The sequence below is a fragment of the Balaenoptera physalus genome (assembly GCF_965194825.1).
Source record: "Balaenoptera physalus genome assembly, chromosome: 7".
In the NCBI taxonomy this organism is placed as follows: Eukaryota; Metazoa; Chordata; class Mammalia; order Artiodactyla; family Balaenopteridae; genus Balaenoptera; species Balaenoptera physalus.
The window spans coordinates 7,214,549-7,333,283 of record NC_138886.1 but is presented as its reverse complement, the minus strand read 5'-3'; the positions used below and the strand labels follow the sequence as shown (position 1 = coordinate 7,333,283).

The following is a 118,735-nucleotide window of genomic DNA, read 5'->3' as shown; positions in this document are numbered from 1 at the left end:
GCTATGTTAGTGTTTAAGTCTTTTAACGTCAGAGGTGGGAGTGAACGAAATCACTTGTGCTGAAGTCTATAGTTTTTACAGGCCAAGGTTGAGGCCTAGCGGAGAAGAAGGCTTGGAGCCTGGCTACAGTTTGGTCTAGGAGAGAACCTTTGTCATTGGGCACTGGGGACACACCACCTGGCACGTTTGGGAATGGTTGCACGTGATCTGGGACCAGCACCTAGACTGTTCTTTGGGGAAGAGCTCCCCCTCATTGGGTGCAGCCTCAGTAGTACTTCAGGGGCACGGAAGTCACTGCTGATAGTTACACTAGGACAACAGGTGTAAACCAGGACCATCCTGGGCCAAAGCAGAGTCATCTCAGGATTTGGCCTCGGCTCCTTCATCCCCTCCTGCTGGCTCCCTCGCCCTCCACTCTGCTGCAGCCACGTGGGCTGCTTCGTGGTTCTCCCTGCGAGGTCTTCTCCTGGCAGGGCCCTCTGCCTAGGACACCCTTTCCCTGGACCCCTACAGCCAGGGCTGGCAGCCTGGTCTTTTTGCTGGATTCAGCTCGCATGTCTCCCCTTGTGAGGAGCCTCTCTTGCCCGCAGCAGGGTACCACGCTGTCCCTTATCTGCACATATGCTCTTCCCTCTCCCTAAAGGGCTGTGGCCCAGCTAACTCCAGTCTGTCCTGCGCACTCCCACCGGCCCACAGGAGGGGCCTGCTCTGTGCTCCCTTCTCCCTGCTCCTCGCACACTGGGTCATAAACTCGTATTTAACATTTGTCTCTACCATCAGATGGCCATTCTGGGCAGGGCTCCTGTTGGTCTGTTGCCAGCTGTACCCTCAGTGTCTGGGCACAGGGGTGTGGAGAGACTGCAGAGGAAAAACAGGTGCTCCAGCCCGATCTGCCACCTGTCCCCAGTCTGCAGTTGACCCTTTGGGCTGGGCACACAAACCGACCCGACGCACCCTCACTCAAGGCCCACTGCCTGAGCCAGCCCAGGGCCCTCCCCAGACCCCGTCCCTTCCACAAAAAAAGACACTCTGCTCCACTTTGCACAAAAATGTATTTCTGTGACATCCCGAAGTACAGACATTTACCCAGGCCCCAGGTGGTAAAGCAATGCAATGTGAGCTCTGCCCGGGGCCTGGCTCAGGCCACGTGAGCATGGAAGGGAGGGGCAGATGTGGCCCATCTGCTAAGCTGAGGGACACAGGGCAGCTGGCCCTTCCCACGGCTGGGAGGGAAAGACCCCAGGGGAGAAAGGCCAGGTGCCTCTCCCCTGGGCTGCTCATCCAGACTGCTCTGTCTGCAGGCAGAAACGCCAGGAGAATCCAAAAACAGGCCCAGGGAAGGAGGAGGGAAGAAAAGCCACCCCCGAAGGGCAGAGTCAGCTCTGCTCCCCAGCCCCTTGTTCCAGAGGGGCCTCCTCACCGCCGTCTGTGCCATGAGAAGCAATTCGGAGTGACATCAAGGGAGGAGCACAAGATATTTCAAGATACGTTTGTGTCTCACACTTCTCTGAAACACAGCATGGAGGTTTCCAAGGGAAAGCCTGGGGTCAGAATGGGAGGGGCGCGGGAAGGGCCCGGGAGGGCCAGGCAGGGCCGCTGCAGGACGTGCCAAATGCTGGTCTGGAGATGTCTGCCTGTTGCCACCGGGAAAGGCTGGCTTGGGGACCTCCTGCCTGTGAGAGAGGTGTGGGGTCCTCTGGGCAGCGGGGCAGGCAGGGGCGAGTGAGGCAGGCTCAGTTCTGCTGGTGGGGTGCCTGGGCACCGTGGGTGCTGCGGGCAGATGAGGGGTAGGGGGTGAGGGGGAAAAAGCCCCTGGCCCCAGGAGGTGCTGGCTTCCAGGGTGGGGGGCAGGTTCTGGATATGTTTGGCAGAAGGGGCAGTGGAATCTGCCCGAATTCTGACCAGCCCTGGGCTGGGGCCTTCGACAGCCTGGGACCTGGTGGGAGACTAGGAGGCAGCCTCCATAGCAGCGTGGCCTCAGGCAGGCCTGGCCAGAGGGCAGCAGAGCCACTGTGAGCTCCACTCCTCGAGGGCCCTCTGGGGCTGGGACTGCCTGGACCTAGGCAGGTACGGCTTACTTGCTCGCCCCAGAGGCCCAAGCCGGGAGCACCAAGGCATTTGGGAGACCCAGTGGGGTTAGTTTTAATCTCCAAACCCCATCAGCTGCACCCAGGAACCTAGAGGGCGTTCTCAGGCTTTGGTGGGTGGGTTAGGGTGCTGGAGTGGGCTATCAAAAGCCCATTGCCTCTCCTAACAGGAAGGGAGGCCAAGGTCAGAGATTACAGGGCGAGGGCCGGACACTCACAATGTTAGAGGCATTTAGTCTGGCAGGGGTAGGAGTGAGTGTGGCAGCGATGAAGGCTTTGAGTTGGGGCTTGAGAATGGCCAAGGAAGCTGCGAGGACTCAGGGAGTGTTTCTTTTGTTTTTGTACAGAAATCATACACACAAAACTTCACACTTCCTAACCAAAAAAAAATAATATATATATATATATATATATATATATATATAATATATATATATCTCACTAATGTTAAGGAAAAGCGTCGGTTGTGCAAAAGTCCCCCTGTGTCCCTTCATCCAGTGGGAGGCTCCCCAGGTGGGGATCTGCCAGCTGGGCTGCTTGAGAGCGCTTCCTCCCGGCCTCGTGGTCCAGAGCAGTGGCGGCCATGGGGGCAGAGGCCTCTATCTGGACGTGTCCATGTTCTCCTCTTTAAAGTTACTGCAGTGCTCAATCACCTTGCTGGAGACAATGGGAGAAAGAGGATTGGAGGGTGGGCTTGGGTTGGGGTGGGCCCAGCCCCTCCCAGCTGATCAGGCTGCTGGATTTGTTAGCCAGTGTTAACCATGATGCTGACGCTGAATGAGATGAAGTGTACAAAGTGGCGGGCACAGTGCAGCATGTGCGGGGTACCCAGGAAACGGTACTTGTGGCCACGAATACCATCAGCCCTGTGTGCTCCCCTCCTACTTCCCCAGGCCCCCTTTCCCACCTCTCAGTGCCTGGGCATCTGCGGTTAGGGGCGTCCCTGAATCAGCTCAGGCCTAACCTCCAAAACCTTCTGGTCTTTTTTTCAGCAACATCTTCCTTCTTCACCTTTTCCCTGTACACCCAGGCCTTTTTCTTCCCCAAAGTCTACTGGTGGTCCCCAAACTGGCCACGCGTCAGATTCACCCAGAGATCCTGATCCAGCGGCAGGTCCGTCTAGGGCTAGGGCAGCTGTGCTTGCACAACAAGTACAAGGGCCCGACACCCTGCAGCGGCCCAGTCCCCGTGCAGCGTTTGGGAATCACCCCTCATGCTCAGATCTCCCACTCTAGTCTGGCCCTTGGGAACCACCGTCAGGTGTCACCCTGAACCCTGCATGGCCTTCCCGTTCACACTAAGCCTCTGGGTTGGTGGCGGGTGTGTGTGTGTGTGTACGTGTTCACTGCAGCCTCCATGTGCTAAAGAGGTGCCTCAATGCCTCTTAGGAAGTAAGGGATGCCTGGGGTGGGACAGGACTGGTGAACAGGCAGAGAGATTTCTCCTAAGCACCCTACCATCAGGCTGGCCAGCTTGGGTACACATCTCAGGTCTTACAGAGATGTTCAAAGTGACTGGGGTAGGTTATGGGTCAGTCTTACCCAGTGCTTCTCAAATCTCCTGGGAACCCTGTTGACAATGCACATTCCCAGGCCCACCGGCAAAGAAAATCTAGGGTGGGGCCAAACTTTTTTTTTTTAAGAAATGATTTTTTTTTTTACTACTACTTTTAAATTTATTTATTTATTTATTTATGGCTGTGTTGGGTCTTCGTTTCTGTGTGAGGGCTTTCTCTAGTTGTGGCAAGCGGGGGCCACTCTTCGTCGCGGTGCGCGGGCCTCTCACTATCGCGGCCTCTCTTGTTGCAGAGCACAGGCTCCAGACGCGCAGGCTCAGTAGTTGTGGCTCACGGGCCTAGTTGCTCCGCGGCATGTGGGATCTTCCCAGACCACGGCTCGAACCTGGGTCCCCTGCATTGGCAGGCAGATTCTCAACCATTGCGCTACCAGGGAAGCCCCGGGCCGAACGTTTTTAACAGTCTTTTTAGGTGATTCTTTAGGGAGATTAAGTTGGAGAACCACTCATTTTACCATTCTCAAACTCAGACCAATCTGTCAATTAAATGTTTAAGCAGTGGGTTTCCCTGTTGGTGTAGTGGTTAAGAATCCGCCTGCCAATGCAGGGGACACAGGTTCGAGCCCTGATCCGGGAAGATCCCACATGCCGCAGAGCAACTAAGCCCGTGTGCCACAACTACTGAGCCTGCGCTCTAGAGCCCACGAGCCACAACGACTGAGCCTGCAAGCCACAGCTACTGAAGCCTGCGCGCCTAGAGCCCGTGCTCCGCAACAAGAGAAACCACCGCAATGAGAAGCCCGCCCACGGCAACAAAGAGTAGTCCCCGCTCGCCACAACTAGAGAAAGCCCGCGCGCAGCAACAAAGACCCAACATAGCCAAAAATAAATAAATTAAAAACGAAAAAAACGTTTAAGCAGTGCCTTTTGCCGACAATAACTGCAGAAACAGCCAGTGAGTAGTTGTCTGGGGAGCCTCTGAGCTCCAGGCCCCTCCCCCACGATACTCTTTATTCTGCGCTGTGTTTAGAACTGGGGTAAACTTAACTCCGTTCTCTCCTAGAATGGATCCTGGAGAAAGCAAGGTCGTTACTGCTGATTGCGACACGTAGCATCTCTGAGGGTCTCTCCTGTGCACTGATGGGTGTGAGATCCCGGTAGATGATATTTTAGACCCGGTAGTGAAAACCACACAGCAGCGGAGGGCCTTGATGGCTCTGCCGTGTCCAGGACCTTCACATTATTCAGAAACTCATATGCATTCTGCCTGATCCCTAGAATGTATTTTACCATACGTGTCCTCTCTTTAGTTGGAATGTCTTTGGCCAAAAATAATGACAAGTTCTGACCTGACTTGCTAATGCCCAGGGATGAGAGGATGGGATTTTCTGGGAATAAAAGAAAATCAAGCTTACAAATGAGGGCAATGATGCTCCGTTCAGAGCTTGATCATCCAGTTTCCGGCCACACTGTGGCCACAATGACACTCAGGGAGGCCCCAGCCGGCCGTCAGTATGCTGTCCACCTCCACACTCGGCCCCGAGTTGCCCCTGGGAATTGCAGCCATTCCTAACCACGAGAGGGCCTGGCTGTGTCCCTCGCTCCCCCAAGTCTAGGCTTCAAGCAGAAACACTGCCAGTCTCTCACCGGGCCATTTCCTTGGTCTCCTGCCGCGCGGTTGCCATCTTGATCATGTCCCTCAGGAGGGGCATCCCACCTTCTTTGATCAGCAGGGGGCAGTACTTGTCCGCTGTGGATAGGGACAGACAGCAGGTGATCAGGGTGGGATTTCTATCAGCCTGTTGCCCAGAAACCCACCCCTGCTGCAAGAACTGCCCTCCCCGAAGGCGGGATGAAGACTTGGCCCTGAGTGAGGGCACTGCTGCAACTGGCCATGAGCCATGTTTGCCCAGCCCTGGGGCCCAAGTTCCTGAGGCCACCTGGGGGAAGCAAGGGGTGAACCCCTTGGAAAAGGCTCTTCCCTTCTTTGCCGCACAGTGGCATTTCCGCCCCCCCCCCCCCCAAAATGTCACCCAAACCAGCACCTTCTACTCTCTGAGAAGTTTTTGTAAAAATAGAGCTTCCTAAGCACTGCCCTTGGGTATCCTGATTCAACAGATCCAGGAACCTGTTTATTTGTACTTTTAACAAAATATGTCCAGCCAGGATGGAACCACCAGGCCTACCTATTGGGTGGCTTCATGGTTCACTCCAACAAAGAACATTCTAGGGCTCGGTATCCAGGGCTATACACTCCACGGAGAACACAGGCATTTCAATGGCCCTCCAGCAGCTCTATGTCGTAGGAGCTATTTTTATCATCTCCATTTAATGACGAAAGAGCTGAGCGTCAGAGAGATGAAGTTATCCACTCAAAGTCACTCTAGAGGCTTGTCTGAGGGAGTCCGGGCTCAGGGCTCTTCCTCTGTGCTACACCGCCTCTTTGAGGTAAGGTGCTACTTTTTAGTAAGACTAACCTCAAGGAGTAATAAAAGATTGGCCAATGCTTACTGAACAGCTGGGATGTGCCAAAGCACTCTTCCAAACACTTTACATGTCTTATTTCACAGCAATCCTATGCAGAAAGTACTATTACTATCCCATTTTAAAGATGAGGCAAATGAGGCACGGAGAGGTTGAGAAACCTGCTCAAAGTAACACAGGCAGTCTTCCCCCAGGGCCTGCACTCTTATTCACTCTGCCAGTAGCAGGACTGAGCAGTATCCAGGCACCAGGGCTCAGCACTTTCCGCTGGTTCTCTTTTCACATCAATCTTATGAGGTAAGTGTTATTATCCCCATTTTACAGAGGAGAAAACTGAGGCCCAGAGAGGTTAAATAACCTGCATGAGATCACATAACCAGTAAAAGAGAGAACTAGGGGTCAAACCTGGTCTGCAATCAAAGTCTCTTGGTGCTGCACCCTCTTTTCCCTCTCCCCCAAAGCCACTGAGCAGAGGACAGTTCAGGCTCTTCTAAGAGAGGGTGGGAGTCTCTCTGAGGAAATGAGGGAGACTTGTTTTCAAGTTCTCTCCTGTTCTCTCGGACGTCTGTTTCCTCGGGGGTTAGTTCTTGGTTTGGGTTGGTCTTACCCTGCCTTACAGAAGGCATGGAGATTTTTGACTATTCACTTGTATGGAAGCAGGAAACATTAAGAAAGCTGTCTGGGATCTCTGGATGGGCTGGCTCATCTGCCAGACCTGCTTCTGCCGATGAGGCAGGGGCCAGCCATTATGCTGGGCGTCCCACCAATGCCAGAAAGCAGAGGGCTGGGTGCTGAGGCGCAGACACTGACACCAGCTCTCATAGAACTTCCACCTGGATTATCACCTCCCTGAGGGCAAGTCTGCTTTTCAGCCGATGAGTGAACAAAGGGTGAGTGGGTACTCACGGTAGACAGACACCAGGTTGTACAGGGCCCAGGTGGCCCAATGCTGGCTGACAGGTGAGATGCCCTGGGGAAGGAGGCGAAGAATTGGCTCAAATGACCTATAGGAAGAAAAATCAAGGTCACTTTTTTTTTTTTTTTTTGCCACTCTGTGTGGCTTGAGGGATCTCGGTTTCCTGACCAGGGACTGAAGCCAGGACATGGCAGTGAAAGCCTGGAATCCTAACCACTAGGCCACCAGGGAACTCCCTCAAGGTCACTTTTGATGCCGGGCATTGTGGGGGGAGGTGCATTGTCTCTTGTTGGGGGTTTGCCCTCACTGAAGGGTCCCGTGGACAAATGATGAGCAGGCCAGTAGGATGGAGGGGACAGGGGGGTACCTGGCCCTTCAGGCTCCACAAAGAGAGCGCCCTGGTGAGAGAGGTCATGAGCATGAGGGAGGCAGGAGGAACACAGATCAGGTGGTGCAGAAACTGGGGACCATGGCAGGGAGGGGAGCCCCAGCCTGGGAGGTGGGGGACGAAGGACCCTGGGAAGCAGAAGAGATTGACTGCACTTCCCATAATGGCCTTCTACTACGCGTCATCTGGAGTCAAGGTCCAAAAGCCTGAAAAATGCATGTGCAACCTCCACCCCCTCCCCAGGCCAGTGATTCCACTTCAGCTCTCCTCTGAAATGACAGTAATTGGAGTGTCGGCAAAGCCACGAGCATGAGCCTGCTCCTCCCAGCATGGGTTTTCAACTCCAATGTCCATCAATACAAGATGGCCCAGGTGCACATAGAAAGTGACTCAGTCATAAAACGATGAGGGAGACCCATAGCTGCGGCTGGAAATTCACTCACGAGATAGTAAGACTTGATGCCAGCTGGACTGGAGGTAATTAAATCTGTGCATAGAAAACTGCTGGGAAGGGAGATGCCAGAATGTTAGGGGGGGATGCTCTCTTAGGGAACGAATGGTTTCCGTTTTGTTTCCTGTTGCGTGTCTGTATTTTCTTTTCTTTTTTTTTTTTTCACAACTGGACATGTATCAAATGTTTGTAAACGGCAGGCTTTGGGTACACACAGGTGTCGATGTGAGGAAACAGGCACCAAACCGTAGAGGTGAGATGTGCGCGTTTACATGCTGTGCTCTACGTGGACTACACCTCGGTTAGTAACATCTGACACAGGACTAGGAGAAGGGCAAGTAGCTCTCACCAGACCTTGTTGGGAAGGAGCATCCTGTCCTAGCACTGACCCCACATCCATGTCCCACCCCTCCCCACTCCGCACCTGTAATTGATATTTCTCCGTGAGTTGATGTCCCAGCTCTGGATGGCTGCCCACATGCGCTCCTCCACCTCCTCCCGCTGGGGTTCACAGATGCCCCAGGCCTCAGGGCCATCAAACATGATGTGGGAGAGGACGCCACAGGCATTGTAGGAAACCTCAATCCCATCGGCCTTGCTCTCCAGCAGGTTGCTGCCAAGAAGAGAGAAAAATGGAGTCCTGATCCCTAAGTCCCTCTTCAGATAGCAGCTGCTGGACCCCAACTAACAGGCCAGCTGCCAAAGGTACTATTGATTTCTTTATCACTTATCATCCATACCCAGATGACTTCTAAAGGGGATATAAGATCACTTAAGATAAGATATAGCTACAACAGGACCATTTATGGAGGGTTGAAAGAATAAGAAACTGCATCATAGAGTGAAGGCGGCATTCCTAACAGAAACCTAGGCTAACAGCGATTGCTGCAACTGAGCACTGACTAGAGCTCTGAGCATCCTGGCAGCCAAGGCAAAAAGGGAAAGAAGAGAAGTACCAACCTGAAGACACTGATGAATTGGGAAGTCATTAGCTGGGGCCGTAGCTCCTTCACCTCCGCCACATTCCCCAAGAGTCCTAGCATATTCCGATGCAGCTCCTGCTTCTCTGGGAACTCCTGGAAAAATGAGAGCCATTGGGGGTCATATCAATGAGTACTTAATTAGTGTCTGATATTGGTAACCTAGAAGCTTTATGAGCATCTGTCTGGCCATTTCAACTAGACAAAGGGTGGGGGGTGCAATCTGCTGCCCTCCTACGTTCCGGTACACCTAGGACAGTGCTGGGTACACACTACAAGGGATTAAAGTGGTAGAGTTCCCTGCCACAAAATCAAAGGCTGAGTGGAGATCTGACCTATAAAATTATGAATGGGACAAACATGATTCTATTTACCAAAGCTCAAAATATTAGTCTAAGGGAATCCTTTTGGAAACTAGAGCAAGACAATCAAGAATGAGTTTTAGGATGAACAGACCATCCTACTGGACAGAATTCTGTCTGGCTGATATCTCAGTGGACCCCAGCCAGACCTGGAGAGTCTGAGAAATCATGCTGAGAAGGACGGGGCTGGGTTCTCCCTTGGAGGGAGGGCTCTAAGAGAGGGCCCAGCCAGGCCGTCTGGGTCAGGGAAGACCTCTGGAGCTCCTGTTAGCAGCAAATCCTGGGCTGGCGGGCCTGTGAGTTGGTCCTCACTGCCCTTCCATGGGAACCATGGGGAGAGGGGTTGCTGGGGGACCTGGGGACAGAAGAGCGGCCAAGTGGGGGTCAAGGAGGCTTCTGGAGAGGGCGCTACCTTCAGGCAGTCCAGGAAGAGCTTCATGCCGTTGAAGTTAAGGAACATCTCGCAGTTGTCAGGAGTCTCGTCCGTGATGTTCCACAGGGCGCTCCAGGAGAACTCCATCACCTGATCACACTGAAGCGGGGAAAGGGCTCAGCACAGGTTCGCCTGGATGGGCCCGCAGGCTCCTGGCACCCGGTGACAGGGTCCCCTGACACAATGTGGACACCCCCCCACGGGCAAGCCAGTCCCTTCTCAGGCTAGGGGAGGGGCAGGGTGGCTCCATGAAGACTCAACTTACGATCTTGTCCAGCAGCTTCTTCTGAATCAGCTTCAGCATGGTCTGTGGGCAGAGAAGAGAACTTGCTGGGGGGGCCAGGGCTTCAAGAGATACCATGTCCCCCAAGAACCAAAATGGAGGCAAGAGTCAGCAATTCTATTCCTGTTAATACATCCTGATGAGACCAAATCTGCCTCTCTATTTGGGAGGCTGTTGGGAGAAGTGCCACCCACGGACCTGATACTTGACATCAGGATGCCTGGGTGCTAGTCGTGGCTCGACCTTGACCCCACGTGGCTGTGGGCATGGCCCTCTTGCTCTGGGTTTCAGCCTCCCCAGCGCTGAATGAAAGGAGACTGGATGTGCCTTCCTTTCTTCAGCAAATACTTATTAACTTCCCACTGTGCACCAGGCCCTGTGCTAGGAAGTGCTGGGGACGGGATGATGGAAGGAACAAGCATGGCGTCTCTCCCTACAGAGCTCACACCCAGTGGGGAGGCTGATGTTAAACAGATAGGCCCTCAGATATTTATTTAATCCCAGTTGGCAAGACATAAGAGGGGCACCTGGTCTGAGGAGGCAGGAGTGACTTCTACAGTGGGACCCAACAGGAGAGTGGAGGGGCTGGGAGACGATGACAGAGTGTTCTCGGTGGTGGAGGAAATCTACGGGTCATCAGCAACTTTAACCGTTAGGAAATTCTTCCTTTGGAAGTAGTTGTTTTTTTTTTGTTTTTTGTTTTGGCTGTTCCACGCGGCACGTGGGATCTCAGTTCCCCGGACCAGGGATCGAACCCGCAGCCCCTGCATTGGAAGCTCGGAGTCTTAAGCACTGGACTGCCAGGGAAGTCACAGGAAATTCTTCCTTTGGTGTGGCCTAAATCCTCCCTTTTGGCAGTGGGGCTGCGGGAGCGAGAGGGAGGGAGGGAGGGAGGGGCAGCCCCGCCCCCGCACGCACGCACGCACGCACCACAACAAAGCCCATCTTGCCCACGGCCTCCTTGTGGTCGTTGTCCACCTGGCAGACCAGGGCGTTGCACAGGTGCACGGCGATGCGCTGGATCGACTCGTCCTGTCGTGTGGGGTTGAGGATGCTGAGCAGGAGCTCGTTGACTCGGCGGTACTGGAACTCCAGCTCCTCAGGGATGCTGAAGTTGCAGAGGGTCAGGCAGCAGTTCCGCTGGACCTGGGCGGGGCCGGGAGACAAGCGGAGCACAGTCAGGGTCAGACTTGGGAGCTGGACTTGAGGGGCTCTCTAGAGGTGTGAGATCATCCAGCGCTGTGGGGGTCCACGAAGGCTGTCTGGAAGAGGAGACTACAAGGCTTTTTTTTTTTTTCAATATTTTTTAAAAACGTGAACTGTAATATACAGAAGAGTGCATAAAACACAAATGTATAGTTTTGCAAATAATTATAAAGCAAGCAAGCTTTTCAACAACCATGTAAGCACCATCTGGGTCAAGAAACAGCACTGCCAGCACCCAGAAGTCCCCATATGTCCCTTCCTGATCGTAAGTCCCTCTCCCTACGAGAGAGCCCCATCCCTGCCTTTCACTTGAAAGATTCTCTAGGATATTGTGGCTTTTTGTTCAACCACAGGTTTGCAAGATCAACCATCTTGTTATAAGTAGCTGAAATGCTTTTTTTTTTTTCATTTGCAGTATAGAATTCTAATTTATTTATGCAGTCCACTGCTAGCGGACGTTCGGGCAGACTTCAGTGTTTGGCTACTTCAAACAATGTCCTGTATGTGCGTCCTGGTGTCCATGTGTGTGGGCTCCTCTAGGGCACCCACGCGTGGGGTGGACCTTCTAGGTCACAAGGTGTGCACGTCTTCAGCTTTACCAGGTAACACCAGACTGTTTCCAAGGTGGCTGTACCAGTTTATACTCCCACCAGAAGCACAGAAAAGTTCCAGTTGCTCCACATCCTCAATTACTCTTTGTCTTGTCTGTGGGGTTATTTATTTATTTATTTTACAGTATTCTCAGTGCATTTTCCTCATAATTTCCTTCCATCCTTTCTCATTAGATACTGGAAGTTCACCAGACTTCATTACTTATATAAATTAGAGGATATCCTAATCCTCTAATTAACTTGTTAGCCCTTGTTAACTCTCTTTTTTTCCCCCCACAATATACATATATTTTGTAATTTGAGAAAAAAATTTATTTTAAATCATAAAAGCAATACTTACTATAAAATGTTCAAAAAATACTATCTGAGCAGAAACTTAAAGTCCCCCACTTAATTCTTCAGAAGTAATTGCCGTTAAAAGTTTGATGCGGGACTTCCCTGGTGGCGCAGTGGTTAAGGATCCGCCTGCCAATGCAGGGGACATGGGTTCGAGCCCTGGTCCGGGAAGATCCCACATGCCGCAGAGCAACTAAGCCCCTGCGCCACAACTGCTGAGCCTGTGCTCTAGAGCCTGTGAGCCACAACTACTGAGCCTGTGCTCTAGAGCCCGCAAGCCACAACTGCTGACCCCACGTGCCACAACTACTGAAGCCCGCACACCTAGAGCCAGTGTTCCGCAACAAGAGAAGCCACCGCAATGAGAAGCCCACGCACCAGAATGAAGAGTCGCCCCCGCTCGCTGCAACTAGAGAAAGCCCGTGCACAGCAACAAAGACCCAACGCAGCCAAAAATATTAAAAAAAAAAAAAAGTTTGATGCACAACCTTCTAGATTTTTCTACCATGGAAATACAAATGTATACTTGGGGGAGGGGAGAGGCAAAAGAAGGTTTTATCCATATTGGTCCAAAACTTCTCTTCACTTATCAACATGCAGGGCCATCCATCTTTCCATGTTAGGATGTACAGATTTACCATCATATCCCATGATGTGGGCAGATCTTACGTTACTCTTTCAGGACCAGGCCCCTATTACTAAAACATTTTGGTTGCCTCTGACTTCTTATTTAATCAAAAAGGGAGGATGTACATGTATCTTTTTCCTCTAAGAACATTTCTAACTGTGGAATTTACGCCAAAAGATAAATGCATTCACGGTTTTGGCAGGTTCTGCAAGTTGCCCTGTGAAGAGGTGGTTCAGGTCACACCTCACCAGTGGAAAGTGCAAGTGTGTTCTTCCCCTGACCTTTGTCAACGGACATCATCAATCTCTCGAGTCAAAAAGTGATTATCTTGTTACCTGAATTTCTATTTCTTTGAAAGAGTTTATGAATTTGTGAGTCTTCAACTAGCATTCTTTTCTCATTAAAAAAAAAAAAGAAAAATGACACGCCTTTTACCTGATTATAAAATCAATCTCAATGCAGGAAGAACTGTTGCTCTAAAGTCTGGAGTTGGCAGGCAGTGGGAAAGGGGGCCTTCTCATCCCTGCAGAGGCTATATCCCCACCAGAGCCTTTCTGGAGGACAATGCAAGAACACGTACCAAATGCTTTTTTTTTTTTTTTTTTTTAAGGAGATTGGGTTGCTGAGGGCAGTATTCACATTTCTTTTGTAAATTTATTTATTATTTATTTATTTTTTGGGCTGTGTTGGGTCTTCGTTTCTGTGCGAGAGCTTTCTCCAGTTGTGGCGAGTGGGGGCCACTCCTCATCGCGGTGCGCGGGCCTCTCACTATCGCGGCCTCTCTTGTTGCGGAGCACAGGCTCCAGATGCGCAGGCTCAGTAGTTGTGGCTCATGGGCCCAGTTGCTCCGCGGCACGTGGGATCTTCCCAGACCAGGGCTTGAACCCGCGTCCCCTGCATTGGCAGGCAGATTCTCAACCACTGCGCCACCAGGGAAGCCCCCCAAATGCTTTAAAAATACACAAACCCACTGCTCCAGCCATTCTCCTTTTAGACGTGTCTCATAAGGAGCATCAATTACTTGTATTCAGCAAAGCCTTATTTGAAATAGCAAAACATGAAAAGCAACCTAAGTGTTCAACCGTGGGGCTGACTCAGTAAGTGCAGCCCGTGTATTCGGGGGAGCCCTGTCCTGCTACCCCCTGGGGATGGGGCTTGACCACTGCCTCTGAGCCCCAGCACAGAGTCAGCACCAGGGCAGCCTCTCCTTGGATGGGAACGCTTCACACTATGCTGACACCAACAATTATGAAGCCGACTGTTCCAACCAGCTGCCCCGGGGGGAGGAGAGCTGGGATTGGAACTTTCACTTTCTAGTTAGTGCATTTTCTATTACTTGAATTTATTTTCTAAGCATTAGGTATCTCACTTTTGTAATCAGAAAAGAAACAATGCTTTTAAAATTTTGTTGTAAAATGTTTTGTTGATATGGGAGATGTTCACATTTACAAGACACTGTTGAAATGAAAATCCAGGTTACACAGCAGTATACACAGAATGGTCCCATTTACTAAATAAATATGCACAGACTAAAAGCCAGAACAATAGATATCCAGTGTTAATCTGGGCTCTCTGTGTGCTGGGATTATGGGTGTTGTTATTTTTTTTCTTTTATACCTGTAATTTTTCTCCAGTAAAAATTTTGATTACTTTTATAATAAAAGCAGTTATTGAAAAAAATACCCACCTCAGCAGAGTCTCACTGGGCAGAAGGGCTAAGGAGTTAGCACGAGCAAAGGCCCAGAGTCAGGAGGACAGGGCCCCTGGGGGAGGGTGGCAGTGGGCGATGGACTGGCCGGGTGGGGCCAGGTCCCAGAGTCTGGCAGTGATGCCGCGGGAAAGGGGGGTTGGGGGCGGGGGGCAGTACAGAGCCAGGAGAGAAAGGGTGAGAGCAAGCATGGCACCGGGAGGGCTCTGCGAGCCTGCTGGCGAGGCTGGGACACACAGGGTGAGCAGAAAGTGGGGTGGCTGGGTCAGAGCAGGCAGCGGGTAGGGGCTCACCGTCACCTCCTGGTAGGATTCCATGCCATTCAGCACCACCTGGATGACCTGCCGGCGCAGCTTGATGCTCTGCTCTGAGCGATACTCGGAATTGGTCAGGTAGAAGAGGGCAGCGCTGCCTGTCACTTGAATGTTCTTGTCATACTTGTGGCACTTGAGGGCCGTGATGACCAGCTGTATGAAGACAGAGTACGGGCCGGGGTTGGCCAGGCCTGTCGAAGTTGCACGGGGACAGGCTTGGGGCTGTGAGAGGGGGCTCGGACGGTCCTCTGGGGCAGGGCTCAGCCTGATCCTGCTTCCTGAGGGCAGAAGTAGGGGTTGGGGAGCAGAAACTGGGGCAGGCCACGGTGCTGGGACAAGGCCAGTGCCGGGGCAAGTTAGGCACCGCGAGGCGGTGCTGGGGTTTGGGAGGCGGGACGGCCGGTGTCCTGGGGAACAGGAGGGGTGTAGAGGAGGGAGTGGTGGGAATGGACCGGAGCCCGAGGGCCCCCAGGGTCGGGACTGACCTTCAGGGCCCGCAGAAGCTGGTTGCAGCGTTCAATGCGTGCGATGTCGAAAAGCAGGTTGATGGCCCGTGAGGTGATCTCCGGCCTGTGCTCTGTGTAGGCCTCGATGGCGTTCAGCACCTGTTCTTCATTTTTATCACCACTCACCTGGAGACGGAGCATGATCAGAACATCCCAGAAGAGGCCAAGCGGTGGGATGCCCGATCCCAGCACCATCTCTAGGCCCGGGGCAGACCCCTCCTTCCCTTCTCCCGGGGCGCCCTGGTCCTCCCCTCCCCCTCCCCCTCTCACTTTGTAGGCCGGAATATGCGTGAGGCGGCACAGGGAGGTCTCGAAGAGCCCAAGGAACTGCAGTGGCCTCTTCAGAGCCCGGAAAGGCATGATGCTACTCTTGGAAGGCTCGATGCTGAGGGAAGAGAGTGTTGGGGTGAGTGGCCTGGGGCCCAGGGCTGCCCTGGGTCAGCACAAACGGGGGCCTCTCCCTGGGGGGTGGCGAGGCATTTCCTTGGGGCCCTCTGATAGGCCCTCCAGCCTTGTCTTATTATTATTTTTTTTTTGGCTGTGTTGGGTCTTTGTTGCTGAGCACGGGCTTTCTCCAGTTGTGGCGAGCAGGGGTTACTCTTTGTTGCGGTGCACGGGCTTCTCACTGGGGTGGCTTCTCCTGTTGCGGAGCATGAGCTCCAGGCATGTGGGCTTCAGTAGTTGCGGCACACAGGCTCAGTAGTTGTGACACGCGGGCTCTAGAGCGCAGGCCCAGCAGTTGTGGCGCACAGGCTTAGTTGCTCCACGGCACGTGGGATCTTCCCGGACCAGGGCTCGAACCCATGTCCCCTGCATTGGCAGGTGGATTCTTATCCACTGCGCCACCAGGGAAGCAGAGAAGTCCCATTTTTTTTTTTTTTTCTTTTTAAAGGCAGGTGATAGGGCTTCCCTGGTGGCGCAGTGGTTGAGAATCTGCCTGCTAACGCAGGGGACACGGGTTCGAGCCCTGGTCTGGGAAGATCCCACATGCCGTGGAGCAACTAGGCCCGTGAGCCACAACTACTGAGCCTGCGCGTCTGGAGCCTGTGCTCCGCAACAAGAGAGGCCACGATAGTGAGAGGCCCGCGCACCGTGATGAAGAGTGGCCCCCGCTTGCCGCAACTGGAGAAAGCCCTAGCACAGAAACGAAGACCCAACATAGCAATCAATCAATCAATCAATCAATAAATCTTTAAAAAAAGGCAGGGGATGGACATAGACCCCACCTCTTTTATTTATTTATTTATTTATTTATTTATGGCTGTGTTGGGACTTGGTTTTTGTGCGAGAGCTTTCTCTAGTTGCGGCAAGCGGGGGCCACTCTTCATCGCGGTGCGCAGGCCTCTCACTATCGCGGCTTCTCTTGTTGCGGAGCACAGGCTCCAGACGCGCGGGCTCAGTAATTGTGGCTCACGGGCCCAGTTGCTCCGTGGCATGTGGGATCTTCCCAGACCACGGCTTGAACTCGTGTCCCCTGCATTGGCAGGCAGATTCTCAACCACTGCGCCACCAGGGAAGCCCCAGACCCCACCTCTTGATGGGAGGGTGACAAGGTCACACTGTAGAGAACACGTGGGACAGGAGATATTGTTGCAGCCATCTTTGGAGAATCCTATCTGCCATTCTAGTGAGGATGTGTCACCTTTAGGTTCCCCCAACAGTCATGAAGGCACATGCCCGTCAACCAAACCCCACTCCATTCCGGTCGGGGAGAGGGCTTACGGCCAGTGACAGCTGGATGGGTTTGAATCAGCTCTCTCCTCCAAACAACGAACCTGGGGACCAGCCTGTCTGCCGCAACACCTAATGAGTGGCGGGTATGCTGGCCTTACCTTAATACCACCACACCAGCTCCGGCCAGTCTGAGTGCCATAATCTCCCAGTCACTTCCCATGCGGTACCTCCAGCCTTTGCACATGCTGTTTCCTCTGGTAGAACACCCTTCCTCTGGCAAACTCAGAATGAGCTTTCTGCACAGCCTGGGTGCCATTCCTCCTCCTCCCTCCTTCCTGACCCTCAGGGCAACCCCAGAGCCCTGTGCAGCCCTAATAATGACCCGTCTGTCCCCACGAGCTCACACAGACTCGGGGGGGCCTAATTTGTTTCTTTCTGTCCAGCATCCAGGACAGCACTTGACAGAGGGGCACTTGGTCAATGCCTGTTGAATGACACCCTGCTAGCAAACATGGCAGGTGGGTCCCCACCTGGTCTGTCCTGCATCCTCGTCCATCTTGGAGATGCTGCAGTTCTCCAGGATCATGTGGCCAGAGATGTCCAGGGACATCAGGTTCCCCAGCTTCTGCACAAAGAGGCTCAGCACCTTGCGAGTCAGCTTGAACTTGTAGTAGCTGGAGAGGCGGTCTCGGGAGATGTCCAGGTGTCTGGAGATTGGAGTTGGGGGCACAGGTCAGGAGCTGGACACAGACTGGGGCTGCCTCGTAGACCCCTGCTGTTTCAGTCCATGGCAGGGGAGGGCCCATCCCTGTTACAACCACTCCAGGGCGTTCTGGGAAAAAACGTGCTGGGACCCAGGTGCCCTTAACAGCCCCGATCAGACCAAAACAGTGGGTTTAAGGAATGGGACTGTCTCTTCTATCCCCACCTTCTGCCTGGCCGGGGGCTCAGGAATCTTCTGGGACTGACTATCCCCACCTCCCCACCCCCACCCGGCGAGCTCTGGGCTCGCAGCTCACCGCAGCTTGTGCAACTGGACAATGACACGGATGTGGTCGTCCGACAGGTCCATGTTGTAGAGCACGAGGGACACCAGGCTGTCTTTCCACTGGGTTAGGAAGGCCGCGTCGCTCGTCTGGATGCCCGAGAGGTCCAAGGCGGCCAGTGAGTTGAGCGGCCGCAGCAGAGACTCCACGGGGACCCCATCGATCATGCGGCCCAGGTTGAGGAAGCGCAGGCGGCTAAAGCCCTCGAAGGTGAAGTCCTTGACCAGCACCTGACAGGTGGGGTTGACGAGGCACTCGTCTTCACAGCCCCCCGGGTTCTCCTCCTCGTAGAAGATGTTCGCGCAGCCGAACAGGCTCAGGGACACCAGGGTGTGGCTGAAGCTCCTCAGCGTCTGCAGGCTCTTGGCGGACAGCTTCTCGCAGTTGGTCAGGTACAGCTCCACCAGGTCCTGGCGGCGGGCACAGCCCCGTTATCACCTCTGCACCCACACCCCAACCAGCCTAGGCCTGGCCCTGGGCCACACGTGGGGCTTGGGGAGGGGTCTGCACAAGGGGGAGAGCCCTGGCGGCGCCTCAGGATTCCTGGGCTGGAGGTGACCGGTCCTGCCCCAACTCCGCCTGACCGTCTCAGGGTGGCCTCCCCTGGCCATCCCCGGTGCCTGGTGACCAGGTCTCACCTGCTTGCGAATGGCTTCCAGGTCCTGGTCCTGCACCAGGTCCTCGCGGAGGTGGATTCGGGTGAGGCGGGTGCTGCGGGGGTCCGAGAAGAGGCTGAAGAAGCTCTCGTGCGGCTCAAAGTTGCAGGCGGCATTGACTAGCTCCACATACCTGGGAGGGAAGGAAGCCTGGCTCAGGGCAGGGACCCTCATCCTCCCTTCAAGGCCCAGCACAAGCCCTCCCCTTCCTCTGAAGCCTTCCCTTGTCACCCCGGCAGCAACCTCCTCTCCTCCGCCTCCTCCTCCTCTTCCTCACAGCACCTGGTTGGATCCTGGCTACCCTACAGATGAGATTAAGGGTGGCCCCAGAACCAGGAGTCCAAAGGCAGACCAACCGGTGATAAAGGGGCCCCTATCGATGGCGAATCCCAAGCTCTTACCCGCCAAACTGTAGACGCTTCTATAACAAACATACACGTCCACACTCCCCATCTTCTTTAAGCCAGCTTCTGACTCCTTGATCAGCCCTTCCCAGAACCCTGTCCAACAGAAAGACTGAGCCGAGGGGTTTGGAGTTCCCAGCTGGGTACAGAGCAAGTGCTCGGTAAAACTCTGTTGAGATACCAGCAGATGCAAGGATCCTGGTCTGGTGGAAAAGGCTGTGGAGTCAAACACCATCCTGGCTTGGCTGTTCACTACCTGGGTAACTTCACACGAGTAACTGAAATTCCCCAGACCTCAGTTCCTTCACCTGTAAAATGGACACAACTCTGCTCTGCAGTGTCCAGTCTAGTGCCTGACCCACATTAGATGCTCAGAACATTTTTACAAGTTGGGCTCTCAGGTCACACCCAGGTTCCCACTTTTATATGCGACTGTCTGGTCTAACAATTTCCCTCTGGGCATCTGGACCGAACCCCCAGCAGTCAGGCCTGTATATCATCCTTCTAGGAGCCTCTATTAGTGGGGAGTCCCTCAGAGAAGCCACATAGAGATTTTCTGAATGATATGATCCCTGCTCAGGGGTCCATTATTCTGGCACTGGTGCATAAATATGTATGTATTCAGGTTCACACACAGACACATGTTCACAGGCACAGGTGCATCGTGTGTGTATGCACACGTGTGTGCACACACACACAAACACACACACAGGACAGCATATAACTCCTTCATTTATATTATATGACAGGTTTCTACACCCTCTCATAGGTGTAATGCATACCTGCAGTTTCACACTCAAACCTACACTGTGCTGCAGAAGCCCATGTGTGTGCAAACACATTCCTTCACGTGCGACCCCCTCCACACACATACCAACATGCACAATTACAACTTTAATTGGGGCCAGTGTTCTCTTGCACCCACGGATACCCACGTGTGTGCACATCCCCACGGGGGGGCACACACAATGCTCCCAATCTCTCCACACACACTCATGCTGAGGCTCAGGCCCCTGCCCCAGCCCCACGCCTGCTCACTCGTTGACGAGCCGGTCACAGATCTCACTGGGCAGGAAGATGTCTGGATGGAGCCGCAGAGTCTCCTTGTCCAGCAGGTAGCCCAAGGTGCCATCCAGGTTGCGCAGGCAGAAGTCGGTGCAGAGGGCCATCAGGGACTCAGGGGTGTCTGACGCCATGCTGGGAGCAGACAGGTGGGCCACTCCGGGACAGGGGCCCCCAGGGGCAATGGTGACTCCCTGACACTCACAGGATCATTGGCTGAGCCACGGCCTGGGGAACGGGAAAGAAGCTAAGTGAGCCACGCATAAGGGCCAGAACTACCAGCTGCCCTACGTCCACTCTCTAGTAGAAAAGCTGAGGCCCCTGGATGGCACATACAAATTAGCAGCTTAGCAGGGTCAGGGCCCAGGACTCCTGATTCCTCCCTTCCCTGCCCTGCTGTGCTACCACCTACGTGTGATTTGACCTGCAAAGAGCAGGGGGCGTTGTCTGAGCATTTCGATGACCTCCCAATGTCTGTGGGCAGATGTGTGTGTTGGGGACCCCAGTGCTTGGGTGGGGATTACAGGGGCTTTCTTTTTTTTTTTTGGCCGCACCTCATGGCTTGTGGGATCTTAGTTCCCTGAACAGGGATTGAACCCGGGCTACGGCAGTGAAAGCGCTGAGTCCTAACCACTGGACCGCCAGGGAACTCCCTACAGGGTCTTTCGTTAACAGCTAAATTGTGGTGTCCGTTGGTGTGTGTGTGTGTGTGTGTGTGTGTGTGTGTGTGTGTGTGTGTGTGTGTGTGTGTGTATATATATATATATAAAACCTGTATATACCTGTCACTGTTTGAATGCTTAGTACGCTTAGTATGTGCCAGTGCTTTAAAGACACATCATCACTGAATCTCATTGTATATGATTAAGAATAAAGGCTCCTCACGAGAGCAATGAAAATATACTTCCACATAAAAGTTGTACATAGTGGTATTATCCATAATAGTCAAAATGGAAACAATTCAAATGCCCATCAACGGATAAACGGATAGACACAAAAACATGGTATAGCCATGTAATGGAATCTTATTTAGCAATAACAGGAATGAAGTACTGACACACGCTACAACACCGCACCTTAAAAACATTATGCTAAGTGAAAGAAACCAGTCACAAAAGGCCACATATTTTATGATTCCATTTGTATGAAATGTTTAGCCAGAAAAGGCAAACCTACAGAGACAGAAGTAGATTAGCGGTTGCCTGGGGCTAAGAGGTTGTGGGGGGCAGGGATGGGTAGTGACTGCTAATGGCTGTGGGTTTCTTTTTGGGGGGAAGAAAATGTTCTAAAATTGACTGTGGTGATGGTTGCACAACTCTGTGAATATCCCCGAAACCCACTGAATTGTCTACTTTAAATAGATGAACTGTATGGCATAGGAATTACAGCTCAATAAAACTGTTATTAAAAAAGTAAGGTCATGGGACTTCCCTGGTGGTCCAGTGGTTAAGACTCCGAGCTCCCGATGCTGGGGGCCCGGGTTCGATCCCTGGTCAGGGAACTAGATCCCGCATGCTGCAACTAAAGATCCCACATGAGGCAATGAAGATCCCGTGTGCTGCAAATCAGACGCAGCACAGCCAAATAAATAAATAAATACTAAAAAAAAAAAGTAAGGTCTCATCAGACAGAGAAACACAAATACTGTATGATATCACTTACATGTGGAATCTAAAAAATAGAACAAACTAGTGAATATAACAAAAAGGAAACAGACTCACAGAAATAGAGAACAAACTAGTGGTTACCAGTGGGGAGAGGGAAGGGGGAGGGGCAAGACAGGGGGAGGGGAGTAAGAGGTACAAACTATCATGTATAAAATAAATAGTCTATAAGGATATATTGTACAACATAGGGATATAGCCAATATTTTATAGTAACTATAAATGAAGTGTAACCTTTACAATTGTGAATCAGTATGTTGTACACCTGTAACATATAATATTGTACATGAACTATACCTCAATAAAAAAAAAGTGAAGTCTCCTACTACCTTCATGACCTTGAGATAGGTAAATATTTCTTAAGTAGGACTCATAAGGGAAAAATGATAAACTGATATGTACTGAAGTGCAGAACCTTCATTCATACACACACAAAAATTAATTTGACATGGACCACAGACCTGTACGTGAAAGGTAAAACGATAGGTTTCTAGAAGAAAACATAGGAGTATATCTTTATGATTTTAGAGTAGGCAATAATTTCTTAAATAGGTCACAAAAAAACCATAGAGAGAAACTGATAAATTGGATTGCCTCAAAATTTAATATTCTTTTCATCAAAAGGTACCATTAAGAAAGAGAAAAGGCAAGGGACCTCCCTGGTGGCGCAGTGGTTAAGAATCCACCTGCCAGTGCAGGGAACACGGGTTCGAGCCCTGGTCTGGGAAGATCCCACATGCCGTGGAGCAACTAAGCCTGTGCGCCACAACTACTGAGCCTGTGCTCTAGAGCCCGCGAGCCACAACTACTGAGCCCACGCACCTAGAGCCCAGGATCCGCAACAAGAGAAGCCACCGCAATGAGAAGCCCGCACACCGCAACGAAGAGTAGCCCCCACTCGCCGCAACTGGGCAACGAAGACCCAACGCAGCCAAAAATAAATAAATAAATAAATATATAAAAATAGGAAAAAAAAAGAAAGAGAAAAGGCAAGCCGTTTATTACTGGAAGACGTTTCTAATAATATATCCAACAAAAGGCTTGTATTCAGAATATATAAACAACTTCTACAGATCAGGACATAGCATCCAGTTAAAAAATAGGCAAAGGACTTGAACAGGCATTTCATAAAGGATAAACAAATGGACAATAAGCGTAAAGGAAAGGAAAACCATAATGAGATACCATTTTGCAGCCACCAGAAAGGCTCCATTGGAAACAACAGTAATACAGGCAACACCCAGCTTGTGTTATAGCGAAGCTATGGCACGAGGGGAAGTTACCCACACTGCTGGTGGGAGTGTGGATTGGTGTAAACTGGGAGTGTAACTGGAATACTGTGTGACACTATCTACTAAAGCTGTACAAACACATATGCTCAGTGTTCAGCAGCTCCACTACCAGATGTACACCCACCAGCAATGCATATAAACGTTCACGAAAAGACACAGACAAAATGTCCACAGCAGCACTATTCCTAATAGAACAGAACCTAAATGTCCACTGACGTGAGAATGAATATTACGGTCCACTCACCAATGGAGCACTACACAGCAATGAGAATGTACCACCTCACAACAGCTCGGATGAACCTCACAATGTTTAGTGAAAGAAGCCAGACGCAAAAGAGTGTATACTCATATACTGAATGAATCCATTTATGTTTTACTCCCTTAAGTTAAAAAACAGGAAAATCTGGGACTTCCCAGTGGTCCAGTGGTTAGGACTGCACGCTTCCACTGCAGGGGGCATGGGTTCGATCCCTGGTTAAGGAACTAAGATCCTGTATGCCGGGTGGCACGGCAAAAAAACTAACAAACAAACAAAAACCAGGAAAATCTAATCTGTGGTGGCAGAAGTCAGGACTGTGGTTACTTTGGGGGTTTGGTTCGGAGCTAAGAAGCTTCTAGTCCCTTATCTGAGTGCTGGGCGTACAGGCATGTGCACTCTGTGAATATTCAGGGAGCTGTATATTATGACGTGTGCACTTTTTAAAATGTATATTGCGATCCAACAAAAAGTTAAGAAAATGGCCTGGACACCAAAGAGGTCCACGTTTAAAAGGAATTCGGGGTTCAGCTAAGTAACGATCTAACTGACTATGCCTCCTCAGCTACAATAAGTGGCTAGGAGAGAATGAAAACTGAACCTTCACATTCAAGTTGAGTGAACAAGATAGAAAACAATCCACCATTTATAGACCTGAGGACAGTCAGGAATTAGTCCCAAACCATTTTCCTATGAGAGTTTACATTAGAAAGGGGAAAAAAATAGGCAAAATGAATCTATGGTGTTAGAAGTAAGGGTGGTGATTACCTTTGCAGGGAGGCAGTAATTAGAAAGTGGCAGGGGGGCCTCTGGGAGGGCTGGGACAGGTGTGTACACCTGTGGAAATTCATCAAACGGTCTGCTCATGCTTTGTGGTCCTTTCCTTATCTATATTATCCTTCAATAGCTATCGCTTTTTTTTCTTTTAAGTGAAGGCTCTAGGTTAGACAGATCTATGTTTCAATCCAGTTCCACAATTCACAGGTGTATTACTTAACCTCTCTGGACCTCAGTTTCCTCACCTGGAAAATGGGGACAACAATCCCCACTTCACAGGGCTGTTGGGAAAATGCCTCATCTCAAGCTTGAGATGACTCAGTGCACAACAAATGGTGGTTATGAGCCCAGCTTACAGATGAGGAAACTCAAGCTCAGAAAGAGGGGCTACTCTGTCCAAACTGGCATGTGAACCTCATCTCTTGGAGGGTTATGCAGGAGTTCAGTTTGCCCCTGGCTTCTTGGAGCCTCCTAGTCCACATGTGAGCCTTCCAGGCTGCTCAGGAAACCGAGTGGGCGGCCACAGAACGCTGTGCCCTTTGCAATGGCCAGTTCTAAATTCTGGCAGCACCACTCACGGGTGACCGTGCTCTAAGAGCTCTGGGGCCAGGCCAACCCAGCTCCAAGTCTCAGCCCTGCTGCTTAAGAGCTGGTGAACTTGGGCAAGCGTCTTCACCTCTGTGCCTCAGTTTCTTCTCTAAAACAGAGAACACTGTGTGCAGATAACACGGAACAATACAGAAAGGGCTTAGCGTGGTGCCTGGCACATAGTAACTGCTCACTAAAAGGCAGCTTTCATCATCATCATCCCTTTCTCCTACCTCACCTGCCCTGGGCCCTAGAGCAAGGTCTGTTCCTCCCCAGCTCCAGGCCCTTGCTTCTCAGGCCTGGGTCTCCTGCCACGAGGCCCACTGTGCCAGCTGTCCCAGTGGTGCCGTGACACCCTCGAGGAAAAGCACAAGAAACAGGCTGCCTGGACCCTGGGCATGGCCTTCCTTTGCCTGCACTCACTTTCAGATCTTGACCCAGAAGGAGCACCGCTGGCAGGGAGACGCACCCTGCTGGAAACTGCCAAGTCCAATCTCTTCAAGCAGTCATTCAGGGCTTCCAGAAGTGGAACCAGCTCTGCGGCCTACTCACCACCCCCTGACTCCCTACTCCAGCTGAACTGGCCTCCTTCGTTGTACTGGCAATACGCCAGAGGCACAAGGTCACCTTCGGACCTTTGGTCATCCACTTTCTTTTCTAAATACTGCCCCCAACCCCCCAAACACATTCATGTCCCTCTTCCAGGAAGCATCTCCCAACCACTCCAGCCCACACTACCTTTGAACTCTCCTCTTGACTCAGCTGATGTCTATGCACCCTCAGGCCTTAGTGTCACTTCCTCCAGGAAGCCTTCCCTGACCCGCCAGGGTGCTCTTGCTGTGTGCCCCCATAGGCCCTACCATAATTACTAACATTTGGGACTGATGCTGTTTTAATTATCCAGCTTCCCTGCCAGACGGCCAGCTGCACGAGGGCAGGAACCGGGCTGTCTCCTCTGACATCATCCCTGTACTTAGCCCAGGGTTACTGTCTATTGAGCACTGTAGGTCCAAGGGTGAGCGAAACCAGACAAGGTCTTTGTCCTCGTGGAGCACACTGGCTCTGGAGCGAGACAGATCTCCACCTAAGAAGCACACAAACCCACGCCACGTAACTGGGCCCAGTGCTCTGAAGGAGAGGGTGGGACCTGGGACTCTGGGTGCCCATGCCAGAGGACCTGCCCTGGACTGGGGAGTCAGGGCAGGAGTCCTTGGAAGTGACATTTCAGCAGCGACCCAAAAGATGAGTCATAGTTCACTCCAGTGGCGGGGAGAGAAGGGAAAGGCGTTCCAGGAAGAAGGATAAGATGCTCACAGGCTGAAAGGGCAGAGGGTGTGGGACACTGGCACCATGGGCACAATACCACGACTATTGGCTGAACAAGGGGCTGCACACCCCATGTGGGCCTGACACGTTGTAGGGTTGCAGCACATGCAGGGAACCTGGGAGGCAAGGCACGCTCTCAGATTCCCCCTGCCCACCATGCCCAGGACAGTGCTGGGCACCCAGTGGCCACAGTGGAACCCTCACCACTCTGGATGCGAGAGCCGCCAGGGGCTTTGCCCTTTCTGCAGGATGAGCCCAGTCACCCAGGTAGCCACTCTGCCCTAACCCTGCTCCGCAGGTGGAAGAAACACCACCTTGTCAGCTGCCAAGATCACCAAAAGCCTCCAAAAGATACCGGGCAGGTGGCACAGATCTGCTAACCACGTTTTCGCGGTGCTGACCCCGCTGCAGGGGGCTGGCGTGAGCTGGAGGAGGAAGGAGCCATCTGTCTTGGCACCAAGGCTGGAGGCCTGGGGGCCGGAGCACCCTGCCACTTGGGCCCCTTCCAGCTGCAGCCTGGCACCGGCCAGAGGTGGCCATCTCTACCCACCCCATGCCCAGCCCCTAGGGTTTCTCATTCTCGTGGCAGGCACCAGCCATCTGGGATTCTGGCAACGGGAGATGGAGGGAACTCTGATTATGACAGAAGAGCACACGGTAAGAAGAACCCTGTGTCTTTCTCCATCCCGTCTCTTGCCTGGATCCACCAGGAGCTAGGACATCCTGGGGGTGGGCAGCAGTGGAGAGTGAATAGCAGCAGACACCTCCAAGTTGGCTGCTTCCAGTCTGAGCTCCTTAAGGGGTTTACTTCATGTAGTCTCTAACTTAACCAACAGACGACATTCCCTAGGATCCTGTGCTTGCGGCTAATTCATCATTTATATAACAATCTGTCTAACGACCCCTCCCCCAGCCCACAAGCTCCAGGAGGACAAGAGCACTTTCCGCTTCCACACTCCTGGATCCTCAGGGCCCGGCCTGTGCCTGGCATGTAACAGAATAAAGGTTTGTTCTTGCCTGAGTTATCACACTAAAAAACCGTGAGGTAGAGATTGTTACCCCGTTTTCTGACGAAGACACTGAGGATTGTCTAAAATCACACAACTAGGGACGTCCCTGGTGGCTCAGTGGTTAAGAATCCACCTGCCAACGCAGGGGACACGGGTTCGAGACCTGGTCCGGGAAGATCCCACATGCCGCGGAGCAACTAAGCCCGTGCGCCACAACTGCTGAGCCTGTGCTCTAGAGCCCACGAGCCACAACTACTGAGCCTGCGTGCCACAACTACTGAAGCCCGCGTGCCTAGAGCCCGTGCTCCGCAACAAGAGAAGCCACCGCAATGAGAAGCCTACACACCGCAACGAAAAGTAGCCCTTACTCGCCGCAACTAGAGAAAGCCCACGCTCAGCAGTGAAGACCCAACACAGCCAAAAATAAATAAATAAATAAAATCACACAACTAACAAGAGTGGGACACAATCCAAACCTAAACCAAACCCATGCTTCTCACCAAACCATCCAGTCTTCTGTCTATCCAATGTAGGGGGAAGAGAATGTGAGGTCCAGAGGAGGGAGCATGGGACCCCACGAGCGTCCTGACCCCCAGCCTCTCTGTTGGCTGGGGGAGCCAGAAGCTCTGAGCCTTGGAGCGGCACCCACCCTGTGAAATATTAACCCAGGAGCTGGGGGGAAAACCCAAACAAATATCCTATTTACAGAGGCTGGAAGCTTTCCAGGAGGGAGCGGATCACAGGCCAGATATTGGGGGTGGAAGGCTGATGTGAAGGGAGCCAGGGCAAGTGCCAGGGGCCCCCTGGGGGCAGGGGTGCAGTTGAGGATCTGAGGGCATCCCAGGGGGTCACTGACCTGCACAGACTAATCTGCAGGGTGGGTTACATTAGGAAGATATGAGGGGGGAATGCGCATTGCCCCTCACTGGTGTCACTTGGAGGCAGAGGGCCTTGGGGATACCTGGGTTCCAGGCCGGCAGTCAAACAGTGATCACAGCCATACTGAGCACCGTATTCCAAGGACTCTGCTAAGTACTCCACATGCATTAACTCACTTAATTCTCCCAACAACCACACGAGGCAGGAATTATAATCGACAACTTACAGATGAGGCAGCTGAGACTCAGTGGTGACGTAACTGGCCACAGACTATGTATATGTACAAGGGTCTATATGTACATATCAGTATGTATACATGTATTCATTAGTTTGAGACCCAGGATTTTGAGCTTTCCATGCATGTTTTCATTGAAGCCACAAATAACCTATAAGGACATACTCTCTGGTTTTCCAGATGAAGAAACTATGGTTCAAAGATGTGCAATGATGTGCCCAAGTCCCCCAGTAAGTGCCTGGCTCTCTCCACCATTATGCTATGGGCAGGAACTGTTTCTCCAAGCCTCAGGTCTCCCTTCTGCGGCATGAGCCTTTGCCTGCTTACAACCTGGAGGGTCCTGGGCACTGAGCATAGATGATCGGGCATCACCGGTAACTATTCTACAGGCATATATCATTTTTTGACCACAGGGCTAGAAGCTTCCTGAGGACAAGACCTAGTGTGACCCATGGGGTCTCCATGACACAGTGAGTGCATGACTGGTTGGTTGCAGGTGAAGGAGCCTCAGCTCCATGAGGTCCACAGGAAATATTTACCAGCCTCAATATTCATCAGGGTCCTTATCTGTCAATGGGTTGCAAACCTACCACATGGGGTTGCTGAGCAGATGCCATGAAATAATGGCAAGAAGGTGGTAACCAATAATTATGGAGTGATTTCCTAAGAATAATGCTTGGAGAGATCCTTCTGTTCATTTCTGAAGCTGGAAAATCAGCTTCAGTGATTGAACCAGATATAGGATGTTGGTCTCAAAGTAAATGATCCAACAGGGGTCTCTGAACTCGCATTTCGGGGGTCAAGAACAGCTGAGGTACTGAAGCCCTCTGCCCAAAAATAAGTTGCAGAATCCTGGTGGTGCTAATGATAACAAGAACTGTTTTTAACCTTTGTAGAGAGCTTTAGAATGCACCGAACTCTTTCATCCTCCCAGTAGCCTTCAGTTAGTGTAGAGATAGGAAAACTGAGGCGCAGGCAGGGGATAGGACTTGCCCAAGTTCACACAGTGAACCAGAGCAGAGCTGGGCTTGAACCCAGCTCCCCAGATGACTAGTCCGCGCTTCTACCCCCAACAACCGGCTCCAGCACCCTGGCTCTCAGCGTTGGTGTGCTCTGACTTTTCATTTTCAAATCCTCTGGCCCAGCTGCCCTGCTCAGCTTATGACCCAGGCCTGATGACATAGTCCAGGCTTGGGGGTTGAGGAGAGAGAGCAACCATTGTTCCACTCCCTATAAGGCAGGCTGCAAAATCTCAGCCTCTGCTGGGCACATCTAGGATCAACAGTCTCCAGCAAATCCGCCACACACAACCCAACCACACAAACAGAGCCAACATATACTGCCCTTCCCAACCCATCTCCATGTCATATTTATTTCAACACCATCATTTAGCCTATATTATATGGCAGAATAGGGATTTGCTTGCTCTTTAAAAAAAAAAAAAAAAGCCCCCATAACCTTCCACTGGTGTGAAAAAAGACAGGACCAAGCCACCATGACAGTGATGTGCAACCACTGTTCCCACTGAGGGGTGACAGCAAGTTTCCACTTTGCCTCTCCACTGTTCTCCAAAATTCTACTAGTTCAGGGAGGCAGCCAACAGCTGATGACATCATCAGCTGGTGCTAAAAAGAAAGGCTTTGAGGTAGACACATGCAAATATTTCCTCACCATTGTCATTGCCATCAGCATACCTGCAATGTCCTGAGGATTTAATATGTGCTAAATAATGCACTAAGCGCTTCAGTGCATGACCTCTCATTTAGCCCAACAATCCTATTTTTACAGATGAGGACGTTGAGGTGGGAAAAGGTGAGTTGAAAGTGAAACTGACTGCTGGCTACTATAGCTCTGTGGGTGGTACTTGACTTGGCTGCTTGACTTGCCCAAGTTCTCACAACCAAAAAGCAAGTGGCATGACCAGATTTAACTACAGTGTTCTATGGCTGTCCTTTTAAAATTTATTCCATCAGTGGCCATTATAAAGGTGGAGAAAGGGGACTTACAATGCCAGGCCAGAGCACAATGTCCATTTGTCATCTAGAACAAATCTGTATTTTCTCTGACCACCAGACACTTCAAATTAATACAGTTCTGAAAGGGTGCCCCATTAGACACCCTGTGACCCTACATCACATGAACAGCCCCTGATATCCTCCCCACCAATATCTGGCCCCTACTCTTCTCTGACTTCCTTGTCAACCACTCTTCCTCTCCTTCACTCTGCTCCAGCCCTACTGTCCTCCTGCTGTTTTTAAAAATCATCAGATATACTACCTCAGGACCTTTGCGCTTGCTGCATGGCTTGCTCCCTCCCTCCCTTCAGGGCTTTGCTCAGATATCACCTTATTAGAACCCTTCTCTGACCACCCTCTATAAAAAGGGCAACCCCACTCTCTGGCACTTACCGTGGCCCATCCTGCTCTATTTTTCTCCACCCTACACATATTTTTCTCCACCTTACATATATTTCTGATTTGCTGAATGAACTAGTGAACTGAAACAGAGAGACCCCCTCACCACTGGCAACCACCTCCTGCCCTAAGTACACTCTCCTGTGACCCTTTTCAAAGCTGTCATCAATGCTCATTCTAACCAGTTTGAACCCTGAAGAGAAACATTCTGTGGGAAAGATCATAGGGGGTGATTTTTCCATGGGGGCATCAAGCATTCCCCCTCTAATTTAAAAATCAAATGTGCTGACAGGCACAAAGACTGGAAGTCTTGGACTCCTTGGGCCAAAAAGCAGCCAAGTCAAGTTCCACCCACAGAGCTATAGCAGCCAGCAGTCAGTTTCACTTTCAACTCACCTATCAGGCTCCCTTGGCCCTTAGGTTTGCTACCATCCCATCCCTTTGCCACCCTGTTGGATTTCCCCGCGCCTTGTCACCCCTGAGCTTTCAAGCACTGCTTTGGGGAAACTTAGGCTCATCCAACAGGTAGGAGGGGCAGAGGCTGCCTCTTTCAGCCCTGCATCTATCCCCCATTTTGTAGGGGCATGCGCCAGGGCGTCATTTTCTTTCTGGAGGAAGGGTGCTCACTTTTAAAGGCATGTTTCTCAGACCTGGCAGCAGGGGTAGAGAAGGGAGTCCTCCCACCACTGGCCGAGATGGACCTTTGCAAATGGTTGCAGCGGCGATAGTGAGGCACCGGAGGCAAGAAGGGAAGGGGGGAGGACGCAGAGATATCCCTTGGCCCCGGGAGCGGACGGGATGCTTCCTCGGCGAGGAGGAGCGGAGGATGCGGCCCGGGAGATGCTGGGGAGGCATGGGATCTCATCGGGCTAGGGCCGGGGTCTGCGGAAGACGGGGGTCGGAGGGGCGGAGCTTGGGATCCCAGGGACCGGAGCCCGAGGCGGGATGGGGGTCGCGCCGGGGGGACTCCGTGGCCATTACCTTGCCCTTAGGGCGGCGGGCGGGGCTGAGGGACGCCGGGTGCTGGCTCCGGGGCCCGGCCCCTCCCCCGATCCGGCTCCTACGGCTCGCAGCCTGCAGCCGCCGCCGCCTCCGCTGTCAACAAACCCGGGGCGCGTCACTTCCGGGGCCGCCCCTTAGCAACAGCTAACGGGTTCCCCCGATGGGTCCCGCGGCGAACGCGGGCGGCGGCGGCCGAAGGTTCCGGAGCCCCGCGGCGGCTCCCCTCCCGGACACCGGCTGGGTCTGCGCTTGGAGGAGGGAGCGGTTGGTCTCCACCCCAGTCCTCAGCGCGCTTCTCACGGGCTCTCGCTGGGCTGGGGGAGCTGGGGAGGACCCGCTCGGTGACACCGGCTTCCGGGCCCGTTCTGGCTTGCGGTTTCCCGGAGTCCAGGGAATGGTTAAGGGCGGACTGACTCCACCTTCCTCGTCAGCATGGACTTGCCTCCAGCGCCAGCCCCTACATCCAGCACCCTATTGAACATCTATCCCTGGCTTATCTGCAGGTAGCTCGCACCCACGCGTCCAAAAGCGGTCACCATCTTCCCCCCCAAACGCTCTGCTACTTCTCCAGCTAGTTAATGCGCCCTCCAGGCAACACGGTTGTCACCTGGGAAATGGGGAGTCGGCCTTGGCCCCTGCGTTTCCCTCAGCTCCTCTTCCAGTCGCCAAGTCCTAAGGATCTCTCAAACCAGCCCCTCCCCTCCTCCGCCAGTAGTGCCCGACTCTGTCCACCATCATTTCTCCTCTGGATTTCTGCAACAGCCTCCTAACAGAACTCCCTGCTCCCTCCCCTCATTCTCTCCACAGTTCGACAGTGAATTTTCCAAAACCAATAAATCTGACCAGGGCACCCCGCTGCTTATAACCCTTAAGGTAGACAAGGATGATCTGTCCCCTGTCTCTCTCCCCACCCTCTACCTTTATTTGCACCCCCCCCGCCACGCTTTCATTCTCCAATCCAGACAGTTTAAAGCATTTTTGGTTCTTTTAATGATCCTCTTCTCTTCCATAGGCTGAAATAATTTCTTCCCTACTAAACACTTTTCTTGCTCCCATCTATATCCAGCACACACTCCTCGTCGTTCTGGTCTAAGTTTAGATGCTATTTTCTTGAGGAACCCTTTCTTGACACGACCCTCCTCCTAATTCTAATAACTAGTTCTGTGGATGTTTTCGTTCTGCACAGTATCTTTTAGTCTTTGACTATGTGTAAGCATGTTTGTACAATTTTGAATCCTTTAAAAAGTCTTTTGATTTTGGATTCCCAAAATAAGATGTGCTTGTTTAAATAAAAAATCCAAACAATACAGAAATATATGGTGGAAAAAATGAAAAGTCCCATTCAAACCCTAACCCAACCCCAATTTCATTCCCTTCCCCAGAGGGGACCACTCTTTAACAGTTTGGTGAGTATCCATCCCCTTAGTCCTTTAAAAATATGCATGCATATGTAAGAGCTAAAACTATAAAATTCTTAGGAGAAAATAAAGGCATAAGTCTTTGTGATTTAGGGTTAGGCAATGGTTTCTTAGATATGACACCAAAAGCATAAGCACAAGAGAAAAAAATAGACAAACTGGATTTCATCAAAATTAAAAACTTTTGTGCTTCAAAGGGCACCATCAAAGAAAGTGAAAACACAACTCACAGAATGGGAGAAGATATTTGCAAATCACATATCTGGTAAAGAACTAGTAATCCAGACTATATAAAGAATTTATGACTAAATAATAAAAAGACAAGTAACCTAATGTAAAATAAGCAAAAGAGCTGACTAGACATTTCTCCAAAGAAGATATGCAAATGGCCAAGAAACACAGGAAAAGATACTCAACATCATTAGTCATCAGGGAAATGTAAATCAAAACCTCAAAGAGATACAACTTCATATCCTAGGATGGATACGATCAAAGAGATAGACAATAACAAGTATTGGCCAGGATGTGGAGAAATGGGAACCCTCCTACTTTGCCGATGGGAATTTAAAATGGTGCAGCAGCTTTGGAAAACAGTTTGGCAGTTCTTCAAAAAAGTTAAACATAGACTTATCATATAACCTTGCAATTCCACTTCTAAGTATATACCCAAGAGAAAATTTTCACAGCACCATTATTCATAATAGACAAGAAGTGGAAATAACCCAAATGTCCTTCAACTGGTGAATGAATATGATATGGAATAATATAGTCATACAATGGAATATTATTTGGCGAGAAAAAGGAATGAAGTAGTGATACGTGCTACAATATGCATGGAACTTGAAAACATGCTAAATGAAAGATACCAGTCACAAAAGATGATACATTTATGATTATATTCCTATGTCCAGAATACACAAATCTATAGAGACAGAAAGTAGATTAGTGGTTGCCTAGGGCTGAGGGGGTGGGGAAAAAGGAATTACTGCTAATGGGTACAGGGTTTCTTTCTGGGGTAATGAAAATGATCTAAAATTAGATGGTGATGATCATTGCATGGTTGATGGATGATAGTTGTATATGTACAGCTCTGTGGATATTCTGAGAAACAGTGAATTGTTCACTTTAAATGTATGCTCTAAATGTATTGTATGTGCGGGGCTTCCCTGGTGGCACAGTGGTTAAGAATCCTCCTGCCAATGCAGGGGACACAGGTTTGAGCCCTGGTCCGGGAAGATCCCACATTCTGCGGAGCAACTAAGCCCGTGCGCCACAACTACTGAGCCTGCGCTCTAGAGCCTGCGAGCCACAACTACTGAGCCCACATGCCTAGAGCCCGTGCTCCCCAACAAGAGAAGCCACTGCAATGAGAAGCCCGCGCATCACAACAAAGAGTAGCCCCCGCTCGGCACAACTAGAGAAAGCCCGCACACAGCAATGAAGACCAAAAAAAAAAAAAAAAGAAAAAAAACGGTATGTGAATTATATCCCAATAAAGGTGTTAAAAATACATTTATAAACGTGTATATGTAAACTCATAATGCAGGATGGATTTAACAACATAAATAGGATCATACTGTACAAATTGTTCTGTGACATATTTTTATCACTTTTTATGTCAGATCATATAATCCTGTTTAATTCTTTTGAATGGTTGCATTGTATTCCAGTAATTGCACAATCTTCTTATTGGTGGAATTTGGTTGACAAATTTAGGCAGAAGACCTAAATAGACATTTCTCCAAAGAAGACATACAGATGGCCAAGAAGCACATGAAAAGATGCTCAACATCACTAATTACTAGAGAAATACAAATCAAAACTACAATGAGGTATCACCTCACACCAGTTAGAATGGGCATCATCAGAAAATCTACAAGCAACAAATGCTGGAGAGGGTGTGGAGAAAAGGGAACCCTCTTGCACTGTTGGTGGGAATGTAAATTGATACAACCTCTATGGAGAACAGTATGGAGGTTCCCTAAAAAACTAAAAATAGAACTACCATATGACCCAGCAATCCTACTACTGGGCATATACCCAGAGAAAACCATAATTCAAAAAGACACATGCACCCCAATGTTCATTGCAGCACTATTTACAATAGCCAGGTCATGGAAGCAACCTAAATGCCCATCGACAGACGAATGGATAAAGAAGATGTGGTACATATATACAATGGAATATTACTCAGCCATAAAAAGGAACGAAATTGGGTCATTTGTTGAGACATGGATGGATCTAGAGACTGTCATACAGAGTGAAGTAAGGCAGAAAGAGAAAAACAAATATCATATATTAACGCATGTATGTGGAACCTAGAAAAATGGTACAGATGAACCAGTTTGCAGGGCAGAAATTGAGACACAGATGTAGAAGACAATCATATGGACACCAAGGGGGGAAAGCGGCGGGCGGTGGGGTGGTGGTGTGATGAATTGGGTGATTGGGATTGACATGTATACACTGATGTGTATAAAATGGATGACTAATAAGAAAAAATAAATAAAAAATAAACGTTAAAAAAAGAATATGAAAAAGAATGTATGTATATATATGTGTGTAACTGAATCACTTTGCTGTACAGCAGAAATTAACACAACATTGTAAATCAACTACACCAATAAAATAAATTTATTAAAAATTAAAAATAATTCTCTCATAAATTCTACCACTTAAGGGGTAAATATACCAAATAATACCAGTTCTACACAACTTCCATAAAATTGAAGGGGAGGGGGCTTCCCTGGTGGCGCAGTGGTTAGGAATCCACCTGCCAGTGCAGGGGACACGGGTTCGTGCCCTGGTCCGGGAAGATCCCACATGCCGCGGAGCAGCTACGCCCGTGAGCCACAACTACTGAGCCTGCGCATCTGGAGCCTGTGCTCCGCAACAAGAGAGGCCGCGACAGTGGGAGGCCCGCGCACCGCGATGAAGAGTGGCTCCCGCTCGCCGCAACTGGAGAAAGCCCTTGCACAGAAACGAAGACCCAACACAGCCAAAAATAAATTAAAAAAAAAAAAAATTGAAGGGGAGGGAAGACATTCCTACTCATTTTATGAGGCCATCACTACCCTGATACCAAAGATAGACAAAGACATGACAAGAATATAAAACTATAGACCAATATCCCTTGTGAATATAGATGCAAAAATTTTAACAATTTTCAACAGAATAAATACAGAATAAACTGAATTCTTTTTTTTTTTATAAATTTGCGGTGCGCAGGCTTCTCACTGCGGTGGCTTCTCTTTATTGCAGAGCATAGGCTCTAGGTGCACGGGCTTCAGTAGTTGTGGCCTGCGGACTCTAGAGCGCAGGCTCAGCAGTTGTGGCGCACAGGCTTAGTTGCTCCGCGGCAGGGAAGTCCTCAAACTAATGATTGAGTTTAGCAAGATTTCTGGATACGAGATCAAGAAAAGCAATTAAAAATAAATAATAGGGATTTCCCTGGTAGTCCACTGGTAAAGAATCTGCCTTCCACTGCAGGGGACGCGGGTTTGATCCCTGCTCGGGGAACTAAGATCCCACATGCTGTGGGGCAACTAAGCCCACCAGCCGCAACTACTGAGCTCGCGCACCTCAACATGAGAGGCCACGTCCCGCAAGCTACAGAGCCCATGCACCCTGGAGCCCATGTGCCACAACTAAAGAGAGAAAACCCGCATGCCACAACTAGAGAGAAGCCCACACGCCACAACGCAGAGCCCGCGCCACAATGAAAGATCCTGCATGCCGCAACTAAGCCCCGATGCACCCCCAAAAAATAAAGAAAATAAATAAATAAATAAATAAAATATTTAAAAATAAATAAATAATGTATTATTAGAAATTAATTTTATCATTATAAGTAATAACAAAAACAAATAAAAAGCAATTTTATTTCTGTATTCCAGTAATAAATAGTTAGATATTGAAATTTTAAAAAATACCGTTTATGATAGCATCAAAAAATGTGCATTACTTAGGAATAAATATGACCAATTATGTGTAAGGCCTGTACACTGAAGACTACAAAACACAGCTAAGAGAAATTAAAGACCTAAATAAATGGAGCCATATATTATGTTCATGGGTCAGATGATTCAATAATGTTAGGATATCAATTCTTTCCAAATTGATTTGTAGTTTCAAAGCAGTCCCAACCAAAATCCCAGCAAATTTTGTTTCCTAGAAATTGAGAAGCGGATTCTGAAGTTCATATACAATGCAAATTATCAAGAGCAAAAGCCAAAGTAACCATCAAAAGAGTTGATGGACTTACACTATTTAACTTAAAGACATTATAGAGCTACAGAATTATAGAGTTACAGCATGGAGCTTCAAGGCTTACAGAGCTACTTAAGTAGTGTTGTGAGGCCAAAAGAATAGACAAGGAGATCAGTGTGATGCAACAGAGAGTCCAGAAATAGATCCTGCGTGTTTATGATTGGTTTTGCCAAAGTTGCAAAGGCAGTTCAGTTGGAGAAAGGATTACTTTTTCAACAAATGGTGCTGGGACAATTAGATATTCATATGAAAATAAATGAACTTTGATACATAACTCACACTATCAAAATTAACTCAAGATGGATTGTAAACATTTTAAAGTTGATCATAGATCTAAATGTAGAACCTAAAACGATAAAACATGTAGGAGAAAATCTTTGTGATATCAGAGTATGTAAAAGTTTGAGGGCTATGACATCAAAGGGAGTGCAGACTTTATCAAAATTAGGAACTAATGCTCTTTGGAAAAAAAAAAACTGTTAAGAGTTATAAAGGCAAGCCACAAACCACAAGAAAATATCTGCAAATCACATATTTTAAGAAGACATACCACATCATACCCATTAAGATGACTATGATCATAAAAATAGAAAATAACAAGTGTTGGTGAGTATGTGGAGAAATTGAAACTCTATGCACTGTTGGTGAAAATGTAAATGGGTATAGCCATTATGGAAAATAGTATGGCAGTTTCTAAAAAATTAAGAATAGGATTACCATATGGTCCAGCAATTTACCTTCTGGATATATACCCCAAAGCATTGAAAACAGGGTCTTGAAGAGATATTTGTATACCCATGTTCATAGCAGCATTATTTGCAATAGCCCAAAAGTGGAAGCAACCCAAGTGTCCATTGATGGATGAATGAATGGATAAACAAAACATTAAGTATTATTCAGTCTTAAAAAAGAAGGAAATTCTGACTCATGCGGAAACATGGATGAACCTTGAGGACATTATACTAAATGAAATAAGCCAGTCACAAAAAAAAGATAAATACTGTACTATCTCATTTATGTGAGATACCTAGAGTAGTCAAATTCATAGGGACAGAAAGTAGAATGGAGGTTGCTAGAGGCTTGGGGAGGGAGAATGGGGAGCTGTTTAGTGGGTGTAGAGTTTCAATTTTGCAGGATGAAAAGAGTTCTGGATATTAGATGCACAACAATGTGAGTGTACTTAACACTACTGAATTGTATACCTAGAAGTGGTTAGGATGGTAAATTTTATGTTATGTTCATTTTGCCACAGTTAAAAATAAAAAAGATGTGCGTCCAGAAAATCTAAAGAATTCCCAAAACTCAATTTCAATAAGCAAATAAGCAATTCAATAAAAAAAAGGGAAATAGATTTGAACAGATAACTTCCCCAAAGAATATATATAGATGGCAAACACATGAAAAGATGCTTAGTCTTTTTTTTTTGGCTGTGTAGGGTGTCTTAGTAGCAGTGCCTGGGCTTCTCTCTAGTTGCGGTGTGTGGGCTTCTCTCTAGTTGTGGCGCGCGGGCTTAGTTGCCCCGTGGCATGTAGGATCCTAGTTCCGCGACCTGGTATTGAACCCGTGTCCCCTGCATTGGAAGGCGGATTCTTTACCCCTGGACCACCGGTGAAGTCCCTGTGATTAGTCTTTAAGGAAACGCATATTAGAACAACAATAAAATACCATTACATACCTACTAGAATGTGTAAAATAAAAAAGACCAACCACGCTAAGTGTTGGTGAGGGCATAGTACAACAGAAACTTTCATACACTTCTGGTGTGGGTGTAAAATGATACAACCATTTTGGAAAATGGTTTAGCAGTTTAAAATTTTAAAATTCATCCAGCCATTCCACTCCAAGAGAGAAGAAAATATATGTACATATAAAGACTTGCGCATGAATGTTCATAGCAGCTTTAGGTGTAATAGCCAAAAAATGGAAACAACCCAAATGTTCAACCTAGATGAGTGGATAAACTATGGTTGATTCATCTAGTAATGGAATCTACGGCCATAAAAAGGAATGAAGTGCTGATACATGCTACAACATGTACAAATCTCAGAATAATTATGCTTAGCGAAAGGAGCCAGATAAAAAAAATCAACAATTCTAGAAAACGCAAACTAATCTATAGCAACAGAAAGCAGGCCAGTGGTTGCCTGGGTATGGAGGTGGGGCGGGATGTACAAAAAGAGGAAGAAGGGAGGAGATACAAAAGGGCAGGAGGAATTTTGGGGGCGGTGGATGTGTTTATTATTTTAATTGTGGTTTCACAGCTACATACATATCTAAACCTATAAAAGTGTACACTTTAAATATGTGTAGTCTACGGAACATCAGTTATATCCGGAAGTTGGTAAAATTGTATTAAAATGAAACCAGAGGAATTCCCTGGCGGTCCAGGGGTTAGGACTCCATGCTTTCACTGCTGAGGGCCCGAGTTCAATCCTTGATTGGGGAACTAAGATCCCGCAAGCCGCGCAGCGCAGCCAAAAAAAAAAAAAAAGAAAAAGAAGAAAAAGAAAAAAGAAACCACTGGGGAGAACCTATAATATTTCAATATAAAAAGTTAAAAAAATTGTATTAGTGCTTGTCAAATTGCTCTGTGAAAACTCTGTACAGGTTAACTCTCTTTAAAGCTGTTTGAGAGAGGTCTGTTTCTCTACAACCAAGTGATGGTGGGTACAATAAATACTGATGACTTTTCCCAGACCAAGAGGCACAATATGGTTGTTCAATTCATATTCCTCTGAGTATTAGTCCAATGTATTGTTATTTCAGGTTCTAGTGAGACATTTTTATTTCTTCTTTGAAGTGCCTGCTTATAAGCTTTGTTGTCTTACCTCCTTCAGGTGTTTGCTTAGACATCACCTCAGAGCAGTTTTCCTGACCCCCTATGTAAAATTGCAGCCCCTCCCACTGCCCACTCCTGTTTTATTTTCCCCTGTCGGAATTTATCACCATCTGATGTACCATTTAGTTTACTTTTTTACCTTATTTAACGTCTAACTCCCCTCACTAAAACGTCAATGCTTCGAAGGCAGAGATTTTTGTCTTTTATTCACTCCTAAATTCCCAATACCTAGGACATACCTGGCACGTTGTAGGCACTCAGTACATTTCTTGAATGACTGAATGCTTTTTTTTTCTTCTTCTTGGGGTGTTTGTCTTGTTCTTGTTGATTTAAGAACTCTCTATACATTAGGGAGATTAACCCTTTATCATAAAGGGTACACATATTTTCCCCTGTTGATGCTTGTCTTTTCCTTTACCATTTAGAGACTGAAAATTTTAGGTAGTTATATATCTGTCTTATATTTCATGGCTTCTGGGCCTTATGTCTTCCTTCTCCAAGATTCAAAACATTTTTCTATATAGTTTTCTTCTAATCCCATAGGTTTCTTTCCCTTGCAGAGCTTTAATTCATTCAGAATTTACTTTCCTGTCAGATGTGAGGTAAGAACAGACCTTTATTTTTTTCCAATTGATAGCCAACTGTCTTTTTTTCTTAACACGTTGTGTTTTTCCCTGTCTTCCTAATCAATCTTTCAAAGGGCTGGTGGTATTTTTTTTTTAACCTGGAAAAAATTCCTGTCCTGATGTGCAATTAAGTCAACATTTATTCATTTCTTATATTTCATGCAAAGGAACATAATCTTTGTATTCTGAAGAAACATTTAGCACAGTACCTAGCACATAGTGGGAGCAGAAATTGTGGGATGAGTGAATAAAGGAACAGGTGTCCCTGTGCTTGCTCCATGGAGTAGTGAAATCCTGATGGGCAGCAGCTGAGAGCTGGAGGGGGTTTCGAGATTATACAGTCCAGTGACAAATTTTTCACTGATCTGTGGAGAAATTTAAAAAATAAGGACAGGAGTTCCCTGGTGGTGCAGTGGTTGAGAATCCGCCTGCCACTGCAGGGGACACAGGTTCGAGCCCTGGTCCAGGAAGATCCCACGTGCTGCGGAGCAACTAAGCCCGTGCGCCACAACTACTGAGCCTGCACTCCAGAGCCCATGAACCACAACTACTGAGCCTGCGTGCTGCAACTACTGAAGCCCGCGCTCCTAGAGCCCGTGCTCTGCAACAAAAGAAAGCACTGCAATGAAGAGTAGCCCCCGCTTTCTGCAGCTAAAAAGCCCGTGCACAGCAACAAAGACCCAACACAGCCAAAAATATATAAATAAATTTATTAAAAGAAAAAAAAATCTGCCTGCCAATGCAGGGGACAAGGGTTTGATCCCCGATCTAGGAAGATCCCACATGCCGCGGAGCAACTAAGCCCATGCGCCACAACTACTGAGCCTGCACTCTAGAGCCCACGAGCAACAACTACTGAAGCCTGCACGCCACAACTACTGAGGCCGAGCACCTAGAGCGTGTGCTCCACGACAGGAGAAGCCACTGCAAGGAGAAGCCCGGGCACTGCAACAAAGAACAGCCCAGCTGGCTGAGTGCAGCAATGAAGACCCAACGCAGCCAAAAATAAAATAAATAAAATAAAATTTCCCTTCTAAAAAAAAAAAAGACAATTATGCACATATAGGTGTAGAGAAAAAACATTGTGAGGCTGCCAACTGTTTTTTCTTGGGAAGGATCCTGAAATTTTGGCTTTCCTTTTCTATTGTCCTGATATTATGATAAATTTCATGTTCATGAAATCCAAAAGTCAAGGAAACCCTGAACTGTAGTCCTGCTCTTCCATCCAATGTTTACTGCACCATCTGCTCTGTGCAGTCACTGCTATAGGCATCGAGGGTTCAGCAGTGAAAAGACCAGCCGGGAGGCCTTGTATAGTTGAGCAGGGAAGGTCTACATCCCTGAAACGATAACTCAGTAGCTTACTGCAGGTGAGGAACGTGTAAGGAAGAGGACAAGATGACAGGTATACTGCCTAGTTGGAAGCTGAGGCCCAGGAAAGGGCAAGGAATAGCCTTGGGGCGCACAGACTGCACGGTCACCTGCGCGACCTCAAACTTTGCGCACTAGGTCCGCGGGCCTCGTAGGTGGGGGAGCGGAGGCGGGGCCGTGTTCCCGGCGTTCTCTTGCCCCGCCCACCCCGCCGCGCTGCCAGACGGCAGAGCGGAGAAGCGGTGGCACGTGAACGGGGCGGGGCGGAGCAGAACGCGCGCGCCTGAGGCTGAGTTTCCGGTCGGAGGCCTTTGCCCAGCGCCCCGCGGCCCTGAGGGGCGGCGGCGCTGGCGGCGGCGGAGGCAGCGGGGGGATCCGGAAGTCAACACCATGTCGAGTCTGCACAAGAGCCGGTAAGGGGCCACTGGGGCAGACCAGCCAGGCCACTCCTGGCCAGGTTGCCTCTTCTGACCTGCGGAGGGGGCGCGCGGATGCGGCCATGAACCGAGACACCCCCCCCCCCCCGCCCCCGGCAGAAGGTTTTGGGCTCCCACTTTCCAGTCTCTTTGCTGTAGGCCTGAGGGGGGCACGGAGCGTGGACACCTGCTCCTCGGTGTCGCCCCTTTTCTCACTGTCTCTCTGTCTCTTCCTCACCCTGGATCCCTTCCCCTGGTGTCTTCCTCTTCCAGGGCCTCGATGCCCGATCTCACCCCCACCTCCGGTCCTTTTTTCCCTTGTTAACCCTTTGCCCCAGTACCCTAGTCTATCCAGATGCTCCCTGTCCCACGTGTCCTTTTCTTACTAGAAATGTTAGAAAACCTGGATTCTCCAGTTTGTTCTCCCCTCAGGCCAAATCCTGCAGCGTTGGCTAATTTTGCTCACTCTTCAGTTTTCCTCCAGGACTTGTTTTTTTTTTTTTTAATTTAATTTATTTTTTATACATCAGGTTCTTATTAGTTATCTGTTTTATATATTAGTGTATATATGTCAATCCCAATTTCCCAATTCACCCCCCTCCCCCCACTTTCCCCCCTTGGTGCAGGACTTGTTTTTTAAACCTTTTGTCCTTGCCTGCGGGCAGGCCCAGAGGTCTTTTAATGGTTATATATTTGAGCTTGGAACGCTGATTACACAGGTCCTTGTCTACAGATCAAATTACTCCTGATTCCTAGGGTTTTTTGAGTTCAGATAGCAGCAGTGTGTTGGGCCTGGCCAGCAGGAAGTGCCCCATAAATGGCAGCTCACTAAATATTAGAATGTGTCTAATTTCATGGTGCTCATTTGAGAACCTCTAGACAAGAATATCTCTACATTTCTGGGCTTAGAGGAAAAAGTGATCTCTAGTTCTCCAAAGCTGCCTTTGGCCAGGTTTTGCTTGAACTTTGCCATCTTTATGTCCCGAAGGGGAGGGAGGAACAGGCTGGAGACTGGTGGTGTAAGGGAGCTGTGGGCTTTTGGAGTGGTCGCTAAGCCTGTCATCTTGGGGTTTGGTTGTGCTTCATTTGCCTCCCCCTCCCTCCTTCTAGGATTGCAGATTTCCAGGATGTCCTGAAGGAGCCCACGATTGCCTTGGAAAAGCTTCAGGAACTCAGTTTCAGTGGTAAGAGGCAACTCTCCGTTTTCAGGGTTTTCCTAGAGCAGCGTTGTGACTAAGATGGAGGGGAGGGTGCCCAAGGCCACACCTGGCCAGTTCTGGGGGCCAGCCTGCCTTTTGGGGCCATCTCCAGCTTCTGTGGAGCTGAACAACCAGTGACTACCCTGAGCTTGGAGGGGGTTCCTGGAGCAGTGGCGGCCACAATTAGCATGCCTGTAGGCCTTAGACAGGGTGCTTATTGGCTTATGAGTGATGCTGATTGCTTCCTGAGAGTAACTGGAGGGCAGAGGGGAGACTTCGTGAGCTGAGGTCAGGTCTTTCCTCATTCCTCAGCAAGCTTCCTGTCTTGTAGAATTTGGTTAGCTGCAGAGTGGTTCCTGGTTCTATCCCTGGCTTAGGATCAAAGCCAACTCAGGCAACAGTGAACTTTGGTTAATGGTAAAATTCCAGCCTTGAGACACCCACTTTAAGGAGCTGAACCCCAGCAGTTTTTGACTTTGCCCTCCGTGGCCTAGTTAACTTTTCAGCACAGAGACTTTTGCTTGTCTTTAAAAATACCCCAAGGTGTTCTGGGTAGCTTCTTGTGACTGCACTGCCCTTGTAACTTTGTCAGCAAGTAGTGCTTGAGTTGCCCCCTTCATCCCCATGCAGATTCTGAGGTGGGGGCATTAGCTCCTGTTCACGGTACTGGGGAGCCGGTAGCAACAGCTGCTTTAGCGAGGCTCATGACAGTATTTCAGGAGAAGTTTGTCCTTCTGTTCAGGAGTGATATTTAGGCCCTGAAGATCTTTTTATTATTATTATTATTTATTTATTTATTTTTAAACATCTTTATTGGAGTATAATTGCTTTACAGTGGTGTGTTAGTTTCTGCTTTATAACATGGCCCTGAAGATCTTGAGGGGTTTTGGCATCTGTGCTGAGCTGAAGAATCTGCCAGGCCCCAGGGGATGCAGCCTGCTGAGTTGGGCTCTAGAGTCAGACCTGTGTGTGAGTCCTTGATTTCTCTGTCTTTCCAGATGAGTTTCTTTATCTGTAAGATGGAGACAATGATGCTGATCTTCCCTACTGACTAGGGCTGTAATGAGGATTAAGTGAAACAATGTCCGTAAAGCCCAAAACACTCAGCATTCATAGCTTTGTTTATATTCCACAGATACTTATGGACTACCTGTTGTGGGCCATGCCCTGGGCTAGGTACTGGGACTGTAAGACAAATTTGGTCCTCTGTCTTTCTGGAGCTTACCCAGTAGTAGGAGTTAAAGATGTTAAATAGATATACAAATTACATTATACGATCCCATTTGTGGTGGATGTTGTGAAGAATTGATGGAGCTATTATCATTTATGTCAAGGGACCTGACTTTGTTTGGGAAGAGGTGGTGGTTGGTAAAGGCTGCTCTGAGGAAGAAATATCAAGGGTGAGAAGGTGTTATCCTCAAAAGAACATTCCAGACGGGCAACGGAGAGAGAGTACACACAGGATTAGCATCTAGTCTAGTGATCTTTCTGGCAGAAAACGATCCTCGAAGAAGTACTTCTTGCCCACTCCATTCCCTGCCGACTGGCTCCGAGGTGGAGGACTGGGGGGTTCTGGGACTCTGCGGGGGCGTGACCTTTGCCTGCTATGTCCACAGGCATCCCCTGTGAGGGCGGACTGCGGTGCCTCTGCTGGAAGGTGGGTGTGCCTGGGGTGGAGCTTCTGCTCTGCTGAGACTCCCTGGTTTCCTGCATGGGCTGCCCCTACCCCTGGCCCCTTCTTCCTGCTCTCTGTCTTTCCTTGCTTGTCCCAGGAAGCTTTTCTGGGAAGTTCTGGGTTTTCTGTTTCTCTTGGCGCCCCCTCCAGGATCCCCTTGGGGATGGAACACTTTGTAATGCCAGCGAAGCCCTCTGCTTCCTGGTCCAGACAGCTCAGTGGAAGTGATGCTTATTGGGACAAAAAAAAGGCTGCGCTTCACCTAAAGCCTTTCGCTGAGGTGGGAGCAGAACCCCGGTGTCCTGGTTTCCAACCCCTTTGAGCACAGAGTTTTATTATCGTTTGGAAGAGTCTGTGTGAGGAAATGCAGTAGAAAGGGCTGGTTCAGGATGAAGGTGGGGGAAGCCAGTGGGGAGAAAAGGGGAGGCTGCCCCCAGCCCATGCCTGTGTTCCTGGGTTTTATTTAGCCCATCTTGCTGTCTCCGGGCTTTATCAGACATTTTCTTTGAGGCCTCTCAGCCTCCATCTACTTCCAGGGTTGGGCTGGGGGAGTCGCCAGAGCTTTGCTCTTCTCTCTCTCTGCAGATTCTCTTGAACTACCTCCCCTTGGAGAGAGCGTCATGGACCTCCATCCTGGCCAAGCAGAGGTGAGACCCTGACAAAGGGGGATGATGGGAGGCCCTTTGTATCAAACAGACCAGGTGGTGTGAGCCCGGCCCACTTCCTATTGCTGCTGCTCTGCGCCGGGCTCCCTGGGGGAGACCTTTGGGGATCATCCCTCTCTCCTCTTCTCTCCTACAGGGAGCTGTATTCTCAGTTCCTGAGGGAAATGATCATCCAGCCTGGCATCGCCAAGGCCAACATGGGTGTATCCAGGGAGGATGTGACCTTTGAGGACCATGTGAGTAGCGGTCAGCAGTGGGGACCGAGGCTGCAGAGCGGGGAGAGGTGTGGGCTTTGGAGTGGACTAAGTCCCTCGTGCCAGAGGCCAGGTGCAGCTGGTCTTGGTCCCCTCTGGCCCTCCCAGTACCTCATTTCTGCATTTAGCTCCTCAGCCCCCGAAGGCTGTTGTCTCTCCCTGTTCTCCGCAGGCTCTGGGCCCAGTCGGGACTGTAAGCGATGACTGGGGTCACGGGAGCGTGCGTGTGCAGCACTGAGCCAGGTCCTCCACGTGCATTGTCTCCTTTCCTCCTCAGTCCCCTTCCTCGAGGAAGGTTCTGTGATATTATAGTTGAAGGGAGTCAGAGCAGGGCCGGTGGGAGGATAAACTGCCTTTGTGCGGCCTGGAGGAAGCCTCATTCCAGCCACAAATACCGAGCTCCTCCCTGGTGCTTTGCAGTCGGGAAGTGGAGATGGGTTGGACCCAGGCCGATCCTCCAAGGACTGGAATTGGCAACTCAAAGTAGTAATGAGTTAGATTCGAAGAGACCTAATGATACAATATTCATTCATTCAGCAGGCAAGCATTTAGTGAGCACCTGTTACACGCAGCATTCTAGAGCTACAGACAGGAAAGACAGTCCTTGCTGCGCAGGGAAGTACTCAGAGCGGACTGCAGGGCTCGGCCGCCGGGTGTGGAGTGTGATGGTGCTTTGGGAGGCTGCGCGAGGCCTGTGCTGCCCCCCAGCTAGCTCACAGGCTGTCTCAGCCACAGCTGGGTCTCTGGTGGGAATGCTGGTTCGGAGCCGCTGCTCAGGCGCCCAGGCTGGTATCTGTCCCTGGGCTCCTAGCCGGCCGAGGACAGAGCAGCTCGTTTTCCCTGACAGCCACTCAACCCTAACCCCGACAGCCGATGGAACACGTACTTCAAGGACAACGAGGTGCTGCTGCAGATCGACAAAGATGTCCGGTGAGCAGGGCGCTGGGCGCTGGCAGCCGGCCCCTGGGGCTTCTGTGGGATTCCCAGTTCTTCTGCCCTGTCCCTTCCCAGCCCAGGCCCACAGGGGCGTGTTTGAGGAACTGCTGGTGAGTTGTCCTGCTAGCTGAGTCCAGGCCCTAGTGATAGCAGGCCTGGGGTGGGGCTGGCGGTGCGGTGAGCGCCCGGCTCTCCTCTCTCCCTGCCTTAGTTTCAGTTGTAGCCCTGGCGTCTGTGGATTCATCTCTTCCTTCCTTCAGCAAATACTGAGGCCCCGCTACATGGCAGGCTCAGAGCCAGGCTGGGCGTTGAACACGGAATAGACAGACACGGCCTCTCTCCTTAAGGAACCTAGAAGCTGGCGGGGAGGACGGGAAGACGGATGTTCAACAAAACAGATCTTCCGTGTCACTAAAGTTTGTGGAGAACGCTCTGAAGGCAGAGTTCAGGGTGCTTCAGGGTGATTGGGAAGCCTGGCCTGAGGCAGCAGCTGAGATGGGAGGAGCGGGCACCTTGGGGCAGGGGGAGGGGAGCGGAGGGCCGTGTGCTGCTGGGCGAGGAGCTGCCGTGGGAGGCCCTGCGAGCCTGCAGAGCTTGGCTGTCCGAGGAGCAGCGCGAAGGCCTGTGTGCCTGCGGCCACACTGGAGGCAAGCAGGGGTCGGACCATCGCTCCATCCCAGGGATGTGGGGCAGACGCGCAAAGGTTTTAAGCACAGGAGCGACAGGGTCAGAAGTGTGTTTTTTTTTAAACTGTGAGCTACGCTGTGTTCATGTGCGTGCCGTTCCTCTTGGTAGAGAAGTGTGGAGACGCCGGCTGTGCTGTCCTGTTGGGTGGGCGAGTCTGGCAGCGGGTGACTCTCCCACAGGGCTGGGTGAGGAGCCGGCAGGCCTGTACGCAGTGGACCCAGTGGTTAGAGCTTGGGCTCTGAGTCTGCCCGCCTGCTTTCAGTTCTGCCTTCACCGTTTGTAGCTGTATTTCCAGCCCCTTGCCACCTGGGGCTGCTCCTCTCCTGTGCTCATTGTGCCCGCAGTGGGACCCCAACCCTGGGCGGCTCAGCCAGGGGGCAGAACGGGCTCTTGCCTCCTTCCTTCTCAGGCTGGAGCCTCTACTCACCAGGTGTTTAATAGCCCCATTTAAGTCAGGAACCACGTCTTGAACCCAGTTCTGGGGAAACAGGTTCTTGCCCTGGTAGTGATTGTAGCACGTTGTTCTGTGTTTCTAGAGGGCAAGTTTGCAATGTGCTCTGTATAAGATCTTTGGAAAATGCGCGTGTACTGCAGTACATATATTTTAAAAACTTGATCACGATCTAGAGCCTGTCTCCCAACTTGCTTTTTTCTCTTGCTCTGTCTTGAGCATCTCCCATGTCAGCTGTGTAATATTCTGTCGTATAACGTGTAACTTAACTAAACTTCTTTTACCATTTTAAGCCACAATGCAGTTAATACGTTTGTACATATGAGGTATTTTTGACATGGAAAGATGTTTGTTTTAGGAGAAGAGTTAAGACCCTAAGGATACTTAAAAATATATATGCGTGTGTGTGTGTCTATTTGCAAATACACGTTAAGATATATGGGTATGTATACATATACCATGACTATATTGCTTTTGAAATAAAATGTTATTAATTAAAAAACAGACACACACATACAGAGGCTTTGGGGATGCTGGGGCATCTGGCAGCAGGGTGCTGGTGGGATGCCTAAAAATTCCATGCTGAGTAACAGTCCTCCCCTGTTCACTCTTGACAGAAGGCTGTGCCCAGACATATCCTTCTTCCAGAGGGCCACCGAGTACCCCTGCCTCCTCATCCTGGATCCGCAGAATGAGTTCGAGACCCTTCGTAAGCGGGTGGAACAGACGACACTGAAATCCCAGACGGTGGCCCGGAACCGGAGCGGGGTCACAAATGTGAGAGGCAGCCTGGCAGCCCCAGGGACGCCCCGTGATGACCTTTTCCTTCCTGCTTCTCTTGGACTAGTGGCCACGGGCCATCAGACCCCTGACCGTCTGCCCTGAGAGTTACCCAAAGCAGCCTTGGTCCTGCCCAGTCCCCCTCCAGGCTCTCTCTGAAAGTCAGGCATCAAAGGCTGGTGTCATGGGTGTGGGGGAGGGCCCTGCTGTGCAGTGAAGGAGCCACACTTCTGGTCTGTGGTGTAGACGGCGCTTGGAAAAGTAACTACCAGTGTGATGAGGAAGTGCGGTGGGAACAGTGATGGGGGGAGCCGACCTGGTCTGGGCATCAGGGAAGACTTCCCTGAGGAAGTGACATTTAAGCTGAGGCTCCAAGGATGAAGAGGAAAGAGACTTCAGGTGGAGCGAATGGCATGTGTGGACGTCCTCAGGCCGGAGAGAGCGGGGTGTGTTCAAGGAAGGGAGTCCAGCATGAGGTGGGGCGGGGCGGGGCGGGGTCGGGGGGGGGGTGGGGGGAGGTCTGCTGGAGGATGCTGGAGAGGTGAGTGGTGGTGAGGCCACGCGGGGCCTTTATCCTGAGGGCTGGGGACCCTTGCACCATTCTAAGAGCAGGGATGTGATTTAAGTCTGCCTTTATACAAGATTTGACTGGCGGGGGCAGGAATGGAGGTGGAGAGGCCACCTGGGAGGCAGCTGAGGTGTCCAGGCAAGAGTGGGTGGGGGTGGGGGCTGGGGTGGAGTGGGGAGGGGTGTGAGAGGCCTAGGAGAAAAGAATGATAGGTCTTGTGCTGGCCAGGTGATGCTGAGTGTTTGAACCTCAGCCTTCTAGCAGATTCCTGTGATTCTGAGAAGCTGCTTATAGCTAAACAAGTATGTTGTCTTGTTTCTTAATTTACACCTACTGCTTTGGCACCTGGAGCTTTGACTTGTTCCTCAAAATTTTTCGCTGTCTTCCAACAGTGGAAAAATCCTCTGTAACCTCCAACAAGCTAAGCTCGTTTCCCCCAAGTGGAGTGACCGATCAGGGCTTTGTGTTTCTAGGAGAGCAGCCGTTTTCCACCACAGGGGTGATGGGGCCGTTCTGGCTGATCCCTGGGTTGCACGTGCTCACGACAGAGCTGGGTGTGTCAGGAGGTGCCAAACGCTTGGCTAAATGGCCCCGTGGCTGGCTGGGTTGGTGGCCCTCCTGCTTGGCTGCTGATGTTCTGGCTGCATGGCAAGATGGGGACCTGGCTTCTGTCATTCATTTTACTACAGTAATTGGTGGCTGAGAACTGATTTTAGGTTTGGACCTGGTCCTGGTGATAGAGCTCCATCACTAGACCTCTGGACCAGTGGCTGGGCAGTTTGAGTTGAAGCGGACTGTTTGACCCTGGGCAACTAACACCAGACTCACCTTCCTGGGCCTCCGCCTCTTCTTCTGTAAACTGGGTGTAATCATTTCTGCCCTGTCTGGCTTTTGAATTGCCCAGAGGGTGAAATGAGGTCATGGCTGTGCAGATTCTTGGAAAGCAGTGGGCACTCTCTGAGGCCTGGACCTCGGGTTCTAGAGTGAGCTGCTCTGGGCTCACTGTAATGCGAGGTGTCTGATGAGTGGCCTAACATTTCTGAGCCTCAGTTTCCTCGTCTTGAAAATGATGTTGAGAGAGTATTCTATGCTGTTCAGGGCATTAAACAGGAAGGCTTGTGGAGCTCTGTTTTGCAATAGAACACTCTGGGTAAACATTAGTGATGTGTGTGTCTGTGTGTGTGCACATGTACATGCATGTATATGTGTATACACATATATATAGTGGAAAAGGGAGTTTCCTGTTTCCAGGACCCTGGGCTTCCAGGACAGCTTCATACTCTGTCCCTGCATGGCTGTGCCTGTGGCTCTCATACAGTTAACCCCAGGCACCCGAACCTTTATGAAGCTCCCAGGGGATCCTGATGTTGGGGACCTCTGCTCTATTGCATGAGTTTTCAGTGGGGATCATCATCTCTTCATTCATCTCCCAACTTTTTCTTATGAAAATTTTGAAACATTCAGAAAAGTTGGAAGAAGAGTACAACGCACACCTATATACTTTCCACCTAAATTCAACAGTTGTTAACCTTTGGCCATGTTTGTGTGTGTGTCATATATAGACAGACGTCCTGACCCTTCACCTCCAAGTACTTCAGCAGGCATCCCGTGAGAATAAGGACATCCTCCTTACCATTGTCTCATCTACGGAGATTAACCATAGTCCGTAATAAGACCTAACATCCAGTCCGGGATCGGGTGTCCTCAGTCGTACTAAGAATGTTTTTGTTGTTTTAAATCCAGACCAGCACCTCTTCAGGGTTTATGCGTTGCATTAGGATGTTATGTTTCTTTAGTGTCTTCATCTGGAGCACGCCTCCACTTCCCCCTCCTCAACATTTGACTTTTTGAAGAGTCTTAACCAGTTGTCTGTTTTTGATATATTTTTATATTTTTAAGTTTTTTTTTTAATTGAAGTATAACTTATACACAATAAATGCACAAATCTTAGGTATACAACTAGATGACCTTTTTCTTATGTATACACCCGTGTAACTGCCGACCAGATCAAGACACGGAACGTTCCCATCATCCAGAAAGTCCCCTCATGCCCCTTCCTGGTCAGTACGCCTTCCCTCAGAGGTAAGCACTATCCTGACCTTTATCACCATAAATTAGATTGCAGTCCAGCTGGCTTGTAGAATGTCACACATTCTGGATTTGTCCGCTTGTTCCCGGTGGTGCTGGACTCGTTCCTCTGTGCCCTGGGCTGCCCATGAGATGGAAGTTAGGTTTCGGCTTGTGGGTGAACATACCCGGTGAGAACATACTGTTGGTAGTGCCACCCACCTTAACGAGCTCCTCCTCTTCTCCCCCAGATGAGTTCCCCGCACAAGAACGCGACACCCTCATCCCTGAACGAGTATGAGGTGCTGCCCAACGGCTGCGAGGCCCACTGGGAGGTCGTGGAGCGGATTCTGTTCATCTACGCCAAGCTCAACCCTGGCATCGCTTACGTGCAGGGCATGAATGAGATCGTGGGGCCCCTGTACTATACCTTTGCCACCGACCCCAACAGCGAGTGGAAAGGTAGATACACGGGCTCCAGGCTAATGGGCTTTATTTTATCAAGCTGTGCAGCTCACTTCCCTCTTTTGGGCCTCCATTTTCTGTCGGATAAGCGGGTTGGCCTGGATCATCTCTGAGATCTTTTCTGGCTTGAACTTTCTAGAATGTTAGGTGTTTACTGATTTCTTGCTATCTGTAACTGAATTTCTGATAGAGGAGATGAGCTGTATATATAGGAAGCTGAACGATAGAAAGGATTTAAGTAAATAATGATTTGAAAAAATGTCAGCAGAAGAGCATGTAGTCAGTCGCTGAGCTGGTGTACAGCATTGTCAGAGGTGCGAGAAGAAAGAAGTGATGTCCTTAGTCTGGGGGTGGAGAGTGGCCACGGACAGAGGAGGGGCGCAGCCTGACCAAGGCGGGGTGACTTGGTGAGGCTCAGAGGGGAGGGGGTCTCACGTAGCTGAGCGGTGGGGTGGGACACGGGAGGGCGCCAGTTCTCTCATGGCTGCCCTCACCCTGCCCGTCTCCCAGAGCACGCCGAGGCGGACACCTTTTTCTGCTTCACCAACCTCATGGCTGAGATCCGGGACAACTTCATCAAGAGCCTTGACGACTCACAGTGTGGCATCACCTACAAGATGGAAAAGGTGTATTCCACCCTGAAGGATAAGGACATGGAACTCTACCTGAAACTGGTGAGGAGCCCCAGCACCACACGGGCCAGGGCAGACAGAGGGGGCGGAGGACGGCAGGCTGCTGAGCACCCCGGGCCCAGGCTGAGGACTGGCTTGCGTCTGGGGATTGGGGGTGGCTGCTGCTGCCCGGGAGTGCTGAGCCGGGTGCCGAGGCGGGGCGGGGGGACCTGGGCAGCAGGTGGTGGGAGCCTAGCGGGCTGGGGGTGGGGGAGGTGGATACAGTGCCCCGTGTGCCAGGCGCTTAGTTCAGCCTGTTAGTCCTCCGAGAAAGGAAGTATGAACTTCATTTTTAAAAATTAGTGGAGTGGCATTCCATGTTTATTTCAGGAAACAGTTCAGTAAAAAGGATATTTATTTACAAACAAAACAAGTTTCGTGAACAAGAAGATATATATAAACATATCTTTTTAAACAAATATGGAATCATGTCTTGCTGTTCTGTAACACGCTCTTTCGGTCAATAGTATTCACTGTGGCTGACCAGAGGGCTCGTCTCCATTGGGAATAATTGAAAACATCAGACGATCTGACAGCATTGGCTGGCAGCAAGCAGGAGCTGCCCCCTTCACTGAGCGAGGCTCCCTAGGCAGCCCCGTGCCATCCGCGCCTGAGCGTGCCTGGCGCTCACGCCTGGCCTGCTGCTTATATGAATTCATGTCTAATAGGTTGCATGGTGTTCCGTGGCAACCAGCCAACACGGATTCTTGCACCCACCCTGCACCTCTGTCTCCCCAGCAAGAGCAGAATATCAAGCCCCAGTTCTTCGCCTTCCGCTGGCTGACACTGCTGCTGTCCCAGGAGTTCTTGCTGCCTGATGTCATCCGGATCTGGGACTCCCTGTTTGCCGACAACAGCCGCTTTGATTTCCTCCTTCTGGTCTGCTGCGCCATGCTCATGTGAGTGTGGCCGCGAGCAGGGGGCGGGCAGGGCCTGCTCTCGAGAGGCTGGTGAGAGCTTCTGGGATTCTCAGGCGAGCATCAAACCAGACTTGCTGCGGGTGCGGTGGGGCGGCAGGAGCGGGAAGGGGCCCGGTGGGCCTGCACTCAAGAGTGGCCCAGGGGCCCAGTGCTTTTGTTGCTTGTTTTTCTTAGACTGATCCGGGAGCAGTTGCTGGAAGGGGACTTTACCGTAAACATGCGGCTCCTGCAGGTAATGGAGTTCGGAGGGTCAGGCTCAAGTCTTTAGCCATGAGACAGACACTTAGCAGGCGGCCGCCCCATGCCAGCTGCTGTGATAGTCTGCGTCAGGATCAGGAGAGGGTAGCAGGGCTTAAGAGTCCAGACCCCTGAGGCAGATCTGTGTTTGGATCTGGGTTGAATCTGGCTTTGCCACTGACCTTGAGTGTGGTGTGGCCTTGAGTGAATGACTTGGCTTCTCTGAACCAAGCTGGTTCAGAGAAGCCAAGTCATTCACTCAAGGCTGCGACTTATTACCCAGTACGTGCTAATAATGTCCGTTGGTAATCGTGCTCAGACCGGGGGAAGGAAAGTGTGGGCCTTAGTGGTTAAGAACATGGACTTGAGAGTCAGACGATTTTGGGTTCACATCTTTGTTCTCCCGTGCTAGTCATGTGACCTAAGCTAAGTGGCAACCTCTCTAGGCCTTAATTTCTTTGCCAACGCCTGGCCTGGGGTTGGTTTTCAATAACTTCATTGACTAGATGTGTAAAATGGGCAGGTTCACAGTAAGCCCTGATCGGGCTGTTGAGGTGACCCAGTGAGCTAGTACATGGACAGCATCCGGCCCTGTTCCAGGCTCATTGTCAGTGGAGGTCAGGGTCCGATGGCAGGAGTGGGGAGAGGTGAAGCAGGTGGTCCTTGTCCTAGGGAAGGGGCTGTGAGACCTTTTGGGTGGTGACTGGTTGGGTTGGTTAAGTTACTGCTGCAGTGGGTGTAGTATAGCTCCGTGCAAGGTCTGGGCAGAGTGGGGGTATCCTGTGCTCCCTATCCCTTAGGCCCGGGGTCCAGCATGGTGACAGGTCTACTGGAGAGGGCCGGGAGCAGCAGAGGTGGTGAAGGGTGAGCTGACTTCTCAAGCATACTGTTGGCCTTTCCCCTGCCCAGGATTACCCCATCACAGACATCTGCCAGATCCTACAGAAAGCCAAGGAACTCCAAGACTCACAGTAGCCTGGCGGCAAGAGGCCCAGGTTTGGGAGAGAAGCCACCGCCGACTGCTGTGCCCTGGCTTCTGGGACGTGCAGGAGCCCGTGGGGTCCCAGCCAGAGGGGCCGCTGCAGGATCAGCCTGCTCCAGGCCTCTCACCCTGGCCGCTCCCACCGGGGGCCCGCTGTGCCCTGTTCCTTCCTAACCACCGAGCCCTGGCTCCTCCCCCCACTCCACCCCTTCCACCCTGGACCCTTCGCCCAGGCTGCTGAGCAAGGCAGGAGCTTGTGAGGTGGTTTCCTGGGGCTGGGGCAGATTGCGGGCCCTGGGGGCAGGCAAGGGCCCCTCCCTGCCTCTGCTCTGCTGCTCTCTTCCTGCTCTCTTGCTCCATCTTCTGGGCGCTGGTCGGGGAGGTGCTTGGCAGATGAGCCAGAAACCACTTCTGGAGGTTGGTGCTTGGGCTTCTCCACAGGGAAGGTGACACTGTGAAGGAGCTAAGAGGCTGCCAGGCCCAGGTCTCACCCTCTGTCTCTTTCCCACGGAGTGTGTGTGTGAGTGTGTGTGTGTGTGTGTGTAGTTGTGGGTTGCTGTGTATGTTTTTTAATCCCCCTCGCGTGTGCTTCTGTCTGTGTGTTTCCATGTGTCTGGAGGGAGGTGACTCCCTCTTGGTCTTTGCTTCTCCTTGTCTGTCTCTGCCTCCGTCTCCCTCTCTCTCCTTCCACCTCTTTCACTGAGGGGGTGTGGCTCTCACTCTGTCCGCCCCTCTCTCCGTTGCTCGCTCTCTCCCCTCTCTTTGGGTTGCCTTATTCCCAGCCCCTCCCCCACCCTCCTCTCTATGCCCAAGAACCCTGGAGACAGGATGAAGGGTCTGGCTCAGCCAGGCTCCTGAGGGTCAGCCTTGACCTCTGCAGCCTGTTCCCATCTCCCAGCTCTAGGCTCCCAGGGCTCCCAGTCCACAGTGCCTCACTCGAGGGCCCTGAACCCTTGCCCCACCGCAGGATTCTTGGAAACCCGGAGTTGCTGAGAATTAATAGCCCATGAAGCTTTGCGCCTCACCCACCTGCCCAGGGAGGGAGGGGGGAGGAGAGGGAGAGCTGGGTCTTCCAGAGGTTCCCCCAAAGGTCCTTGTCTCCCAAAAGAAAAAGGACATTAAGGTTGGGATCCAGGTGCCTCTGAGGTGTAGTCGTTCCCATGGCTTCCAGGTGCCGGCCCAGGGCAGGCGAACCCCATAATGGGCAGTGGGACCGAAGGGAGCCTCTCTGGGTCAGGCGTGGCCGAGCTCAAAGGCCTGGGTCCTGTCAGGGCCAGGAGAGCCATGTCTCCCTCAGGCAGGGGAGCTGAAGGAGGTGCAGGCCCTTCTCCGGTCACCTGCTCGGGCTGCTCCCAGGATGTGGGGCACATGCGTACCGAGTAGGAGCAGCCGGCTCCTCCCACGCTGGGCTGTGGGAGTTGTGGGCCTATTCTGACCAAGGCCCTCCCTCCTTTTGTGAGGAGGCAGCTGGTTTGCATCTGGAAGGCTGGGTGACGTAGCATGGGCCCTCTTCATCTCCCCAGACTGGCCAGCAGGGACCCTCAGGCCCCCCGGAAACTTCCTTAGCCTGACAGCCAGGACTTGTGGCTATGGGCCGGGAACAGCTTCCCCAAGGAGGCGCCTTTCCAGGCTGTCCCTTGGATGCTTCTAGGACTCCATGCACTTGCCTTTTTCCTCCTCCTCTCCCAGCACAGTATTTGGGAGATTTTTACTATTTATTCAGACTCCTGGTTATTTATTGCAGATTGGCAAGTGCTTGATTTGGGGATGAAGGGTAGGGCTGGAATGGTGGAAACCAGCTGGAGTCATGGTCTTCCTGACCTTCCAAGGTCAGTCAACATCCTCTCCCCCTGCCTCTGGGACCTTCCTGGTTTTCCAGCAGGTCCTGGCTGGGAGGGCCCTGAGCTCTGTAATAGAACTGGGTGTAAGGGAGACGAGAGAGTTGGTATCCTTGCCAGCCTCCAAGACCCCGGCATGGGGTAGAAACGCTGCTTCCCAGCAGCCTGGCTCACCCTCTTCCCAGAACTTGTCAGCTGGTGGTTCAGTCACAACTTGATCCCTTCACAGCCTGTCGCTTGGACCACAGCCTGGGTCCCAGCAGGCACTGCCCAGGACACCTGATGCATTGCCTCTTGCCTGTCCCTCTGCCTTCCCTCCTGGTACCATACTACTTGAATCACTGCATCTCATTTGCCTCAGTGGCAGACCTGGGTCCAGTGCCCTCTCCTTGACCTTGTGATGAAGGTCAAAAGAGCACAGGAACCACGTCCAGGTTAGACTGAGCTTGCCAATGGGAGGACCTGCCCTTGGCAATTCTCCCTCCCCAGACTCTCAAGGGAGGTCCCCAGAGAGCTAGAGACCCTGAGGCTTCCTGCTTGGGAAGCTGCCCCCAGGACTTTGGACACTTAGAGAATGGGCTGTATGAATTCAGCAGGTCTCATTCCAAGGGTCAGAATGTTAGTCTGCTTTTGTTTTTTCGTCTGTTTTGTTCTTTGAATCAATGCTGTTGATGATAAGTTGTCTTTAATAAATCATGTGTTCTTTGCAGTGGGCATTGGTTCTGTGATGGGCTGAAACCTTCAAGACCTCGGAGCAGGAAAAAACGTTTGAGCAAAGATGGAGTCAGGAAGCTCTTAGAATGGTCAAAGGAAAAGGTTAGGAAATTGTTGGAAGAGCCTATTCAACTCTTCTTTAACAACTGCAATTTGCAGTTGTAGGGAGGAGAGAGTGTACACTGGGCCAGAAGGTATTATTACATTATGATTTCATAGCAAGTTATTTTTTAGATTGAAAAAATTTTGAAATTCAACAAGTCGTTCACAGCCCACAATCTGGAGAAAATCACCGGTAACATGTTGGTCTTTTCTTCGTTGATGTAATTACTATTATATAATTGTCATTTTCTTGATACGGAGTTTTGTGTATTGTCTCTCCCTTCACGTTAGGTGGTGAGCAAGTTGCTGTATGATTTTAAAATATTTTTATGGTCTAGATACTATTCTATATAATGTGCTAAAAATGTCCGGAGCCAGTGCCTATTTCCGAATATTTTGCTTATTCCCCGGCCTCTATTATAAGTAATACGGTGGGGAATCCTTGCATTCCTGATTTATTTCCCCAGCTCATTCCTCTAAGTGATTTAGAAGGTATGAACCTTTTTAAGGCTTTTTTTTTGGCCGCTGTGGGGCTTGCGGGATCTTAGTTGGCAGAGCGGGAAGATCCCTCGGTGGAGACCAAGGCGACCTGGCGGGGCGGAGCCGGTTCTGGGGGCAGCCAATCATAAACCGCGGCGGCGATGCCACGCCCTCAGCGCCGAGTCTTACAAGGGCGAAGAAAGGGCGCCGGGAGGTCCAGTTGGGCCGGTCCTGACCCCTGTTGTTGGCCTCCTGAGTATAATATTAATACTTTGGAGCGTTCGGGAGTGGAAGGGACCCGCGCTCCGCTGTCTTACGCCTCCACTCGGCGCTATCCTCGCGGTGGGCCCCGCAGGCCTGTGCGGCCCCTTTCAGAGCCTCCCGGGTCGCACGCGTGAGGGCGAGGCTTTCCTTCGTCTCCGCAGACCGCTCTCCATCCGCACTCCGGCCACAATCCATGGCCAAGCAGTTGCTTCGGGCCGGCTTGACCCTGGCGCTGGGCGCAGGGCTGGGTGCAGCCGCCGAGGGCTGGCGGCGGCGGCGGCGGCGGCGGGCGGACGCATGGGCGGCGCCGGGGCTGCTGAGCCGGCTGCCCGTGCTGCCTGTGGCGGCGGCGGCCGGGCTTCCCGCCGTGCCCGGGGCTCCGACGGGCGGCAGCACCGGCGAGTTGGCGAAGTACGGGCTGCCCGGGGTGGCGCAGCTCAAGAGCCGCGAGTCGTACATGCTGTGTTACGACCCGCGCACCCGCGGCGCGCTCTGGGTGGTCGAGCAGCTGCGGCCTGAGAGTCTCCGCGGCGACGGCGACCGCCGCTCCTGCGACTTCCACGAGGACGACTCGGTGCATGCGTATCACCGTGCCACCAACGCCGACTACGGGGGCAGCGGCTTCGACCGCGGCCATCTCGCCGCCGCCGCCAACCACCGCTGGAGCCAGAAGGCCATGGACGACACCTTCTACCTGAGCAACATCGCACCCCAGGTATCGCCTGCGCCCCCTGCCCCGGCGGCGGAAGGCGAGGCCACCGCTCGCCTCTGAGCCTTGATTTGCTCCCCTGCAGATGGGAAAGCTGCCGAGTGCGCGCTCAATGCCAGAGGCCTGGCTAAACACACCGCGCGCCGCAGGCGGAAGGGACGGAGCGGTGGAGCGCTGAGCACCCACTCTGCACTCTGATCTTAACCGAGGGCCCCCGGGCGCCTCTCTGATCTTCAGTTTCCTTGTCTGTAAAATGGGGATAAAACTGTTATTCACCTACCTCGTGCAGAGGCGCTGAGGAACTCGGGATACCATGCACGTAAAAGTACTGAGCACACTTTCTGGCCCACGGCAAGCATTCAATAAATACCAGCTATAATGAGGGAAGTGATTCTCGGAGAGACAAAGTGACTGGCACAGTGTCAGTGGGTGGAGACCCAGGCAGTCTGCCTAGAGGACCCTGAGCTTTCAGCCATTGTCCTACCCTGCCTTCCTTCCAGGAGTAAAAGGAAAGATAGCTGCACGCAGTGGCTGTTAGTAGCAGTCGCTGTGCGCCTGGACTAGCCTCTAGCCCTGTTCCCACCAGGGCCTGACACCCACGTGGAGACAGATGTCAGGCTCTGAGTGAGGCTTGTGAGGTCCCAGCCTCTCTGACCTGACTGTGCTACCCATTTGACTAGACGCTGTGCTGAGGACTGGAGAGCTCAAGTGGTGGAGTCAGGAGCAGATTCCTGACCTTCCCCGCTTAGCTCTGCATGCGGTTCAGACTAGGAAAAGGAAAGGAGAGATGGTTGGGAGAGCTGGTCTTCCCATGAGCCCCTGGGGGCAGGGGGCAGGCCTGTTTCTCTCTGGGAGATTTGCTCCTTTCCTTCATATGGCTCTTTGGAGCTGAGAAACAGCTTTGAGACCTGGGATGCTAGTTCTCCCAGTCTAGATGGATGAAAGTAGCACCTCCTTGAGCTCTTATCTGGGCCCCACCCTCGTGACTATGTGCGCTAAGTGACTCTCCTTCCATGAACCTGTTTCCTCCGCATGCTTGTTCCCACCCCCCACCCCCGCTGGAACCTTCTGGCTCCATGCCAGTGCCAGCCCCTCAGGGCCTGGGGCAGCCCTCTGACTGCAAGTGTCCCAGCCAGCCTCACTGAAGCCCACTTCTCCTGCCAGGTGCCCCACCTCAACCAGAATGCCTGGAACAACCTCGAAAAGTACAGCCGCAGCCTGACCCGCACCTACCAAAATGTCTATGTCTGCACGGGGCCTCTCTTCCTGCCCAGGTAAGGCTACAGCTGGGGGGCACCTCCCAGTCATCCCGTCCAGTCTCACCCTAGGCTCTGTGTCAACACCGCCAGGTCCCCACTCATCTGGTTTCTTGGCGAGTCTGTCCATTCCATCTCGGGCCCCCCAGTTCTACTCCACAGAGACCTTTGGGGTACCCACCTAGACATCTCCTCTGCCCGTGGGCACCAGGCCCTGAATCTGCCCTGTTCCTCTCTCCTGTGTCATCTCTTTTCACATCCACCTGACTCTGTGTTCTGCGCGGGTAGAAACCCTTGCACTAGGCTCTCGTCTTCGGTCTCCCCTGCTTGGAGCAGCCTTCCCCTATGCTTCCCCTGGAGCCAGGTTTGAACTCCATCTCCCTGACCCTGAGCCTTTACTCTTGTCCCTCTGCAGCCTGGCCTCCCAGGTAGAAGGGACTGAGCTCTTCTGAGCTTGCTTGGTGATTTTTCTAGCCTGTTGAGGACTGGGATGAGTGAGGCTAGAGGTCGTGGCCAAACAGCTGGCTCTGCCTGGGATGGAATCCAGGCCCTGTCACCTCGTTTCTGGGTGCCGTGGGCAAATGAACTCAACATCCTCTCCTGTAAAATGGGGATAATACCCATTAGCTACCACATGGTTGTTTAAGGGACAAAGCAGGATGGTGGATGTCACCGTAGTAAGGGCTCAGCACGGGCCTGCTGAGGCGGTGGCTGGGACACTGATGTACTTTAATTAGCAAGTGCCTCCTCTGGCCTGCTGAAATGGAGCGGACGCCGTGGAGGCTTAGCCTGAAGTCACCCATCCAGTGCTCTGGGCACCTGCTCTGCCCTAGGCCCTGTGCTGGTGCTGGGAATTCTGCTGCCACAGCCCTGCCCATTTGGTGCCCACCCTCCACAGGGAGAGACAGACAATAATCAAGGGTCCACACAGATGAATGTGAATGAAGGCCTGATCCTTTCTGCAGCGTTTATTGCCACCACCCACTCTGCCTGACCCAGTGTTGGACATGGAGAAAACAGGGGAAGAGTGAGTCTCTACCCTGCAGGGAGCTCCCAGCCTCCTAGGGGAGCCAAGCAGGGCAAAGAAGCTCACGCTGAGGGGTGGTCCTGCAGGTTGACACAAGCTGGAGGTCGGGTCAAGGAAGGCTTCCTGGAGGCGGTGGCCTTGGGTCTGACCAAGCCCCCAGGAGCCCTAAAGGGCCATGTGTGCCTGGGTCTGCCCACAGGACGGAGGCTGATGGGAAGTCCTATGTGAAGTACCAGGTAATTGGCAAGAACCACGTGGCGGTGCCCACCCACTTCTTCAAAGTGCTGATCCTGGAGGCAGCAGGCGGGCAGATCGAACTCCGCTCCTATGTGATGCCCAACGCGCCTGTGGATGAGACAGTCCCGCTGGAGCGCTTCATGGTGCCCATCGAGAGCGTTGAGCGGGCCTCGGGGCTGCTCTTTGTGCCAAATATCCTGGCACGGACAGGCAGCCTTAAGGCCATCACTGCGGGCAGCAAGTAAAGGCAGCCCCAGCCAGACTGTGGGGTCGCGGGGACTGGGTCGAATTAAAGGTGTTTATTTTTGGAGACAAGTCTTAGGTGTGTCTGTCCCAGGTGACCCATGGAAACCTCTGGCTTCACCACTGCTTCTGTGCCATCTTGGGCCCGACAGAACCTTCAGCTGGGCCGGGCACCCGCTTGGGTGAGGCCAGGCTGCAGGGCAGCCAGGGAGATCAGGATGGCTTCCTGGAAGAGAAGCGCAGCAACAGGCTGGGGCCTGGGAGGCTAGTGGGTGCCCCCACTGCCCAGGACCCAGCCCCTTGGAGTATGCTGCCCTCAGCAGGGCCTGGGGTAGGGGGGTGTGAAGCACAGGCCCAGCTTCATCCTGCAGATCTGTCACTGGCCAGGAAAGGGCCTCACCTCTCTGCTTCTCAGTATCCTCCTCTGTAAAATGGGGGTGATCGTAATAGCTGCTTCCCAGGGTGGGGGAGGGGGAGGTGACGGGCAGCAGGGCCCTCTGTGCAGGTGTCAGAAGGGTGGGAGCAGGGATTCCTGCTGGGAGGCTGTGGCTGGCAAGCGTGTGACACCTGGCCCTGGCAGGGCTCTCAGGGACAGGTAGACTGAGGCTGTCCACCTGTTTGGTCACCACCCTTTGAGACCAGTGGAAGCAGTGGCACCTTCCCCCAGGAAGTGCCCACAGGTACAGCGTTCTGTGCTGCCCTCAGAAGTGGCTGCCCAGGTGGAAAGCTCTCAGAGCTGGTCGCATCCTGTCCCCCGTGGGACAGAGGTGCCAGAGAGGAGGGCTGCCCTGCCCACCAGGGTCAGACACGGGGAAGTGGAACACGGAGCGTATAGCTAAGGGAACAGGCCTAGAGCAGGGATGGGTGGGGTCTCCTGGGTCAGCCAGCCTGGGAGCAGCTGGATGGGCACCAGCACCCAGGATTCCCAACTCCCAGCTCACTCTTAACCTGTCCCTGCTGCAGTTCTGCTGTGGTGAGAGGCCAAAGGGGGCGAGGAGGCCTAGAGGAGGCTGGCTCAGGGCAGCCCTGGGCGGGGTGGGGGATGGGGAGAGGGTTGCAACGCCCCCCTTTGGATGGACCCCAAGGCTCCGTCCAAAGCAGGCTGGGCCTGGAGGTCGGGGAGGAGGGCGGGCTCACCTCGGTGCGGATGGTGCGGCTGCCCTGGTTGGGGCAGGTGTTGACGTACCGATCGAAGAGGACACTGGGCTCAGCCACCTCCAGGTTGGGGTCAGCATCCACTCCAGCTTCCAGCCCTTGGAGGCCCCCAAACACCACGAGAGCGTGCCTGGTGCCCACAGGAGGGGGGTCACTGACTGCCCATCAAGGCCCACTGAGTGCAGCCCCCCCATACGCGCAGGGGCCCGGTCCGTACAGCTCTGCCCCCACCAGTCCTGTCCCCTGCTCCATTCCTCCTCCCCTGGCTGGACCCACCTGAAGTTGGGAAGCTGGGCGGAGGCCACGTCTGAGCCTCGCTCTGATGTCCCAATGGTCAGGTCATAGCCGTCCTGGAAGGGGGCCTCAGCAAACACAGCACCTGGGGGGGAGGCCAGCTCACTGGGGGCTCTGTTCCCCACAAGCCACTGCCACTTGGCTGCGCGTGCGTGTTGGGGGGCGTGGTTTAGGTAAGAGATCCACAGCCAGGCCCCTCACTCTTGCTGGGAAGTCAGCAATGGAACAGGCAGAGACCGTGCGTGTACCGGCTTGGGGAGACAAAGCAGAGGGTGGGCAGCAAGGAGCTCCAAAAGCAAGTAGTGGACCTCTGACTTATCTGGCCCTTTTGCCCCCATTCCGGACCCCATGGCAGACATCATTAAAGATGCTTTTCCTCAGAAGTCCTTAAAAGCATTCCAGGCAGTGCATTCAAGGAGACCAAGGCCCAGAGAAGGAAAGGCACTTGCCCAAGTCGCACGGCAAGTGAGTAGGGTTAGGACCCCGGTCTGACTTTTGGGTCAAGCAAGGCTCTCTGTGGCCTCCCAGAGAGAGAGGATGGATATTCACAGGAGGAAGCTCTGTCCTTACTAAGGCAGGAGGCCAGGCGGACCGTGTAGCCCCAGTAGAGACCAGCTTTGGTGCGAGGGTCCTGTGACGACACGACTTTTCCACGGTAGGTCTTGCTTTCTGGAGGGGAAGCAGACAGGCTGTGAAGACGGGGCGAGGGGACAAGGAAGTGGAAGGAGGTGGCTCCGAGCCCGCAGGCTGGCCAGGCTGGGGACGCTTTAGGGTACCTGGGAGCTGCTGCTGGTTCAGCCGCACTGTCACCCGGAGTCCAGGCTCCAAGTGCTTGTCGATCTTCACCTCCTGGGAAGAAGCCAGAAGAAACTGGTGCTGTTCCCCACAGGAGAGCGGGGGTCACTGCTCTCCCAGGCATGGGGGCACCTCAGGGGTCCAGGTCACCCTTCGAGCCCTGCTCCCCGGCACCTGGGCCAGACCTGCTCACAGAGACCATTCTTTTTAAAAAATTATTAATTAATTAATTAATTTTGGCTGCCTTGGGTCTTCATTGCTGCGCACGGGCTTTCTCTAATTGCAGCGAGCAGGGGCTACTCTTCATTGAGGTGCGCGGGCTTCTCATTGCAGTGGCTTCTTTTGTTGCAGAGCACAGGCTCTAGGCGCACGGGCTTCAGTAGTTGTGGCACTCAGGCTCAGTAGCTGTGGCTCTTGGGCGTCTAGAGCTCAGGCTCAGCAGTTGTGGCGCACAGGCTTAGTTGCTCCGCGACATGTAGGATCTTCCTGGAGCAGGGCTCGAACCCGTGTCCCCTGCATTGGCAGGCAGATTCTTAACCAGTGCGCCACCAGGGAAGTCCAAGAGACCATTCTTGCAAAATGACTACTGCAAGGCACTGGTCCATGGACTTCCCTGGTGGCGCAGTGGTTAAGAATCCGCCTGCCAATGCAGGGGACACGGGTTCAATCCCTGGTCTGGGAAGATCCCACATGCCGCAGAGCAATTAAGCCCGTGTGCCACAACTACTGAGCCCGCGAGCCACAACTACTGAAGCCCGTGCACCACAACTACTGAAGCCTGTGTGCCTAGAGCCCGTGCTCCACAAAAAGAGAAGCCACCACAATGAGAAGCCCGTGCACCACAACGAAGAGTAGGCCCTGCTCACCGCAACTAGAGAAAGCCCATGCACAGCAACGAAGACCCAACGCAGCCAAAAATAAATTAAATAAATCAATAAATAAATTTATAAAAAAAAAAAAGACACTGGTCCAGGCCTGGCACAGAGTAGGAAGTATTTCATGAGTAGATGAAATCCCAGTTTCCTACATTTTGGTGGCTATGCCACTTACTAGCTATAGCAGTTTGAGTGGTCACTTAACCCCTCTGAGCCTTAGTGTCCTAATCTGTCAAACAGAAGATGTTCCATAAACAATAGCTATTGTTACACTGCACAGGGCCTGGCATGAAGTAAATGCTGACTACATTGGAGCCTGTGAGGAAGGACACTTGATGTTTGTGTTTTGTCCCAATTTTAGTTTTTTTTTTTTCCCCTGTGCTGCATGGCTTGTGGAATCTCAGTTCCCTGACCAGGGATTGAACCCACACCCTCGGCAGTGAAAGCGCGGAGTCCTAATCACTGGACTGCGAGGGAATTCCCTTGTCCCAGTTTTGAATTCAGGATGGGACACTTTCTCTTTTGAGGGTTGCACATTCATTTCTCTCTTCATCTGGGTCTGGGTCATCCTGGTCTGTTTTTAGCCAGTTATCTCAGATCTGTGATCCTCATCCGTTTAAATGTTTCTGCCTCCTTCTCTAGGAGATTTAGGATTAACAGGCAGCAAATGAATGCTCCGATCCCTGGCTTGGCAGCGCCCTGGAGCAGCCCCAGAGGCATTGTGAACTTGATTTTCCCGGGTTTTGTTTTGGTTTGTTTTTCGTATAAGGACTATCTTCTGTTGATTTGATTTTTCTAAAACAGTAAATTTTGCTCCTGGCTTTATCTGTTGAGCCCCATTTTAGGCACTTCTCTGGCCCAAATCTGCATCAATGGGGGACTGGCAGGCAGAGATGCCTGGGGCCAGGGCTCCCCACCCATGTGCCCTCCGTAGCCAGGGTGTGTCTGGGAAACGTGTCTCGACCCACCCTCCAATTCCTACCTTCTTCATGCCACAGTTGACAAAGGAGCCCTGGCCCGGCCGGGTGGGCCGGTCCACCACGATGCCCTCTCGGAACTCAGATTCCTCATCCTGACGCATGTGGTGAGGGCTGTCCAAGGGGTTCAGGAGCCCTGTGGTTGGGGAGGGCCAGGAAGATTCTGGGAGGTGCAGAGGCACACGGAGGCGTGGAAGGTAAGGCTGGGAACCCTGGTTCAGGTTCCAGCTCTGCCACAGATCTGCTGCTTACCACCAGCCACAGGCCTTGCCCTGCCTGGTCTTGCCTTCCCAACTGTATCATGATTTCTCAGGGTCTGGGGGATGATCCAAGGGAAATGGGGGTCAGGCCCTCCCAGCCTTACCTGCAAACTGTAGATCCTGATGCTTGGGGAAGAATGCTTTTCTTAGGTACCTAGGAAAGGACGCAGATCTCAGGGAGGCCACCTCCCATCCGACCTGCACCGTGCCCACCCCTCCCACATGCTCTGGCAAGTCTGTCCTTCACGCCCTTACTGTGGACACTCCAGGTACTGCAGGATCCGGGCCAGCTGCACGCACGCCTGCCCCTTCTTGCCGACTCCCCTGAATTCCCCCTCCACCGTCCTGGAGAGAGAAAGATAGGGCTCAAGCCCACCGGGTTTCCTTCAAGAGCTCCTCCCCCCAGTATGACCTCTGCAGCGCCCCTGCTTTGCAACTCGACCCGCCAGGGTTACAATGTGGGCATTCAGACAGGATTCTCAGCCCAGGCAAGTAGGCAGGGAAAAAAGGGAAGCCCAGCCAATCCTGGCAGCCCCTCCCTTCTCCCTAAGCCCCGGGACCCGCTGGATGGCCCCTCACTTGGCATCTTGGCCCTCTTCATCAAACACCACAATCTCATCCACGCAGAAGATGGTGCAGGCTCTAGCAATCTGGCCGGCCAGGTAGGTGCGAAGCTCGGGCGACTGGGCGTTGTCCAGGATGGAGCCCGGAAGGGCCACGCTCAGGGTGTAGTGCCGCCCTGGGCAGGACAGGGGTGTTCATGGTCAGCCAGAGAGGCCAGGGCCATCCCTCCCCTCCCTTGCTCTAATCCCAGGGTCCAGAGTTAGAGAATTTTCCTACTGTGAGGAATTTTGAGCTAAGCAGCATAGATCCAACTCCCCTCTCTGGGCCTCAATCCCCAGGAAGAAAATGGACTCAGAGGTCTCCAGGACTCCCATAAGAAGGGCATACCACTGGGCAAGGCAAGGGAGCGGTTAGAAGAACTGACCTATATTCACATCCTCTGCCCCCTACTGCCTCAGTTCTCCAGGCGTCAAATAGGGATGATAATGAGTTAATATTTATTCTTAGTGCCTTTTATAGGTGCACATTTAACCAATAACCCTAGGAAGTAGGTACTACAATGATCCCGATTGAGAGGTGGGGAACCTTCAGCCCACAGAGGTCAAATATGTGACCCAAGGTCACACAAAAGGCAGGACAGCTGGCTTCAGAGGGACCACCACACTTTCCCTCCCAGAGTTGTCCCAAGGGAGCCACAGGAGATAAAGGGCTTTCCCGGTGTCTGAGACAGCTGACATGCTCAGTTTCTGTCCCCACTGTCACCATCATCACTGGTAACCACTGGGCTTACAGGGTACAATATGGCCCCCTGACCCTCCAGACCTTTGGGTCTGGCCGAGGAGGAAAGATACAACTTGTTAGGGTAGATCCAGATGTACGAACACGGAAGGACATCCAGGACACAATGTGGGATGAGAAAAAACAGCTCCAGAAGTGCGTGGATAAAGCAGTCTCACTTTTGTAAAACTGTATCTATATACCTCTCTACCTGTATATAAGTGGGTGTTAACATAGCTGGAGAAACGTTAACTGCAATGTTTGCTGGGATTTTTCCTTTCTTTATCGTTTTCTGTACTGTTTGGGGAGTTTTGTTTTGAGCATGTATTATTTAATGAGAAAAAAGAGACATTCTTATTATGAAATCAAAATAATTAAATGAAAAGTGAAATTAAAGTACACAAAGTGATCAATAAACAAGTAAAAAATTAACTATCATTACAATGATGAGGTTCTAGAGGCATAAAGTGATGATGTATGATGTGTACCCTCCACAGAATCGAAATCTACCTAAGTAGGAAGTTAGGACTCAGTCTTCTGGGTCCCTCCCATTCTCTGAGCCTCATTTTCTCCATCAGGACAAGATGTCTGGACCCACTGGCCCCTAAGGGCCCTTCCAGCTATAACGTTCTCTGCCCTGTGCAGGACCCAGCTTGCTCACCCCGATCCTCCCTCTGGGCAGCTGCCTCCTCCTCCTGCTGTCGCTTTGCCTGTTCCTCCTGCACTTGCTGCCGCTCCAGTTTTTTCATCATCTTGAGATCCTTCCACTTCTTTTTCTCCTCTTTTTCTAGAAATAAATTTATTTATTTATTTATTTATTTATTTATGGCTGTGTTGGGTCTTCGTTTCTGTGCGAGGGCCCCCTCCAGCTGTGGCGAGCGGGGACCACTCCCCATCGCGGTGCGCGGGCCTCTCACTGCTGCGGCCTCTCCCGTTGCGGAGCACAGGCTCCAGACGCGCAGGCTCAGCAGTTGGGGCTCACGGGCTTAGTTGCTCCGCGGCATGTGGGATCCTCCCAGACCAGGGCCCGAACCCGTGTCCCCTGCATTGGCAGGCAGATTCCCAACCACTGCGCCACCAGGGAAGCCCTCTCCTCTTTTTCTGGATAAGAGGACATCCCGATTGGTGGAGGGAAGAGGGACTTGGAGGTGAGGAGGACTTGGAGAAGTCCAGGAGGTGATGTCCTCTCAGTAGGGTCAGCCTGGGCTCTCCAATGTTGCTGAGAGAGCAGCCAAAGGAGTCTCCCAGGGCTTCTGGCCCCTTCTTCTCCATTTTGGGTACCATGGGACCTAGAGGGGACAAATCTGGTGGCTTTTCCCCAAGATTCAGCTGTGCACTGATGGAGTGGCCTCGGGGAGAGGTGAGCACAGACGCTCAGCTCCCCATCTGAGCCCACCGCCCCGGTCCCTTACTTACTCTGTTGCTTCCATTTTCGCCACTCCACCCTCTGGCCATGTTCACCCTGGAGTAGGAGTGGGAGGAGATATAGGAGTGAGGCTGAATGGTCACACCTGAGAGGAGGTCCCACTTGCTGCTCCACAGCTGTCCCCTCTCTTTAAATGGGGGTGGTGAGGAAACGAGGGAACCCTCACCCCAACACACACACTCCTGCTGCCCAGAGAGAGCATCAGGAGGGCAGGGACCTGTCGTACCCCCAGTGCCTGAGACCACACCTGGCACACAGTAAGCGTTCAATAAATTGTTTTATGAGTTCCCACTGGAGAGAAGAGGAAACAGGTTCAGGGGGACAGGACCTGCCCACTGTCGCCCTGGTGTCAGAAGAGATACGCCACGAAAGGGCTCGGGATTCCGAGCCGGGTCCGGTCTTCTGAATCCGGGCCACGGGCAATGAGTTACCCAACGCAATCCCGGCTCTGACTCGAACCCCGGCTCCCACCTCCGGTTCTCATCCGGACAGGGGTGCTTGAGGCCATGAGCATGCGGCACCTCGGGGACTCGGGCCGCGGAGCAGCGACGAGCAGGGAGCTAGAAGTGCGGCCAGGCCCCGCCACGGGCCCCCAAGCGGCTCTTTCTCTTGCCTCCACCCCGCGCCCTGCCGCGGGATCCCACACCCCTCCACCTACCGGGCCGCAGGGCCGCTTCCTCCCGCGCTCCGCCATGTTCGTCGCACACCGTCGGCCCCGCCCAGCCAATCAGACTCACCCCTTCCGCCAACACCTCCTCCGAGCCGTCCAATCGGAGAGCCAATGGCGTGCGAGGGCGCGGCCTATGAGCCGGGCTGCGGGAGCGTGTGGGCCTGGGACTGGCTCCCGGGGGCGGGCTCCCGGGGGTGGGCGGGGCTCATCGCAGGCCTGGGTGTCCAAATGCGCACGGTATCGGGTTGTCTCCTGAACCCTTGCACGATAGGAGAGCTACCCTCTCCTCCCGTCGGGCGCGAAACTCAAACCTCAGCTTGGTTTTACACATGGGGACCCTGAGGCACAGAGCTGGAGTGTGATTCAGAGCTGGCAATAATTTAATCCAATTATTTTATAGATTCGCTCATCTACTCTCCCTTTTAATTATCAGACTTTACTTTTTTAGAGCAGATTTAGGTTTACCGAAAATTGAACAGATAGTACAGAGTTCCCACATAACCCCACTCAGTTTCTGTTGTTAACATGTGTTAATGTGTACATTTGTTATAGTTGATGAACCAATATTGATGCATTGTTCATAGTTTACATTAGGGTTCACTCTTTGTGTTGTACATTCTAAGAGTTTTGACAAATGCATAATGTCATATATCTACCATTACAGTATCATACAAAATTGATTCACTGCCCTAAAAATCCTCTGTGCTCCACCTACCTCCCCCACCCCTCGAGCCCCTGGTAACCACAGGGACTCTGATCTTTTTTACTGTCCCTAAAGTTTTGCCTTTTCCAGAATGTCATATAGTTGGAATCAGACAGTATGTAGCCTTTTCAGACTCCCTTCTTTCACTAAGCAACATGCATTTAAAGTTCCTCTATAGTAGGAGATAGATGGGCCCCTGGGCTGGACAGCTGGGGTTTGTCAAGTGGAGTAACACTGAAGCTCTGTTCTCACCCAGACGCTCCAAGGACAGAGCTAGTGGCAGAAGCTGAGCTCTGCTGAAGTAAAGAGATAAGATGACCACTCCTGAGGTCAAGGAAAACTTCCCTGTCTGGACATGTGCAGGAAGGCTCCTTGGGGGTCAAAAAGGGAGGGGGCACCACCCCATAATAAGTGTGGACATATACCCACAGGCCTCTGCGGTGGAATCCATCTTAGCAAAAAATTGCACACACAGCTTGGGGAGGGTCCTAGGACCAGTCATGTGTGAAAAAAGAAACGAGATAATTGGCCAAAGGTAAACAAAGACCAGGAAGAACTGTCCTATATAAGTGATTTAAATCACCTCTTTACTCCCCTCCTCATTATAAAGGATGCCTACACCCTTTCTCTCTGGGTGTGTATTTCTGCCTAGCTTCGACTTAAATAAATAAACTGTTTCTCTGTGTGCTCTCCCATACTGCTGTGTCTCTAATAATAAAGTTTGTACCTGTTTTTTACAGTTTTTGCCTCCTTGAAACATTCTTGCTCTCAAATGGGGGAAAGAGGGCTTCCCCGGTGGCGCAGTGGTTGAGAATCTGCCTGCTAATGCAGGGGACATGGGTTCGAGCCCTGGTCTGGGAAGATCCCACATGCCGCAGAGCAGCTGGGCCCGTGAGCCACAATTACTGAGCCTGCGCGTCTGGAGCCTGTGCTCCGCAACAAGGGAGGCCACGATAGTGAGAGGCCCGCGCACTGCGATGAAGAGTGGCCCCCGCTTGCCACAACTAGAGAAAGCCCTTGCACAGAAACAAAGACCCAACACAGCCATAAATAAATAAATAAATTTTAAAAATGGGGGAAAGAGCCAGGGCCACTTTGCTTCTAGCCTCTAGCCCCTGGTGCTCTAGCGGCTAGGACTCCTGGTTTTCATCTGGGCTACCCAGGTTCAATTCCTGGGCAGGGAACTAAGACCTCACTGCTGTCACTCCAAGATCACCTCCACATCTTCTAATGGCTTGATAGCTCATTTCTTTTTCTTTTTCTTTTTTTTTTTATAGTAGGTTGAAGATATAATTTTTAAAAATTTATTTATGTTTATTCATTTATTTGGTTGTGCCAGGTCTTAGTTGCGGCTCGCCGGCTCCTTAGCTGTGGCATGCGAACTCTTAGTTGCAACATGCATGTGGGATCTAGTTCCCTGAGGAGGGATTGAATCCGCACCCCCTGCATTGGGAGTACGGAGTCTTAACCACTCCACCACCAGGGAAGTCCCCGATAGCTCATTTCTTTTTACTGCCGGATACTATTCGTTGTATGGATATGCCACTGTGTGTCTATCCATTCACCTTTTGAAGGACATTTGGTTGCTTCCAGTATTTGGCAATTATGAATAAAACTGCTGTAAATATTCATGTGTAGGTTTTTGTGTGGACATGCATTTTCAGCTCATTTGGGTAAATACCTGGAAGTCTGATTGCTGGATCCAACAGCAAGACTATGTTTAGCTTTGTAAGAAATTGCCAAACTGGGAATTCCCTGGTGGTCCAGTGGCTAAGACTCCTCGCTCCCAATGCAGGGGGCCCAGGTTCAATTCCTGGTCAGGGAACTAGATCCCACATGCTGCAACTAAGAGTTCGCATGTCGCAACTAAAAGATCCCACACGTGGCAACGAAGATCCTGTGTGCCGTGACTAACACCCGGCACAGCCAAATAAATAAATAAATAAATAAAAAAGAAATTGCCAAACTGTCTTCCAAAGTGGTTATACCATTTTGCATTCCTACCAGCAAGGAATGAGATATACTTTCTTTTTTAAATAATAAATTTGAGTCAATAGTCATTCAACCAACAAATATTTATCAAGCAGATCCTATTTTGAGGCTGGAACTCCCTGTGCTAACTGCCAGGGACACAATGGTAGGGAAAGCAGATACTGATCTGGAGTTTACAACCTAGTGGAGGAGAGATTAATTTCTAATTCAAAGTGTGTGTTAACATTACAGGGGTTGTGTTTATTTCACCATTCCCCGCTCTCCCCTATCTGAATGAAAGGCAAAGTCATTTATGCATCTCAGGTTGGCTGAGGTTACTCAGTCTAAGATCTGGAACCTCTGTAGAGTCACAGGTTTGGGTTAGGGGCAGATTCTGGATTGATTCATGAGACATGAAACCTTTGGTCAGGGTGGTTCTATCCAAGAAATCTATGTGTTTACCCCATTAAGGACTTTCTTATCATCAGGCTATGTGTAGTATGGTAAAGGGGCTCCAACCCTGAGCCTCTGAGTTGTTATTTTGTTTCACAATCTTGACTTTGGAACAGTGATAGTATTACAAAGTCATAGTTTGGAAAGGAAGAAAGTAAAGTGTCCTGGGACTTCCCTGGTGGTCCAGTGGTTAAGACTCTGCACTTCCAATGCAGGGGGCACAGGTTTGATCCCTGGTCCGGGAACTAAGATCCCATATGCCGCCTGGCCAAAAAATAAATAAATAAATAAGTTTAAAAATTAAAAAAAAAAAAAAGGAAAGTGTCCTGGCATAACACAAGTATATTCCAAACAGCAATTCTCTGACATCAAGTGGGTGTCCTACACTTCAGTTAAATTCTGACAAGTTGGCACAGACCTCATAGGTTAAGGGATCAGTCCCACAAGACTGTCTCCCACTTCAGGTGTCAGCAGCAAGTGGGGTCACCAGCCACCCACACTTCTGCCTGGCTGACTACGAATTCCGGCATTTCCATGACCACCCCCCGGATTCAATAATTTGCTGAAACAATTCACAGCCCTCAGGAAAGTGCTATACTTACAATTACAGTTTCATTATAGAAGATGACAACCCAGGAACAGACAAATGGAAGAGGTACATAGACTAAGGTCTTGGGAGAGGGGGGCGCAGAGATTCCATGCCCTCTCTGGATGGGCACCCTACCAGCTCATTGATGTGTTCACCAACCCAGAATGTCCTTGAGGCTCAGTGATTCAGGGTTTTTATGGGGGATTTTATTACATATGCACATCTGATTAAATCATTAGCCATGTGACTGAAATCAATGTCCAGTCCCTTTTCCCTCCCTGAGGTCTGGGTTTGGGGCTGAAAGTTCAGACCCTCTAATCACATGGTTGAAGGGGTTCATTTTGAATAACAAAAGACACTACTATCACTCATGAAATTACAAGGGTTTTAGGAGCTCTGTGCCAGGAACCACGGACAAAGACCAAATATATTTTATTATACAATATGTTCCCATCAGCTCCCCCAATTAAATATGTGATATAAGCAAAACCCATGAGCTTGCTATGCAAATGCAACTTCAAGACAATTCCCCAGCACCACCTTCCAAATGATTTCAGGAGTTGCGTTGCTTTCCAGCAGGAGGCCCACCCCTGGGATCAAATCTCACTTCTACCTTTTACCAGCTGGATGGCCTCAGGTAAGTCCCCTCAACTCCAAAGCGGTTTCCTCACCTGTAAAATGGAGGCAGTAACTCCTGTCTCAGAGGGTCCTTTAATGAGATGGTGCGCATCCAAGTGCCCGGCATGCAGGGGTGAGCAATAAATGTTAGGGAAACATTCCTTTCCCCTTCTGTCTAATTAGGTAATCCCTGGCAATCCTGGCCTGGACTCTGATCCCTGTGGGGTGTGACTGTCCGCGTCTTCCCTGTCAGACACTCAACTGAGGCCCCCATCACACACACACTCACACACACACACACACACACACACACACACAGACACACAAAACAACGGTAACACATACCATCTGAGCCCCTAGGCCTGGTTTTACCGTTAACTAACTGGGTGGCCTCAGACAAGGTGCAAGTCCCTGCCCTTCTTTGGGCCTCAAAACACATTTGCACAAAGAGAGTCTGGGATCTGAGGTTCAGGGAGGTGGGAGGTGCCTTCCATTCTAAGCCCCCATCTGCAATCAGCACCAGGGTGTGAAGCAGAGAGAAGCAGCCAATAACAGTTTGAATAACTTAAAACTTTATTATGGGCAAAAGTACTGGCTTGAAGAGTCAAGCCTAAGGGCAACTTTCCAAAATCAAGCTTGGATAAGGAAAGGGAGGGATGCTTGAGGCCTGGCTGGGGCCAGTGCATGGCTGGGGCCAGGGCTGAGACCCAAGGCCAGTACACTATTGAACTCTGCCCTCTGAGTCCCAGCTGAGTCTGGGGAGGCCAGAGGGGACTCAAGACCATATAGCCCAGCACAGGTAGGACCAGGGAGAGGCCCCGGTCAGGCCTCCTTCACCTCTGCAATAGGAACATAACTATGCACCATGGGGAAGTACTCCTGATTCCCCCAAGACCAAAAGGGGGGCTCTTCCCTGAGGTCATTCTGTGTTACAGAGAAGAGATCCTCCAGTACCATCTACCCCCAAGCTGGGAATGGCTGAAACCTGGACAAAGACAGAGCCCTGCAGAGTGCACAGGGACCAGGCAGGGCCGGGCCCAGGGGGTGACGTCAGGGCCTGAGCTCGTCCTTCCACTTCTGTAGCCTCTCGTCCATGGCCTGGAGCGTGGATTCATCCTGCACCAACACAGATCGGTCCTACCCCTCTCCCCACACCCGCAGGAGGCCTGGGGAGGCTTGGGGAGGTCTTCCCTCCCCCAGGCCTGTCCTTTACCTTCGTGAAACAGAAGCGGATATAGTGGTCAAAGAGCTTCTGATGTGGCACGCTGTAGAAGATGGAGACCGGGATGGCCATCAAGCCCTGTGGAGGAGGAAGCCCATGTCTCAGCGGCCCCACAGCCCAGCAGGCCTCTGGGGGCTCCAGGGGGTCAGAGACGTTCCGTGATGAGACAGGAGAAGGAAAATTAGCTTCAATGGAGCATCTCCCAGTGCTGCATCAAGGTCAGAGGAAAAGCATCCCAAATCATCATTCCAAGTCCCTCCTTATGTACAGAAGGGAGAGGGAGGCTGAGAGCAGGGAAGATCATGCGGCAGGTCAGGGCAGAGCCATAGAATAAATAAGTCTTAGGGAATTCCCTGGCGGTCCAGTGGTTAGGACTCTGCGCTTTCACTGCTGAGGGCGCGGGTTCAATCCCTGGTCGGGGAACTAAGATCCTGTAAACCACGTGGCATGTCCAAAACAAAAAACAAAAAAAACCCCACAAACAAACAAAAAAAGAAATAAGTCTTAGAATCGTAGCTCTGAGCTGGATGGACCTCAGAGTTAATGGGCCAACTCCTCACTGTACAGATGGGAAGACTGAGGCCCTGAGAGGGCAAGAATTCCTGCCAGCCCACAAGGCATATTTGAGCAAATTAAAAACAGGCTCCCCATTCCCGGAAGTGGATGCAACCCTGTACCACGGCTCAAGGCAGAGGATTGGCTGGATTTTGGCACATCAGCCCCCTGGTCAGGCACCCTTAGCAGTGCACAGCCTGTGAAACATACACAGCGGCCCTGGCAGAGGCCCAGCCCACCTTGTTCTTGATCATCCACTTGACAAAGCGTCTGTCGTAAGGCTCATCTGCAGCTCCAGGCAAGTTGGGCATCTTGCTTTCTGGGGAACAGAGGCCAGGCTGAGCCCTGGGCAGCCTCCAGGGCCCTGTACCTGGCCCAGCCCAGCCAGTCCCACTCACTGAATTCCGAGATGTCTGTGATGAGGAAGTAGCTGCCCTGGGGGATCACGGGCCTCAGGCCTACAGACTGCAGGCTTTGTATCATGTGGTCACGGCAGCGCTGCATGGCCCGTGGGAGCTGCACAAAGTAGCTGCTGGGTTGGCCGAAGTGTAGCTGCTCCCGCTCAAAGCTCTGGGCTACTGCAGCCTGGGGAGGGCGGAGGGACAAGCAGGTCAGGTGTGACCTGACCTTGGAGCCAGCCCGAACTCCTTTCTTGCCCCACCCCCTCCCCCGGTGGGGCGGGTCCTGCCCCCCCCTCACCTGGCCCTGTGTGGGACAGTGGAAGACGGAGTTCTGGTGCACGGTGCGCAGGTGCTTCAGGAGACTGTCCGGGCCTAGGACCCAGCCCACCTGGACCAGGAACATAGGTAGGGGGTGAGGCCCTTCGGGGCCCGACCAAACCCTTTCTGGATTCCCAGGCCAGCCTCGCCTACCAAGGATTGTAGAGGCAGGGGTCACCCCCGCCCTCGTTGACTCACCTTCCAGCCTGTGGCACTAAAAGTCTTGCCAGCGCTGCCAATGGTCAGGGTGCGTTCCCACATGCCAGGGAGGTTGGCTGCCCAAGGCCAAAGAAAGCAGCTGCTGAGGTGGGGGTGGGGGCAGGGGAGGGGTGGCTGGACCCCAGCAGGCGCTCGGGCTCTCAGCGCTCCGGACTCCACCACGTGCTGAGCTACTCCCAGGACTTATTTGAGCTCACCCTCACGACAACCCTGGGAGGCAGGTGCCGTTGTGTTCCCCTGTCCTCAGAGAGATGAAGTCACTGCCCCAGGTCACCTGACCTGTCTGGGTCTAGACCCCCTCGGTCCTAATCACCAGGCCTGCGCTGACACCCAGATTGGGCTCAAGGCCCTGCCACAAACGTCCAGGGGAACGGGGGCACCCTGGCCGGCTCGGCTCACCGATGCTGACGTGCTGCCACCCGTCGTAGACCAGCCACTGGTAGACCTCATCAGTGATACACACCACGTCATGCTGCTGGCACAGGCTGGCCACCAGCTCCAGTTCTGCCCTGGAGAACACCTGCAGGGACCATCCCCAAACAGAGAGGCCTGCTTAGAGAGATGAAAAGACAGGGCCAGAGCCGGTGCTGAGGGCTTTTCTGCCCCATCCTATCCCTGCAACAGTGACCCTGTGAAGTTGGTTGTGAGATAACAGAAAATACACATATATATAGATATACACACACATACATATATATATATGTCTGTGCCCCGATTCCTGGCACAGAACTCCTAAAACCCTTGGAAATTACTAAGTGGTAATAGCACTAGTAGCATCTCTTGTTCTAATATTTGCTCTTTGATCCTGACCTTGACAGGGCTCTGGAAACTCTTGTAAATTCCTAAGTGATAAGAGCACTAGAAGGGGACTTCCCTGGTGGCACAGTGGTTAAGAATCCGCCTGCCTTCAATCCCTGGTCTGGGAAGATCCCACATGCCGCGGAGCAACTAAGCCCGTGCACCACAACTACTGAGCCTGTGCTCTAGGGCCTGTGAGCCACAACTACTGAGCCCTCGTGCCACAACTACTGAAGCCCACACGCCTAGAACCTGTGCTCCACAACCACAACAAGAGAAGCCACCGCAATGAGACGCCCACGCACTGCAACAAAGAGTAGCCACCACTCGCCGCAACTAGAGAAAGCCCGCGCGCAACAATGAAGACCCAACACAGCCAAAAATAAATAAATAAATAAATTTATAACAAGAAAAGAATCCGCCTGCCAATGCAGGGAACACGGGTTCGAGCCCTGCTCCGGGAAGATCCCACATGCTGCGGAGCAACTAAGCCCGTGTGCCGCAACTACTGAGCCTTTGAGCCACAACTACTGAAGCCCGCGCGCCTAGAGCCCGTGCTCCGCAACAAGAGAAGCCACCGCAATGAGAAGCCCACGCACTGCAACAAAGAGTAGCCCCTGCTCGCTGCAACTAGAGAAAGCCTGCACACAGCAACGAAGACCCAATGCAGCCAAAAATTAAAAAATTTTTTAAAAATTAAAAAAAAAAAAGAGCACTAGAAGCATGTTTGTTCTAATGAGGCAACTCTGAGTGGGCTCTTGGATCGGGGTTGATCATCAGAAAGACGAAGCCGCATTGGAAGTTTGGAATTTTCTCCAGAGAGGGCAGAGGGGCTGGAAATGGAGTTGATAATTGAAGCCTCCATAAAAATCCCAATAGGACAGGGTTCAGAGAGCTTGCAGGTGGGTGAGCACATCCAGGTACCAGCAGGTTGACACACCCCAGCTCCACAGGGACAGAAGCACCTGTGCTCGGGAACCTCCCAGACCTCGCCCTACGTGTCTCTTCATCAGGTTGTTCATCTGTATCCTTTATCATATCCTTTAATAAGCTGGTAGCTGTAAGTAGGTGTCTCCCTGAGTCCTGTGAGCCACTCTAGCAAATTAATTGAACCGAGGAGGGGGTTGTGGGCACCTCAGATTTACAACCATAGGTCAGAAGCACAGGTGACAACCTGGACTTGTGATTGGTGTCTGGAGTGGGGTGGGGAGCAGCCTTGTGAGACTGAGCCCTTAACCTGTGGGATCTGACGCCATCTCCAGGGTAGACAGTGTCAGAATTGAATTAAATTGAGTTGACTTGTGGGACACCCAGCTGGTCTCACAGAATTGCTTAGTGTGGGGAAAAAACCCCACATATCTGGTGTCAGAAGCATTGTGAGTGTGATAATGGTGTGACAGTAAAGTAAATGGTGTGACAGATAATGGTGAGACACAGGTGGAAGCCTGGGTCTTCCTTCATATCAGTTCTGTCATGTTCCCATTTTCCAGATGAGAAACTGGAGAGGTGAAGTCACTGGCCCAGGTTCACGGGGAAGTCATGGAGGTGTCCAGCCCACTCCACCACCCGAGGCCTGATACCTTCTCTGGGGATCCCTGCCCCAGGCCCTGGGACCCCTGGGGGCTTCGGTCCTCAGAGCTCATCGCAGGTAGTCCTCCCACTTCACAGACAAAGAAACTGAGGCCCCATGGCAGCTCAAGAGCAACAGAGCAGGGATGTGAGCCAATCTGGAGGTGTCCCCGGAGGAGGTATCTCAGGTACCTTTCCCAGGGGGTTGTTGGGTGTGTTGAGAATAAGGGCTTTGGTGCGAGACGTGAACTTGCTGGCCAGCTCTGTGGGGTCCAGCTGCCAGTTGCTGCTGGAATCCAGTTCCCCATCCTGGTTGCGGCTCTGCAAGAGGAGGTGGGAGGGGGTGGCAATACTTAGCCACCTGACTTTCATCTCTAGAAGTTCGGCCTTCCTCCCCCCAGGTATCTCTCCCCACTGTCTCTCCTCTCGGGCTCTGGACACCCCTCTCCACAACCTGGAGAAACTGCCCTCCTTCACTTCCTTCCTTCTTTCCCACCTCCCAGGGTTCAACCCAGCACACTCCTTGGACCCCTCTGCCCACCCACACCCCAACCAGCATCCTTACCGGCTTCAGGGACACAAACACAGGGCGACCCCCTGCCATCAGTGTCATGGGCTCATAACAGTCAAAAAAGGGCTCGATGATGATGACCTGGTACAAGGATCAGATTGGCTGGGGTCGGCACCGCCCTGACCCTTCACCCCCCACCCAGACCTGGCCTTGCCCACTCACTTCGTCTCCTTCGTCCACCAGGGCCTGGAAGGCTGTGAACAGGGCCCCATAGGCACCCACAGTCACCAGCACGTTCTTGAGCGGGTCTATGTCCTGTCCCAGCAACTTCCCGAAGAAACTGGCCAGGATCTTCGTCAGGGGTGGGTAACCCTGCCGGGACAGCAGGGGTCAGCGGCCTGGTTCAGCCTGGGCCCACCCTCCCACTCAGATGCATCCAGGCAATTCTAGCATCTTCCAGAAGCAAGCCTGGGGGCAGAGTCAGTTCCTGTGGGGTGAGTTCTTTCATCTCCATCGCCAGCATGTGCCATAAAGCCTGCTCTGTGCCAGGCCCAGCATCCAGGGCTGGGATCAGTGGGAAACCAGACAGAGTACATGCCTTCATGGAGCACAGTGCAACGGAGCTCTCAAAATAGCAGCAACTCCACACTTTAAACACCTCCCTCTAAGTTTAAGAAGCACTTTTGTGCCATCTAATCCTCTTGGCAGCCTTGCAAAAGAGGTATTATTTGATCCCCACCATTTGACTGGTAGAAAAACAGTGACCCAGAGAAAGAAAATGACTTGCCCAAGGTCATGCCAGTTCAAGTGCAGGAACAGGACTTTATGTTGCAGCTTTGAAAGCACCCCACTTTGAGAGGAAGATTGTATCTGTACGCTTGTTTGATGAGGACACTTATAAAACACACCAGGTTAAGCCAAGGGACTGAAACCTAAGGTCTAGAACTTAACTAAATAATTCACTAAACCAGAATTGACTGCATAAAAATGAAAAATTTCAGTACACCAAAATATCCCATGAGCAAAGTTAAAAGACAAAGAGAGGAACACTGCAACATAAGAGAAAGAAATAAGATATTTAATATGTAAAGAGCTCTTTCAAAGCAATAAGACAAAGATATATACCCAAATGAAAAAAATGAGGTCAGGCATGAAAGAAAAAGTGCTGAGGCCCAGTATGTACCTGAAAAGAATGAACATTCCTGCCAGCTCTGAGACCAGCCTGTTGGTGGGTATGTGAGTAAACCTTACTAGAGGGCAATTTGACAATATCCAGCACAGGCTGAAACGCTTACACCCTTTGATTCTCTAGTTTTACTTCTTGGGATATATCTGAGAGAAATATTCACATATGTGTACAAAGGGATACACAAAGAGATATTCACTGTGGCATTGCTTAATAGTGAGATAACCAAACCAGATCATCACTGTAGGGCTGGGTAAATAGATTATGGCACATCTAGGCAATCGGATACTATGCAGCCATCAAAAAGAATGAGGCTAGGGGCTTCCCTGGTGGCGCAGTGGTTGAGAATCTGCCTGCCAATGCAGGGGACACGGGTTCGAGCCCTGGTCTGGGAAGATCCCACATGCCGCGGAGCAACTAGGCCCGTGAGCCACAATTACTGAGCCTGCGCGTCTGGAGCCTGTGCTCCGCAATAAAAGAGGCCGCAATAATGAAAGGCCCGCGCACCGCGATGAAGAGTGGCCCCCACTTGCCGCAACTAGAGAAAGCCCTCGCACAGAAACGAAGACCCAACACAGCCATAAATAAATAAATAAATAAATAAATAAAAATTGTATAACTTAAAAAAAAAAAAGAATGAGGCTAATGGGGTACATATACACAATGGAATACTACTCAGCTATGAAAAAGAATGAAATAATGCCATTTGCAGCAACATGGATGCAACTAGAGGTTATCATACTAAGTGAAGTAAGTCAGAAAGAGAAAGACAAATACCATATAATATCACTTATATGTGGAATATAAAATATGACACAAATGAACTTATCTATGAAACAGAAACAGAATCAGGGACATGGAGAACAGACTGGTGGTTGCCAAGGGGGAGGGGGATGGGAGAGGGTTGGATGGGGAGTTTGGAATTAGCAGATGCAAACTGGTGTATATAGAATGGATAGACAACAAGGTCCTACTGTATAGCACAGGGAACTATATTCAATATCCTATGATAAACCATAATGGAAAAGAATATGAAAAAGAATGTACGTATATGTATGGCTGAGTCACTTTGCTGTACAGCAGTAATTAACACAACATTGTAATTCAACTATACTTCAATAAAAAATAAATTAAAAAAAAAGAATGAGGTTGTTTTGACATGGAAAGATGCCTATGTCATACTATTTAGTGAAATAAGTTATAGAAGCATTACGTACAGTATGAGTCCATTTGTGTTAAGAAACACAAATCTCACGTGTGGGCATGTGAATGTGTGTGTGTTTATACAAGCATTTTTAAAAGTTAAAAGTTCAAAAGTCTAAGCACTCAGCAAAGTAGCAAACTGTTAGCAGCGGTTATCTCTGGGTGGTGGCACTGGAGGGAACTTTCCCCTGGGGCGATGAGATGCACACCAAAGTTTAAGAAACTACTCCAAGGGGGCAAATATTTACTCTGTGGTTCTTTACAGAAAGACTTCGGATTTAGAGTCAAAACAATCAGCAGCTTGTCTTTCAGGGTTAAGCTTAGGTGTCACCTCCTTCAGAAAGCCTTCCCTGATCTCCCAGGTCTCATTCCCTCCTTCCTGCTCTCAAGTACCCCATTCTCCTCCATCACAGCATATCAGCTACCTTTGTTTTCTGCTTTTGTTTTGGTTTTTGGTCTGCTTTTCCCACTAGACCATGAGCTCCTGGCTCATGCTTTTTTATCTGTCTTTCCCCCAGACCATGAACTGTCCCAGGGCCTGGAACAAAGGAGACAGTCAGTGAACACTGAACCATGGCCAGACTGAATCCCCGGGGCTCTGTCCCATGAACCCTGACATCCAGATGGGCCTGCTGCCCAAAAAGATCTGCTCCGTCCTCCCCCAGGACCTCCTCAGAGGCCCGTGTCCAGGGACCCCCCAGAGGGGCTGGTAGACTCACAAACGCCTTCGTGTACTGGTTGAGCATGAAGTCCCCACTGACGGCGTGCTGAAAGGCTTCCACGGCAAAGTCTGGGGGTGGGAAGTCTGGGAAGCCTTGGCCCAAGTTCACGACATCAGCCTCACTGGCCAGTTTGACAAACTCCACCCTGGGCAACAAACAGAGAGTGGGTACCAGCCCAACCCTCCTGGGGTTCTGTTTGCTTCCAGGGCAGGGTGAGCAAGGCATTGGGCTCCTTCTAGAAAACTGGATAATCAGCATCCACCCTGGTCCGGAGATCTGTTTGTGGTCATAACTGGTTCCATGCTGATCACATGTCTTAGCCCAGGGGCTTTCCAACTTTCCACCATGATCCATAGTAAGAAATCACTTTTACATCCCAAACTCTGTAGAGCACAAACATGGACTCAACTTTCTCCTTCCGGTGTGATCCACTGCAGTATTTCCCATCCTATCCTACTCGAGTCTTTAGAAATACTTGTTGAGCGCCCCAAAATGGATTTCATGACCCGTTCATGCGTCTCTCAGGACCACACTTTGAAATGCTTGCTCACATCATCTCTGATAGTCTATGAGGCATGTTGCTCCTTGGTCACAGTGGGGACGGAGAAGCTGGGGTTCGGGCGACTTGCCCAACGTCTCCCAGTTAGCACTGCCAGCCTTTGAGTCCATTATCTATCTGAAGCAACAGTTCTGCTCTTGACGATTACCCTGGACAGACTGGGGCCTGCCATCTGCTATCTCTGGCCCCTGACCACCTTTCTTCTGGCCCTGCCTAGTGGCTACCTGTTCAGGGAAACTGGAAGAGAGGTTGAGAGGCCTAAGAGGCTGGTATGTGGTTCCAGGTTGGTTGGGAGCAGAGGGGTCAGGCTGGGTGGAGCTGAATTTGCATAACAATAAATATCATTATGTCTAAAATTGGTCATTTTCTCTCCAGAGCGCCACAGTGTCTCTGAAGACACAGAGTTGCTGGAGCTCAGAGAGGCCAGTGACCTGCCCAGAGTCACACAGCCGCAAAGGCAGAGCTGAGATGCAAAATCAGGTGGTGGATGTTCCCTGGTGGCTGGGACAGGGGAGCCAGGCTCAAATACCCTACGGAGACCAGCTGTCCTGTAGGTTGGGCCTCTAGGGTCCTGATCCTCAGGCCACCACCCTGGGGTCAGCAGGAATCTGGGGCCTTTCATGGCCCTCATCCCTCCTGGCACTCCTCCCCTGTCCTGTGCATTCCTCCCAGGCCAGCTCCTGCTCTGCCCTGCCTTCACATGAGACTTAGCCTCTCCTGGCCTCAGTCCTTCCTTCTGTACAATGGGTGTGATGGGTTCAAGAGTCTGCTGGGTCTGTGAGTCAGGAAAGATTCTTCCTGTCTCTCCCAGCCAGTCATTTCCTCCTTCGGAGTTGGACTTTACCTTATCTGCAAAATGGGCCACAAGCCTGCCCACCTGCCTCACAGAGAGGACAGAGCGTGGCAGCCTGGGGAGCAGGACCCTGGAGGCCCAACCTAGAGGGCAGCCGGACCCTATAGGGCCTTTGGGCCCGGCTCCCCAATCCCAAACACCATGGAGCATCAGAGAAGATGGAGGTGGAAGATTTTTGCAAAACACAAAGTGTTGTACAGCAGGGGAGTTTGAAAGAAAAAATGGTTCTCTTTTTGGCAAAAACAACAGCCAATGATTGTTTTTTTTTAACGTATAGAGGTGGCTCAATGCCCTTGGCCAAAGGTAGAGCGGGCCAGGAGCGGGGGTTGGGGGGAAGCGGGAAGGTCATTAAATCTTTCTCACACATCTTCCATTGCACCCATCGAATCATGAGTGACAAGGGGCACATAGGCCTCTCATATTTAGAATAGGTCAATAAAGAAAAGATGTTAACCTCTGCAAGTGTTGGTGAGGAGCTGCCCGTGTCTTACCTTCTTATATTCCTTAGCTTAGCTTGTTCTGTACAAAGTGTGAAATGAAAGAATCCCTGGAAAGCCCTCAGCCTGGTGCCTGGGTAATGCCTGGGTAATGGCCATCGCTCACACAGTATGTCACCTCATCCTCCCAGGCCCTTCAAGGGAAACGGAATTACCTCCATTTCCCAGATGGGAAACTGAGGCTCAGAGCAGGCGAGTCACCGGCCCCAAATGCTGCAGCCAAGCACGGCGAGGCTGAGATCCGAACCTAAGCCGGCTGCTGGGGGTCTCACCTCTCAGGAGCTGCGGCTACAAATCTCCCCCCGTCCGAGTGCGCGGCCGTCCTGGGTACCATTGAGTTACTGCCAATCCAGGGACCGCCAGCCCTGCCCTGCCCTTGAGCCCAGGGGACCCCCACACCCCTCCCCAGCCCCACCCAGCTCACCATGGGTTGTGGTCGATCCCGTTCAGCCTTCGAGCCTGCAGCTGTTTGGTCATGACGAGCTGAAGACAGAGCAAACGGAGGGTCAGTGGTGGAGGCCCAGCAGGCTGGGCCTGCCCGGGAGGCAGCTTCTCTGGGGCCACAGCCTTGGTGCCCACTCCTCCAGGAGGGAGGCGGAGAGCAGGGCTCCCAGACAAGACAGCGGGGCGGGGTCTCCCGCCTCCCCACCCGGCTCCTCCCGCTCCACCAGCCTGGACTTGCCCACCTGCCAGCCCAGGGTCCACGTGTCCTGGGACACAGCCTGGATTCTATCAGGTTAAAGTTTGACCCAGGAGGGGCTGGGGCCGAGGAGGAGGAGCAGGAGGAAGGGGGAGAGCAGAGCAGGGGAAGGATCATGGCGACAGTGACTGCAGCAGCTTCTCGCTAAGCTCTTCCTTTGACTTCTCAGGACCACCTGGCTGGTCCCGTTTTACAGATGAGAAGATGGAGGAGGGGGAGCGGGGAGAGGGATGTGTTCAAGGTCATACAACAGATACACTCAGACTCAGGCCTGTTTGAGACGAGGCCACGTTCTGACTCAGGCAAATAGGACACTTGCTCGGTCCTGGGGGGCTCAGGGGACCTCCCTTCCCCTTCCCTATGTTCCTTCCAGGCCATCTTCCCCCTCACCCGCAGGTGTGCAGACACTGGCCAGGCCTGAGAACCACCAAACTCAGGTCCTAAGCCCGCCTTGGCTGGGTGACATTGCACAGGTGCTTTAGCTCCCCTGGCCTCAGTCTCTCCATCAGTATAATAGGGGCATAGGCTCCGTGGTTCCTCCCAGCCTCCTGGTCCTGTGGCTTGGAGTCTCAGACAGCCGGCAGGTGGTGGAGCCACAGCTGTATCTAACAGTGAGCTCCCGCTGTTCCTCAGGGTCTTAGTGCCCACAGCACGCCTATCAGAGGGACCAGGATGATCCCCATCTAAAGATGCGGACACTGAGGCTCAAAGAGGTTCAGGGACTTCCCCAAGGTTGGAGGAGGGGCTGGACAGGACCCTGGTCAGGGTGGTGGCAACAGCAGGGCTCCTAGCGTCTGGCCCCTGCTCTGGAGAAGGGCATGGGGACCGTCTGTATACGGGCCAGGCTTTTCCATCACCTGGGAGTGTTGCTGATGGGAATGATTTGCAGAGAGCCCAGCATGGGGCTGACACCTCGTAGGTGCTTTGCTAACATTGGCAGCCCTGTCCCTTCACTGAATCCCTGACATCTCTCACCAGGCCTGGCACTCAGAACATGTCAAAATAGTTAAAAATGAGAGCGTGATCCCTGTCAGGGAAAATCATGTTATCACCAAAATGTTAGTCAGCAGTGATTATCTTTGGTTGGTTAGTTAACAGATATTTTTCTTCTCTTCCTTATAATTTTCTTATTTTCCAAATTTTCTAAAATAAATGTTTCATTTTTATGATTAAAAAATGTGGGAGAAAATTACATTTTAGAGGAATGTTTGTAAATGTGATATACCAATATCAATAAAACAGGCGACAAAATACCATGTACAGGATGATTATATTTTAAAAAATATACCCTAATATATATTTGTATGTATATAATTTTTTCTATGACCATATGTGAATAGAAAAAAAATTTAGAAGGAAACATATCAAAATGTTAACAAAGGTTCTCTCTGAGTGGTGGAATTATAGGTGATTTAATTATAAGTGTACTTTTCTATGTTTCTAAGTTTCTTGTATGGAGAGCATACCATATTTGATTGATTCTGATATGTGTATTTTTTGCATATTGCGCTTTCAGATGTGTCTTAGAATCTATAGCACGAGTTTAACTGGCAATATCCCCACTTACTAGTCCATAAAATAACAGTGCATCTTAATATTGATGGCATTATAGGTTCAATAATATAAGGAATTACGTTTGAATCGGGTATGCATCATATTTAAAAAAATAAAGTGAAGATGAGTCGGGGCAGTGGCGGGGGGTGGGTAGAGGTTGGAGTGAGGGAGTTTGAGGAGGGCTGCGGTGGGCGAAGGAGTAGAGGGGTACAGGGGCACAGAGAGAGAGCAAAGGGGGTGGGTGGATGGAGTTGAATGAGTTTAGGAAGAAGATAAAAAAGGGGGGACTCCAGAAACTTGGGGTGCCCAATGGAGTGACCTTTGAGTATGTCACACACTACTTGGATAAGTGAGGAACAGTGCCTGTTCTTGAGCTTATGCATAATGTATTTATTCAGCCAACATTTATGAAGCACCTACTGTGTACCAAACACTGGGCTGGGCCCAGGGGGTGATGGGGAGGCAGCAGCTCCAAGGAGATCATTCAGATACATAGCTACAAGTTCTAGATTAGAAGCAAGGGCAAGGGAGAGGCCCACACCCAGGCTGCAGTCAGAGAAGGCCTCCTGAAAGAGGAGGCTCATGCAGAGCTTTGAAGCCAGAACCAAGCCAGATCCCAGGAGCCCTGGGGCATGCAAGCAGCAGAGCACGAGGGGCTAGAGCACTTACAGTCTGATGCAAACACCGGGCCAGCGAAGCTCCAGACTTCTTTCCCCGGAAGGGCCCCACCAGGTGCAAATAGATGGCCGCCGCATTCCTGAACATGCCTCCCAGAGCCATGGGGCACTGACGACGTCTCCTCCAAGGGCAGAGGAGAAGGGAGGAGAATGCCCTGGCCAGAAAATGGCTCTGAGCTCAGGACTTGGGTCCCCCACACACAGCTCTAATAACAACAACAACAATAAGTGCTAATATTTATTGAGTAGTCACTGTGTGCCAGGCATGGCAGCAAGTGCTTTGTTGCATGGCTATCCTTCAGTCCTTGAAACCCTGGGACCCCTTCCCCCCCAGCAACCAGAGTGACCCTTTCAAAATGTAAATCACCTCTAATTAAAAAGTGATCCAGGAACTTCCCTGGTGGCGCAGTGGTTAAGAATCCGTCCGCCAATGCAGGGGACACGGGTTTGAGCCCTGGTCCGGGAAGATCCCATGTGCCACAGAGCAGCTAAGCCTGTGCATCACAACTACTGAACCTGCAAACCATAACTACTGAGTCCGTGTGCCACAACTACTGAAGCTCATGCGCCTAGAGCCCATGCTCCTCAACAAGAGAAGCCACCGCAATGAAAGGCCCGCACACTGCCATGAAGAGTAGCCTCTGCTCGCTGCAAATAGAGAAAGCCTGCGTGCAGCAACGAAGACCCAACACAGCCAAAAAAAAAAAGATCCAGGGATTTCCCTGGTGGTCCAGTGGTTGAGACTCTGCGCTCCCAATACAGAGTGCAAGAGTTCGATCCCTGTTCGGGGAACTAAGATCCTGCATACCATGTGGCACAGCCAAAAAAAAAAAAAAAAAAAATCCAGTTGAAGATTATGGATGGCCCCTAACATTGCAGACAGAGTCAACCCTACACGTTCTGACTCTGGAAACACACATATCACTTGCAAATTATTGCTGTGCTAAAACCAAATCTAAAGCAGATCATGCTGCTGGATTACTAAAATACAAGGGACAAAAGAACATGTTAAATTACACCATGGAGATGCAATTAACAAATTCAGACTGATGGAAACTCTATAGAACAAATGACCCTGTTTCTTCAACAAATAAAATGCAAGAGGAAAAAAAAGCCTGGGACTTCCCTGGTGGCGCAGTGGTTAAGAATCCACCTGCCAGTGCAGGGGACACGGGTTTGATCCTTGGTCTGGGAAGATCCCATATGCGTGGAGCAATTAAGCCCGTGCAGCGCAACTACTGAGCCTGCACTCTAGAGCCTGCGAGCCACAACTATTGAGCCCGACTGCCACAACTACTGAAGCCCGTGTGCCTAGAGCCCGTGCTCTGCAACAAGAGAAGCCACCGCAAGGAGAAGCCCGCGCACTGCAACAAAGAGTAGCCCCTGCTCACCACAACTAGAGAAAGCCCCCACGCAGCAACAAAGACACAACGCAGCCAAAAAAAAAAAAGCCTGGAGCATTATAGATTAAAAGAGACTCAACAGACATAAATTAAAAAGTGAATGCCTTGAAAAAGAAGAAAAATGTTGAAGGACACACTGCACAATTTCAAAACTTACTAAAAAGCTAAAGGAACCAAAAAAGTGTGGTACTGGCATAAGGATAGACATATAAATTAAAGGAATAGAATTGAGAGTCCAGAAGTAAACTGCTATTTGGTCAACTGCTATTTGACAAGGGTGCCAAGAAAATTCAATGAGGAAAGAACAGTCTTTTCAACAAATGGTGCTGGAACAACTGGATATCCCCATGCAAAAGAATGAATTTGGACCTCTACCTCATACACAAATATTAACTCAAAGTGGATCATAGACCTAAATGTAAGAGTTAAAACTATAAAACTTCTTGAAGAAAACAGGAGTAAATCTTTGTGACTTTTCATTAGAAGATGGTTTCTTATATACAACACCAAGAGCACAAGCAACAAAAGAAAAAATAAATTGGACTTTATCAAAATTAAACACTTTTGTGTCTCAAAGGATACCGTTAAGAAAGTGAAAAGAAAACCCACAGTATGGGAGAAAATATTTGCAAATCATAAATCTGAATCTCTCCAAAGAGATATAAATGGCTAGTAAGCACATGAAAAGATGTTCAACATCATTAGTCATTAGGTAAATGCCACATTAAGATACCACTTCACATCCACTAGAATGGCTATAACAAATAAGACAGATAATTACAAGTGTTTCGAGGATGGTGAGAAATTGGAACCCTTGTATATTGTTTCTGGGAATGTAAAATGGTGCAGCTGCTGTGGAAAACAGTCTAGAAGTTCCTCAAAATGTTAAACATAGAGTTACCATATGATCCAGCAATTCCGCTCCTAGGTATACACCCAAGAGAAATGAAAAAAAATATGTCCACACAAAATCCTGTACATGAATATTCATAAGCAGCATTACTCCTAAGAGTCAAAAAAGTGGAAACAACCTAAATGTCCACCAACTGATGAACAAAATGTGGTAAATCCGTATGATTTAACAATATCATTTGACAATAAGAGAGAATGAAGCACTGAATCACGCTACAACATGGATGAACCTTGAAACATTATGCTAAGTAAAAGGAGCCCATTACCAAAGGCCACAAACTGTACGATTCCATTGATATGCAACAGGCAAATCTAGAGAGACAGAGAGTAGATTAGTGGTTGCCTTGGGCTGGGAGTGGTGTGGGGGGTGAGGGTGGGGAATGACTGCTAATGGGTACTAATGGGTACGGGTGTTTTTTTTTTTTTTAAGGTTTATTTATTTATTTTATTTATTTTTGGCTGCGTCAGGTCTTAGATGCGGTGTGCGGGTTTTCTCTTCTCTAGTTGTGGCGCGCAGGCTCCAGGGCACGTGGGCTCTAGTTGAGGCATGAGAGCTCGGTAGTTGTGGGGCGCAGGCTTAGTTGCCCCATGGCATGTGGGATCTTAGTTCCCTGACCAGGGGTCGAACCTGCGTCCCCTGCACTGGAAGGCGGATTCTTTACCACTGGACCACCAGGGAAGTCCCGGTATGGGTGTCTTTTTGCTGTGATGAAAATGTTCTAAAATTAGATTGTGATCATGGTTTCACAAGTGTGAATATACCAAAAACCACTGAATGGTACACTTTAAGGGTGAATGGTGCGTGTGCTATATTTCAATAAAGCTATTTTAAAAAATTGCCAAGGTTTAAAAAAAAAGGCAGTGCCCTGGTAGTGGCCACGGGGATGTGTCTCTGCACTGCCAGGAGCCTAAGTGACAGAGGGGACAGCTGTGGTCTGAAATCCATCCCCATCTTTAGCCCAGAGCCCATGCTTCCAAGGGCTGCTCCCAGCCAGTGCCCAAGGGCAGTGAGGCAGGCTGTTGCTGGGAGATGTGGCCCTCTCAAGGACTCCCACTGGCTTTCCTGGAACTTTCTGAGAATTGCACTGCATCTGAGACTTTTCCTTCCTTCCTTCCTCCCTCCCTCCCTCCTTTCCCTCCTTCCTTCTTTCCTTCTCCCTCTCCTCCAAGGGGGTCAGAATACAGCCCTAAAAAAGAAGTGGGTGTCTGGGCATGAGGGGGACTGTTCTAGATTAAAAGACTAAAGAGACACTACTCGGCCATAAAAAAGAATGAAATAGTGCCATTTGCAGCAACATGGATGTAACTAGAGATTATCATATTGCAATACAAGTGAAGTAAGCCAGAAAGAGAAAGACAAATACCATATGATGTCACTTATTTGTGGAATCTAAAATATGGCACAAATGAACCTACCTATGGAACAGAAACAGACTCACAAACATAGAAATCAGACTTGTGGTTGCCAAGGGGGGAGGGGATAGGGAGAGGGATGGGCTGGGAGTTTGGGATTGGTAGATGCAAACTACTACATTTAGAATGGATAAACAACAAGGTCCTACTGTATAGCACAGGCAACTGTATCCAATCTCCTGGGATAAACTATAATGGAAAGGAATATTAAAAAAGAATGTATAGGGACTTCCCTGGTTGTCCAGTAAGGGAAAATGCACACCAGGGAACCATGGAGTGTCTCAGTAAAAGGGTCTTAGAACTTATAATAGGACCTATATGGGAAAAGAATCTAAAAAAGAGTGGATACATATGTATATGTATAACTGAGTCACTTTGCTGCACAGCAGAAACTAACACAACATTGTAAGTCAACTGTATGCCAATAAAAATTTAAAACAAACAAACAATTCGCTCCTCAAAAAAAAAAAAAAGAACTAGTTTAGGATTTGGACTTTGGTGGGGTGATTTGGGTGAGGGTCCAAGGAAGCGGGACTTTGCTCTGGATTGGTGCTTTCAGAAGCAGGGATAATTTTATGGTTGGAGATCTCAATAATTTTATTTATAGGGAGGGCAGGCTAGAGTGAGACTAGTTATCATTGGTAAGGAAGCTGCAGTCCCTCGGATTAGCCAGGAGAGGGGTGTGCTTGGTATTGTGTGGCTTCAATAATATTCGGGTTTGTCTGTGTTTAGACATGATTACGGAGGGGTCTTGTTTTTGTCTTGATTCCTCAAGGTCACAGAGTGGCTTTGTCTGATGTCGATGTTCTGCGAAATTGTTCAAATGCAACACAAGACCAAATCTGTAGGTGCCAGACAACTCCTGGACTCCAGATTCTGCTTTTCTTTTTCTAAATCCTCATACTAAGAATAAAATCCAAAGTCTTTACCACGTACCATGAGGCCGTATTAGATCAGACGTGAGGCCTCCTGTGCCAGGGCATTTCCTGCCACTGTCCCTTTTGCTTGCTGTCCCCTAGCCACACTCACCATTCCTGTCTGTTAGTTGTTCTCCTCCTTATTCACTCTCCTTATCCTATAGCAGCGCCAGCAAATGTTTTCTGCATTGGGCCAGTGCAAATATTTTAGGCTTGGCAGGACAGAAAGTCTTTGTCGCAGCTTCTCAAGTCTGCTGCTGTAGTGGGAAAGCAGCCTTAGACAACACATACACAAACAGGCGGCAGCGGTTTGCCCTGTGGCCTCACTTCTCCGATGAATCTAAGGAGAGGTGTTGATATTTCACTTTGCTCAGCTTTTTACTCGTAAGGACAGAGTAACAACTTCTAAGCTCCTTATGTGCCGGACTGGAAACCAGAAGTCCAATATAACCTACCTGTTCACATCATTTCATAACTATCAGTACAACGCTCTAATTTTATTAGAGAGGGGAAATAAAAGGAGAGTAATTTATAAACCAATAATGGATATTTTAATATGTAAATGCTTAGGCTTGTCCACACTAGAAGATTCTAGGAAGTAGAGAGCTGTTGGCACCTGCTTATAGAAATAAGTCTGGCCTAAACTAGGCAACTCCCTAGCCTAGTCCCTTCTAAACCCCTCCCAACCTAGCCTCTTCCTCTAAGGTCTTTCAAAGCATCTCAGAGCCCTGAAAACTAGCCATCTGCCCAAAGGTGGGGCAATTCCTCCTCTGTTCCTCACTCCATCCTCAGCTTCTCCCAAGCATGTTCTCTGGCCAGGCCCTGGCGTAGCGCTGAGACTACAGTGTGGACCAGGCCTGGTGAGAGATGCCCACAAACACTGCCTCCTTCATTATCCAGCAACTATTTCCTGACAAGTGCAAAAATGTGTGTCATGGCTCGAATTGTGTCCTCCAAAAGGATATGCCCAAGTCCTAACCTCTGGTACCCGTGAATATGGCCTTATTTGGAAATAAGATATTTGAAGATGTAATCAATTTAAGACAAGGTCATACTGGATAAGAGTGGACCTTAATCCAATATAATTTGTGTCCTTATAAGAAGAGGAGAGGGGCTTCCCTGGTGGCGCAGTGGTTGAGAATCTGCCTGCCAATGCAGGGGACACGGGTTCGAGCCCTGGTCCGGGAGGATCCCACATGCCGCGGAGCAACTGGGCCTGTGAGCCACAATTACTGAGCCTGCGCGTCTGGAGCCTGTGCTCCGCAACAGGAGAGGCCGCGATAATGAGATGTCCGCGCACCGCGATGAAGAGTGGCCCCCACTTGCCGCAACTAGAGAAAGCCCTCGCACAGAAACGAAGACCCAACACAGCCATAAATAAATAAATAAATAAATAAATAATTAAAAAAAAAAAGAAGAAGAGGAGAAGAGACACAGACATACAGGGAGAAGGTCATGTGAAGATGAAGGCAGAGATTAGAGTAGAGCACCTACAAGCCAAGGAACACCAAGGATTGCTGGCAGCACCGAAGCTAAGAGAAAAGCGTGGGCCAGATTCTCCTCTGGAGCCTTCAGAGAAAGCATGGCCCCAATGACACCTTGATTTTGGACTTCTGGTCTCCAGAACTGTGAGAGAATAAATTTCTGTTGTTTAAACCGCCCAGTTTGCGGTACTTTACTGCGGACGACCAGGAAACATACAGTGGGACACTAGGGGGCGCTGGGGACACAGCCACCCGCATGCGGGAGCTAGGGAGGGCTCCTTGGAGGATGTGGCCTTCCACCTGAGTCCCAAAGGAGGGAAAAGGGTGCCAGGTGGTGCAAAGGCCCGTGGAACAGAACTGAGAGATTCCAGGAGCTGGGAAGTCAGTCTGGCCAGAGTTCACCCTCTAATTTCTCAGAATCGAGAGTACTCCCTGGAAACCGGAAGTACTCCCTGATCCCTGTGGATCCAGAACCAGAGCTTGGAGCAACAAAGGGCAGTGTGATTATTATCTGAGGAGGGACATTCCACCATGTGTCATGTCAGGGGGTGGTTGTCGGCGTGCTTCAGCTTCCCTCAGCCAGAGGACAAGAGGCCCACGGCCGGGTCTGAGCCCAGTGCTGGTCATAGCGGGCGCCTAGTGACCATTGTGTGTTCTAGGGGGACCAACCATCCTGCTTGCCTGGGATTGAGGGGTTTCTCGGGATGCAGAACTTTCAGTGCTAAAACCAGGACCATCCTGAGCAAACGGGGACGGGTGGTCCCCTTAGATCGGCCAAATGTAGGGTTGGCTGCTCCCGTCCTGTGCATGATGTCCTGCTGACTCCTCCAGATGGACTTAATCCTATGGGACCCCCCTTGACCATCTCCTGACCAGTTGGTTCAAAATCTGCGGGTGCCTGGTAGGCTGATCCTCTCTCTGACACGGTCGCCCACATCACTCCATGTCTATCATTTCTGTCCTTTCTCCTAAGGTGGCTACACCTCCTCTGCCCCAAATCATGCTTTCATCATCTCACCGGATTACAGCAGTAGGAATAATATTAACACAACCAGCTCTAATTTGCTCACTTGGCACCAGGCACTGCAATAAAGACTATACTTATGTCACTGGACCCTTTCAACAGTCCTGGAAAGCAGGTGCTATCCTCACCTCCATTAATAGGCAAGGAAATTCGTAATAATGAAAAAATAATAACAAACACTCAAATGGAGCTCCTGAAGGTCTGCATCCCTGGATACCCAGCAAATGGTAGAAACTCACATGGGAAAAGATCCCAGCTTGTGGCCCTTTCCTCTCCTCTGCCCCAATCTCAGCCCTTCACCCTCACTGCCAGCTCTCGGGAAAGGTGGTACCTTGGGGCTGGAGGTGGCCTGGGACACCTGGCTCCATGGAGGGCGAGGAGAGCCTGTGCTGGATGAGGACACACTTTACCAGTCTCGCTGCCTCGGGGCTGGGGCTGGAAAGCAGGATGGGGCTTTCACTGCAGAGCACTGCCAGGGCAGGGGGTGGTGTGTGTGTCCGGGTGAGTCTGTGGGCACGGGAGTGAGCATTACACTGCACCCTCTGTGGGGCAGATTTGTCCTGCCAAACCTTTGGTGCTCCCCTGGGATCAGGCACCAAGCAGACCCCTGAGGAGAGGATTAGAACACAGGCTTTGGGGTCACGCAGACCTTGGCTGTGTGACCCAGGGCAAATCACTTTGCCTCTCTGAATGTCAGTTTCCCTGTCTATAAAATAAATAAAAATAAGATAATTCATGGAGGGACTTCCCTGGTGGTCCAGCAGTTACGACTCCGTGCTCCCAATGCAGGGGACCCAGGTTCAATCCCTGGTTAGGGAACTAGATCCCGCATGCCGCAACTAAAGATCCCACATGCCACAACTAAAAGATCCTGCACGCCACAACGAAATCCCATGTGCCGCAACGAAGATCTGGCGCAGCCAAGTAAGTAAAAATAAAATAAATAAATATTACAAAAAAGAGATAATTCGTGGAAAGCACTTCACTTAGTGCCTGGCACATAAAAGGTGACCATAAATGACAGATGTTTTTCTATGTTTGTTTTGGCCACACCACACAGCATGTGGGATCCTAGTTTCCCAACGAGGGATCAAACCTGTGCCCCCTGAAGTGGAAGTGTGGATTCTTAACCTGGTTACTGGACCACCAGGGAAGCCCCAGTGACAGATATTAATAATAGAGTGGGCACTTTTTGGAGCTAGATGTGTGTGAATTCACACATGCTCACTGGTGGGGCTGACTTCTCCGTCAGACCTCCTCAGGAGGCTTAGTGCTAAGGGCCTGCGATAGTTTCAGGAGCCTATGAAAATGTTTTCATTTTAATTTATTTTAAAATAAGAAAAAAAGAGAATATAATAACAATGAATGTATAATAATGAATCCAGCCGGGATGATATCTGTTCTTTACACCAACATAGCTGTAAAATATAATTTTTTTTTGGGTAAAATATAATTTTTATTATTTTTTTTAATGGAGAAAGGGGCCCATGAAGTAAAAGTGAATAGGGTCCCTGAAAGTTTTAATGTGACTTTGAACATGGGTATATCCGTGTGTGGTTGTGAAGTCATGTGCAAATAAGAGTGTTTGAGGGAAGCGGGGGTGGGATGAATTGGGAGATTGGGACTGACATATATACACTACTATGTATAAAATAGATAACTAATGAGAACCTACCGTATAGCACAGGGAACTCTACTCAATGCTCTGTGGTGACCTAAATGCGAAGGAAATCTAAAAAAAGGGGAGGGCTTCCCTGGTGGCACCGTGGTTAACAATCCGCCTGCCAATGCAGGGGACACGGGTTCGAGCCCTGGTCTGGGAAGATCCCACATGCCACGGAGCAACTAAGCCCGTGCACCACAACTACTGAGCCTGCACTCTAGAACCTGTGAGCCACAACTACTGAGCCCCCGTGCTGCAACTAATGAAGCCCACGCGTCTAGAGCCCGTGCTCTGCAACAAGAGAAGCCACCACAATGAGAAGCCCGCTCACCTTAACGAAGAGTAGCCCCCGCACCGCAGGTACAGAAAGCCCTCGCGGAGCAACAAAGACCCAACACAGCCAAAAAATAATAATAATGATAAAATAAAATAAATTTTAAAAAATAAATAAATAAAAATAAAAAAGAGGGTATATATGTATACGTATAACTGATTCACTTTGCTGTACAGCAGAAACTAATACAACATTGTAAAGCAACTATGCTCCAATAAAAATCAATTAAAAAAAAAAAGAGTGTTTGCCCTTGAGCACTTGCACACGTCTCTGTCTGTGCTTGTGAGCATGTGGGCGTCGTGGGGACAGTTTCCAGGAACTTGAAGGGGAGGGAGAAGCCACTGCGGGTCTGAGCCCAGGGCAGGAAGGGCACAGGTGGCCACGTGGGCTGCCCTCACCAGCAACACTGCCTGAGGTCAAGGCAGGAGGGGAAGTGGGTGCTTGTTGTTCCTGAAGTCGCCAGCAGGGGGCATGAAAAGCCAGCCCGGTCTAGACTTCTGGCTAGCTGGCCCTGGGGCTCCACACATTAGGACACAGGACAACTTTCGTGCCTCAAGAGGGGGCTGTGGCCTCACTTCATAGAGGAGGTCCACCATGGGGAGCTTGCTGGTCCAGGCCCACCTCGAGGCAGGACTGCTGGCCTCCCAGTCCAGAGTTCTCCCACTGACTGGGCTGACCTAGAGACCTCCACAGGGACTCATTCATAAGCACCTGGGGGCTCTCACCGGGGACCCATTCAACTCATTCAAGGGCAGCCTTTCCCAGGCCACACCCATCTCCAACTCCCCATGTGCCTCATCCCTCATCTTCCAGGAAGCAGGTCTTCCCTGGACAACTCCTCTGTAGCCCTGAAGTCTATGCTAAGCGTAAGGACAATGGCCTTTTATTTACTGCACACTTTCTCTGTGCCAGGCTGCCTGCCGAGCACCTCACAGGGTCCATCACTTATTTATTTATTTTTGAATTTTTGGATTTTATTTTATTTATTTTTTTATACAGCAGTTCTTATTAGTCATCTATTTTATACACATTAGTGTATACATGTCAATCCCAATTGCCCAATTCATCACACCACCACCTCCACCCCCACCGCTTTCCCCCCTTGGTGTCCATACATTTGTTCTCTACATCTGTGTCTCGATTTCTGCCCTGCAAACCAGCTCATCTGTACCATTTTTCTAGGTTCCACATATATGCGTTAATATACGATATTTGTTTTTCTCTTTCTGACTTACTTCACTCTGTATGACAGTCTCTAGATCCATCCACGTCTCTACAAATAACCCAATTTCGTTCCTTTTTATGGCTGAGTAATATTCCATTGTATATATGTACCACATCTTCTTTATCCATTCGTCTGTCGATGGGCATTTAGGTTGCTTCCATGACCTGGCTATTGTAAATAGTGCTGCAATGAACACTGGGGTGCATGTGTCTTTTTGAATTATGGTTTCCTCTGGGTATATGCCCAGTAGTGGGATTGCTGGATCATATGGTAATTCTATTTTTAGTTTTTTAAGGAACCTCCATACTGTTCTCCATAGTGGCTGTATCAATTTACATTCCCACCAACAGTGCAAGAGGGTTCCCTTTTCTCCACACAGGGCCCATCACTTTTAATCCCACCAGAAGGGTTCCATCAAGAGGCTAAGTCACACACCCAAGGCCACAGCTAGCATGTAGCAGAGCCAGAATTTGAACTCAGGACACTGACTTCAAAGCCTGTATTCACTGCCACTGTGGAGCAAGGGGAGGCTCTGAGCAGTGACACGATGGCCCCTTGGGCCACTGACTCTTACTTCCAGAAAGAGCCAGAGAAGCACAGACTGATAGATGTTCAAGGGGAAATGAGAGAATTTGGTCGAGTCACTCACATTTTACGGATGGGGATACTGATGACCAGGGAGGGGAACTCACCAGCCCAGATTCCAGTAGGACCATGTCACCTGAGTCACAATCCTGGCATTTTTCTCATCCTAGCAGGCTGCCTAGGACATTATGCACATGGCCCAGAGGAAGCTGCTCAATAAACTTTTGTTGAATGAGAGAATTAATGTCCACTCTCCAACCAGACTGTGAGCTCCATTAGAACAAGGACTCTCCTCAGTTCATCTTTTTACTGTCAACATCTGGTTCAGGGACTTAGGTGCACACCTTTTTATCGCTTAAGCAAATATTTATCGAACTTCTGTTATGTGCTATGCCCTAGGCTAGCCGCCAGGCACACAAGGGTAAATAGGATACCTTCCTTTCCTTCAAGGTGTGCACACAGAATGAAGGAGACAAACAAGTAACCAGACCATTCTAATATAGTGTGAGCCTTAATATGCAAAGGATTCTTATAAATCAGTAACAAAAGCCCAACATCTCAATAGAAAAAAAAAAAGTGTGCAAAAGATATAAATTCACACAAAAAAGAAAATAGCCAATAAACTTGAAAAGATGCTGAACCTTGTCATAATTAACAAAATGCAAACTAAAATGAAACACTATTTTCTGCCTCTCAGGAAGAGAATAAGAAGATTGAGATCCACCAAGTCAACACTATGGTGCACTAAAAGTCATTGGTATAACTTTTGGAGGGCAACTTAATAATAGTGACTTATATTACTCTTTGACTTAACACTTCATCTTCTAGAAGTTTCTTACAGGAATATTCATACATATACATAAAGAGGTGTCCACCTGGATGATTAGTGCAGCATTGTGTGTGAGAGAGAAAAACCTGGAGACAATCTGATGTCCATCAGTTGCAGGCTGGTTCAATTTGTTATGATTTATCCATACAATGGAATATTGTGCAGTCACCAAAAGGAATGAGATCACCCCTAGCATTCTGACATAAAAAGATATTCAGGTTACATGAAAAATGCGTGTTGATTTCAAAACTTACTACAAAGCTACAGTAATCAAAACAGTGCCAGGCACTGGCATAAGGATAGAAATACAGACCAATGGAACAGAATTGAGAGCCCAGAAATAAACCCAAACATCTATGGCCAATTGATTTTTGACAAGGATGCCAAGACCATTCAATGGGGGAAAAATAATCTCTTCAACAAATGGTGGTAGGTGGACTTCCCTGGCAGTCCAGTGGTTAAGACTTCGCCTTCCAATACAGGAGGTGTGGGTTCGATCCCTGGTTGGGGAGCTAAGATCCCACATGTCTCGCGGCCAAAAAACCAAACAGAAGCAAATTGTAACAAATTCAATAAAGAATTTAAAAATGGTCCACATCAAAAAAAAAAAATCTTTAAAAGCAAAACAAAACAAATGGTGCTAGGACAACTGGATAGCCCCTCGCAAAAGAATAAAGTTGGACCTCTATCTCACTCCATCTACAAAAATTAACTCAAAATGAAACGACCTTGATCACATTCTTGATAGTGTCCTTTGATGCACAAAAGTTTTACATTTTTATGAAGTCCAAACATAGAATTACCTTATGACCCAGCAATTCCACTCCTAGGTATATACTGGAAAAAAATAAAAACATATGTCCACACAGAAACTTGTACATGAATGTTAATACCAGCATTATTCATAAAAGTCAAAACGTGGAAACAACCCAAATGTCCTTCAACAGAAGAATGGGTAAATTAGGGTATATTCATACAATGGAATATTATTTAACCATAAAAAGGAACAACAGACATATTGATACATGGTACAATACAACTTGGATGAACCTCGAAAACATTATCCTAAGAAGTCAAGCACAAAATGTCACCTATTGTATGATTACTTTTACAGGATATATCCAGAATAGGCAAATCCATAGAGTCAGAAAGCAGATTAGTAGTTACCAGGGCCTGGGAGGGGGAAATGTGGAGTGATTATTCAATGGGTGTTTTTCTGAGATAATGAAAACATTTTGAATCTAGAGGGAAGGGGTGGTTGCACAACACTGTGAATACACTAAATGCCACTGACCTGAACACTTTAAATGGTTAATTGTATGTTATGTGCATTTTACCTCAATTTTAAAAACGTATGGTAGGGCTTCCCTGGTGGCGCAGTGGTTGAGAATCTGCCTGCCAATGCAGGCGACACGGGTTCGAGCCCTGGTCTGGGAAGATCCCACATGCCGCGGAGCAACTAGGCCCGTGAGCCACAACTACTGAGCCTGCACGTCTGGAGCTCCGCAACACGAGAGGCCGCGACAGTGAGAGGCCCGCGCACCGCAATTAAGAGTGGCCCCTGCTCGCCGCAACTAGAGAAAGCCCTTGCACAGAAACGAAGACCCAACACAGCCAAAAATAAATAAATAAAATAAATAAATTAAAAAAAAAAAAAAAAACGTATGGTAGGCAAAAAATAGGCAGGTTGAAGACAATATACTCCATTTGCATTTTAAAATTATACAGATAGATACATATGTGGTGGTGCATGCATACACATACACAGTCCTCACTTCCCACTGTACTGTGGGACTGTAAAAATGACCATGCAAGCTGAAATCATGCAAAGAGAACTTAATAATTAATGGGAAAAATTATGATTGTTCTGTGACCTTTCAAAGTTGTTGTTGAAGCATTAAAAACTCTTGATGGTCTGTTACACATGTAGAGACAAATGAAAGAGTAGTAAAACTAATAATAAATTTAATACTTATTAAATTACTAGTGTAATTTAAATTAAAAACATTGGAATTCAAGAGTTTTCTTTCTTTATCAAAATGTATCAAGGACGATCCAGCAATCCCACTTCTGGGTATACATCCAAAGGAAGCGAAAACCCTATCTCAAAAGATATCTATACTCCCATGTTCATTGCAGCATTATTCATGAGAGTTAACATTTGGAAACAACCTAAGGGTCCGTTGATGGATGGATGGATAAAGAAAGTGTGGGGGGCTTCCCTGGTGGCGCAGTGGTTGAGAGTCTGCCTGCCAATGCAGGGGACACGGGTTCGAGCCCTGGTCTGGGAAGATCCCACATGCCGCGGAGCAACTAGGCCTGTGAGCCACAACTACTGAGCCTGCGCGTCTGGAGCCTGTGCTCCGCAACAAGAGAGGCCGCGATAGTGAGAGGCCCGGGCACCGCGATGAAGAGTGGCCCCCGCTTGCCACAACTAGAGAAAGCCCTCGCACAGAAACAAAGACCCAACACAGCCAAAAATAAATAAATAAATAAATAAATTTAAAAAAATTTAAAAAAAAAGAAGAAAGTGTGGTATTTATGTATATACAATGGAGTATTATTCAGTCTTTAAAAAGAAGGAAATCCTGCCATTTGTGATGACATGGATGAAACTGGAATACATTATGCTAAATGAAATAAGCCAGAAAGAAAAAAGACAAATACTGCATGGTATCACTCATATGTGGAATCTGGAAAGAAAGAAAAAAGTCGATCTCAAAGAAACAGAGTGTAGAATAATGGTTGCCAGGTGCTTGGGGATGGGGGAAAATAGGGAGGGGTTGATAAAAGGGTACGAACTTTCAGTTATAAGATGAATGAGTCTGAGGATCTAACGTATAGCCTGGTGACTATAGTAGATAATACTGTATTGTATAATTGAAATTTGCTGAGAGAGTAGATCTTCTCCCTAAAAAAAGGATAACTATGTGAGGTAATGGATGTGTCAATTAACTTGATTGTGGGAATCATTTCACAATGTATACATATATCAAATCATCACATTGTACACTTTAAATATATTACAGTTTTATCTGTCAATTATGTCTCAATAAATCTGGGGAAAATTATCAAGAGTAGTTTGACAGTGCTTGCCTTCTTCCTGTAGCGTAGCTTGAGATACAGAACGAGCATCTTTTCTATGCATTGGTGAGTCATGATACTCCTTTCTAAGTTTAGATCAACTTAAAACATTTTATCCTTTGTACTTACAATGTTATGAAATATATCTGGCAGTTCCTTTAACGTGATGTTTTTGCTGGCGTTACTTCCTCGGGACAACTTCATCCTTTTTGTCAGAACCACTCCCATTCATATGTCGATAGGTGTACCTTCACTAAGTTTCCCTGGCTGCATACCTAGAGTTTCTGGAATAGCAAATAGCTGTGGTGTCAACATTCCCAGAGCCAGCTATTTTTTAAATCACTCCATTTATCTTCAGTTCAAATTGCTCTTTCAGTGTTATCACTCTGCATTTCTGTGCTGCACTTTCATGTGTGTTGGCCAATTCCCTTTTTTGCTGATACAGTTCTGTAAAATGTCACATGGGTTTATCACAGGGAGATGGGAGGCAACACAAGGACATGCTTTGCTGTCTGTGTAGGAACCGAATAACACGCATGGTGACCAATCAACGACAGGCTTTGAAAGAAGTGATGTAATTGGTCACTGGCCATTATGCATCTATCATTTCCACAGCGATTTGTGGATGGAAGAGCTAGCAGCAAAGTCCATACTTAATGCAATTACTCATAGTTAACATAACATGGCAACTGAAGTTTGAACCATGTTATTGAGGGACTGGTGTTATTTAACTAAACCGTGGTATCTGAAAATCATACAAAGCAAGTACTGCCTAATTATATACGGTATATGTTTGTGCATGAATTATTAACAGTGGCTCTCCCTGGGATTGGCTTGGGGGTGTCTTATAAACTTCCATGCAGTTTTTTTGTTTTTTTTTTAATGAGGCTGTGAAGTTCTGGAATCAGACTGTGGACTGAAGTCATTTACTAGCTGTGTGACTTCTGGAAAATTACTAACCCTTTCTGAGAATCATTTTTGAAGTGAGAATAATGATAGTTCCTGCCCCATGAGTTGCAGTGAGAAGTCAATGAGATAACACATGAAAACTGCTTAGCCTGGTGCTGGGCAAGGAGTCAGTGTTCCACAAATGTCATCATTGTTATTGTTATTACTAAAATTTAGTCTGAGAAGTGCTGCAATGCAGGCACCTCTCGGGAGGCCAACCCTGCCTGGAGAAGGGAGCAGAGATGCACCAGGTGACCTTTAGGACACCTTCCTGTGCAGCCTCCCAGGCATCTAAGGTCACAGGTTTCCTTGCTGCCAGGTGAGGGGCTGGCGCCCAGCGGTCAGTGCCCTGCCTAACACACGCCTCCATCAATCCGGGCAGCTATTGGCCACCTTCTCAGCCAGAAGGCACCACGACTAGTGAACAGCAGGTGGGTGACCCCTCGGGACACGCCTCAGCGACCAGTACTCTGGCGGCTGATGTAAGCTACACCTCCCGCTGGGTACAGCCTGCATTGAGACGGGATAAAGTCCAAAGCCTCCCTAGTCTGGCCTTTGGAGCTGGCCTAAATCCAGACTCTGCAGCTTCCATGTTCTCTCCTCTTCCAGATGTACGAATCCTTTGCTCTTGAATAGACGTTGCCCATCTTTGCTCAAGCTGTGCCCTGCCTGACATGCCCTTTGATCCCCCTGGCAGGGCTGAGCCCCAGCTCCGCCTCCTCTCTGAAGCCTTCTGGGTCGGCCTGGGCCTTCCTCTGAACTCAGAGCACCTACTATGCACCTGCCCCCCTGTGCTAAACTCTCATCTTCACAGCAGCCTATAGGAAGGCACCATTGTCCCTATTTTGCTCAAGAGGAGAATGAACAAAGCTTACTCAGCTGAGAGAGCCTGAGCCGGGGTTCAAACCCTGGTTCGTCTATTTCCAAAGTCTAAACTCTTCCCCCCCAAATCCTTCTTTCAGGAGGTGGGTGCTGCTGCCTCTATCAGCTCAGGAGCCCATCAATCCCTGGGGACGGGAGCCACGCCTACAGGAGCCCATCAGTCCCTGGGGACAGGAGCCACGCCTACAGGAGCCCATCAGTCCCTGGGGACAGGAGCCACGCCTTTTCCAGCTTCCACCCTTCATGGCAGCTTGCAAGGACAGGCAAGGTGATTTTGGCTTTGCAGCCTAGCCCCACATCACCTAAGCCAATTCTGTGCAGTGAGGATATTTGGTTTTATTTATTTATTTATTTATTAAAAAAAATTTTTTTTCAATTTTTTGGCCGTGCACGCAGCATGTAGGATCTTAGTTCCCTGACCAGGGATTGAATCCGGGCCCCGTGCAGTGGAAGGGCAGAGTCTTAACCACTGGACGGCCAGGGAAGTCCCAAGGATATTTGGTTTTAGTGTTTCTCAATAGCGGCACACTTGGTATTTGGGCTGAGTCAGTTCTTTACCGGGCAGATTTACACAGTGCCTAGAAGGATGTTTAGCACAACTGGCCTCAAAATGTCAGAAGTCCCCTCCCCCTCCAGTTACTGAGAAAACACAAACCATGGCACGTCTGGAGAAGAGGCCTGGGAGGGGGTACCATGCCCAGGCAAGACCAGTCTGTTACATGAAAAACCACAGAAGATGAAAGCTTGGAGTTGGAACTTGGACTTGGATAAAATGGTCCCAGCTCCACTCCACTAGCTACAGGATCTTAGTCGTGCCATACCAGGGTCAGCTTCCTCATCTGTACAGTGGGGACGATAATAATGCAATCACCCCCAGAAAGCATGTAGCACAGGTTCTGGCCTACTTAACCTGTCAATGACAATAAGCTAGTAACATTTAAACCTATAAGACTTTCCATAAGGGCTTCCCTGGTGGTGCAGTGGTTAAGAATCTGCCTGCCAATGCAGGGGACACGGGTTTGAGCCCTGTTCAGGGAAGATCCCACATGCCACGGAGCACCTAAGCTTGTGTGCCATAACTACTGAGCCTGCGCTCTAGTGGCCGAAAGCCACAACTACTGAGTCCACGTGCCACAACTACTGAGCCTGCGTGCCACAACTACTGAAGCCCACGCGCCTAGAGCCCATGCTCCACAACAAAAGAAGCCATGGCAATGAGAAGCCTGCGCACCGCAAGGAAGAGTAGCTCCCGCTCGCCGCAACTAGAGAAAGCCCGCGCGCAGCAATGGAGACCCAATACAGCCAAAAATAAATAAATTAAATAAATAAATTTATTTTTTAAAAAAAGGAATGCAAGAAACAAAAGAAGCAAAACTAAAAAAAAAAAAAAGACTTTCCATAAAAATTAGTTAACCAAAGAGGACGACAAAATCTCTTGCAGATAACGAATCCTGATTTTTCTGTTTGTTTGTTTTGGATCTAAAAACACAGAGTCCCTCCCTACAAGACAAGTGTTTGGTGAAAACTTGTCAAGTCAATGGTTCTGCCCCAAGGGAGGTGACAGCCTATCTGGGGAGCCCTAACAAGTACACTGACTTAGACACAGTTCCCCTTGGCTTTGGAATTGGCAAAAGAGAGAGAAATGGCTTCTGGAGCCCAGATTGCAGGTTCTGGGCCAGAGGGGTTGGGCGGGTGGGGATCCTAAGTTAGATACACAGTAGGAAGGCCACTCCTTTTCCCTCCTGGCACAGGATCCAGATCCAGAATCGGAATCTTACTCTTTAGGGCAGTTTTACACATGCAAGACAAAACAATATATGTATATATATTTAGTGCCTGGCAGGAAGATTAGAGAGAGTCATATCAGTTTTACAGATGGAAAAACTCTCAGAGTGGGGAAATGACTTACCCAAAGTGAAAGTCTTAGAAAAGCACAGAAGGACCCCAGCTGTGAATCCAAAGCTTGTATCACTGTCCAAGAATGAGGAAATGAGATGAGGGTTTGGGAAATATTTCAGGGAGCTGGCAGTGCCATCTGAGAGTGGGATGTGGCCCCAGGTCTGTTAGGGCAGGAGCGACGGTGATTCCTCGCTTGCTGCAGCTGGAGTGACTTTGGCCTGCTGGCTACAGAAGCAGGGGGTGGGGTGGGCATGCCCAGCTAGATGTCCCAGCACACAGGTAACCTGATAACCCCAGTGGGCACAGATGGCCAGGGAGACAGGAGGGACATTCCTGTGTTGACACACCTTTGTTCACATGGGCAGAGTTTCTACGTCAGTCAGCAAGTGGGCTGCCACTCTGGGGGCCGAATGAATGGGGGGAGGGGGCATCAGTGTGAAGGACTTCCTCACTGCTAACTCTCCTGTGTTCCTTTGTTGCCTCCATCTGGATTATGAAATCAGGGAGTCCTACCCTTTGGGGATGCAGAAGGTTAAGTGTGGCCTGGAGGGTGGGAAGCCACAGATGTTGCCATGAGGAGACATTCTCTAGGAGGAAAGAGCAATTCAGGCAGAAGCCAGACTGATCATTTCTAACCTGCATAGTCTCTGATCATGTCCGTTATCTTCAGGCATGAGGGCGTCTCTGCTCCAGTCTCCAGCTTCATCATTTCTCCTCCCAGATATCTTATGCATCTTTCAGTCACAGATTAAAAGTTGCCTCCTCTGAGAAGCCCTCTGTGACTCCACCCGGGCTGGACTAGGGGCTGGACTAGGTGCTACCTCCTCTGTGCTCCCAAGGCCTGAGCTCCTGCTCACCCACCACAGTGCTCATCACAGGTGCTAACTGCTGGGTTGTCTGTTGCCCTGACCAGACTCCAAGGACAGGAACTGTGTGTCTGTCCTGTTTTCCATCAGCTCCTCAGCCTCTGGCAGCTCAACTAGCCCATCTGAGGCGTCTCAAAGAATTAGTGCTGATGATCCCAGGAGGCTGAGGGAGAGACCAAGGAGCTCAACAACCTCTCCAGAAGTGGGGGAGTGAGGACTTGTGGGGACCCCCTTTGGGCAACTTTTTTTAAATTGAAGTACAGTTGATTTACGATGTTGTGATGGGCAACTTTCTTAACTTCTCTGTACTTCACCTACAGACCTGTAAAATGGAGCTAGTCTGCATGTAAAGCACAAAGTAGGACACAAGGGAGCACTCAGTGTCAGTGACTGTAGTTAGTTCTACAGGAGGGGACATGGAGGCTCAGGGAAGTACATGCCAGGTCCAGAGTCTCAAGGCTGGAAAGGGTTCTGGCCTCCAATGTGTGCCTCTCTTCATTTTGCACTGCTGGTTGTCTCCTGTCTGTTCCACTTGCTCAGTCAATAAACAGCCAATAAATAGCTGCTGGATGCCTGCTGGGTGCCAGGTCCCAAGCGGAGTGTTGCATGGTTGATAACAAAAAAGCTTCTCAGGAGGGAGTGGGACGAGCAAGAATGGTGGGCATTAGCATAACATCCTCCCTGGCTCAAATTGCAGCTTTTCCACTGCCTGGCTATGAGATATTACTAAGGTCCCTAATCTCTGAGACTGTTTCCTCCTCTAATAATGGGGAAGTACAAGACCTCCTAGCAGGAGAGCTGAAACCAGGCACTGGTCAGCTAGATAAATGGGAGCCAGTTATTATCTGCAGCATCCCACTTTATTTTTAACCAACCTGTGTGCTTGGTAGTAAATTCTTCCCCCTTGTCCGGGCACCCACGACTCTGGTTCTCCTATCGGAGGCCACCACAGTTAACAACTCGCGCATCTCACCAGCCGGCTGGTGCACACACCGGCAGACACCCATGCCCCCACACACGTTCTTTCACACAAACGGTAGCACCGATCAGCTGTGTTCTTATCGCCCCTTCCCTTTTCCATCTACGGTATCTTGGAAGTGGTCCCATATTAGTGCATACTGAACATTTCTCTTTTTAGCGGCTGCATAGTATTCCATCGTATGGATTCTCTTTTGGCGTGCTTGCCGTTACTATTATCAATCTGGGAACTCCGAGGACTCGGGATCCCTAGAGCTGTCGAGCTGGAGTCCGGCACCCGGTTCCAGCCCCGGCTCTGCTCAGAATTCGCCCAGTCGCCTTGGGCTCCCTCTTCCCCACCGGTACCGTAAGATTGCGGGGGTGGGGGTGGGGCGGGGGATGGGGGTGCAGAGAGGACCAGCCTGGCGGGTCCCACTGTCCGAGTGCGGGTCGGCGAGTAGCGCCCGCAACAGCTCCCGGCTGGGTCAACCTTTCAGCGTAGCCACTCCGCTATATCAGAAGCACCAAACGCAGCGAGTAGTCTCGACCTCGAAACCGGTTTCCAGGCCCTCCCGCCTCGGCACCTGACCTCGGGGCAGCAACGCTCAGGCACCAGCTACTCACCCCTGCCTCGGCCGCTTCACTCTTCGTCCCCAGGCGCCGAAGGTTACAGCCGTCCCTGTCCCTTTAAGGGGGACGAGCGCGGGCTCCGCTATTTCCGCCCCAAAGCAACATGGCGCCAGCAGGGAGAGGGTGCAGGCTTGAAGAGAGCTCCCCTCAAAAAGATGGCAACGCCCTGGTAGCCCGTTCGCGCCCGCAGGTGACGTCACTTCCGGGGCGGAGGAGGCTGAGTGGTGCAGTGAGGGACAAACAAAAGGAGGCGCCGGAGGGGCGCAGCGGCTGGCGGCGGGACAGAGCAGCAGGCGCTCGGGGCGGCCGGCTGGGCGGCCGCGCGCGGCGGGCCCAGGTGAGTGGGTGGGGTGGGGAAGGGGGTGCGAGCTGTCACCTCTCGAAATCCACTCCTGTACGTCCCCGGCCAGCTGCCCGGCCCCGGGCACCCTGGGTAGCTTGGGCTCTGCCCGCCGGGGCCGGCTCCCTGGGGGCCTCCCGCGGCAGCTCAGTTCGGCCTACCTCCGGGTTCCCCATCCCCCGGGTCACCGGGGCCCCCCGCCTCTCCCTGGTGCCGCGGCGCGCGAGCCCCCTCCCAGGCACCCCAGTGCCTCCCCGCGCTCTGCATAACCGGGAGTTTCCGCCTCGGCTCCCCAGGTCCCCTTGTCATCCCCTGGGTTCCCCCAGATCCTCACCCCTCCACACACACACGCCCCCCTTACTAGAGGTTCCACCTCTGGGCTTTCTCCTTGGCAGCTTTTTTTTCTGTTTTCAAAGGTTCCCCTTGCTCTCTTCTCCTGGGTTCCTGGCCCCCTCCTCTTCCCTTACACCCCTCCCTCCTCTTGACTGGGCTGGAACTGTGCCCTGACTTGGGGGCAGATCCCTGGCTAGGCTCGTGGGGCCTGTCTGGGCTGGGGTTGCTGGGAAGCCCAGTCCAGGGTCCGAGGCTCCGGACCCTGCCGGTGTCCTGTGCATCCAGATGGGCCTGAGAGCCAGGTCTGATGCGGTCTGGGCTGGAGACCCAGCAAAGTTGGCTCCCCGGCTGAAGCAGCATAGCCGCTGGTTCTTGAGGTTCATGATGATTCTGCTCCTTTTGTTGACTGCTTCTCTCCCCTGGTCTGGACTGGACTGAACCAAGATTGGGCTGGTTCTTAGCTGATGCATGTGCTGCCTTTTTTGGAAAGGAGGAGAGATGGGTGGGGGGGTGGCTGGCAACCTCCTCCTGGTGGGGACTTGGCTGGAAGGGTGGGGCCGCCCCTTGGTGACCATGCTCCCCGGAGGGCTCTTCTCCTGCCCTACCCCCGGAAGCCTTTTGAGGATGAGGTATGAGGATGAGGAGGGAGAGAGCTTGGTGCGGGAAAGGGAATTTGGGCCTAAATTGTGGAGGAAGGATTTGGGGGAGCTGAAAGGCTCCCAGGGGTCTCTCCCACCTTTTCCATTAGGGGTACCTTTTACCCCTGATGAACTGTATCCTGCCCTTTGAGCAGACAGAGTGGCAGACAGACAGACTGGAGGCAGGAGGAGGAGGTCTGATGTTGGTGATCCCTCCTGTGGAGGGGATGGGGGAGTGAGAGTTTTGTTCAGAGGGACTGGGCAGTGCCCACGGCTCAGTCACACTGGCATTGCCTTCGTGAAGGTCAAGTTTTCCTCTGGCTCAGGAGGGGAGGCAAGGACAGATGACAGTGCTGGAGGACTGGCTTTTGGAGAGGTGCTGGGGCATGAATGACTGGCCCCTGCCTCCCTGTCTTCCCAGTTTTAGAGATTCTTTGGGGTTAGCTCTAATGCCCCTCTGCCTTCCGGGGGCTGTGAGGCACAGAGCAAGAGCCCAAGAAATATTTGTGACTTTCCCCTGGAACTCAACCAAATACTCCATCCCTTGGGCACACCCACTAGGAAGCTGTTTCCTCTGCAAACTTCGAATGGCCTTTCTGGACAGTGGAAGCTCCTGAGGATTGTCCCAGTAGGTCAGAACTCAGGGAGCTGGCTTGGCCTGGACCTCGCCTGCAGGAGTTGGAGCGAAGGGATCGGCCTGGTTCCTGACTCTCCTGAGAGTGGAGGTGATTCTGGGTTTTCACAGGCTTTCACGGGGAGTCCGGTGGGTTGGATGTGGGGCCCTGGAGCCCAGCACACCACCTCTCCATCCCTTGACTCATTCATTCATTCATTCATTCATTCAACCATCCTTTGGTAAGTGCCTGGTCTGGGCCAGGAATGGTGCTACGAGAACACAGTCCCTGGCTACAGTCTGGCAGGAGAGGCAGACAGGAATACGTTGATACAGTGGCCAGCATAATACTAGAAATATTACAGAGGCAGCCCAGAGGAAAGAGGCATTAGCTGTGGGTGAACGTGTAGGGGGTGGTCAGCGTGTGTTCCCTGGAAGAGGAAGGGTTAGAAGAATCAGTGCCAGTGAGTCCAGAGGCCTGAGTTCTGGGCCTGCCTCTGTCATGGGCAAGTGACTGGCTTTCCCAGCCTCAGTGGGTATCCCTCTCTTTGCCAAGGAGGGTAGAGGTAGGGGTAGAGGCTGGCTCCCATGGCTTCTGTGCCTTTATAGACCCAGGTGCTTCACTGTCTAGCTGCCATCACTCTGTATGGGATTGCCGGGTTATTGACTGTCTCCCTGTGAGGCTGGAAACTATCTCCTGCTTCTTTCCTCCTAGCACAGTGCCTAGAACTGAGTAGGTGTGATAAATGTTCAGTGGTGTAAACAGCTGAAAGGCTCCATGATCCCTTTGTCTGTGTAACCACGCCTCCCCGCCCCCCTTCCTGCTAACTCCTCCTTGTCCTTTGGCCTTCCTTGATGGCTGGGCCACACTCCCAGCGCCTGGCTGGTTTAAATACTCCCCCTACCCTGCTGTAGCCTGACCACACTTCTCTCCCCACCCTCCTAACTTGTCTTGTTGGCTCCTGTGAACAGTTCTGAGCAGAGTGCCTGGCATGTAGTAGATGCTCACTAAATGCTTCTTGACTATAGGTGATGGTTGGGTTTTGTGTTTGAGTCGAACTCATGTGTCTGGGTTGAGGGTGTGTCTCTGCCTGGATCTAGCTCACCCTGCTGTAGCTCACCTCTCGCCACTTCCCGCCTCCAGTCCTAGATCCAGCCAGGACCACTCAGCAGGCTCTAGATGTCGTGTTCTCTCCCCTCGAGGCAAATGTGCTGGTCCTTCTCCCTGGAATGCTCTCTCTCCAACTCCCACTCTTCCCTAGCAGTCAGCTCAGGCAACACCCTCTCTGGGGAGCCTTCCCTGACCCTACTAGTCTAGGTCTAGTGCTTCTTCCATGTTCCCATAGGGCCCGGGCTCCCCCCAGCAGAGCCCCGGGCTCTCAAGAGCCAGTTGTAATTGTTGCCTTGGCATATCCCCTGCAGACTATCTGATTCTCTGTCATCACCCCAGAGCCCAGCCCAGGCCCTGCACCGAGCAGGGGCTCCGAAACTGTCGGCAGCACAGCAGGTAACGCTGATAGTCACACACGTCCCTGCTGACTGTAGCTCTTGCTTCCTTGTAGGGAGGCAGCTTCCATGGAGCAAAAGGAATGCCAGGACCCTGCCCAGACAGACGTGGGCCAGCCTCAGCACCGACAGCCAACTCGCAGATAGCAGAGCCATCCGCAGGGTAAGGACTGGACCCCCCACCCTCCAGGCCAGCCACGGCCCGAGCAGGTGCCTGGAGGGCAAAGGGTGGTGTCTCTGTCCCTGCAGCCCTTTGCTTTTCTCGCTGGAAGGCCTGGGCTTCTAGGGCAGAGGTGCCAGAAAACAGAATTCTTCCTCCTTCTCCTGACTCAGTGGCCAGCTGAGTAGCACGTGGCTGCCATAGTCAGGCTGGCGTGAACTTGTATGGCGAACCCCTGGTTTTTGTCACTCCGGGTGGTTGTTCATGCCGTCTCGTGACCACGTTTCCTGAGGTGTGTTCTGTGGAACACCAGTTTCTTTGGTCACAGTGGTCAGGTGACTCCGGGAACAATACCTTGTCGTAGTCTGTGCTGCAGGACTTCTCAGAGCCTTGAAGGATGTCTCAGAGCTCACTGAGAGCATGGCGAGTCTCTGAGAGGGAGCTAGCAAGTCGTGTTTCCCCACACTCATTTGATCACGTGGACGTCTTTGGGGACGGGGGTTCCTTGGCCTGTGCTTTGGAAAACAGTTCCCAAAGGCAGGAGCGTGCACTGGTTAGGACCCAGACTTTGTAGTCAGACCTGGGTTTGAGCCCCAGCTGTCACATGCTCGACAAGTGATTGTGGGCCAGTCAGTGTACCTCTCTGAGCCTCAGTTTCCTCATCTATGGAAAGAGGATAATATTAGCCCCTTGCCTCCCTTTAGGGTATTTTGAAGATTAAATATGTTGATATAGGGAAGGTGGCACAGGGTGTCCTAGAACGTGTTCCCTAATCATAGCAGGTGTATGTATAAGCTGCTTAATAATTTGTAAAACAAACCTTATCAGTGATCTCTTTGGTCATTTGCGGAAGCTCAGGGAGTGGCCTTGATCCCCCGTTTACAGACGTGGAAACTGGGGCTCAGAGGGAGGAAGCAACTTGCCCAAACTCATCGGGAAGAAGGCAGGGATGTGGGACCTGAGCCAGGTCCTGGAATCCTGGGCTGGGGTACTTTGTTCTGTGTCCGAGGGCTCCCTGCCTCCACCTCTCCCATCTAGGCTTTTTATTTTTGGTGGCTGCGTTGGGTCTTCGTTGCTGCGTTTGGGCTTTCTCTAGTTGCGGCGAGCGGGGGCTACTCTTCGTTGCGGTGCGTGGGCTTCTCATTGCGGTGGCTTCTCCTGTTGCGGAGCATGGCCTCTAGGCGCACGGGCTTCAGTAGTTGTGGTGCGTGGGCTCAGTAGTTGTGGCTCACGGGCTTAGTTGCTCCGAGGCATGTGGGATCTTCCCGGACCAGGGATCAAACCCGTGTCCCCTGCATTGGCAGGTGGATTCTTAACCACTGCACCACCAGGGAAGTCCCTATAATGTCTTGATTTTAATGTCATGTAGAAAGTGAGAGTCTCCCTTGATCTCTATCTCCAGAGATTCGAGTGAGGAGGGGTAGGTTCTCCCACATGTATTTTTACCATTTGCTTATTTTCCTAAAACCAAGTCCTGTTAGAGCTGCTGGTTTGCGGCTTGCTCTGTTTCATTTAATGGTCCGCCCTGGACCTCTTTCCCAGGCGAGGGTAGAGTTGTGGGTGAGTCCTGTCAGAAGGTCCCGACGTGCTCCCGTTCCTCCCACCCCCACTGCTCCCCTGTCTTCCCATTCTGGGGTTTTTGAGCTGTTTGTCAGGGCATTTTCAGCAGCAGACGGGGTGGGAAGTGCCTGATGTGTGATTTTGTTGACTATCCTGTTTACTGGGACAAGGTCAGCAAACCCCAGCCCTGCCCTGTAGGAGTTTCCTGTTGGTTTTGAGGAGCTCTTACCTCCCCCCACGAGAGGGGAAGCCTGAGCGGAGGTCTCTGGCCAGTGATGAGCAGGAAGCAGCAGGTCCTACTTATCTGAGATCAGAATTCCTCCTCTGTGCCAGGGAGGAATGGCGTGGGCCAGCCTGAGAGGTTTTGGCCTCCAGGTTTTGGCCCTCCTCTGTCTGCCTGAGGCAGGGGCTGCTGTGTTGCGTTGGCCTGAGCCTGGCCCTGAGTCCGTTCACCTGGCTGTCCTGGTGGACGGCCCGATCTTGGTCCCCCTGGACGCTCCTCTCAGATTTTAGCCTTGAGGGCGATGGGGTGGGGAGACGGGGGGTGCTGCCCTGGGACCTGGGTCTAAAGATGCTCTGCTGGGGCGTAGACACTTCAGGCCGGGTTTCGGCAGGAAGAACCCCCGGCCTGGCAGCCTGGCTCGGCAGGGACCACCCTGGGAGTGAGGTCTGTGCAGAGACGCGTCCCTCGGCTGGCGGTGTTCAGCTCTCCGTCCGGACCCTCTCCCTCTCCCCTGTTTCTTTCTCCCAGTCTTTCTTGGAGTCTTTTTCCTTCCGGCACAGGCCACTTGGGGCCGCTTCCTATGGGAGCCTGGGAGCTGGCCTCTCGGTGGACGATGCTCTGCTTGCCCTCTTTCCAGCAGCAGAGCCTTCACGTCCACGGTGGCCGCGGTCCGAGCCCAGGCGGTGCGCCAGTCACTGTGAAGTTTGCCATCTTACCCGCCACCGCCTCCTGGGTGAGGTTGTGTCACTTTTACAGGCGAGGAGACCAGGGCTCGAGGCACGAGGGCTCCCGCCCAAAGTCGTACAGTTCAGGTGGCAGAGCCGGGACGCGAACCCGGGTCTGTTTGCCTTGGCGGCCTGTGCTCTTTCTACCCCACCTTCCGTTTGTCTCTTTCTCTAGGTTCTCGGGCTTCAGGGTGCTTCAGAGTCGCCCGAGAGCTTGTTCAAAATGCTGGTTCCCCTGGACCCATCACCGCAGGCCTCCAGAGTCCGAGTTGGGGGGTGGGCCCAGGAACCTGCACTCTGAAGACACTCCGCAGGCTGTCATGAGGCTGGGGGTCTGCCGACTGTGCCGGCCAACACTGATCAGGGCGACTGTCGGCGCCGGTCCCCACCAGCTGCCGCCAGAAGGCTCGCCCTTGGTGTGGAGGCGGGGCTGGGCTCCCTCAGGCCCTGGATTTCAGTGTGCATGTGCGAGCGGATGAGGTCTCTAGAACAGCTTTTACACCCAGCCACAAACCATCTCCCTGTGCGCTTTCCCGACGCGTTTCTACTGCATCTCACATCTCGTAAAAAGTTCTTTGTTTAACTGTCTCTTGAGGACTTAAAACCTCAAAATTAAATAGACACTGCGATACAGCCTCATGCCGGGAGCCGTGTTCCACTGGAGTAGAAGTGGCTGTAAAATTCCATGGCTCTCACATGGCACCTGGGCACCCTCAGAGGCGCCACTGCCAACCTCATGCCCCCGGCAGAGTTGGCCTGTTGGCAAACGTGCCGACCGGGTGGGGCGGCATAGGAATCCTTCTGTCACATCTCCCGGCTGGTGCCCTGGGTCAGAATCCCTGGGGGCAGCCCCCCACCAGCCCAGAGAGCCAGGCAACAGACGGCTTACCCTCGGCCAGGCCCCCTTGGTCCCAGTCCCCTTGGATCTCAGCAGATGAGTCTGCGGCCTCCCTTGGGTGCTCCTGCCCACTTTTCGTACGCTGTCTAGGAAAGCGGCGCTGGTGTTCAAAGCAGATCAAGGCCTGTCTTCAAGGCCCTTCTGCCCCCCATGGGCCCAGACCCAGCACCTGGCTTCCGGGCTCAAACCCAGAGCTGGACTCCCTCCCAAAGTTTCCTGAGTATGGCCTGCTAGAGTTCCCTGCAGAGACCTTGATTCCATGTACCCCTCTGGAAATGGGGGTCTTGTCCCAGGAAGCATTTCCAGGGTCTGGGTGCCCAGGTAGGTCCAGGAGACCTGCTGGCCTTAGTGACAGGTGGGCACAATGGAAAGGCAGACCTGGGTGATCTTCCGCATCATCTTCTTCTAACTGTGTGGCCTTGGGCAGGTCAGTTAACCTCTCTGGGCCTCAGATTTCACACCCCTAAAGGGACTGATAAAACCTCCCATGATGATAACAGCAGCTGACATTACAGAGTCTTACTACGTGGCAGGCCCTGAGCCAAACGCTTTCTATGGACCGCCTCATTCAGTCCTCACCACCGCCCTACCAGGAATAGATTCAGTGGCCACTTCATGGATGAGGAAACCAGAGCCCTGGGAGGGAAGTGACTTTCCCAAGGTCACATACTGGTGAAGTGGGGAGCCGCCTTACCTGTGTTCCTGGAAATTGCGGGCCGAGGCCCAGGAAGTGCCAGGCGCAATGCTGGCCCGCAGTCCACATCAGTGACCCGGAGCTCATGTCAGTAACACGCCAGCCTGGTGGGGTGAGGGGACGGCCTGAGCCTCAGGCCTGGCCTGCTGCCTCTGAGCGCTTGCCTCGGGGAGCCATTGCGGGAAGCCCCAGGTGGGTGTCCTTCACCTGTCACCCTTCGCCCCCCCCCCCACCGGAGGCCACAGGTACCCTTGCAGGTGTGCACTAGGAGCATGAGGACCAACCTGTTTGGGAGGCCCAGCCCACACGGAGAGGAGTTCGGAACTGAAACTTGTTCCCTCCCCCCTCCCACCCTGGGCGGCTCCCCTCTTCTTTCCCCGGAAAGTGAGGGTGTGCCCTTCTACGCAGGGTGCGTGGAGCCAGGTGGTGCCCCCCAGCCCGCAGCTGCCTACTCTCCCCGGCTGGGTGTGGGGACCTCCAGGGCAGTGCCTGTGCTGGGGCTGGTGTGGGCCGTGTGCAGCAGAGCGGGCCCTCTCCTCCCCTCCTGCTCTGGGAGCAGAGGAGGCCCCAGGGTGCTGACCGAGGAGCAGATTCACAGGCCCAGAGCACTCCCAGGACAAGACCCGTGACCCAGTGTCTTCCTCCGGCCTCTTGGGGGTGGCCCTTCCCCCTTCCCTGGGAGAGCCTTGGAGGGGCAGCCTCCCCAAGGTACGAGGAGGGGCGAGAGGAGGGGTGAGGGGCGCAAGCCTCCTGCCTCCCCTCCCTCCCGCCTGGGAAGTTTTCCCAGCCTCTCTATTTGGGCTATAACAAAAGGCTCTCTGTGCCCTGTTTACCCACAGCCTGGCCTGCCTGCCGGTGCTCAGGTGTGAAAGCCAAATCTCTGCAGGCCAGCATGGGGGTGGAGCGTGCTTGGGTGGTCACCCAAGGGGGCAGCGAGTCATTTCTTTGACTTCTTTCCCCATCTGTGAGAAGCTTCAGGAGGAAATCAACAACATGGACCAGGCTGGACACCTAAGGGGTGGTTCTGCGAACCGCTCGCCAGCTCTCTGTCCTCTCTTGTCCTGTCCTGGGGTCCTGAGCCTGGGCTCCAGAAGTTCAAGGCCATTGAGTGTGGTGTCTGAGTCCTGGGAGGTCCTGGGGACCTTGGGGAAGCTTGAAGGTATTTGTGCTTGTGGCTCAGCGCTCTCCTGGGTGTCTTCCCCCACTAAATTCTGGGTGGGTTTCTGCAATGGCATGTGGGTTGGGATAAGTATAGTGCACCTTCCTCTGTGCCAGGCCTTGGGTTGTCCCATAACATGTGCATTATGTTATTTTTAATTCTCACAATAAGCCTCTGAGGTACTGTAATATTCCCATTTTACAGGTGAAGAAACTGTGGCTTAGAGAGGAAAAGTCATTCGTCCCGGGGTCTGAGCTCACCCACCCTGAGGCGTTGCTTCCCTGCGCCCTGTCGAAGCGTGTTTGTTACCTGGGTAGGGCAGGCAGGGGCAAGCTAACCTTTTTCTTACATGATAGATGGCAGGTACTTCTCGTAAACTCTTCTACAATATTTAGAAACCACATGGTGAGGGAGGGCTTTTGTTTTTTTCCCAAGTATTTTTTTCTACTCACAAAAGTAGCAAATTTAAGTACCACATACTGGAATCATGAAGTATTTGTTGCTTCGTGACATTTTATATTGTTTTATCATACATGATAGATCATATATTTTATATGCTGGTCAACATCTTTTATTTTATTATTACTTAATATCCCTTGGACATCTTTTGGGTCACTGTATACAGATCTATGAGGTAGGTAGCACTGTTCTTATTTTAAAGTTGCAAAAACAGAGGCTTGGGCTAAATAATTTGCCTGGAGTCATGGAATTATTTCATGCTTGAGCTGGATTTGAACCCATGTCTCCCCAGTTCTAAAGCTATTGCTCTTCACACTCCCCGAGATGTGCCTGCCGCCATGGGGAGGAGAGGGGCTCTCTGGGTTGCCCTAGTTCTGCCGCAGGAACCTGGTCCCGCTTCTCTGCACCTGCGTGTGCTGCACAGTGGGAAGGGTCTAGCTGCATCCTACGCACTTCTGCATCTCCCTGGGGCGGGGCAGGACCGGGCAGGGCTGATGCTGCACGCTGCAGTGTCCTCAGAGGCCGCAGGTGCCACCGCGCCCGCCAGGAGCAGGCCAGCTGGAAGGAGGAGCTGAATCTGCTGCCCTGGCGATCATCTAGTAGAGGCTGCCTCCGGCTGAGCCCAGCAGGTGTGAGGACCAGAGAGAGGAGCGGCCAGGAGGGGTAGAAACAGATGCTTGTTCCGGTAAATTTTGTATGAAATAGTTTAAGCACACACGAACGTTATAAAGCTAGAGCAGATATCTTTGTACCCAGGACTCAGCTCTGTTCGACTTTTATGTTTGGCAATAATTGCTTCAGATACACACACACACACACACACACACACACACACACACACA

The 118,735-nt window shown here is 51.0% G+C and overlaps 6 protein-coding genes across 18 annotated transcripts in view; 3 read left to right on the top strand and 3 right to left on the bottom strand.

Annotated features, from left to right (window-relative positions):
* Positions 1-1,033: 1,033 nt before the first annotated feature.
* On the bottom strand, positions 1,034-31,622 carry ZER1 (zyg-11 related cell cycle regulator). Of its 2 annotated transcripts, none has more exons than XM_082468342.1 (16): positions 31,473-31,622; positions 20,027-20,278; positions 18,567-18,717; positions 17,902-18,338; positions 17,413-17,589; positions 15,479-15,593; positions 15,188-15,334; positions 14,682-14,855; positions 10,830-11,045; positions 9,882-9,923; positions 9,596-9,715; positions 8,802-8,917; positions 8,266-8,454; positions 6,993-7,090; positions 5,250-5,352; positions 1,034-2,744 (listed from the first exon to the last, which is right to left on the bottom strand). In XM_082468342.1, exons 2-16 carry the CDS (start codon positions 20,182-20,184, stop codon positions 2,687-2,689), a joined length of 2,301 nt encoding a protein of 766 aa, XP_082324468.1. In that variant the 5' UTR covers positions 20,185-20,278; positions 31,473-31,622; the 3' UTR covers positions 1,034-2,686. The 2 variants fall into 2 exon arrangements, with proteins under 2 accessions (XP_082324468.1, XP_082324469.1); XM_082468343.1 differs by having other exon boundaries at positions 14,688-14,855.
* Positions 31,623-42,265: 10,643 nt separating this feature from the next.
* TBC1D13 (TBC1 domain family member 13) lies at positions 42,266-57,536 on the top strand. Of its 3 annotated transcripts, none has more exons than XM_082468291.1 (12): positions 42,266-42,429; positions 43,543-43,616; positions 45,248-45,288; positions 45,892-45,953; positions 46,108-46,207; positions 47,073-47,155; positions 48,920-49,076; positions 51,966-52,176; positions 52,690-52,853; positions 53,589-53,749; positions 53,945-54,002; positions 54,917-57,536. In XM_082468291.1, the coding sequence occupies exons 1-12, from the start codon at positions 42,407-42,409 to the stop codon at positions 54,980-54,982; spliced, it is 1,200 nt and encodes a 399-aa protein (XP_082324417.1). In that variant the 5' UTR covers positions 42,266-42,406; the 3' UTR covers positions 54,983-57,536. The 3 variants fall into 3 exon arrangements, with proteins under 3 accessions (XP_082324417.1, XP_082324416.1, XP_082324418.1); XM_082468290.1 differs by having other exon boundaries at positions 42,270-42,429; positions 48,917-49,076; XM_082468292.1 differs by lacking the exon at positions 45,248-45,288 and having other exon boundaries at positions 42,360-42,429; positions 48,917-49,076.
* Positions 57,537-57,674: 138 nt separating this feature from the next.
* ENDOG (endonuclease G) lies at positions 57,675-61,931 on the top strand. The gene is made up of 3 exons (XM_082468297.1): positions 57,675-59,102; positions 60,261-60,370; positions 61,579-61,931. The coding sequence occupies exons 1-3, from the start codon at positions 58,581-58,583 to the stop codon at positions 61,859-61,861; spliced, it is 915 nt and encodes a 304-aa protein (XP_082324423.1). The 5' UTR covers positions 57,675-58,580; the 3' UTR covers positions 61,862-61,931.
* Positions 61,901-69,739, bottom strand: SPOUT1 (SPOUT domain containing methyltransferase 1). Its single transcript, XM_082468293.1, is given in 13 exon segments — positions 61,901-62,027; positions 62,029-62,085; positions 62,997-63,144; positions 63,291-63,393; positions 63,879-63,977; positions 64,085-64,157; positions 65,961-66,091; positions 66,320-66,369; positions 66,471-66,560; positions 66,795-66,954; positions 68,218-68,343; positions 68,973-69,018; positions 69,641-69,739. Coding segments are annotated over 13 exon segments (1,170 nt in total). The 5' UTR covers positions 69,677-69,739; the 3' UTR covers positions 61,901-61,976.
* A 4,796-nt stretch (positions 69,740-74,535) lies between these two features.
* Positions 74,536-108,713, bottom strand: LOC309663800 (kynurenine--oxoglutarate transaminase 1). 7 transcript variants are annotated; one of them, XM_082468278.1, is made up of 14 exons: positions 108,580-108,702; positions 108,374-108,465; positions 85,024-85,082; positions 82,688-82,835; positions 79,802-79,951; positions 79,634-79,720; positions 79,261-79,389; positions 77,101-77,221; positions 76,681-76,757; positions 76,463-76,552; positions 76,162-76,348; positions 76,003-76,082; positions 75,200-75,286; positions 74,536-75,102 (listed from the first exon to the last, which is right to left on the bottom strand). In XM_082468278.1, the coding sequence occupies exons 3-14, from the start codon at positions 85,074-85,076 to the stop codon at positions 75,037-75,039; spliced, it is 1,275 nt and encodes a 424-aa protein (XP_082324404.1). In that variant the 5' UTR covers positions 85,077-85,082; positions 108,374-108,465; positions 108,580-108,702; the 3' UTR covers positions 74,536-75,036. The 7 variants fall into 7 exon arrangements, with proteins under 7 accessions (XP_082324404.1, XP_082324406.1, XP_082324401.1 ...); XM_082468280.1 differs by having other exon boundaries at positions 108,378-108,465; XM_082468275.1 differs by lacking the exon at positions 108,374-108,465 and adding an exon at positions 87,523-87,736 and having other exon boundaries at positions 108,580-108,691.
* Positions 108,714-108,781: 68 nt separating this feature from the next.
* The window catches only part of LRRC8A (leucine rich repeat containing 8 VRAC subunit A), a 26,411-nt gene continuing 16,457 nt past the window's right edge, over positions 108,782-118,735 (top strand). For 2 of the 4 annotated variants that reach the window (XR_014265478.1, XM_082468271.1), the window contains exons 1-2: positions 108,782-108,922; positions 112,072-112,178. The gene's annotated coding sequence lies outside the window, so the exon portion shown is untranslated. The remainder of the gene's footprint in view (positions 108,923-112,071; positions 112,179-118,735) is intronic. The other 2 variants (XM_082468270.1, XM_082468272.1) reach the window with 2 other exon arrangements.

Bases quoted from the DNA above. Each gene is read 5' to 3' on its own strand.
- ZER1 (XM_082468342.1), bottom strand. From the start codon at position 20,184: ATGGCGTCAGACACCCCTGAGTCCCTGATGGCCCTCTGCACCGACTTC. The intron at 17,590-17,901 runs GTGAGCTGCGAG...TCCAATCTCCAG, and splicing joins GTCCAGTTGCACAAGCTGCG to ACACCTGGACATCTCCCGAG. The intron at 7,091-8,265 runs GTGCGGAGTGGG...TTCTTCCTATAG, and splicing joins CGGAGAAATATCAATTACAG to GTCATTTGAGCCAATTCTTC.
- TBC1D13 (XM_082468290.1), top strand. From the start codon at position 42,407: ATGTCGAGTCTGCACAAGAGCCG. The intron at 43,617-45,247 runs GTAAGAGGCAAC...CTATGTCCACAG, and splicing joins TCAGGAACTCAGTTTCAGTG to GCATCCCCTGTGAGGGCGGA. The intron at 54,003-54,916 runs GTAATGGAGTTC...TCCCCTGCCCAG, and splicing joins TAAACATGCGGCTCCTGCAG to GATTACCCCATCACAGACAT.
- ENDOG (XM_082468297.1), top strand. From the start codon at position 58,581: ATGGCCAAGCAGTTGCTTCGGGCCGGCTTGACCCTGGCGCTGGGCGCA. The intron at 59,103-60,260 runs GTATCGCCTGCG...TTCTCCTGCCAG, and splicing joins TGAGCAACATCGCACCCCAG to GTGCCCCACCTCAACCAGAA. The intron at 60,371-61,578 runs GTAAGGCTACAG...GTCTGCCCACAG, and splicing joins GGGCCTCTCTTCCTGCCCAG to GACGGAGGCTGATGGGAAGT.
- LOC309663800 (XM_082468274.1), bottom strand. From the start codon at position 106,841: ATGATGAAGCTGGAGACTGGAGCAGAGACGCCCTCATGCCTGAAGATA. The intron at 106,205-106,768 runs GTTAGAAATGAT...ATTCTTGGACAG, and splicing joins CATGATCAGAGACTATGCAG to TGATACAAGCTTTGGATTCA. The intron at 76,083-76,161 runs GTGAGTGGGACT...TCTGTTCCCCAG, and splicing joins CACAGACATCTCGGAATTCA to AAAGCAAGATGCCCAACTTG.